This window comes from Haliotis rubra, unplaced genomic scaffold (genome assembly GCF_003918875.1).
Source record: "Haliotis rubra isolate DU_JTF1 unplaced genomic scaffold, ASM391887v1 Scf3, whole genome shotgun sequence".
Classification (NCBI taxonomy): domain Eukaryota; kingdom Metazoa; phylum Mollusca; class Gastropoda; order Lepetellida; family Haliotidae; genus Haliotis; species Haliotis rubra.
The window spans coordinates 6,917,861-7,062,039 of NW_025766968.1; the positions used below are offsets into that span (position 1 = coordinate 6,917,861).

General features: G+C 40.3%; 3 protein-coding genes and 4 long non-coding RNA genes across 7 annotated transcripts; all 7 read right to left on the bottom strand.

Annotated features, from left to right (window-relative positions):
• Nucleotides 1-2,710: 2,710 nt before the first annotated feature.
• Nucleotides 2,711-62,021, bottom strand: LOC124282526 (polycystic kidney disease protein 1-like 2). Its single transcript, XM_046718540.1, has 23 exons — nt 61,808-62,021; nt 58,591-58,638; nt 56,687-57,354; nt 42,773-42,915; nt 40,670-40,764; nt 39,134-39,281; nt 37,335-37,585; nt 34,411-34,611; nt 33,940-34,085; nt 33,318-33,417; nt 33,122-33,210; nt 32,167-32,292; nt 25,483-25,571; nt 24,857-24,965; nt 24,253-24,528; nt 23,608-23,767; nt 22,681-23,144; nt 21,848-22,078; nt 19,665-19,945; nt 11,130-11,942; nt 8,835-9,091; nt 7,557-7,883; nt 2,711-4,787 (listed from the first exon to the last, which is right to left on the bottom strand). The coding sequence occupies exons 1-23, from the start codon at nt 61,998-62,000 to the stop codon at nt 3,532-3,534; spliced, it is 6,471 nt and encodes a 2,156-aa protein (XP_046574496.1). The 5' UTR covers nt 62,001-62,021; the 3' UTR covers nt 2,711-3,531.
• An 11-nt stretch (nt 62,022-62,032) lies between these two features.
• Nucleotides 62,033-66,159, bottom strand: LOC124282527. The gene is made up of 7 exons (XM_046718541.1): nt 65,936-66,159; nt 65,361-65,414; nt 64,195-64,880; nt 63,967-64,109; nt 63,544-63,641; nt 63,075-63,222; nt 62,033-62,102 (listed from the first exon to the last, which is right to left on the bottom strand). Exons 3-7 carry the CDS (start codon nt 64,870-64,872, stop codon nt 62,033-62,035), a joined length of 1,137 nt encoding a protein of 378 aa, XP_046574497.1. The 5' UTR covers nt 64,873-64,880; nt 65,361-65,414; nt 65,936-66,159.
• A 208-nt stretch (nt 66,160-66,367) lies between these two features.
• Nucleotides 66,368-67,348, bottom strand: LOC124282557. Its single transcript, XR_006900189.1, has 3 exons — nt 67,263-67,348; nt 66,840-66,937; nt 66,368-66,509 (listed from the first exon to the last, which is right to left on the bottom strand). It is a non-coding gene; the product is annotated as an uncharacterized LOC124282557 (long non-coding RNA).
• Nucleotides 67,349-67,440: 92 nt separating this feature from the next.
• On the bottom strand, nt 67,441-72,824 carry LOC124282528. Its single transcript, XM_046718542.1, has 8 exons — nt 72,784-72,824; nt 70,786-71,471; nt 70,558-70,700; nt 70,136-70,233; nt 69,658-69,805; nt 69,232-69,461; nt 68,657-68,710; nt 67,441-68,177 (listed from the first exon to the last, which is right to left on the bottom strand). Exons 2-8 carry the CDS (start codon nt 71,461-71,463, stop codon nt 67,441-67,443), a joined length of 2,088 nt encoding a protein of 695 aa, XP_046574498.1. The 5' UTR covers nt 71,464-71,471; nt 72,784-72,824.
• A 6,043-nt stretch (nt 72,825-78,867) lies between these two features.
• Nucleotides 78,868-83,205, bottom strand: LOC124282386. The gene is made up of 3 exons (XR_006900142.1): nt 82,990-83,205; nt 81,429-81,479; nt 78,868-79,547 (listed from the first exon to the last, which is right to left on the bottom strand). It is a non-coding gene; the product is annotated as an uncharacterized LOC124282386 (long non-coding RNA).
• A 669-nt stretch (nt 83,206-83,874) lies between these two features.
• On the bottom strand, nt 83,875-86,609 carry LOC124282532. Its single transcript, XR_006900173.1, has 3 exons — nt 86,517-86,609; nt 85,576-85,681; nt 83,875-83,946 (listed from the first exon to the last, which is right to left on the bottom strand). It is a non-coding gene; the product is annotated as an uncharacterized LOC124282532 (long non-coding RNA).
• A 619-nt stretch (nt 86,610-87,228) lies between these two features.
• Nucleotides 87,229-89,557, bottom strand: LOC124282498. Its single transcript, XR_006900172.1, has 3 exons — nt 89,479-89,557; nt 87,927-87,990; nt 87,229-87,543 (listed from the first exon to the last, which is right to left on the bottom strand). It is a non-coding gene; the product is annotated as an uncharacterized LOC124282498 (long non-coding RNA).
• Nucleotides 89,558-144,179: the final 54,622 nt, after the last annotated feature.

The following is a 144,179-nucleotide window of genomic DNA, read 5'->3' on the forward strand; positions in this document are numbered from 1 at the left end:
GGAAGGTCGCGGGTTCGATCCCCGACCGCGTCATACCAAAAGACGTTAAAATATGGTACTTGTTGGTCCCTGCCTGGTGCTCAGCATTTATGGGTACAACAAGGACTGGTCGGCTCGGAGTCCGTATAATGTGTCTGAGTGGGGTATTCATGCTTCACTGCGGCATGGTATCTCAGTGGGCTAGCACTATAAAACCAGCTTAAGTCCGGTCTAGAACAAGCAGCCGCACATACACATACACACGCATGCACGTCGTCATATGAGCGAAATATTCTCAAGCACGACGTTAAAACCAATTTGACCTCACCGCACAAGTCTACTGATCATGCAGTGGTACTTCTTAAGTGAGTCTACTGATCATGTAATGGTACTGCTAAAGTGAGTCTACTGATCATGTAATGGTACTGCTAAAGTGAGTGTACTGATCATGTAATGGTACTGCTGAAGTGAGTCTACTGATCATGTTATGGTACTGCTTAAGTGAGTCTACTGATCATGTAATGGTACTGCTGAAGTGAGTGTACAGATCATGTAATGGTACTGCTTAAGTGAGTCTACTGATCATGTAATGGTACTGCTAAACGAGTCTACTGATCATGTAATGGTACTGCTTAAGTGAGTGTACTGATCATGTAATGGTACTGCTGAAGTGAGTGTACTGATCATGTAATGGTACTGCTGAAGTGAGTGTACTGATCATGTAATGGTACTGCTGAAGTGAGTGTACTGATCATGTTATGGTACTGCTGAAACGAGTGTACTGATAATGTAATGGTACTGCTGAAGGGAATGTACTGATCATGTAATGGTACTGCTAAAGTGAGTGTACTGATCATGTAATGGTACTGCTTAAGTGAGTCTACTGATCATGTAATGGTACTGCTAAAGTGAGTGTACTGATCATGTAATGGTACTGCTGAAGCGAGTGTACTGATCATGTAATGGTACTGCTGAAGTGAGTGTACTGATCATGTAATGGTACTGCTGAAGTGAGTCTACTGATCATGTAATGGTACTGCTAAAGTGAGTCTACTGATCATGTAATGGTCCTGCTGAAGTGAGTGTACTGATCATGTAATGGTACTGCTGAAGTGAGTGTACTGATCATGTAATGGTACTGCTGAAGTGAGTGTACTGATCATGTAATGGTACTGCTGAAGTGATTGTACAGATCATGTTATGGTACTGCTGAAACGAGTGTACTGATCATGTAATGGTACTGCTGAAGGGAATGTACTGATCATGTAATGGTACAGGTAAACGAGTCTACTGATAATGTAATGGTACTGCTTAAGTGAGTCTACTGATCATGTAATGGTACTGCTAAAGTGAGTGTACTGATCATGTTATGGTACTGCTGAAGCGAGTGTACTGATCATGTAATGGTACTGCTAAGGTGAGTGTACTGATCATGTAATGGTACTGCTAAAGTCAACTGGTCATGTAATGGTACTGCTAAAGCAAGTGTACTGATCATGTAATGGTACTGCTAAAGCGAGTGTACTGGTCATGTAATGGTACTGCTAAACGAGTCTACTGATCATGTAATGGTACTGCTAAACGAGTCTTCTGATCATGTAATGGTACTGCTAAAGCGAGTGTACTGGTCATGAAATGGTACTGCTAAACGAGTCTACTGATCATGTAATGCTACTGCTAAACGAGTCTTCTGATCATGTAATGGTACTGCTAAGGTGAGTGTACTGATCATGTAATGGTACTGCTGAAGCGAGTGTACTGATCATGTAATGGTACTGCTAACGTGAGTGTACTGATCATGTAATGAGTACTGCTAAATTCAACTGGTCATGTAATGGTACGGCTAAATTCAACTGGTCATGTAATGGTACGGCTAAATTCAACTGGTCATGTAATGGTACTGGCTAAATTCAACTGGTCATGTAATGGTACGGCTAAAGAATCTACTAATCATTTAGTGGTATCCCATGAGTATTGATCATGAAGTGGTACTGCTGAAGTAGTGCATTGATCACACTGAAAATATAAGCATCCAGTGTTGACATGGTTCACCAACTTGTTATACAACTCCTGTATAGGGAGGATATGTCTATCTGTCAGGAGGTATGGAGTGAGTGAGTGAGTGAGTTTCTTTGCTCCAATAGCAATATGCAGAAATATCATCGTGGGGAACATCAGAAACGACCTTGACACGTATGTTGGGAATTGAAGTCTATGTCCTTGTTATGACAAGGAGGTGCATTCTGGAAGAGAGTTATCATTATTTACAATTATAACAAATACATTTTAATATATCTATATACTACAGACATGAGTCTGCTGATCATGCAATGTTTGTTGTTTAACACCACACTCAGCAATATTCCAGCTATATGGCGGCGGTCTGTAAATAATCAAGTCTGGACCAGACAATCCAGAGATCAACAGCATGAGCATTGATCTGTGCAATTGGGAAATGATGATGTGTCAACCAAGTCATCGAGTCTCATTTGCCACCTCTTACATAGATCTTCATGGGTGGATCATGTAAAAGAATTGTAGGATAGTGTCAGGTATGGATTTTGTCAATGAATTTATGATGAAACACTGATTAGTCCAAATATAATGTTAATTTCAATTACATTTTCTCTATGAAGCACAGTTCCGTTTTGCCATTATCATACATCATCTTTTAAAGATCTGAGTTTTAACAAATGATTGTTTTGGGGAAACAAATCATGTCTCTGGCATAAAAATATAGATTTATTAACTAACAACATCTTTTATTCCAAATACATGATTCAGCAAAATCCAACATTTAAAACTATAACAATTTCAAACAAGCTCTCCTGTTTCATCTGAAAAACGTGATGATTAAGAAGTTTTCTCAAACTTGATTTGCACTGCACAACTAGTGTCAATAGTGATGTGACATGGTTTCATTCACCGACTGATTGCTTCATGGGACAACACCCACAAGTATACACAGCTTCACTGACTTATCTTAATGCTTAAAGACACAACTAACATGTGTCCATAGTTGCATTTGATGATTGCTTTGTAAGCGACAAATATCAATAATTTCATTCACTGATCTCATTGCTTCATGGGATAACAGAAGAGTATCAATAGTTTCCTTTGCTGATCTGACTGCTTCATGCCACAAGCAGCATGTATCAATATAGCTCCCTTTGCTAATGTGAGTGCTTCATACCACAAGCAACATGTATCAATAGTTTCCTTTGCTAATGTGACTGCTTCATGTCACAAGCAGCATGTATCAATAGTTTCCTTTGCTAATGTGACTGCTTCATGTCACAAGCAGCATGTATCAATAGTTTCCTTTGCTGATCTGACTGCTTCATGCCACAAGCAGCATGTATCAATATAGCTCCCTTTGCTAATGTGACTGCTTCATGCCACAAGAATCAATAGTTTCATTCACTGATCTGACTGCTTCATGTCACAAGCAGCATGTATCAATAGTTTCATTTGCTGATGTGACTGTTTCTTATCATAAGCAGCACGTATGCCGTGACTGTTTTATGCAACCACTGACAAGAACCAACAGTTTCACCTCCTGGTCTGGATCTTATAAAGGTTTTTCTGATAAGTATTTTTCCTCTTCTTGTCTGTCATGGTGCGGAGCTTGATCTTCCTCCAGATGAACTCCACCATGTGCACCTCTGTGTGCAGTGAGAGAACATGCTCTACCATAGCTGCATAGCCATCCATTACAATCGAGATGAAAATGCTGATCAGTAGGAACTGATACAGGAAGGAAAACATAAAGAAGAACAAAGGACCTAAGGTCTTACTTGCTGATTCAAGTCCAAAATAATCTGATGCTCCTAAAGCAAAATTGAACAATGTTATAACGCTTTCACCAAAGTTACTGTACTCCTGTAGTTCAGTGGCAAACACTAACAGGCTAAAACATGAAAAGGCCATTGTGTACAAGAAAACTTTGATAAAAAACTGAAATAAGATGCCTTTACAGCGTTTTAAAGCTCCAGCCAAGATGGACATTCTTAAGTTAAATCGAAGCAGTTTGAAGAATTTAAGAATGATGAACACTGACAATGCTGCCATGACATACTGCAGGATAATGTCAGATGAAGCAGCAGGGTAGAAGCTGACAAAGGACTGTCCCATGGACTCTTTATAGAGTTTGATGGAGTAGTCAACAGTGACGATCCTCTGTATGAACAGCCCGAACACAGTGTAGGACAGAGTAAGGATGATGACCTCAACGTAACTCCAGGTGTCCTTGAAGTAATCAGATGCAGACATCTGTCTGTACTTCTTGATTTCCAGGTATGTGAAAATAATGACATATATGAGAAACACAGCTTCACACACTGCCACAAACTGTTCAAACCCCCCAGTATAGTGATAGAGCTTTGATGTGAAGATCTGGTAGTATGGAAACACACCTCCAAAGTTGGAGAATTCGAACACTAGGATGACTACACTGATCAGGTTAGTATTTGGATTATAGAGACTGAATTCCACAAACACAGCCCGAGTGTATTGATCGATCCAGTCTGAACTTTGAATGTCGTCCATGGCACCTCTGGCACTGTCTGGTAATCTAGGCAGCTCTTGGACGTAGCCGCCACCGGAGTAGGTGGCAAGCTTGCCAACAAATGGTATAGTGACCAGCTGGAAAGAAGAGCGGTAGGTGTACATTGTGGATGTGTCAGTGGTGGACACAGGCTGGGACCAGGAGGTGTTGTAGTGACCAGTCTCTTCATCTGACATGGAATATGGGCCTGTACAGGAGACGGATGCAAACTTCTTCATAATGGCTGGATAGGAACATGTACCTGCAACAAACATAACATGGCTAAAAATATTTTATGTACCAATCTTTAAGTAATCTGTATGCCCCATACTGATATTTTATATTGTGTAAGAGATGTTACACAGAAAACAGATGTAATGATATAATTTATCAATAACTATTGTTTAAAAGAATTCCTAAGTTTGAACTAAGTCTGTTAACTAATCTTTGTAAATAACAATGTAATGAGGAAATATGTACTTAAAGAAACTACCTTGTACTACCTAAAATGTGTATGTGTGTAGACTTGGTCTGGTCACTATATGGATGAAACAATGCTGTTGTGACGTGAAACTTCAACTAAAACTAAACTTTAAGAAATAACTTTATTTTTATAATATTTAACAGGGGTTGAAAGATAATAGCCCAACACCCGGGTCGAGTGGAATTCTCTGGTCAGTCAAGTAAATATCCATATTAAACTTTACCGAGGCACAGTAGTGCCAAACTACTGAAATGTTTTGATATATGTATTTTGATGATGAAATATAAATGCAATTGCTACCAATGATAAAGATTATTTGCAAAAGAAACCAAATTGTTAATCGTGCTCAAGTGAAATTAATATTTGGTCAAGTTGATTTTGAAAGTTTACAGGACCTGTGTCCAGTGGAGTTTTGAAAAAAATGTCAATCCATGTTAAATACTAATGTATATCTTGTTTTAGTCACGGTATGACTGAAATATTGCCTATGTGACTCTAAATCTTAACGCACTCACTAACTACCATTCAGTCATTTAAAACAAATTTAATTTGTGTATGGCTATAATAGGCAACCCCAATTTGTCAAATATGTAAGTGCACAGGGCAAATACTGTTATCCTAGACAAAAGACTATATGGAATTCTAATTGGAATGGATGTCAGGAAATATATTGTGTTTGACTTCTGGATCACCACTCTACAATTTAATATTTTTTTTCACTTGAAATAAACCTTAGATCCTAAGGAACTACAAAGGCGATACTGACATTGACAAGTTTGAAACTAACCAATGAGTTTCCCAAGGTGTGTGGTCCATGGAGTCATTTTTTTTGCTATTTTCATAATACATATTTCTTTGGCTTTACTACAATGTGAAATCCACAGTGGTTAAGGTTGCATCCAACATCTGTTGCTGTCTCTAAACTCAGTGTGATGCATGTCAAGTGAACATCATGTACCAGGTTTCAGTCTAAGCTGCCTCAGTCGAGCTTTTCCGAGAAGGTAGGAAGCTTGGCAAGATGTTGGAGAGGCAGGATCAGTGCCTGACACAAGGTTGTCCAGAAAGTCCCCCCTGTAGGTACTCCCACATGGATTCTACTGTGGACACCTGGAACAACATCATCTACTACTGACATCTGGGGAAGCAAGGTTAAAATAGAGGTTCGCAACAACCTCGGCTTGTAAGAGGCCCCTGAAAGTGTTAGGAATCACTTGTCTGTACTGGAGGCACATCACCACAATGCATAAATATTCAAGTTTGGATTAGACAAATTAGATATTATTATAAGCAATCCCACACCAATCTGGTAAGATGACATAGAGTTCCTGAGCTGACCATCTGATGTATCAGTTCCACAAGCGTAGGGTCCACCTCCGGTCTAGTGGATGGAGTACGTGCCTTGAGGTTGGAAACTCTGGGGTTCAAAGTCTGGCCACCTCATACCAAAAGACACTAGAAGATGACACTAATTGGTAAAGGTTGGTTGGTTTGTTGTTTAACACCACACTCAGCAATATTCCAGCTATATGGCGGCGGTTTGTAAATAATCGAGTCTGGACCAGACAATCCAGTGATCAGTATCATGAGCATCGATCTACGCAATTAAGATTGTTAAAGGGATAAAACAAGAGCGGTCAGCTTGGAGTCAGTATACTGATAGTGGGCTGTTCCTGTTAAGACTGAAACATGCTGAATAAGTGGGCTGTTGCCATAAAAATCCTGACAAGTACAATGAGTTACACTCACATTTGCATGTTGCTATACATGTGCAAAACTCTTGAATGTTACATTAAATCTCATTTCACCTCACCTGCAAGCACAGGTTACTTGGGACATGTTTTAACCCACAATTCCCAAGGAATTATCACTCATTTTAAACCATATTGTATACAACCCATGTAAATGATAATCACAAAAGTCACTGTTTTGTAATCAGGTATTAGTACAAGTTGTACTTTGTTCTCTTGGTTATTCTCATAGGACTAAAAGAAAGTAAATGTAATGAATCCATGATATTCAGAATCAGTTGTGTAGGGGAGATTACTCACATCTTCACTTTCATGAGATGTTTGTTACAGAAGAGAAAGAGAAATGAAATGGAGTAAAAAGGTCTGGGCGCATCTAATAATGTATAACAGCTTTGTGGGGCATATTATCAATAAAATTGGATTGTTTTTCTTTTTAGATGAGATGAGTAAAGTCTGTTTCGTTCTACCATCATGTAGAAATACATGCATAGCAGTGTTCAAAACTATGGGGACTCTTGGGACCACTGAGTGTGGTATATCAACTTAAACGAAGGAGCGAGTGAGTGAGTGAGTGTGACTATGATTTTGTGCCAATTTTAGAATTATTCCTGCAAGATCACAATGGGGACACCATAATTTCAGACGTTGAGCCTTTGTTGGGAAATGAAACCAGGTCTTTGTAATGACAAACCACCCCTTTAAACACTGGCCTTCCCCACCACCTACTTTAATTCAGCACCTTAGTAATAGGTTTAAGAGAAGGCACCCTTGACATTCATGCTCAATTTTGAAAACTGACAAAACTGAAACATAAAAGAAATGTCTATGCAATCCACCTCACTAAATCCTGTGTCCTCTGTGAACATATTCTCTGTGGTGTGAGTGACCCTGTATGCCATGTTGATGTTCCTGTGGCCGTGGATCATCAGTAAGACTATTGCCACAAAGGTGAAGTACAGACAAATCTCATACAGTATCATCCTAGCACGGTTATCAAGCTGGATTCTTTTACGAATTTCCCGCAGTGCTCGTGTGGACAGAGGAGGTGTATAATATCGCTGATGATCAGACACTTCCGATGCAGTTTGTGCTGCCACCTTCTCTTTCAACTTCTCCACCTCCTCCTCTACAACATGAAAAGAATCAAAGTATCAGTCAGATTGGTGATAAATGCAGCTTTTGTGAACAAATGCAATATAGTGTACTTTCCTGGTTAAATTGTCTTTTGAGAAAGTGTGGTAGTAGTTAAAGTGTTTACATGTCATCAAGACTAGTGTTGGGAATCGGAAACCAAAATCCACTATCGATTATCGGGGACTTGTTGTGAACGATTATCGATCATAATCGAAATATATACATTTTTAATGTAATCACCAATTTTAAGGGATTTCCCCAGTTTTTTTCTAATTAATGCTAATATAACTATTCTGCTTATTATACAACAAATATTTATCAGTATATCTCATTACGTTCAAAATAGATGAAAAAAAATATTTCACAGACAGCGGTTACAGTAATATTTACTGTAGTGATGAATACAAAACTATGAATACAATGCACACAGCTTTATGCTGTTGAGCGCAAGTTTGTTCATGAATATTCATCAAATTTAATGTTTAGTTTACTTCCTTCAAGTGGGTTACACTAAAACAACAAAATTCTGATTACTTGAAAATATGTTTTTTACAATCAATAATTATTTTTAATCCTTCTTTCGATTGATTTTCGGTTATTTTCGATCATTGGAACACCACTATTCAAGACACTGTTTAGATTTCAACATTGCTAGATGAACTCTGATATTGTACTGCATAAAGTGGCATCAAATCTTACTCCCTTTAGAGAAGCAGTTTGCCACTTGAACAACGAGTAAATTTGTGCTTGGTTTAGTAAGCTCACCTAATAATGGTCCACATTGGAATAAAATCTTATGAATGATAAGAAACCTCAGATTTGAATTGTTTTTCTTGTAAGCAAACTTTAAAACAATCCTATATTGATCATAAACCCCACAACCATAATGATGAAACACTGTTGAGAAACACTCCATATTACAAAATGCATCCACTACACTTACCTGCATCTTCACTGGAAGTCCAGCTGTCATAATTCACTGGTCGCTTGAGTATTTGAGTGAGGAGCGCTGCCACGATGACCACCTTAATTGGTTGAGTGATCATGGCGCTCTGTGTGAAGGCAATGAAGAAAGACACCAGAAAGTCCACACTCTTCTGGTAGCCGTACTTGAGGCCGTACAGCATTATGAAGTATGAGCAGATGATGCAGGTAGCCAAGGCCAATGTCCAGGCAACGTACAGGAACCACAAGGGAAAACTGTAACACAAGGACCTTGGTAGGAAGTGACCATTGGATGTTCTCTGGGGGCAGGGACTGGGACTTGGTATGGAGACTGGACAACATAGCTGCACAACAACATTTTTATATTATAACTTAAATCCTGAATATTTGTTTTTGCAAAAATTCATTGTGCAACACTGAATCCTTGTATTGTTTCCTCACAATTTTGTGGCTGACTAAAATATGCTCTGTTATTTTTATATCAACTGATAGCTTTCACCTAGTAGGAACTAAAATAGCATTCTTTTTTAAATTTTGTTTCTTCTCAAAAATACAAATATAAACTATGCCTAGGAATTTTGGGTTTTCAAATGGCATGTCACAAAAATAACCCATTTCCCCCCATTATTAAAAACCATATTCACTTAGCACAGTCAGGTCCTTAGAGAGAAGTCTATATGGATGGGTCAAAATAAGCACCCAGTTTGCCTAGGCGTTTGTCAGAACCATGTTTAAACTTGTGAATTTCTCCCACATTATACAACAGCTGGAATCATGGTTACTCTGACTGAAATACTAATCTTGTGGGATACTGTTTTGATTTAGTATTGTTTTGCTCACAATAAATAATCATGTGTCTTTGCATTGTTTAGTACACTATCAGTTACATCATGTTCACATTTTACATATTTACACCATGCATGTATTGTTTAGTACACTATCAGTTACATCATGTTCACATTTTACATATTTACACCATGCATGTATTGTTTAGTACACTATCAGTTACATCATGTTCACATGTTTACTCATTTACACCATGCATGTATTGTTTAGTACACTATCAGTTACATCATGTTCACATATTTACACCATGCATGTAAGGTTTAGTACACTATCAGTTACATCATGTTCACATTTTACATATTTACACCATGCATGTATTGTTTAGTACACAATCAGTTACATCATGTTCACATGTTTACGTATTTACACCATGCATGTATTGTTTAGTACACTATCAGTTACATCATGTTCACATATTTACACCATGCATGTATGGTTTAGTACACTATCCGTAGTTACACCATTCATGTATTGTTTAGTACACTATCAGTTACATCATGTTCACATATTTACACCATGCATGTATTGTTTAGTACACTATCAGTTACATCATGTTCACATATTTACACCATGCATGTATTGTTTAGTACACTATCAGTTACATCATGTTCACATATTTACACCATGCATGTATGTATTGTTTTAGTACACTATCAGTTACACTACATCATGTTCACATATTTACACCATGCATGTATTGTTTAGTACACTATCAGTTACATCATGTTCACATGTTTACGTATTTACACCATGCATGTATTGTTTAGTACACTATCAGTTACATCATGTTCACATATTTACACCATGCATGTATTGTTTAGTACACTATCAGTTACATCATGTTCACATATTTACACCATGCATGTATTGTTTAGTACACTATCAGTTACATCATGTTCACATATTTACACCATGCATGTATTGTTTAGTACACTATCAGTTACATCATGTTCACATATTTATGTATTTACACCATACATGTATTGGATAGTACACTATCAATTACAATTGACATCATGTTCACATGTTTCTGTGTTTACAGCAAGAGGAAAACTGAAATACAACCATTTTGTCCGGAGTCATCCAGAGTATAAAAAGTTTGTAGTTTTTCACAGTGGCCATTATATTGTAAGCATGTTAGAGAAGAGGAAAAGAAGAAAAAGAAAAGAAATACTTTACACTTAAATTTTTAATTGTTGGTTTTCTTAATGACATTTCCTCAAATAATTATAGTCATTTGTGTTTTTCTATGTTTCTTATTCTTCAAAAAGATCATCGTGTACAGGGTTTATATCTACAAATGCTAAAGCGTATGTTTTGTCATTCGAGGCAGCAACAAAAACTGTCTAACTTCCAAGACCTCAATATATGTATTGTGTTTAAGTCAATGTTTACAGACACCATACACTAATAACATCAAGCATCCATCAGTTGACGAATGAAATACCTGAATGGCTTTTTCACTTTTTTCTTTGTTCCTACTGACTTTGCTGTACTGCCATTACTCCTTCCACGTGACATTGCTAGGTCCACTTCATCTGTGCCTGCTTTTACGGAATCCAACGTATCAGTCCTTTTTGCTTTAGATCCAGTTGACTCAGATTCAATCACCATTTCAGAAGACTGTCTTTGAAAACAGCACTTCAGATCTTTGCACTTAGATTCCTGTGACACTGGCTCTGTTTCTGTGTTACATATACCAAGCTCTATGTCTTCTTCATGAACCGCTTCCTTTCCAGTTTTATTTGTATCATCCCTATCATCTTCTTCCTTTGGGGGAGATTCAGAATTTGGCGCTACTTTAAGAGCTGTCCGAGTAAAGAACTGAAGGAGGATTGTATTGATGGGGAACATCAGCAAACCACTCTCGATTCCTATGACAATTCCACTGAGAGACAGAACTATCTGGCCACTCTGGATCTGGTCCTCCGGCTCGTCTGTAGGCACCCCGTGGAACATGATACTGGACAACATTGTGGTGATGAGGAGAGACAGACCGCATGTCAGCCTCTGGGCTCGCGTGAACTGGTTGTAGGCTGGCTTCGAAAAGATGCTGATCCACAGATGACTGTCCCGGAAGTCTTGACTGGACTTCAGCATGAATCGGTACAGTCGATGCTGATCCATGCTGCCCTGGTTGAGAGATGGGATTTCAACTTGGATGAAGCCTGGTCCTCTATCTACAGCCAGCCAGTCATTATACAGACAGTGCCATACTTCCTTAGTCTGGATGTCACGGACAACCACCTCCTTTAAATACCTGCAACACATGTACAGTCTACCTTTATATTATGGTCAGTAGTCAATACAACCCAGCGGGCACACAACGTTGAATCAACGTTGAATTTTGGTTGTTTGGTTGATCAACCGTTCATAAACGTTGATTCAACGTTTATCATGACCAAAGAAAGTTAGTCGAGATTTGTTTAGTTGTCAACGTTGTTTCAACGTAAGGAACCAACAAAATGTCAACTAATTGTTTCCTTGGCAAATTTGATACATAATTCATATTGGTAATAGGTATCCAACTTAGCAACTATCATTTCGGAACATTAATTGCATAAAAGATCAAGATCGAGCTAGTGACACATATAATCTTATATATTGTTTGATTGTGCATCGATCAACGGACGGAAATATTACGTAAATCGCAATTGAAAATGAAAACATCAATGATTTTAGGTATAAAGTCAACAGTTATCCAAATTTTATTACATTTGATATTTTCCCACAAAACTGTCAAAATTGTATAATTCCCGACAATTTGCTTTCAAACACATGCCAGATCGCCTCGTTTGGCCATATCCGGACATGCGCACAATTATCGCGAGCGCAAAGGCAGCTGATCATTGTCAGTTTACTTTGGCGAAGTTCAACGCAATATCGTTCTATTTTCAACATGTTCACGGCATGCTGGTGTTTATTTGGTAAGTATGTCCTTCATGTATAATGAAAACGTAGGAATGTTGTTTAAATCTAGCAGGTCAATGTAGCAAGAAACTCCGAATTAGGGCTCATGTTTTATCTCACAAGGGTACCGGTATGTCATGTACATGTTTCTCAAAATTTAGTGGAAGCCCGTGTTTTCCATGAACTTGTTTTGTTATTTTTCAATATATTTGCATGCATATATTTGGCATTTTATTATATAATCGAATAAGATTTCCTTTCGTACCAATCACCTGATTTGAATTTTGCAAATATACATTTTCAAATAATCAATGAAGTACATCAATATAAGGGACCATTCATAATTATATGGCTGCGGGTGGGGGTGATGATTGTAAGGGGTGGGGTGGGGGTTTGTCACCCATTTTGTTCAGGGGAGCTAAGGGGGTCAGCATTTTTGTACACACGCACTATGTTTAATATGATGCTTAGAAATTTGGGGAGAGGGCGTCATAGATATTGTACATGACATGCAGGGTGGGTCGTCACTTATTTCGTACATACACTTTACGGGGAGGGGGAGGGTAATTCACATTGTACATGCTTCTTCATAAAAATCATCATCACCCCCAAGCCATACATTATGAACGGTCCCTAAGGGCAGCTATACAAAATCGAATAGAATTTATCAACATTTTATATTGCATCACATTATTATGAACATTTGTTCGTTTGAATAAGTCGATCAGTAAATTATGCATTGAGCACGCTCTGAACCCTGTCAACATATGCATATTATTTGGGGAGGGGGGGGGGGTGGAGAATGGCGAAAGGAAAACTTTCTCAGATCATGCAACGAAAATTCACATCAAAATGTCTTGTGCAAGTCTTTGTTAAGGATGAAATTGCATATAATTTATTTGAACTTTTATTTATTTACAAAATGTGTAACTTCACTAATGATTCTTTGATGGGACAATTAACAAAACTGCACTCACAGACTTTCATTCTTACACTTGTTTGGAAGGGATGTGATGATTCATGTCTCTTAAAGGTTAAAATGTTACATACAAAAGAAGTAATTTAGTAAGGAACATTTAATTATGAAATAAGATATAATTTTAATGGAATTTGCAGAAATCTCATCTTCGAAGACTGGGTGGCATCAATTTTGTGGATCACATAAAAGGAGCAATGCTAAGGTAACAAGTTTTTAACATTTTACTTGTTTCCAGTATATCCACCACAAAGGTTGATCATGTAAGAGAATAATTTGACAATGATTTCTCGAGGAGATGTTTAGTTTAATGAGCACTCCCTTTCTTGGCCATATTGTTTTTCGCCAGAAAGAGCTGGATGCAAGAAAGCACGCTGAGAGGACAGAAGTCATAAATTTATAGAGATATATAGATGTTTATTGCTGGGAGACACACTCTTCAGGTATTTGGTCAGCTGTAGAATTTGAATATGATGTTTCTTTATTATTGTCAAAGTGTAGGTTTTTCATTATTTTGCATTTAAATGTGTGTGCAGTGAAACATACTGAGATTTGGAAGAATCCATTATTTAGAGTACAGGTATTGTTAGATATCAGCATTTTATGTACATGTTCCCTTGTCAAGATCATCTATCGAGTATATTAGAGAGAAGGTGTATATTTGTAGTGTTTTAAATCAGAGTTATTTTCAGTGTATGACCTACATTTCAATATGTTTTGGCCACCTGTCACCCCTTTGGTCAAAGAGAGTAGGACTTCCATTTCTTGGAATTGAGAGTCAGAGATACACTGTTTCCAAGAATTTGCGTGTGCCAGCGATGTTTGTTTACGAGTACATTTAAGTCTTTTTGAGTGTAGATTGGAGTTGTAAGAGATGTTATTCAGTGTCTTATTATTCAGGGTATGATAGATTATTTCTGGCAGTGTAGAGTTTAATCTCATTATTTTATTGTTCATGATTCAGAGAAGCATAGTTATGACGTCGCAGATATTACAGGCACACATAATTCATTATATAAGAGATTTTCTAAGCGTTCCTATAAGATATTAAGTGTAAACATTTCTGAATTATGAAGAAGTTATTTATCTGAGTTTTATGAGTGTACAAATGACAAAGAGAGACAGAGTAGATAATAGGGAATATATTGTATACTTATGAGAGCTCATTATTGTTTTCAGAACTCCATGATCCATACTTCCCTGTGTTTGGGAATAAATGGTGTTGGAAGACCTCCCACAATAGACTTGTTCTTTGACCTGTGAACCACCACCCATTTTGTTTTCTTATCATTTAATGTAAAATGGCTTTTGTTACAATTTATGACTCCTGTTAGCAAAATTGCTACATCAGTACAACTCCTATTTAATTTGAAATAATCGTTTCCGAGAATCTCTAAAGAAAACTAAATCTGACAGAATAACAACAATCTTCCATTGTTTTGCAAGACAATGTCAAACAATTTGATGTCAAGAATGAATGTTGATGGGCAAAACGGCAAGTTTTCTTTTAAGAATACAAGGTTGTATTCAATCATCTCTGGTAATTTAATTACCAAATGCAGCATTATCATCATGACCATAGCAAATAATATATGACAGTAAAGCATCGTCTAATTCATCCTAATTCATAGTCTAATTGAATAAGCAACTTGCAATTGAGGATTTTCTTTGAAAACGTTTAAGAAAACTTCCATTCCTTTAGTTGAAAATATAAATTGTTTACATTTTTCGTCACATTTTTATTGATGCTGTTCATATGTTCACATGGCAAGTTACAGCAGTGAAATGAACCTTTCAAGTGATTGATTATACAAATACTTGAATCATTTAAGACAATATATCTTCCATATAAAATTATTCATGTATTTAAATATAAAATTTCAGATTGTGTCCTATCTCATGGGAATGAGATGGGAATGCATCCGAAGCAAATTTCAAGAAAGAGTTAGGAACGTTTCTGAAGTATCCACCTGACCGCCAGGCAGGGAGTGGCAGAAAGAAGAGAAGCTGTATGTCAGTTTAATGCTATATGCAGATGATATTGTGTTATTATCACAACAGAGATCACCTACAGACTATGTCATGTGTGATGTTTTACATTATGCTTTAAACCACGTTTCTCTGTGTGCGTTTGTGTTCATAAAGATTTCATAAAAAAGTGACTGGTTTTATGTGCTGTCTTCAGGTATAGTTCCTGTTCATCTTGGATCCCTTTCATGGTGAAAGTAATTGCATTGTGTTTATTCAGGGGTCTGTCTAATAGCTGAAATTCAGACAAAATGTCTTCTCGGGACAATTTCCACCTTTTCAAGATAACAATACAACAGTAAATAGTTTTTCTTAATTTGGAATACTCTTTTCTTCTTACTGGAATTATACATCCAACTGATTATATTGAATGTGGAATTTTAACCAAGTATTTTATCAGGTAAATATTTTTACTGCAATTTTATGTTTGAACACTGTTTATTGCAGGTAGCTTTTTGGGTATTTTAGCTGGATGCATGAGTTTGGTGCTACTTTAGTGTAGTTTAAAGATGAAGTGCGAGTCTATTTACAGGAAAGCGTAATACCTCCCAGACACAACCACGGAACAACCCATTTTCAACGTTAATAATATGTCAAACTTCAACGTTGATTCCACGTCGGATATCTACGTCTAAAAAACTTTCATATACAACCACGGAACAACCCATTTTCAACGTTAATAATATGTCAAACTTCAACGTTGATTCCACGTCGGATATCTATGTCTAAAAAACTTTCATATACAACCTTTTTTCAACGTTGATAATAGGTCAAACTTCAACGTTGATTCCACGTCGGATATCTATGTCTAAAAAACTTTCATATACAACCTTTTTTCAACGTTGATAATAGGTCAAACTTCAACGTTGATTCCACGTCGGACATCTACGTCTAAAAAACTTTCATATACAACCTATTTTCAATCTAATTTCAACGTTGAGGACCAACCTATTCTCAACGTTGAAACAACGTTGATGTGCCTGCTGGGAACAATCCCATCTCATCAGGTAATGGGATATAGGAAGGAGACAATATACATCTATGATTTATCTTAACCTACAATATGCCTATGTTTACACTTTTTAACCATGAATTAAAGTTGTTTGTTTTCAATTGTAGGAAGGTTAAAAAAACATTCATATTCAAACACAAGTCCACATATGTCAATATGTATATAGTGGTGAAATATTGTATTTTTAAGAGAGTAACCATTCACTATGGTTTCAAAACATGATCCTGACGATCAGTAAGAAATACATTCAGAGCAGAACACATGTAGTGTTCCACTCATGAAAAAAGGTTATTTGACACGAAAAGTCCAATATCCCAAGTATGTCTATGCTTTCAAATACGAAGGCAGTATGGTTGATAAATCTTGTCTAGACATTCATGACCCACTGACTGATGATCTCAATACCAGATTTCTCCAATAACTATAGTCAGTATATCAACACCATACACATGTACCACTTCTGACTTATCTGCCACCAAAGGCTATACTGACTGACTGACTGACTGAGTTTGGTTTTACGCCGCTTTTAGCAATATCCCAGCAACATCACGGCGGGGGGACACCAGAAATGGGCTTCACACATTGTGCCCATGTGGGGATTCGAACCCGGGTCTTCGGTGTGACGTGCCAACACTTTAACCATTAGGCTACCCCACCGTCCCCCAAAGGCTATACAGTGGACTCTGTCAATACCGGCCTCTCTTAACACCGGCACTCTGTCTACATCGGCACAAAGTTTCAGTCCCGGCAGAAATGCACGTTATTATCATTTAGAAACCTCTGTAAACATCGGCATCTGTCTATTCAGGATATCGGCATTGTTTTTCAGTCCCAACGAACAAGTTGTTATGAAAACGAATCTGTAAAAACCGGCACATGAAAGACGGCGTAATCCTTTGATGCAATTAGGTCCAAATGATGTAACAACACAATTCGTTGTGACTCTCGAGATTATTCAGAAACGGGAAGTGTTAATCAGTATCTTGTTAATCAGTGAGTGGTACGTAACACTTACCTAGAGTAGTGGGCAGTTTGACTGTATAAACAAGCAAGTGTTTACATTTTGTTGATTCGCGGGTATTGACTCCCGTGATTATTCAGAAACGGGAAGTGTCAATCAGTTTCTTGTTAATTAGTGAGTGGCACGTGTCACTTACATAGAGGCGAATCGTTTGATGGCGTGTATCGTTCGAAAGCTCTGAACATCAACAATATCACTGTACTCTTGCCGAGAGTATTTTCACATTTGTAAGAAGTGATTTTATTGGAAAAAGATTGGTTTCTAACGACGCTTTTTCACTACACTCTGCTTATAAGGGTCGTGATTGGTCAAAATCAGACACGGACCTAAGCAGCCAATCATATTATGGAAATGGATACCGCCCTCGTGAAACGAAAAGTTTTAGATTAAGACGAAAAGTTTTGGGTAAAATAATGCTATTCTGAACATATTAAGAAAGACATCGCTACCTATACGTAAATCATGGAACGTATTGGACATATCGTGCTAGGTTATGGCCTATGACAAAAATGCTTCATGCATATATTTTCACATTAAGCATCGTGGTGAAAGCCGAGATGTAACTTGTCAGTGACTTGACTTACATTGCATGATCGCTCAAAAGAATGGAAATAGTAATTTTATATGTACGTTTGACAACTTTTATGAATGTTATTGTTGATTTCAATTTATTTAATGATTTCCTCGATGTTTGAAACATCGTTACTTTGCTCTTTGACAATGCTATTGTAGACCCGCTGCCGAAGCATAAACAAGAATCGTTGTTTGCAATAACATTGCTAAAAATAGTTTATAATTTTAATTCTGCCGATAATATATGATCAGTTGAAATTTAATAAGAGATTTCAGACATTTTTATTTGATTTAAACAACATGAATGTGCATTCAGACACTGCCTTGTTTCTTATTCAAACATCTTGTTAATGCTAAAGTGACAGTACGACAGCGAACTTCCGTGTGCGCAGGCGTCATAAGCGAACCTAGCTAAACCGGCACTCTGTCAAAACCGGCATTTTTACTTGGTCCCGACTGATGCCGGTATTGACAGAGTACACTGTACTAATAATGGCGGCATTCAACCTGATTTTACTCTCTCTCATTTGTCCACGCCTTTATAACAATGCTACTACCAGTGTAATATCTAATACGCAGCAGTTACAAAAGATGTCTATTCCAAGAATAACTTCATCTGTTTTAACCTGATCAAATATGATATTTGTTAACGTTACCTCATGTTCAGATGACAAAAATGTTTAAAAGTAAAAAATAGTCTTATCTATTCAAAATGATGCAATTGTGACCCATAAACTCGTCTTAGGTGCTGCAATGGTCCTTATTTCTCTCTGTGAGGTATATTATAACTGTTAGTAATCACATGGCATTGGACAATCTGTATTTACAAAACGGCCTCCAGTCTGCAGCAGATGCATGAAGATCTGATTAGAGACAGTGCAAACCATGAATTTGATTTTCTTTTAGCTGGTAATCAAGGGATTTAGGCTTTGTACATATATACCCACTGAGACGTCTTCATGACACACTTCATGATGAGCTCTTTTCACCTTCATTCAACAGACTGAAAAAGCCAGTATGTCTATCCTTTTGGCATGCCTGAAATCTATGATCATGTGCTTGAATCTTGATAAGCACTGATGTTTGTTGGCACCATGCCTGTGCTCACCAAAGAGGTAAACGTCTCTGATCTACATCACTTTAGAACTTCCTCCTATGCCAAGCTCACGTTACTTACTGAAACTGTGAGGTTAGTTAGACGAACAAATACAGAAGTGTCCATCTATACTTAAACCCTATAATGTTAAGGTCAGCAATTATTTTCCAAATAAGTTATAACTTCCATGTTTCAGCAGTTGCATGTGCAACTTCTCCTGTGATTCACAGATATGAACACCAGTCGTGAACAAACAAGCTTTCATGTAAAATGAGATATCACTGGAATACTGCTTAAAATGGTGCTAAACCAAAGTCTTTTACTGACCTATTTCAAAGATCTTGTACACTGCTCCAAGATACTTACCAAGATGGGTTCTTCCCCCTATTGTCATGCCACACCACAACAGATTTTATCTTGCCAAGTCTCCTGCTGGTGGTAAGGACAAACCAGTTCTCAGCCCCTGGGGTGAACAGCTTCCGATGTGGGTCTGCCAGGATGTGGCGAGCACTCTGCCTGTATCGAGCCCGAAGGTACAGGAAGATGTTGGCAGTGGTACCAGCCTTGGGCCACCAGCTGGTCACCACACAGATCAGGTACACGTACTTGTCCCTTGGATCATTGTCAGCCAGTATCGTGGTTCCTATCTGTAATGAATTCATATATTGAACAAGCTGGCTGATAGTGACATGGCTGATGTTCCCAAATGGCTAAATACTAGTATAGTGTCATAAGAACAGACCTGTATGTTTCCGATGACACACAGCACACCTTGCAATGAGAAGCACTAATGTATTTGTTTCACTGTGAGTTTCTTAACTGAACAAAGCTGAGGCACTTTGACGCCTAAGATACAAAAGGTGTCTTGACACACTTTTGTATGTGATAGGAAATGTGGACTTTTTGCAAGAATTTGTGGGCCCACAGCATGTGGTCTAGCACGGGGTGCCTACCTCTACGCAATTCCGAAGCAATCAGAGACATCATCGCATGAATTGAAGTTCATAACTATAACAAAACAACATGCCCATGGTAACAACTGACCATGCAGCCATCTTTGCGACTCCGATATTGTTATGAAATACACTATGATATTGTTGATGGAAGTGTAGGAATGTACATGCACATAATTGAGGTATGGTAACTGAGAATTCTACTTATCTTCACAGACTTGCATTTCAGAATTAAGGGAATATTTTGAAGGTGTTTGGCAAGTGTATACCATGTAAGACATGATAAAAATCTTTATTTGAAAACACAATATTGTGAAAGGAAGAACATGAATAAACTGATAATAACTCACGACCTTAGTTTTGGTAATACTGCAAAACATACAAATCATGAAATTGCTCTACTTGTCAAACAAGTACTGTTTTCCAAACTCAGCTTTCATTTTCATTCTCAATTAACTTCTCTTAAGTTCATCTACAGTAGATAGTTTCTATTAGTGACAAAGAAAAATTTGTCATTAGATTCTAAAATGTCTGAGGACTTTAGAAATACATATGTTGCAGTTATGTGTGAAGTGTATGTGATTTAATGGGCAACTGATAACTTGCATACATGAATGTGGTTCTGTCAACACAATCCTATGTGGTGTTAAAGCCTATTCATTGTTTAACATTCTACACAATTCTGGGGCTGTCAACAACACTACATAGTTATCAGTGGTCATTTGACAAAAACGATACCATGGACCATGACTTTGCTATTTTTGTCATTAAATTCTCTGAGAAAATATCTGATGCAGACAACCACGTTTCAATGAACACGGATATAACAAACTGGGTTTCCCCCAACTACCACCATTTGCCGAATATTTTAGCAAACATGTCTAAAATTAATGATGGTTTTAACTGTAGTTTTGATGTCTTGACATTTGACACTATGCACAAAATAATGCAATGAGTTGAGATTTAGTATTTTGCCAAAAATGGGGAGATTTATGATTTACCTTTTTCAGAGGTTGTTTTCAGTAATTATGCTTTGCCTGAAATGTCAGTGGATGATATCAGGGAACAGAGGATGCTCTGCAGAATTACAAATTGTGAAGATTATGTGGGGGTGTAAATGTATTTGGAATTTTATTCACCTTCAAAGTGTGTGAGCAGAGGAGGGACATTTATGTCCCTGTGGCATTGCATGGTTAGAAAAGACCAACTGTTTCAGCGTAACACCATTTTAAACTATCAGGGACATCCAAAACAGTCTAAAAAAAAAAAGTCACCTGAAAAAGGAACATCATTTTCAATTCAGATCCTGAGATGTCTTGAATAACATCCAAAAATTTAGCTTCAGGTACCAAAGTTGATTTTTGACTGGTTTGAGCTTTGGAAAAAGTGAACTCTATATCCATGCAAACTTTCAGTTATCTGGGCTTTGTGGATTCTTAACAGATCATTGAATATTTCTACATTTTGAGAAATATTCCATTTTGAAGCATAAACCTTGAACATTCCCTTTGGCCTTCATACTGATAATTTCAATTTGATCTGAACAACCAACATAATATAATCATAAAACACTCTGTAATGTTACAATAGGTTCACCTTTTTAGAATCGTCTTTATCCTTCTGTCTAGCCCAGTAGAGGAGAAGAAGGTAAACCCCCCACACTGCAATAACAGCTGACACAACAACTGGGTTGTCAAAGAATTGTAGGAAGAGAACAGCATCAGTGATGGGATTGACAGTGTTGGGAGCCACAAAGATACCTCCTGAGAATGCTGACAGATGGTTGCACAGACAATGCAGGCTTTCCAGTGTCGTAAATGGACTGACCTAACATGAAGAATATAAAATGAGAATTGAACAGTCAAATGAAGTTGGTATGTTTGGTTGTTTTACACAACACTCATAATATTTCATCTTAAAAGTGGCTCATAAATAATTAGTTCACGGTAGATTTTTCATTTAAGGCAGCAGTATGCATTAAACTATCATCCAACTTGAGCAAGAATCATCAATGTTTGGTTGGTTGGTTTGTTGTTTAACGCCTCACTCAGCAATAATCCAGTTATATGGCAGCGGTCTGTAAATAATCGAGTTTGGGCCAGACAATCCAGTGATCAACATGATGAGCATTGATCTATGCAATTGGGATACGATGACATGTGTCAACCAAACCACCCGATCCTGTTAGTCGCCTCTTGTGACAAACATCGGTTGCTGAAGAGCAATTCTAACCCGTATCTTCACGGGTTCATTGTTTGGTAGGACTATATGTATGGTACCTAGACATGGCAGCAAACATAGGGAGTAGCTTCAACTGAACATACATGGTGACAATAAAATGATACAAATGAGTGGGATGAAAATAGATAATAGAATAAGAATAAGAACTTTCAAAATAAGAGCTTTCAATGAGCATGATCATCCCTTACCAGACAGCCCCTGGTACTCCATATCTCCAGCCCTTCGTCCCAGTAGGAGCAGGTCAGACTGTAGGTCTCCACACTCACGTTCAGTGACGTCTCGTTCTGTAGCCCTTCTGTGGTCAGGTTCTGGCCAGGCTTGATGGTGAAGCCTACAGTATAGTAGGAGTCGCTGGCTTCCATCTTGGGCAGGAACACCAGGTCGGGGTCCTGGGTCAGGTTCCCAGACCTCAGTAACATCTCGGGAGGAAGTGGCATGTCAAATCCAGAGTCTAATATTTCATTAGAGGAAATGATATCGTTAATTTTTACAAATACCTGTAGTGTGAGAGAAGTGTTCACACTTGTAAGTCTGACCATCAGTGAACTATTACTGTAGATCTTTATAGCTTTACTGTCTGATGAAATGATGTTGTTGCTGTTGATAGTTACATTAAGCTCCTCGTTTGCCCAGGTATGCCCAGAGACTGTTGCTGAAAAAGTCAAAATTATCAATATGAATACATTTTATATTTAAATACTTAGGGACTGGTAATTTATTAAGGGGGTAGAGGGAATCATAGGGGTAGGTAATCCTGAAAAATAACACTCTCTAGGGAATTGCCATAAATTATTTTACACGTTTGAAAGGGTCATGAAAATACTGACATGGACACTTTTTGTATTTTCTCTTTTTGGGGAGGGTCATGAAAAACACGAAGGAGGACATGGGAAGGATCATCCAGTAATATGACTGACAGAAGGGGATGGTAATTATTTCCACTACAAATACCTCATACCCCTACAAATACCTCTGAAAATGGACGGATCATCCTAACTGATTTCATATTATGGTTAACGTGAACAATGTACTCGCACACATCGCAAATGTGGCACTGAAATACATGGAACAAGGAGCTACTGACTGTTATCAGTAATGAACAAGGAGCTACTGACTGTTATCAGTAATGATGATGTCAGCTGGCTTCATCAGGTCCTCCAGGAGTATCTTCCTTCCATCAATCCCTCGGCTTTTCATGATGATGTTGACAATCGGGAAGTTGATGCCCTCAGCTGAGTCATCCCAAACATAAGGATTACTTGACATCACCTGTACCTGTTTCATAGAGAGAAAAACATGTTTTCTAAACTCCTTGCTTACATCAAGACTAAATCAACATGAAAACACAATCTGACCGCCTTGCTGACATCAAGACTAAGTCGACATCAAAACACTATCTGAACTATTTTCTAAACTCCTTGCTGACGTCAAGATTAAATCAACAACGCTATGTGAACTCCTTGAAGACGTCAAGATTTGGTCAGTGTTAAAACTCTATCTGAACTCTCTGAAGACAAAGAAACTACGTTGAAATGAAAACTCTATCTGAAATAAAAAACTGAAAACTCTGTCACATCCAAAACACTATTTGAATTTCTTGCTGACGATAAAATTAAGTCAGCGTGAAATCACCATGCAACTACTGATCTTTAATGAGTTCTCAACGAAGCAAAATTACTCAAAAGGTTTGTAAGTTACATTCAAACATATGCTTTCAATCAAAATATACTGTCTTAAATCACATATATCAACATTTTCACCTGAACATTGACAGCTTCAACACTAGTGCTGTTCGCAGAGCTGTTCTGGAGGCTGGATTTGATTGGAATCGTAAACTGTCCCTCCTTGCCTTGGTCCTGTAGTTTGGCTGCCAGCTCCATGTCACTGTCATCATCTGCCTCACTCCAGGCCAGCGCCAGAGACATCTTCTTAGATTCTAAATGTAGTGGTTCCTCCTTAGCAAACTGTATCCCCCGCAACATGGCATCACCGATTTTCTCATACACATCAAGGATTGGCTTGGTCTTTTCTTCTATCTTCATGTCAATTGGAAAACCAACAGTTAGTAACAAGGCCATCAGTGATATAAGCTATTCTTACTGATATAAAAAAATCAAAATTATCAAAGACAACATGAAACTGAGGACTAATGCTTGTTATCTTTTTATCGTAACTTCTTTGAGAGGCGACACATATTGTAATCTTTCCTTATCTGTTTGTCATGCTGCATAATTTTATCTGGAAAAACTTACTGGTAACTAATGTTATCTGCAAACTGCTGCGTTAAAGTATTCTACCTTGGTAGTTCATTGCTCTCAGTAAACATTCTCAGCAACTAATTAAACGTCAAGGTGCACCACATACTGTATGAGATGTTGGTGGGCTGCTGGTTCCCGATCCTGGGGCTGGCATGGGCTCCGTCACAGAATGAACACTCAGCTCTATGAGGTTCTCCAGGATGAGGAGCTGCTTCCTGCAAGGAAGCACAACACATACAGAACCACTGTGTCAACTTCAAAACATCAAATACATGATAGATTCAGCGGGCATCGTATGGTTACAGGAGTTTGGAAACACTTTTTTTCAAGGCAATTTAGCTTTTGATTCTCAAGAAAATCCAGTTGTGTTCACATTGACCATGACCTGATCTCTTCATACCACCAATGGCGGTGGGGTAGCCGAGTGGTTAAGGCTTTCGCTCGTCACACTGAAGACCTGGGTTCGATTCCCCACATGGGCACTTCGTGTGAAGCCCATTTCTGGTGTCCCCTGTGATATTGCTGGAATATTGCTAAAAGCAGAGTAAAACTCATTCACTCTTCATACTTTGAGCCACAAGCAGTTTGTCCAGTACCAGCCATTGGCGAAACCCCTTGTGGCACCAACAAAATATTAAAACGAAAGTAAAATCCTCCATGCCCCGGCATTTGAAAGAACAAGACTATTTTCATAACTTGGTTAATGTATTAAAACAATTGGTCCCAACTAACTTAGCTATGACTTTGGCCGCTGTGGGTGCTGTTTCTGCTATATCTCCCAGGCTCTCTGTCAGACGAGCACTAACACTCACAGCTTGTTCCTACAACAATGAAACATCTTAATTTGGTTAAACTACAAGGTAGATACAGTTGTATAATTTCTTTAGGATTCTATCATAGTGGCATTTTGCTACAGGTCTTATATACTTGTCAGGCAAGACAACAACAGCATAATGTAATTTTCTGAATAAAATTGATATTTTATACTTATCCTGACTCATGCTCTTTTTGCTTGTCTTCTTCTTCTTGCGAACATAGTGGAACACTTGTATCTCCCTAATTGAAGCTCCCTTCAATTTAAAATCACTAATCAATTCTCACCAAGAGTTGTCTCTCTTGCCCCTTTTGGCGGGAAAGGTGGTGCCACCACATCCCACATGCTTCACTCTCTCCTGTTTAACGAGCCCGACACTTGAATTTTCAGGGAAATCCAAAAGTGTCATGTGGGGAGGATGGGAGGGCTTACCTCATGAGTCAGGATAAGTATAAAATATCAATTTTATTCAGAAAATTGCATATTTTTCCTTATCCTGACTCATGCTCTTTTTGCTTGTAGAATCCGACGGAATCGGAGGTGGGAACAGATACTTTGGATTTTAATTAGTGATTTAGATGTAATAACCCCCTACGGGAACTTCATAATGGCACTGTAATTAAATTAATTTCTGCTGCTATCATACATAAGTTCTACCAGCTGCCATAGATGGGGGTACTACAATATTAACATAATATAGCGACCCCAAAGTGGAGAAGCGACCCAAAAGTACATGTAACATAGGTACTGGGTTTTAAGACTAATGTAGGCTTATGATATACAACTAGCAAAAACTCCGTAGAGTTTGTAAAGTTGATAAATACTGATATAGTATATACAGATATAATCTCGTGAGACTATGTCTCATAGTCTACGAGGAACTGTCAACTGCTGTGCTAAAACCAATGGTCCGAAATGGTGAATACCTGAGACGTCCTCGGTGGCGATATCTCTCAGGTAGTGGTTAGCAAACACCATGTCGGATTTCCAAAAGCAGCCCTCCATAATGGTATTCAACGAGCAATTTCCATGTAGAGTGAGTGTTGAAGCCAGTGCTCTGATTTCGTGAGGATTAGATGCTCTTGGAGGGTCGAGTCCTGCAGCCTTGTAGGCTCGAAGTATGACAGTTCTGATCCATATCGATATCGTGGTACTAGAGACTTCTGTCTCAGTCGCTGTAGATAGAGGGATGAATAACCGCTTGAGTTTTCTTCGCCTCATTTTGGATTGTTGTAAATAAATTTTGAGTGCTCTCACTGAGCATAATGATAGATCAAGCGTATCATGAGGTCCGAGTAACGAGGAAAGTGCAGGGACGTGGAATAATCTGTCTGGTTGACTTGTCATTTGATTCTTGGCGATAAAGTCCCATCGCAGTCCCATATGCACTGTGTTTTGATTCTCATCGAAACGTGTTCTCTCGTAGTCTAGAGCGTGGATTTCTGATACTCTGGCTGCCATTGCTAGGGATAGCAGGAACAGTGTTTTCTGCGTCAGAAATTCGAACGATGTTGATTCCAGTGGTTCATAAGCCTCACTTGTGAGGTGTTGGAGCACTATATTTAGATCCCATGCTGGAGCGCCAAATCTCTGTTTCTGATCCTCCAATCGGAATGAACGTAGCAAGGCCAGTAACTCTGGCGTCTTTGTTAACTTGACACCTGTTCTCATAGTTATCACTGAACTTAATGCTGCGAGATACGTAGATAGTGTCGAGCCTTTTAGACGTTTGGTTTGTCGTAGGGGACAAAGGTAGTCTGCCACTTGAGGGTGTGTAGCATTTCTAGCTGTAAATCCCTTTTTAGCAGCGTATGTCTCAAAACTCAGTGCCACTTGTCATCATACAAGTTGCGCGTAGAGTTGCGCAAAGCAAGCGTGACTGCTTTTGCCGCCCTGGCTGAATAACCTCTCTTGTTTAAACACACTTTAATACAATCCATACGTGAAGTTGGAATGCTCCTGGGTTTTCGTGCGCTTGTTTTGTGTGAGGATGTACAAGTAGATTCGAGAGCTTTGGTAGTTGTAGTATTGGTTGTCCGATTTCTTGAATTCGAATGGGAAACCACGTTCTCGCTGGCCAGTAGGGCGCGACCAAAATCAGTTGGAGGCTCTGAGTTTGTCTGATTTTCTGTAACACCCTTGGTATTAGCGCTGGCGGCGGAAACGCATACGCGTTGAGGCCTTCCCAGGATATGCTTAGAGCGTCCGTTGCCCACGCTTGTGGATCCGGGACTGGTGAGACGAATGTTGTTAGCTGATTGTTGAAGCGAGTGGCGAATAGGTTTATTAATGGAGCTCCTATTTCCATGATAATCTGAGCGAAGATTTCTGGGTGGAGTTTCCATTCCGTCGGAGACGGTAGATATGGCCGAGAGAGTGCATCTGCTAGTACATTCTTGGCTCCGGGAATGTGGCATGCTCTGACATGTATGTTTAGATCGTCGATCAGATCGAACAGTTGGAAACATAGAGTCAATAGGTTCAATGATCTCGTTGAACCTTGTTTGTTTATATAAAACGCCACTGTTGAGTTGTCGGTGTGGATCATTAGGTGCGCATTCTGTAGAATGGTGCTCCAATGAAGTAGGGCGTTGATTACTGCTTTCATTTCGAGCATGTTTATGTGCAGTTTGCTCTCTTCTTGGTTCCATAACCCTGATGCCGTCCGGTTGGCGAGATGAGCTCCCCAACCTTGGAGCGACGCGTCTGCATAGAGATGGGTTTTGAACTCCAGCTCTGTTAAATAGATGCCTTTGCAAACATTCGACCTCCTGGTCCACCAAAGTAGATGAGGTCTGAGGTAATTCGGTAGACCGAATGGTTGAAGGTCGTCGAGATGAGCGTTGATGAGGACCTGTAACGGGCGTAACTGTAGTCTGCCTCTGGCTGTCATGTCTTGTGCTGACGTGAGGAGACCCAACAGACTGCCACTGTCGTAGTGGTAACGGAGAGAGTAAGGCTTGTGGAATGGTCTGTTGGATCTTGAGCCATCGGTCCTCTGGTACGACGATACGATTCTGTGTCGTGAGGAATCGAATGCCTAGAAATTGCAGGTCTTGCGTAGGTTCTAGGTCCGACTTGAGTAGATTCACTAACCATCCTAGCTGTGTTAGTAGCTTGATAGTGAAATTCAGTTGTAGTTTGAGATGCTCTGGATCTGGATCTACTTGAATCCCGTCGTCGAGGTAGAACGCACTGCGTAGCCCTTGACGACGTAGGTAAGTGACGATGGGTTTCGTTACTCTTGTGAACAACCAGGGGGCCGATGATATTCCAAAAGGTAGTACCCTCCATTGGTAATGTAGCCCATCTAGAGTAAACCGTAGGTACTTCCTCGAGTAGGGATGTATCGGGATATGCAGGTAGGCATCCTGTAGATCTATACTGGCCATGTAGTCCATTGGACGAACGAGGTGCCGTAGTTGAGGTAGATGTACCATGCGAAACGTTGGCGGTTTGCGTAGATAATCCCTGTTGAACGTGCTCATGTTGTAGATGAGTTGGAACTTTTCCTTGGAGTTTTTCTTGGGCACTAGGAAAACTGGGGAGTAGAAACCTGGCTCGATGTTTACTTGATCCACGATTTCTATGGCCTGCTTGGTTAGTAGAGATGAAACAGCTTCTCGTAACTTTAGTAGTTGTTGTGCCTGGAAGTCGAACTTGTGAGGGTTGACTGTAAGCGGAGGCGTGGCCTGTAGTTGGATTCGATATCCGTGTTGAAGGATGTTGGAGACATATGGATCTTGTAGTATTCCCCAGTTCTCCCAGTGTAGTTGAAGGCGTCCACCCACTTGTGAAGGTTGTACAGGAACGGCTGGGGGTGGAAGACTCCAGTCGTTCCGAACCCGTCTTTCAACGTCGATAGTTGCGGGAGCCTCTGGGTGCCCTGCCTCTTCCAGATCCTCCCCTGTAGTTGCCGAATGGGCGGCGAAAAGAGTCCTTTCCACCTCTGGATCCGGACATCTTCCTGTCCCGTGCTCTCTGTAAACCAGTGAACTTCGATCTTCCGGGAGTATCTCTGTGATGTCTGCTTGATGACGCTAGTCAGAGTGTCAATCGATTTAATCATGAGGACTTCTCTTGAATCCTTGATGACTTCTTTAGAGACTTTATCAATTCCTCCAGAGAAGATGGAAGGCGTTGACCATGGGGCTGTGAATAGAGGTGCTGTGAACTGTTCACCCCAACTACAGGAGGCGAGGAGACCTTGACGACGAGCCTGAGTAAGAGCTGCTGAGATGGATGAAAGGTGATCCGTCAAGAATTGCTGGTCCTTCTTCTGCATAAGGAGGGCCGAGTATATCATTCTGTCGTCTTCTGATGTAGAATCTCGGAATCTAGTGATGAGAGTTTCATTAATAGTTCTAGATCTGTTGAGGCCCGAAAAACATTCTTCTGGTCATAGTTTCGACTTGAGCCAGCTTGCGATCCTCGATCTTGTACGTCTTGGCCTTGGCATCGTTGATGACTTTAAAGTTATCGTCGATTTCTTGAGCTTTGTAGAATGGGTCCATGTTATGAGCATAGAACTTCTTGGCGTTGAACTGAGCTAAGTGCAGCGCCTGAGCTTTAGTGGCTGTTTGGAAAGCTGTATCCAAGTTCTGTGGAATCGTTGCTATAGGGTCAATCGGAGGTAGGGTGATCGTGTCTGCGTCGTCCTCCCTCATGAGATAGCTTTAGGGGAATCCCTTGATGACCTTCTAGACGAAGATGACTTGGAGTCTGTAACTGGAGTCCTTCGCGTAAGACCTTCGCAAAGCTTCATCTGAGTCCAGTCCTGGGGAGTGACGACTTGACCTTCGCGAAGGCTGGTGGTCCGAGGCAGAGTCCGGGGATGAGAGGATCCTTCTTCACGAATGTCTTCGCGAATGTTGATCATCAGAGTCCGAGGCTGGTGACGATCTAGGTGTCCTTCGCGAAGGCCTTCGCGAACGCTGATCGTCTAGGTCCTTCGCAGAAGTAGACTGTGACGTCCTTCGCGCAGGCTGGTCCCTCAGTGGTGACTTGGTAGCAGCCGCTACGTTGACAGGGGGTCCCTCAGGGGTGAAGTCTGCGGTGGAGTCTTCGCGAAGGCTCAGGTCCTGGGCTGGTTGTTTCTTTTTCTCCAGCCCGCAGCGGTCTTCCATCAACTTCATAATCTGACGAACCAGGTCGCCCGGGACGTCTGCGAAGTTGTAGTAGCTGCCCTATCTGCGTTGGTAGCGACGGGACCCATGGGAAGATCGTCAGTCCTCAGCGTTGATACATCGGGCTGATTGAGGATCTGCGCTGACGTCACTGTAGCTGACACCGGTCGTTTCTTGCGATGAACATCAGGTATGATGGGCGGCTGCTCATCATACAGGCCCTGTTCTGCGGCGGGAACAATCTCGGCTGAGAAAGTTCTTGCTGACTGCGTTGTTTTCTCCTTGGTAGTAGACGCTGCCCTGGGGGTGCGGAGTCTGCGTTGTGACGTAGATGCCCTCTTAGTCTTAGGCTGCGACGACGGAATGTCTGGTGATGCAGGACGCACCTTGGAGATGGCGGACTGCGGCCCACGCCTCTCCTCCGAGGGTAACTCCAGCGGAACACCAGACGGGAGGGGGTCTTCTGACAGCAGTTGACTTGCGAGGGGTTCCGTAGCATTAGCCATGCCTAGACTCTGTTTACGTGACCTAGCTGCTGCGCGTCTCAGGACGCAAAGTAAATATTTGTCAAAAGCAGAATGAGATAAATTAATACAGAAACTGCAACGTGAACTGAAAGCACATGGTACAGTACAGCTAGGGCATATTAAATGCGGATCAGCAGCAGAAAAACGTAACTTGCAAACAGTGAAGATTTTCATCAACGTAATCTACTGAACAATCATGGCGTCCCGTGAATAAACAGCAGTAATTACAAGTAAATACGAATAAATATTAAACCACATTGTTGAAGGATACTAGCTAAACCTCTATAAGAGTCTTGTAGAGGTAACTAAGTAAGAATAATCAAAGGATATAGTGCCGTAGGGAGACACAGGCGCTCTCACATCCTGCTCACTGGGCGAAGAAGGAGAGAGTGAAGCATGTGGGATGTGGTGGCGCCACCTTTCCCGCCAAAAGGGGCAAGAAAGACAACTCTTGGTGAGTATTGATTAGTGATTTTAAATTGAAGGGAGCTTCAATTAGGGAGATACAAGTGTTCCACTATGTTCGCAAGAAGAAGAAGACAAGCAAAAAGAGCATGAGTCAGGATAAGGAATTCATTGCTACAACAGTACTTCAACATGATAAAAGAATTTGCCTTCGCTATGTCATCTGTCAAATTCCATCAAATGCCTATTAATAAGTTAAACTCTACTTCATGTAAAACATTTCTCACTTAAGTACAGTATGAATTGTATGATGTCCATGCAATACATATTTCAGAGACATAGAAGATTCTAATCATTAAGTATAGAAATGTTTACGTCCAATCACCGTTACAAGAAACGACAAGTGGGATACAGTGGCTACAGCGTCAGCATATCCAGGTTGAAACCCACAAACACGTAAAGATCAAGATCAACATAACTGTTTGGTGTAATAGCATTAATTTTACAGGATGGACAAATAGGAGTAAGAGAATTCTTGTTTGACCTGCATAGTATCTGTAACTTCTTCAGTAGTTATTGTGAGTTCTCCGATAACATCGGTCATCTGTTCAATGGAGTCTTGACTTTGAACTTCCACATCGGACAGTTTTGTCAGAAGAATCTCTCGAGTCTAAAATTCAATTTTCTTTGAATATCTTGAGGGTTACAAGACATGTAAGTCACAGTGGTAACATAATCTTCAAAAATGATTTTGTCTTGAAATCTTTTTTAAATTTATATACTCCATGTTCTAAGAAAGAATGGGCATGGGGCCCCTGCAAAGTTAATGGCTCCAAGTTTGTGGATGTTCTGAACTCCTGAAGCAGTTTGGCTCCAAATTTCAGAGAATAATTGTATTTCTATGTTTCAGCTTTCAACAGTTTGAACATATCAATACACATATACAGGTACCATCAGATATCAGAGAACAGTTGTCATTGTGTATAATTCTAAGCATACAACCTGTTTTATACAAGAGCTAATATTACGGTAATTTGGTTTAGTTTACACTACAAATCTAAGATTTTTAACAGAAGTCCTCTTCACTCTTGACAAACGTGATAACTTTGTTTCAATCCTGCCTGGATGGGAGAAGGATCAAGGTGACCAAACATAAGAAACAAAAAACACTGAAAATTTAGTAGGGGGTCTTGGGGGGTCTTTTACTGCAGATTTATATCAATCCGAAAAACGTTCAAAATGAAACAAAAGGTCCCGGAAATACGCCGAACATTATCATGACTGGGTCACTCCTCAACCTTATTCCGAGGCATCAGCAAGGCCTTAGATGACTGCTTCTATGCCTTTGAACATGTCTATTTCAAACTTCTCTGCAACTTCATAATTTGACATTTTCAATAGCCCCCCAAAAAGGGTCCTAATGCTATCCCTAAATTGGTACACCGATTTAAAAAATGTCAACAAACTATTCTTTACGTACTGATGTGTACAGAGCTTACCTCCAATCTGTTAGCTATACTTTCTTCTGTTGTGTCACTAGCTTCATCATTGAGACTAGTAGCAATATTTTCAGCCAATCTTAGAATATCTGTATCACAGAATGAGATGTAGTTAATGGAACTGTAAGAGTCACACAATATTTATCATAACTATTTCAACAAAACTGTGAAACATTTCAATTCTAAACATGCTCACCTTGATTTCCCTCATGATCGCCTGTTGTTACAGTCAAGTTTTGGACCATGTCATGAAGTACCTCACTTACAGTGTCGTTCCCTGCTTCAAGGTGGAGCACCTGGATGGCACAACAGAAGACACTGCAGAGTTGTGTGAAGACAGATAATACAAATATAAACAGGTGTCTAGTTTCCTGACCAGTGATAATTCTGTGTCCTGACTACTGTTTATATATATGTTTTTCAGCTCCTTATGAGTTGTCCACAGCTTACATCATCATTCTGATACTCACTATAATTGACGTCAATAGCAAAATGTTCTTGTGCTTTACCATAGTATCAGTCAGTATCATATCTGCTAAAGTCAGGTAGTTAAGCTGTTGAACTGGAAATTACAGTTTTCCAAAGAGTATGAATAAAAGTTGCTAAAAATGCAAATAAACCAAAAAGAGAGATGCTACTCATGTAATCATAGCATCATCCACCACTGGGACACCTTTTGAATTCCTATCAATAATTGAAGATCACACATTGATTATTTTTCTGTTTTCATAATTTAATTTCTTCTCAGGAAATAATACATTACACAATAGCAGTGTACATTAAATGAGCACAAGAATCATAAATAGTTCAAAACTGACCTGTACGGAGACAGTGACAGACGTGCTTGTACTGTAAGAATCGAACACCAGAATGGATATGTTGTGTGTGTAGTTGCTACTCTCCGGCCCAGCGGAAAAGGTAATCTGGGAGGTTGATGATGCCTGGCCATAGTACAGCAGCTTGTCTGTAAACCAGAACATACGCTACTGGGAAAAGAGTTAAGGACCACCAAGCACAATCTTTTGTTATGATGCAGACAGAGATCAAACAACCAACCTTGCACTCACTACAAGACACTCCCATAAGATACTCTATCCACTCTACCATGTAGGCGAGGTGAGATGATATCATGAAAACCCCAGAAGGTTAGTATGTAGACCACAAACACTTAGTTACAATACGATAAAGACATGAATGTTATGATAAATAATAAAGAAGTTGGGATCCATGAGGTCTTCTTGACCCTAGAGTTATCGACAAAAGAGACAAGGAAATAGAGAATGCCGTACCATTTTCCCCAGCCTGATTCTGCAGGTACATCCTATACAGCAAAGGCGTGTCTTGGTCCAGAAAGTTGGAGCATGTTGCAGTGAAGTGGGTGACAAGGGCCTGGCCGGACTGGGGGGAGATGGTGCAGGATCCAGGGACAGGGGGACTGTTGGTGACGACAGTATAAACTGTGCTGCCTTCCTCAGAGTGGCTGTTTGTTACTGATACAGACATTACCATAAAGTATGACAGTAATATCATTAGTTCTTTGTACTGATATTGTTAATTTAGGCTAACACTAAATGCTCTTTGCCAGCATGTTGGATAACTGATGTACAAGTAGGGGCGGTGGGGTAGCCTAGTGGTTAAAGCTTTGGTTCGATTCCCCACAGGGGTGTGAAGCCCATTTCTGGTTTCCCCCACTGTGATATTGCTGGAATATTGCTAAAAGTGGCATAAAATCATATTCACCAACTCACTGATGTACAAGTTGTCTGTGTACTTTGTGATTTTCTTTCTGAAGATATAAATCATTTCACTGTAAATTCCTGGAATAGTCATTACAGTGATTTAAGGGAGGACATTTTTCAAAAATGAAAACCTTATTTATCCTTATGTTTTAACACACAAACATTTATTTTTGCTGGACAAGCTGTATTTTATAGTAAAAAACTGATTATTCGGTTCTACCCATTACAGCAAATTACTGTGGTTTAACCTGTGACCAAGAACAAACTCTAGGTCACTCCAAAATGTTATTAATGATGGGTCTACTTGAGCAAGTTTGGTTTTATGTCCATTTAACAATATTCCAATGCTATAACTGCTGGGACACCAAATAGTATGGGATTCATACAGACTATCGGGAATCAAACCCAGTGATTCAGAATTACAAGTGAATGCTTTAACCACTTAGCTACCATATTGCAGAGTAAACATCAATTAACAGTTTCAGGCAAACAATAATCATAATACATTATTGGATTGCAGATGGTAATGCAATGTGTCTTATACAGTCTATGACCTTAGTTACAAAGCTAAAGGTCCAGTTGAGTAAGATTATCAGTCACTTGAGAATTCTGTACTAATATCAAACCTTATTGCAACACTAACTTCAAGTGAAACTCATGCCAGGAGAAATGTGCGAGTTAAAGTAGTCAGAAATGCTAGAAAAAATGCTTTGTAGCCTTAATATCTTTAGAAAGGTGATAAATGTACTATGTTGTCAATATATCAACTCACCTATAGTGTATATAATTTTTATTTCAATTGATTTAACATTCCCATGAATTTAAAGGGCAGGTTACAGGAGAGAATTTGGTACCAAAACAACAACAACAGATTTTTTCAGAGTTCAACAACAGAAATCTGAAGGTCTTTACATTTATGCTAATAATACAGGTGGTGTAAAAATTAGGGCTGCAATGAATACACTATGTGGCGAATATGACATGTATCATGAATATTGGATAACGAGTATGAATACAATGTTGTAGTTAAGTGATTCATGTACTATATGGAACGCCCATGTTGACAGAGTTAATTTGTCACAGCAATAACCAGTGATATCATGACACTCAAATTTGGTATGTAATAGTTATACTCGACAGTACCATGTGCAGTCTTGGCGAACTAAATAACATGACTTGCACTACTGCAATGCTAGTACATGCATATCTCACTTTGGAAAGGACATAAGGGTTTAAGTAAAACATGCTCCCTTAAACAAATCATAAATATTCGGTTCTGGTGACCACGAATAACGAATTGAATTCATGAAGGGCTACGGATTGATTCAGCGAATATGCGAGTGAATCGTTACAGCCTTAGTAAAAATATGAATTAAACAAATTCTTAAACAAATAAATGTAGAATGTTTGTGTTACTTTACTTAATTATCGTTTCTTTATTGAAGAAATATGAATATACATGTTAAGTCTTGATAAATAAGTTTTCCTTCATGCATGCACATCTTTATCACAGTGTCCACTATGGCCAACTATTTGCAGTCAATTGTTGCAAAGGTTTATAAGTTTTTTTTGTGCTTGAAAGAGACAGAGGTAAACCTTTCATTAGTTTAGAAAGGGTTTATTACAGAACTTGTTGAGCTGTTGGTATGTCTTACCAACAAGTTTACAATATTGTAAACAAATCAGACAAGACAGGGACCATCTCAAAAGCAAAACCGGGACATAAAACCATTCTTGACAACTTTGACAAGGGAGTACTTAGACGGGCGGTCTACAAACTTTATGAAAAGAAGAATATATATATTCTAAAGAAGCTACACCAGTGACTTTGTTAAATCTTTGGCCAATGTTCACAACTAGATTAAACTGACCAAATTACATCCATATTTTTGCAATGAAATATACTGTTGACATGCTGACAATCAATCGATAAGATAACACAAGTGAAAGGATTCTTTCCAAAGTACAGTAATTCGTATGTTTATTTCAAAACAAACATACATACACAAATGATCCCTTACATAACCAATACGTATAGTATACTATACGTACACATATTCAACATGTTGAAGAAAACATCTATTGAGATGACCCTTCGCCCGAGCATGTGCTCAGGTGTCAATTTCACCTGTCGATACCGTGCATGCTGATGACGTAACACTGGCAGTTAATGTTTGTATCAAATAACGTCCCACTACCACTTATTTTTCTAAGTTTTTGGTATTTTCATCAGTAAAAACACATTTTAGGGCATGTCTCAAAATGTATTCCCTCGGTCTACATTAGGTAAAAGTTTCTTAAAGTGATATTTGTTACTTTAGTAACTGTAGTACCTCTGAATTTTAAATATAAGTCAAAAAGCATTTTTCTAGCATTTCCGACAGTACTTTAGTAGTACTTATTCACACTGCCATTAATCATGAAGACGTAATAGGCAAACAGATTCACTGGTTGTATGGATGATAGTTCGATACCTGTAACTGTGATGTCATAAACATCTGATGCACTCAGGAAGTATGCCGACAGTACGAACACTGACTGATGAATGCCGGTAGTTGTTGCAGCAGCAAGCTGGGCTGCATCTATAGGCATGTTTGTGGAAGTGCTGGTGACAGACCACTCATAGGTCTGTATGGGCAGTCCAATGTCATCACAGTTGAGACACACAACCTCCAGTGCCAGGTTCTCGGATGGGTTCAGCTTCATCCCACAGCCCAATTCACACCTGCAGTCAACAGCACATCAGATATATCCAACAGAGCTCACCTTAATATACTCTTAAAAAAGTTGGGGAAACTGAACCTTCAGTTTGGATAGGAAGTATAAGCATTAACAAACATTTCAAATACAGACATGTTATGAACAGACCACCATTTCTCTTTATCACCACCCCTAAACACAACGCATGGGATGCACGTGCACAACGTATTAGCCCCGTCCACGTGCATGGGGTGTCATTCTTGATTTTGATTGTTTTCAAGAAAGTCGATAATTCACTGTAGACCATTAATTTTGACAATCATCATGCATCACACAGTAATTAGTGATTGTTTCTAGCCGGGTTTTTTTTTGGTTTGAAAATGAAAATCATACACATGCAAATTTCACGTCATACACCAATCATCTTTCATGAGCAATTAATGTACAAACAACTATGGTCATAAGGAAGTGCAAGTGGTGATGCACTCTCAAAACATTCATTATTATCATATCGACATTGATTGACTCTGGCAACCTCCCAATTATGTCTTTTGTAAAATAAAAATGAAGGTCCCCTACCTTTTTAGAAGAGTATAGTAAGAGCTTAACTTTGCACATCAGAAAGACTAGTCTGTTTCAAAGCCCCTGAAGTGCAATTTTTTTCCTTTTGCCCAGACCTATTGGTAATACTAAAGTTCTCAATGAATCAACCTCAGGTTCAGGTTCTGAGCCTCCCTTCAATCTGGGGCTACTTTTCAATTGAAAAGGAATTGTTTGTTTCTATCAAAATTATATGTATTTAGAGACTAAACGTTAGCCTGCAGAAAGTGCTATCTGAGATCAAGTTGGTAGTAACTGTGTTACTTAGCACATTCATGAGATCCACAAGATGTCACCTCACTAGTACCTGTTGAACTAAGCAATATTTCTTTGGGTTTGCTCTAAGAATACAATGAAAATAAGCAAGTATTTTACAGGTGCTTTGCATAATAACATCAGTTGCACTCACAAGACATAGAAAAGAGTGAGTGAATGAATTTTATGCTGCTTTTAGCAATATTTCAACATTGCTGATGGGGAAATCCGGTTCACACATTGTACCCATGTGGGGAATTGAACCGGGTCTTCGTCATGACGAGCGAACGCTTAAACCAAGAGGCTACCCCACCGCCCTGAATTTTGGACAGAGCAGATTCATGAAGCATGAATGTATAACAGCATTACCTCCCTATACTGCGTATTAAATCAAGATCACTACCTACCTTTATGGAACATTCCATAATGAGCATTACCTAACTCTATGGTACAGGTTTCAAGAATCAAGTGCGGGACAGTAGAGTAGCCTTGTGGTTAAAGTGTTCACTCGTCACAACAAAGACCTGAGTTTGATTCCCCACACAAGTACAAAGTGTAAGGTGTACGTTGCTGTGATATCACTGGTATATTGCTCAAAGTGGAACCTTACTCACCCAAGGATCAAGTAAATACCTCAGCTTAACTATGAGGCTGATCTACGTTGCATGCATATTCATAACATAACAACTCCAATATAAGATATGTGATAAAGGATTACCTCACAAAGATGGATGGTGTTGTTGGGTTTGTGATGAGGACACTGATATTTGCTGCTGAGCCTTCAAATCCGGACTTGGACAGTTCCATAGTCAGTTTGTATGTCTGCCCAAGTGTGAGCAGATCAGGTGGTATTGTCAAACCAGCTTCTGCAATATCAGACAAATATGGATCATACAAAGAGTCACCAGCTCAATCACTGAATTATCATATTTATTTGAAGTCTATGAATGATTTCATCTTTAGATATTTGTAAAAAATCATTGTGTGATGTTGTATTGATACAGACTTCTTCAATAATCAATCCAAACAACTGGCTAAAGGGTACGATTTACCCAATAACTTATATCTACATTGAGACATTTCCCTACATCAGTTGTGGTTCATATGCACATATGGGTGGTGGTTTAACATAGTGGTTAAAGTGTTTGTTCGTCACGCTGAAGACCTGGGTTCGATTCCCCACATCAGTACATTGTGTGTAAAGTCTATTACTGGTGTCTCCCGCTGTGATATTGATGGAATATTGCTAAAAGACCAATGGGGTGAAATGAAACTAATTATTTTCAACTTCTTATGCTATTGAAGTCAAGCCACTTATCCTACCTCATGTAAGAATGTCCATATCTGATTGGTTCACATGACTTTGAACAAATTACCATGTATGCCCGGTGCATGGCCGTGCACCGCCCAAGCGGGGTATAAATCTTTGCAAGGGAGAATATCGACTGGTCAGTACGATGTTAGTAAAATATATGATTGAATTTCAGTTTGATTTAATGTTACATTTACATAATGAGAGATTTAAACTTTCGGTAAGATAAATTTGTTGTTGCATTATGATTTGGGTTATACGGGGTTCATGCTGTTGATCACTGGATTGTCTGGTCCAGACTTGATTATTTACAGACTGCCACCATATAGCTGGAATATTGCTGAGTGCGGCGTAAAACTTACTCACTCACTCACTCATAATAGCTAATCTATAGTCCGTTTGGCTCAAAAGCGGACCAATGAATTGCAATCTAACTCGAAAACTAATGAACATAAAATACTCAATGAAACACTGATCATAATCAAAACGTCAGACCAACTCTGTGAGTTTTTTGCAGAATTTATGTCCTAAAAATTAAAAAGCTGTTTAACAAACTATCATTAAAATATTGACACAGTTCACTATTTGTTACGAGGGAGGAGTGCAGAGAAAGGGGCAGCCAGGTGTGCGAGAAAGGCTGGAGACGGCACAGCACAGGTTAATGAATCCATAACTTTGTCGGCACTTGTGCACGTGCTTCTCTAACACCTGGCTGTCCTTTTCTCTGCACTCCTCCCTCGTAAGAAATAGTGAACTGTGTCAATATTTTAATGATTGTTTGTTAAACAACTTTTTTAATTTTAGGACATAAATTCTGCAAACAAATGACAGAGTTGGTCTGATGTTTGGATAAGGATCAGTGTTCACTGAGTATTATATGTTTATTAGTTTTCGAGTTAGATTGCAATTCATCGGTCCTCTTTTGAGCCAAACGCACTATACCTGAGACTGGCAATGTGTTAGATGCACTCTCTCCTGGCCAAACAGTGTCATAGAAGTCACATAATCCTCCGTTCTGTGTACAAGACCAGGAAAAACTGAAAAAGGGAAAACGAAAAGATTATTTGCAATGCAGCCTTTCTTATTCATCACTTGAAACTAATACAATCACTGATAAGGCAATACAATCCTATCCTGTGTTTTATAAAGTCACCACATCCTCAGGCGAACCCTGTAAAAAAGACCTCCAAGTGGGATAGTGTGACATCAAGAACAATCCCCTGTAATGTACAGACCATGTTGAGAACATGGCCAACTCATCTGCAGTTCCAACACTTTAATAATGCTTGTTGATTTACAAGCACTCTGCTAACACCAATGCGACATTCAGGCTCTATCCACAATTCCGTACATTCTCTAATGAGGCTGTTCTATTACTTTTCATTCAAGAATGCTGAATCCTTTTGTCCATTTTAATTATGACGCAGCAATTTTCAGTGAACTCAAGTAGTTGTGTTTCAGGTTTCCAATGCTAACTAATCTTATCTTGTATAAAATTAATACACTTACTACATATACACATGTAACTAACCGCCTCCGTGGTGTAGTGGTTATAGTGTCCGCCCGGAGAGCGGAAGGTCGCGGGTTCGATCCCCGACCACGTCATACCAAAAGACGTTAAAATATGGTACTTGTTGGTCCCTGCCTGGCGCTTGGCATTAATGGGTAAAACAAGGACTGGTCGGCTCGGAGTCAGTATAATGTGTGTGAGTGGGGTATTCATGTTTCACTGCGGCATGGTATCTCAGTGGGCTAGCACTATAAAACCAGCTTAAGTCTGGACCAGTACAAGCAGCCGCACATACACATACACATGCATGCACGTCGTCATATGAGCGAAATATTCTCAAGCACGACGGTAAACCCAATTTCACCTCACCTCACCTGACACATGTAACTGACCAACATACATAGTGGTATCCCACTGTGATGCATCTGTTCTAGCCCCTTTCTGTATACAGGGCCTAGATTTTTTAAGCTCTCTTAGAGCTAAGATAGTCGTAAGTGCCAGACATTAACATTAACTTACGACTATCTTAGCGGTAACAGAGCTTCGAAAATCTAGACCCAGGAGTCTTGGAGTAACTGTTGGTTACAAGAAAAATGTGATTTCTTTATCATGTTCGGTGTGTACTATTCTAGTTACTACACTTTCACTAACATGAATGAACCTTGTATTTGATGTTTGACTGTTCAGAGTCTGGGGTATAGCTTGTGTGTACCTCATGTTTAACTGGTTATCAGAATGTGGGCTTTAGCCTGTTCGTACCTCATGTTTGACTGTTCCTGAGAGTCTAGAATATACCTTGTTTGTAACTAATGTTTGACTGTTCAGAGTCTAGGATATAGCTTGTTTGAACCTGATGTTTGACTGTTCAGAGTCAAGGATTTACCTTGTTTGTACATGATGTTTGACTGTTCAGAGTCTAGGATATAGCTTGTTTGTACCTGATGTTTGACTGTTCAGAGTCTAGGATATAGCTTGTTTGTACCTGATGTTTGACTGTTCAGAGTCTAGGATATAGCTTGTTTGTACCTGATGTTTGACTGTTCAGAGTCTAGGATATAGCTTGTTAGTACCTGATGTTTGACTGTTCAGAGTCTAGGATATAGTTTGTTTGTACCTGATGTTTGACTGGTCCTGAGAGTCTAGGATATAGCTTGTTTGTACCTGATGTTTGACTGGTCCTGGGAGTCTAGGATAAAGCTTGTTTGTACCTGATGTTTGACTGGTCCTGGGAGTCTAGGATATAGCTTGTTTGTACCTGATGTTTGACTGGTCCTGGGAGATGGGGTTATAGCTTGTTTGTACCTGATGTTTGACTGGTCCTGAGAGTCTAGGATATAGCTTGTTTGTACCTGATGTTTGACTGGTCCTGGGAGTCTAGGATATAGCTTGTTTGTACCTGATCTTTGACTGTTCCTGAAGTCTAGGATATAGCTTGTTTGTACCTGATGTTTGACTGGTCCTGGGAGTCTAGGATATAGCTTGCTGGTACCTGATCTTTGACTGTTCCTGAAGTCTAGGATATAGCTTGTTTGTACCTGATGTTTGACTGGTCCTGGGAGTTGGGGTTATAGCTTGTGCTTGCATTCAGCACAAGGGGGTGATTTCTTGGCAGTGTCAGGAAAGATGCAGATGGAGACAGAGACGCCACTAACGGTTCTGCAAGCATTTTCAAATAACCCTGAAACAACAAGATGAAAACAGTGTAACAAAACCTTTGAATCTATTCATGAAGACTTCGTAACATCATCCCATCGCTAGATAACATTTATATACCACTACCATCGACAATCAGTGAGATGTAATCCACATAGAGTTCAACTTCAGGTCATGTTCATGTGTTCCATACCATTAGGGACCCTGTAAAATGGATTTGCTCTGTGGGTATCAATAGTTTCAGATGCATACCTTGGAATATTGAGTTTACAGTTTGTAGTTAGTCTAAAGTTGCGAATTATGATAGGTATAATCTAATTATTTTGAAAATTGACTTGCAAAGTATCTGTGTAAAAGAAAATGAGTACTGGTAGTTTATCCACATCATAAATGTTCTGTCACAAGAATGAGTGAGTGAGTGAGGGAATGAGTTTAGAATTACCCCGCTTTAAGCAATATGAATACACAATGCCAATTAGCACTTTTTCTCTTTTACACAGGTACTAAGGAATATTCCAGCAATACACCGGAAATGGCTTTCAGACATTGTTCCTATTTGGGGAATTGAACTCGGGTCTTCAGTGTGACGAGTGAATGCTTTAACCACTAGGCTAGCCACCGCCCCATGACAAGAATGAAGAGTGAGGAGAAACAACATCATTTTTATATCCTTATGAAGTTACTGGCTCAAATTCTCTATTGTGGAGCACAGGCAAATACTCCAGTTCCAAGCACATTGCACAATTTCATGTCAACTATACAGAACACCTGAGGCCTATCATGCTGATATGTACTAGTTACATGAATCAAGAGTTTTATGCCTCTAAAAACTACACTACATTTTACAGCATTTTATTAGTGTAGAAATGTACTCAACCTGACCAAAACAGTGATCACCTATGGGAAAGAAACATTTGCCTGTGAACTAAGACTTTGATCAAATTCAGAGGTTTAAGCTGTTTGAAAAACATTTGAATGACAGGTGGCAACATACAACACATATTATATTTGGGATTACACTTCCTCAGTAAACTACAGATTCTAGTACTTTTGTTGGGTTTAGTCACGAACCCACACCTTCACAGTCAGGCACCTAATGATAATCACCAGCACACAAAGTCAGCCATCAAACCCATTCAGCCACCGCAGCTTTGATATTAAATGGCATTATGTATTCATGAGTGGCAATAAATTCACTGTATCTGTTTCATTCGACAATAATAATGAGAATATATAGCGCGCCTTTTCCAGGCTAGAAATTCTGCTCAAAGTGCACAATCTGATCATTATTACCTCGGATAACCCAAGCTGCCTGTTGGGCGCTAGAAGTCTCATGACTTATTTCACTGGGTACCCATTTTCTACTTGGGTAACAGAGGCAATTTTGAACAAACTCACTTGCCTAAGGACAATGTAAGGTAGTAGTATACACAATGGGGCTACAGGAACAGGTCCCTCCCAAGAGCTCAATTTATTTAATTTTTTTTAAATTGAGCCCTTTGGGAAGTCCCTCATCCTGTAGCCCCATTGTGTATACTACTACTGAGGTGCATGCAAAATTTGATGAAAATCGGTCAAATAGTTTCTGAAATATTTGACTTTTAAGTGAGCATGGGGTTGGTAGGGTGAAATGTTTGTTTTTTAAAAAGAAGAAGTTTTCTATGACAACGGGAGGGTTTTGAACTCAGTATCCTCTACACGAGCAGACTGGCTCTGCTAGCGTCAGTGTATTAAAACTATAAATAGCTTATGCACCTTCTAAGCTGATGAATGTCGATTCTAAAATCATGGATTGTGAATTCTAAAAAAATTTCAGCGTCCATCAATACATTTATCGTGTTCAGCAGTGTTTAGACCACCAACCAGCATTGTTTTTGTATTTTATTAAACCTTTATTTGAGGTGAAAAGCCTTCTAACATATTCGAGGCGAGAAGGCGGAAGTGAACTGACTGATTTGTGTTATTATAGACGGAGCTCAACTTAGACATGCAATTCAAAAATAGATTGTGGTTTCTAAAACAAAATTCAGCGTCCATTGACCTGTTTGTCGTGTTCAGCGTATTAAAACTCCCTGGGAGTATCGTGTTTGTATTTTATTGGAGGTAAAAAGCCACCAAACTGTGAAGCGGAAGTAGAATTTCTGATAAACTGTTTCTAGAAGTCTGGTACGCTCAGCTTATAAAACGGGTTCAAGACATCCTTTGCGTTCCTATAGACGGAGCCCAGTTTAGGAGGATGATGAAATCTCAGGAAAGACCTGTTAAACCAAAATGTAACTATCAAGTCCCTGGTAGCGTAATCGGTTGAGGTGTGGACTTAGGATGTGTAGTTGCACAGCTATGCATTGTCTGTTAGTATCTTACCGTTGCCTTAGTGGGTTCCTTGCAACTTTCATGTGTTTCGTTGGTGGTAGCAAGGAATCAGGAGCACATCAGCTGCGCTCAGCTGAATTGGGGCACTCTCGTGGTGAGAGAAAGGTAGCCGACACATATGTCTCCTTGGGAGAAGTTGCGCAACCTTCATCTTTCTACTTCACCCTAGGGGAATTGTGGCTACCAGGGATGTTTTGCTACTTTTTTTTAAAACCTTTCTATGTTTCTATGCCTTTCTATCTTTACCTATTGTTACAACCACCACGACTGTTAGGTGAGTAAGTCGCTTTTAGCAAATATTCCAGCAATACCAGACATGGGATTCACACAATGCAAATGAAGCTGTTTGATACTTATGTACATGAAGCTGTTTGATAATTATGTACATCATCTCACTGATTACATTGTTAAAATTGAGTGAACTGTCTTTATTCATATATTCACACCGTTAACATCATCAAGGGTGCTCACTAAGCCTCGGCTGTCTACTCGGCTGTGATGTTGATGACCGCGAAGCAATTTATCATGAATCTTCTCCGATAATAATTTGTTTGGTTTTCGTAAGGAAGGCTTGTCAGGCCTGTTGCTTCCCTTGTTCTATGAATTTCTTTGTCTCGTCTTCGCTGATGAGGTCATTTTTACGAGACTTGGTCCGAATCTCTTGTTTCATTCTGTGATATTTTGCGATTTCTGATAGCATCAAACGAAACTCTTCCTCGGAGATTTTAGTGTTGGTGAGCGTGGTGGTTCGCTCCGGCTAGAATTCTAATTTCGTCGTGTTTCAATGCTTTACGTTGCAGTCTGCGAGATATGAACTTAAGGGTCAATCCCATCAACCCTACCACTCCAGCTGTTATTTCGATGCCTAGCACCATGGGTGCGTCAACGATGGTGGATAATAACCCGATACCTGCTACGCCTAACCCCATGCTGACTGAAACCAGAGCGCTGTCAACACCGTCCACGGAATTGACGGCCTTGTGATATTTTTTTCTGTAATGCCGACTGGGTATCGCGTTCACATTCTAGTTGTTGTTTGATCTCACATATCTGTCGCAAGGTTTACGGTTTCCAGTGTTTTTGTTACTTCATCCACGACTGGGTACATTCCCATCCTGTGTGTGTGTATATATATATTTTTATAAAATATTATTTCATTGGTTTTCCGTTAATATCCGATCGATGTATTTGAGGCTGATAATGTTTAGATTATCGTACACGTAAATATTCGAGACATGAATCACATTTTTTTCTATAACACGCACTCCATCGAGGCTTATAAAGGGTGTCGATCCCGGTCTTATGACGATACGACACCGTTGGTGATTGTGTCTGGTGAACCAATGTATTATCAACCCAGTCAAAAGTGTTCGTTATTACCTCCCACGAGCGTCAGCGAGATAGACATCTATTACGAGCATGGTGTGTGATTTGATAAGTCAAATTTAAATTTAAAAAATCCTGTTGGTAATCGGGTATGTCAAACCGTAAATATGAAGCCATGTCGTTTGAAGCTAACATGTTGCCCGTGTGACCTGGTATTCGTAAAACTTGTACATCAAACTCTGGATTGAAAGACGTGAGAAGGATCCCGTTGTTTGTAATTTTGGAGACGTAACCATTGTTTTTAAAAGATATGTGGGGTGAGGTGAGGGTCATGTCGATCAACCAGTCTGGCTGTTTGAAGTCTGCTAGTTACACCCGCTCCTTTAGGTTGTCTTTTAAGTGCAGGATGTACAAGGTGTTTTCCTCACCAGGCAGATCGAGATCAGCTAGTGTTACGTTGGGATGATGGTTGTTCATCGGTTGTTTTATACAAAATTATGAAATGGTTTTCAATTGGTTATCGGATAATTCCTCGGACATGCACTTTAAACCCATGAGATGTATGTTGTCGAGTAGGAAAATTTTGGTGAGCAATATCGTGTCTTCCACGGTCACGGTGACTCCCTGCAGACCGGTGTAGGCGTTAACATTCACCCGCACGTAAACGGAGCAAACTTGGTATTGTTGGTGTTTGGCCCAGCGGAGATTGATCCCTTTCACGATTTCGACGACGTTACGTGCCAACGGCGGTTCGCCGAGGTAGACTTGGATGTACAGCGTGGATTTTGCTGGCAGATTTTCCAGGACCTCTACCACCCTGTCAAATTCCAACACCATCTGCAACAGGTCAGGTAGTGATCTTTGTTGTCCATGAAAACGTGGGGAGAGTCAAGCGTGATGTTGAGATTCCAGTCGATTTGGGATGGCACTAACACCCATTTGTTGTCGTCGTTGAAGATGAGAGTGTACTGCGTGTTTCTGGAGACGGCCGTGGTTTCGACGTCGTCCAGGTGGAACAGCCTGCCACGAAAAGCTGGGGTTATCGCGTGCTGTTGACCGCTCTTTCGGTATCGATGAAATCACCTAGGTCGTTGCCACCACCACCACCAGTGGCAGTAGAGGGTGGCAGTTTGACGCGTTCGTAAATGCTGTTTTTCAGTTGCAAGGCGTACAGTTTGCCGTCGACTCCGGGTTCGTCGAATCCGTGCGTGTCCCCGAAGTCCGAGATCGCTATGTTGGCGCATTTTCTAATGCATGTTCCTGGACCATGAGACTCCGTCATTGCTGTATGTGCAGCGTCACGCTAAGATATCCTATTTTCAATTCTGTTGATGTTGCCTCGGATTAATTTCTTGTAATGCCGCAACAAAAACGATTTGGTTCTGCCGTCGTTGTACTTTTCCATTTTCACCGGCACGGCTCTTAGCAGTGTGGAAGGTCGTTTCCTTGAACGTTGTCGGTTGTGCTCAGCTGATCGAGATGAATGCACAGGTCGTGATACGGAACAAGATCGGGTAATTTCGTGCCTGTCATGGTGATTTCTGGTGGTATGTCGTTTCGATGTAAACCCGAGTGTTTTATCCAACGGCCGACAGAGTCTCAAGTCGCTTTTTCCGTTGCTGGCTAACATGACTGTGTCGTTCGAGTCGTTCATTTTGAGTTCGGCTCCCACGGGTTTGAAGATTTCTTCGTTGAGCGAGCACACGCTGTAGTAGCCGTCCCTTATTTGGTTGCGGGCGTTATTGACGAACAGCCTGTTGTTTTTGCCGTTGATGTTGGTCCATCGCGGGTAGTGGGTGATATCGAAGAGCGCGACTTCGAGCTGACCAGACGTGTTATCGATCACGTGCAGCAGTTGAACGGACTCACCACTTGTGATTCCCGGGAAGCATCACGTACATATTGAAAAGTAGATATGTATACTAAAATATATACAATTCAAATATGTACAAAGTGTTTTATTCTAAAAGTGCTACCTATCTCACGCCACCGAGTATTGTGGTAGATGCAAAGGATGGTTTACATTTCATAGTTCGGTTCATCGACGTGTATAAAAATTACGGGTTTTCGGTCACGAACAATACACGCTTGGTTCCACAACCCGATGCAGTTCTGGCAGAATCAATTCAATTTCGCCGTGTGGTGCGCGACCACCGGGTGCGGTGTGACGTTGAACGACACTTGTCGTGATGAGTTGAGTCGGTCTGTACTCTCATTTCACGTGTACTACCAGATCAGACGTATCCTGAAAGAAATCAGCGCCCTGATTCTGCAGGACAAGGCGTGGAATGCCGTAAACAATCCATACGATTGACGTGTGTACGAACGCGTTTGCAGTGGAATCGAACTATATCCGAAGACAGTCGATTGGCGTTTGCCCGGGTCTGAACCATGCTTTGGGCATTTCCCTTGTTCACAACATGTCTCTCGTGGAAGTTAGCAAACAGCTAGTGAAAGACTGGGGTTACAAGTCGTATCATTACGTCAAGACGAACGAGTGGAACAACGATTACATGGCTTTCAACGACAGCAAGGATTACCGCGTTTGGAGGTTTGAACACGGACCCGCAGACGATTGGAAAATGTTCAAGCTGGACACTTCGAAAGGGTTTACTCGTGCCGGTGACATCAGATTGAATGATTCGATTCGAACGTACGTGTGGGCCGTGCTGGGCTCTCAGACGCAAACGCGTTCTAGCATCGTGGGTCGTGAAAGGACGGCTTACGATGCGCAGAAACAGATCGTCGCTAACGTTGAGGATGCCATTGCTAGATCGGTCGATCTACCGAGTGCCATTGAACGCTATGAAAACGCACTGGAAAACCCCCGGTCGAAAGTCGACTACGTGTTCAGCGTGAGACTGTACATGGGTCCGAGCGACATGCGACTGAGGGTGAACAGAGTGGTGGGCTACAACAACGAAATCGTCATCGCAACCGATGATCAAAAGTTGGGCTTGAACCAGGATGTCAATAACGCGAGTCGTGCAGGCAAACAATCAGCGGCACGTCAATAGCAAAATGGCGATGGTGGTCGGCTGGATCGCGGTTGGACTGGGCCTCATTTGGTAAAAAATTCCTTAGCCGTAACATACACCAGACCCGCCACGGTGACGACTAAAGCCCACAGGTTTTGACCGAGCCACGTGACGGTTTTCGACAAGAAGCCTAACAACCAGGAAACGATGCTGTCCAAGATGCCAGGCAGCGCTTCTGCAGCTTTGCCGGCCAGTTTAGCCAGGTCTTCGCCGAGAGATTTCAATTGTTTTTTTATCCAGTCTCTGACGTCGTCGCCTGATTATGATGGGCTTGGTGGTGTTGCCCATCAACGACACAACCAGGGTCGAAATGATGGAGCCCAAAGCTGTGAGAAAGCTGGCGATGGTGATTCCTTGTTCCCGGAACAGGATTTGGATCCTGTTGGCCAACGTGGTGTCCTCGTTCAAGACTCGGTCGATGGTTTCGCGCATACGACTGATTTGTAATTGGAGGACTTCCCGGTTGGAGGAAGCAGCTTCCAATCTGGTCCGTCTCTTGTCTTCCAGGTCGTGCAATCTTTTCTCGATGATGTTTTTCATGGTTTCGTCGACGTCCACCATCCTGATTTTTCTTTACTCGCGAGCGATGTGCTTGTCGATTTCGTTCATTTTACCGATGTTGTTCACGTGTTCTACGCGCACGTTTTTTGAGGCCTTGTCTACACCCCGAAGTTCCCTAAGAGGAAATTCGAAACCGGGCAAGGGTTCGTTCAAGTACGTGACCAATATTTTTTCAATTATGTCCCACGCTTCTTTGGCGCGCTGGGGCATTTCTCTCGGATCGGCAGTGCTGGCACCACCTAGTTCGGTCCTTACGTTTTGCAGATCTCGGACGACCTTCGGCGGAAGGTGTTTTGGTTGTGCGCCGTCGTTATCTCGCAGGTTTAGTTTGTCGCAGATCAGTTGACTACCGCCACGGCGACTGGCTAGCGTTGACAGGGCGAGCGGTTTTCTCGTGTGTTTGTTCATGCGATCGACCTTCGGATAAGCTTTCAATCGCAGCGTCCCTTCGTTGTCGATTTTGAACTTCAGATAGTCGCAACCCAATAGTTCGACGTAATTTTTATCGCGCTTTAAAGCATCGTAATACTCGTCCAAAGCCTGCTTTAATAGCTCGTTGCCCATGGTGTCCCCAATGAACGAGGTGTCCATGGCTGCTGCTGCATCATCATCGTCGTTCACCTAGTGTACGTCGAATTCGTCCATTGGAATATCGTCTGCAATTTTTATATTAAACTTATAATATACTTAGTTTCAATATAAACAATGTCGCAATACGGATGAAAGCTAGATTCTTCCGAAGATTGAGAGATCCGCTCGATGTCAAAGCCGACCGTCAGATGTGACCATCACCAACAATCCGAGCACGATCGATCAAAACCAAACGCTGCTGGTTTGATTCCCCAACCTAGGCGCGACAACGTCATCGTCTCTGGCACGACTCGCCTGGCTTTTCACCTCACGTTGGAGTCCGCGAACGACAAACCAAGATCGTGAACAACCTGGGTCGTGCCATCGTCACGAAAACCACCATCAAAATCAGCGGGAACGAGGTACTGAGCATCGACAACAGCGACGTGTTTTACTGTTACATGGACCTCTGAAGAACTTTGGAAGAACACGTTGACATGGCGTATCAAAGAAATTAGTCGGAATAACGACGTAAGGAACGAAATCCGTGTGGGGTACAGTTTCACACAATACCAGCTCGGCAATGTAACGGCAGGAGAAAAAGCCGTCGCCGAGGCGTCTGGTATCCGTTTTTCATACCGCTCGACTTCTAGTTGCTCGAGGGGCACATGCCCTTGACCAGGCCGTGCTGGGCGACAGGCTGGAATACGAACATACATTCAATGACTACGGCAAAGTTATCTTCACGCCGGACAGCACCTAGGCCAGCTACATCGTCGACAACATCTCGCTGGAGTTTGACATGGTCACGAACACGAATCTGGCCCAGCAGATACCCAGTACTCGGGAAAAAAATCTGTCCATCCTGTATGACAGCGTGTTGCGGCACCGGACGATCGTCAAGGACAAGAGCGACACGTTCCGGAACATAAACCTGAACGTGCCAGCTAGATTGATGAAAGGCATCTTGATCATTCCCGTGGTGGAATACGAGCCGTTTCGAAGAGACAGCGAACTCACTTGGAATCCCGAGATCACGAAAGTGGAAGTGATCGTCGAGGGTGTGCCCAACCAACTGTTCAGCCAAGTCATGCGAGCTTACCAGCAGTGGGATGAAAAAGAAAACTACCGGCCATCAAGCGACACTCGCCTGAAGTCAACGACGTTGTCAAAGACCTGGGTTTCACCTACGTGACACTCAGTAGGTATCTGGATAAGTATTACACGCTGTGGCTGGTCATGCAATCCACGGACGACGACAGACTACACGGCAGCGGACGTGTTATCGACAACGGCAGCGAGGGGATCACCATCCAAATTACCCCAAAAAGCTCAAAATCCTACCGTCAAGTTGAATTTATATTTGTACGTGATTATGGACTCGCAACTCAATATAAAAAATGGAAGATTCGTGAAAGCCATTTATTGATTTACCTCTCGATCCTAACTGCGCCATCGTGTGCGGTCAGACGGGGTGCGGCAAGACGGCATTCGTGTTGAACATGCTGGAAGGTTACTATCGCGACGTGTTCGACCACATCGTCATTCTCTGCCCGACTTTATGGGTGACGACTTTACGGGTGAAGACGTAAATGGAGAGACCGTGGGTGATGACGGACCCGGACGTGCACAAAATCGATCCTGTAATTCGTCTGCAGGACTGGTTGCGCGCTTACCATGACAAACTGAAAGGAGAATCGACGCTGTTCATCCTGGATGACTGCAGCGCTAACAAGGAGATGGTTAAAAAACGAGATGCACTGTCTTACCTGGCCTTCTCGGGCCGACACACGAAGCACAGCGTTTGGGTTTTTGACGCAGAAATTCAACTGGGTGCTGAAAGATTTACGAGAACAGATGCGATGGGTCGCCCTGTTTCACTGCAAGGACAGGGATTCCTTCAAGGACTGCTTGCGAGGAAATGACGTGATCCCGACCAAACAAGAACGAGAATGAGTGAAGAAACAGCTCGCCGAAACGAAACACGCCAAGCTCTTGTTGAAAACCGACCAACCCGTGGTGCATAAAGTCTGCTAGCTTTTAAGCAAAATTCTAGCAAAATTCAAGCAAAATTCTAGCATAACTCAAGCAAAAACCGATGTTCGTAACTATCGTTGTGTGCAACTTGACTTTCATCTTGCTGTGTTTCGCGTCCATCACATTTTATTTTATTAGACTTAAAAACCGCTTGTTACATCAAAGATGGAGTGCGACGAACTGCTCAAACAAATGTTGGATGACAATGATAATAATAATAAAAACGACAAGCGAGAGAGACTGGTGGCGCTCGCGGTCAGCGGCAAAGCCAAAATAATACTTGGGTGGTTGGGGCGACCACACTCTCGATAAAATTCACAAAACGCCAGCTGAAGAAATCGACAAGCTGTATGCGAGATACGAAGCCAGACTCGGAGCCGAAATGATGAAAACCATAGGGTCTGTCATAACGAAAGTCTACGCCGGCGTAGCGTTGTACTTACTTCCCATTCTGCCGGAACGTCGACTTTACCTGTGGGAAGATCTCGAGAAAGATCCGTTCATCGACCACGCTTTGAGCGCCGTCAGCTGCGTGCTGTACCACAGATACGGCATGTTTTTAGCTCCGATCATCACGGCAAAGCATTGTCACTTTAAAGAAGAAAAAATAATAATGATAATAATATACAACATGGATGCGCACCAGGAGGAGAAAACGTCAACACCAACGGAGGAAGAAGCAACGACGACACTGATACAAGAAGTCACCACCACCAAAAATCCTAAAAAAGTCGCCGCCGGTATAAAAGGTGGTTTAGCCAAGCACCACAAAAATAATAAGACTTCGAAAAACACCTGTACAAGCTCATGAACAACTCGGTGTTGGGCAAGACGATGGAGAATTTGAGAAAACGCGTTAACGTGAAATTAGTCAGAGACAGTGAGGAAGAAAAACTCAGGAAACTCATAGCCAGCCCGGCGTTCAACCGAAGCAAGATATTCGACGACGACTTGGCAGCGCTGCACATGAACAAAAGCCACATCAAATTCAACCGGCCTGTTTATGTGGGGATGAGCATCCTCGACTTTTAAGCAAAATTCTAGCAAAATTCAAGCAAAATTCTAGCATAACTCAAGCAAAAACCAATGTTCGTAACTATCGTTGTGTGCAACTTGACTTTCATCTTGCTGTGTTTCGCGTCCATCACATTTTATTTTATTAGACTTAAAAACCGCTTGTTACATCAAAGATGGAGTGCGACGAACTGCTCAAACAAATGTTGGATGACAATGATAATAATAATAAAAACGACAAGCGAGAGAGACTGGTGGCGTTCGCGGTCAGCGGCAAAGCCAAAATAATACTTGGGTGGTTGGGGCGACCACACTCTCGATAAAATTCACAAAACGCCAGCTGAAGAAATCGACAAGCTGTATGCGAGATACGAAGCCAGACTCGGAGCCGAAATGATGAAAACCATAGGGTCTGTCATAACGAAAGTCTACGCCGGCGTAGCGTTGTACTTACTTCCCATTCTGCCGGAACGTCGACTTTACCTGTGGGAAGATCTCGAGAAAGATCCGTTCATCGACCACGCTTTGAGCGCCGTCAGCTGCGTGCTGTACCACAGATACGGCATGTTTTTAGCTCCGATCATCACGGCAAAGCATTGTCACTTTAAAGAAGAAAAATAATAATGATAATAATATACAACATGGATGCGCACCAGAGAGGAGAAAACGTCAACACCAACGGAGGAAGAAGCAACGACGACACTGATACAAGAAGTCACCACCACCAAAAATCCTAAAAAAGTCGCCGCCGGTATAAAAGGTGGTTTAGCCAAGCACCACAAAAATAATAAGACTTCGAAAAACACCTGTACAAGCTCATGAACAACTCGGTGTTGGGCAAGACGATGGAGAATTTGAGAAAACGCGTTAACGTGAAATTAGTCAGAGACAGTGAGGAAGAAAAACTCAGGAAACTCATAGCCAGCCCGGCGTTCAACCGAAGCAAGATATTCGACGACGACTTGGCAGCGCTGCACATGAACAAAAGCCACATCAAATTCAACCGGCCTGTTTATGTGGGGATGAGCATCCTCGACTTATCCAAACACTTGATGTACGATTTCTACTACAACGAGCTGAAATAGCAGTACGGCAAAAGGGGCGAAGTGCTGTACACGGACACAGATTCCCTGCTGATGGAAATTCACACCGAGGACGTGTACGAAGACATGAAGAAACACATGCACCTGTACAACACCAGCGACTACCCTAAAGATCACCCTATGCACAGCCAAGTCAACAAAAACGTGCTCGGCAATATGAAGGACGAATGCGCTGGCACGCCGATCGCCGCGTCTGCTTGAGACCCAAGATGTATTCAATCAAGAAAGCCGATGCCGATGAAATCCGAAAGGTGAAAGGCGTGAAAAAAAACGTGGTAAAAAAACACATCAAACACGCCAGATTCAAGGAAGCCCTGTTCAAGAATAAAACTATACACCAAATGAACATGCTGAGAAGCGACGGACACAGGATATGCGGACTGAGAATCAACAAGACCTCGCTGGACACGAAACGATGGATCGCCATTGACGGAGTCGCCACTTAAGCGTACGGGCACAAACGCGTATTGAATAATTCAACACTTACGCACACATGTGTACATACATCATGGAGAAAATTTATTACAGCCTACGCGGGTACTGGAAAGGCACGGACACCATCCCGAAACTCGCCAAAGCCGCTCGAGTCTCGGAAGACGGCGCCAAAGCTTGGCTTAAAAAACAAGCCATCTGGCAAGTCTACCTGCCGGCACCTCAATACATCCCGAGAAGAAAATTCGACATTTCAACGCCGAATCGCATCCACCCAGCCGACCACCTGTTTCTCCCTCACGACAAGGTAAGACATAAAACCTACAAGTACGCCCTGACAGTCGTCAACGTTGCCAGTCGCTACAAGGAAGCCGAACCGTTGATGACCAAAGATTCGAACGAAGTCGCCAAAGCCTTAGAACGCATAGACAAACGCAGTCGCTTGACATGGCCTGCCGTATTGCAAATCAATCCCGGACGCGAGTTCATGGGAGCCGTGTCACAGCTGCTGGCCAAGCACAAAGTCCAAGTGAGACGAGGTGTGGCAGGAGCTCACCGTAGCCAAGCCATAGTCGAGAAATTCAATCGCACCTTAGCCGAACGTCTGTTCTCACACCAATACTCGCAGGATTTAATGGATCCCGGAAACAGAAACACGGAATGGGTCGTACGCTTACCGCGAGTGGTGGATGTCATCATCGACGAAGTCACCAGACTCGTGGGCAAGAGACCCGTCGAAGCCATCAAAATGAAATCTGTCGAAAATGCACCACGATCCGATATGGTCCATGAAAACGTACAACATAGACCTTGTCGACATCAAAGACGGCGAACCGAACTTGTACTACTTGAAAGACGGACCACCGAGAGCATTCGTCAGAGAGGAGTTGATGATCGTACCTCACGACACAGTCTTGCATGCCTATTTTTCTGCTTAATGTAGCCAGCCAGCCAGCCATCCGTACACCGAGCCTTTTTCCAGACCGACCCAGTGCTCACTTAAAAGTCAAATATTTCAGAAACTATTCAACCGATTTTCATCACATTTTGCATGCACCTCAGTAGTAGTATATACAATGGGGCTACAGGATTAGGGACTTCCCAAGGGCTCAATTTGAAAAATAAAAATTTAAATTGAGCTCTTGGGAGGGACCTGGTCCCGTAAACAACATGCATAACAACATGCTATGTTGTTGGGCAGGACTGAAATCCTAGAAACTCTCAGGAGTCAAGCTGCCAAACATGGGTATCCATTCAACGACCCAACATTGCTTAACTTCAACTGATTTGTGACCTGAGCTCTACGCAGTTGATTTAAAAAACAAAACAGTTTTGTACTCACACATTGCCGACTCTGGGATTCATCAGATCCCATGCTAAAGACAATCACTACGCACAGCTGGTTGTAGCCCTGGGGCAGTATCTTGCTGGCGATATGAAGTGATACCCCAGAGGTCTCTGGCAGGGTCACCTTCTGAAAGTCATCTTCAAACCTGCATCTATGTGGATCACCTATCAAGTCTTGGGATACTGTCCAGTTGTAAGACAAAGCAGTTACATCCTCACACACAGATGAGTACGTCGATGTGAAATGCATTTCTTTACTCATAGTGTACTCTTTAGCAGTCAGCAAACTCTCCCCAGTACCAAGGATTTCGACACTCATTGAGCAACCTCCTGTATTTTGTACACCGACTGTTAATGTTGAAGAGAAAGTTTCATCACTGACGTTGGTGCTTGCCGTGATGTTGTACATGCCTGGTTTGTTAAACTGATGACTGATGACTTGGTAACCCATAGTGTCAGTTTCCTCTACCAGGCTGAAGAAGGAAAGAGGATAAGTGGCTCTTTTTGCTGCTGTTATTACTGACAAGTTTGACATACACATGTATCTGCCATCCAGTGTCAGCTGAATCGAATCTTCAGCGGAGGAGCTCCTCTGTACAAGGAACAGGAGAGGATTCTCTGCATTTATACTGATTTCTTGGGGCATGAGGAACACATGGATATCTGAAATAAAAGAACTTATGTGTGTACTCATCAGAGATCAGAGAATGCAGTTTAATTGAATAATGTCATCTGTTTTCAACTGGTTACCCTTTACACCACCACCAGCACCATAAATAACAATACTGACCTAAATAACAATACAGATTAAAATAGAATGCAGCAAAAAGAGGTTGAGCAGTCCTGAAAGGCTCATCATCAACTCAGGTACCGTTTCCCCTCTACGAATGGTGGGCACACCCCTGATCTGCTTCAAGACATCAGGAGGTAGCAAACCAAGGGCACCAAGAACAATTGGGCACCTGACAATGGGGTGCCAAGCGTACTTGGGATGCAAGCAAGGCCTGTATATTTATCATGCTATTCCTAAATCTGCCAATCACATTGCTGTCAAAAATGACAGAAAATTCAATCACACTAATACAATCATTTGCTTTAACAAAAAGGACAAGATCAGGTATATAGCTGGAATTTGTATTAGGCGGTATATGGGCCTATTCTAAAGAAGTTTAAAAGTATGATTTTCGATGAGGCTCTCTACATGTTCATTGTTGTACCATCAGTGGACCTCAGGGTCAAAGCCACAGGCATGGCGAGTATGGTAACAGAAGCAAAAAGCCATGCTATCGTATGGTTTAAGATATGCTGTTTGTGCCAAGGAAGGACATCCCCTGACAACCTGTTGAACAGTCTCAGCAAATTCATTCCATAAACGACACATTTGATTATATTCACATTCTCTCAAAGAATCACATGTGGGCAATTGATAGTGAGTATGTGACTTGTCCTTGGCAGCAAAAAGAAAGCCCTCTGTTTCACTTTTAAGACCAGCCAACTTCATCCAAGCGAAGCAGTCGGCTGGATTGCTATTCTGTTCAACTCACTGCGTGTACATACAGCGCAGTTGTTTCTCGGAAAGCGTCTATGACCTGATAAATGACTTCACCTGGTTTACTCCAATAGCTCCACCATCCAGCAGTACATGTCCATTAACAAAATCAACCTCAACTTTGATATTCTGTCCAACAACCTTCGCACTAAAATAGCTGTTGAATTCCTTGCTTTCATCATGAGTCATGACATGCATCACCAAAGGATCACCAGATAAATAAATGTGCAAACTACTGAAACATGTTATAGTTTATAGTCAAACAGATAGACATTTAACAGAGTCTGATTAACGATATCTGTAGGTGAGCAATGAAATCTATATCATCTGCTATAATAGTTCATACTCACCATCAAAGCCAACACTAAAGTTTGCTTCACCTGAAGGGTTGATTGTACCTTTCAAGAAAAAACAAAAAACGAATACAAGAAGCAGAACCATGATAACATGAACAAGATTTCTAAGAAGCATCACAATATTTACAATGATACCTAGTTAAATGTTTATGTGCCAACACAAACACAGGGCCAAGGTGGCAGATCCAGGGAAGCTGATGAGTAGGTCAGTAGGGTCATCTATTTACCATACTAGTCTTCACTTATAGACATAGCTTGGCTCTAGTAAAACAGGTCATATACTCAAATAAACATAATGATGAAAGTAGCTCAAATGACAAGTTAGGGCAATACTACACTCCAAAGGTTTTGGCAAAGACATATATTTAAAGACAGGAATTTGTGTTCCAGGTGTAAAGGCGTACCTAGTGGGATGATATTGCGATAAGAATTCAAATATTATAACGGCAAAGATTTATAAAAAACTAACCTTGGCATGCTACCTGGAAACACATAAAGTCTGCAAGGTGATGCCGGTAATAATTGTATCAGTATGCAGAGAGCTTAGTAAATATCCTAACTATTTTTAATGACCTTTAGTGCTAAATTCATTTTAAAGAAGAGCTTGACCGTAAATAAGAATATTAAGTTTTCAAGCACTTCAAATGTTTTCTGTTTTATCTTTAAGCCACAATAAATTTCTATAGTTTCTTTAAAGGTCACATGCAACGTAAAACACAACTTTGCAGATTCTGATACCTTTCAGTATTGACGTAGCGAAACAAATCATCAAAAATGCAAATTCAAGTTATAAAGTTGAAAAATAACCCGCGCGAAATCGGAGTTCAAACGATTCACTAACTTTCCCCAAAAAATTTCGGGGGAAAACGGGTTTCAACAGCTGGGGTGCGCTCATAGCATGTGCGCTGTGAAATAGGTTCGCGCAACTTGGAAGCGGGCTGTCTGGTGAATACTCGGTGAAGGCTTTGGTGTGAGCTATTTTCATAATGTTTTGTTGATGTCTCACAGGCGCGAGCTTTTTATATGTTATGACAGTAAATAAACTGTTTATATAATTTCATTTGTCTATTTCACCACACGTTCTTCTTACCGAGTCACTTTCTCAGTTCCATACTTAAAAGCAATGTCATTATTTAGCGTTGACACAATTTCTAACTGTGATATAGATATGTCGTTGTCACAGACAAAACTCAATGTCTAGTTTTATTGACACCTGTGTGTCTGCCTGCCTGTCTGCTAATGACAATATTCAATACACAACTGCGACCACTGACCACATGCAATTTGAACTTAACACCAATCAGGCTATACACCATAAACAAAACGCACTGATATATGGCTTGAGTTCGGTCTCTGTCACATTATGTAATTACACAGACAGGCAGGTGTGATGCTTGAACACATGACATGTTATGATGTCTGTTGATTGCAAAATGTTATACACAAAAAATGAGCATGTATTTACAAAACCCAACATCTCTATATATACACACACAATGAGCCGTGGAGGCGGCATCTGCAAATGAACCAGCCGTTACACTTGAGTGCACACCCACCCGCTCTGACTGGGTTCGGTATCCCGGCTGCTTCGTTTCGAGGGAGGTAAACCCAAGTACAAAATATTGCGATTATACGCTTATAATTTTGTTTATTTGTTTTTTCATAATCAGCAATGCATATTATATGTCATAAAGAAGTGATAATTGTGTTTTAATTATGTTTGATGTTTTGGTTGCATGTGACCTTTAAATGGAATAGTCTTAAATGAATAAATGTATGGAATTCAAGAGTAGTCATTTGCACTGGACTGCTTCACTAACATTTTCAAAAGTCAGAACCTTTATCACTCTTAAACAATTCCGGAATATGTCCGATTAAAATATTTTCCATGTTGATAGAAACCTCATGAGAGTTGTGAATACACAATGCCTTCCCGGATTCGAACCCACACCCTCAGAGTCAGGCACCTAGCTAATCACCAGCACACAGTCAACTGTCTAACCCACTCAGCCACCGAGGCTTCCACAAAGATGGAAGTCGGACAACTGGTAGTCTAGACTGCGGAATTTATGTACCCCTCTGATAATTGTAAATTGGCACAGATCCTGGATGGGACTCAACCCAACAAAATTACTAGAATCCGTACTTTACTAAGAAAGTGTAATCCCAAATATAACATATGTTACATCTGACCGCTTTCTAAATGGCATTGTGTATTCATAGCTTTCGGCCATCGGGAGCCATGCCAATTTACACTTATCAGAGGGGTACACAAAGTCCACGGTCTGGACTACCAGTTGTCCAACTTCCACTTTTGTGGAAGCCGTGGTGGCTGACTTTGTGTGCTGGCGATTAGGTGCCTGACTCTGAGGGTGTGGGTTCGAATCTAGGATGGGACTCAAACCCAACAAATGAACTAGAATTTGTACTTTACTAAGAAAGTGTAATTCCAAATATAACATATGTTACTCATGAGACTTGCATGCATTTAAGTGGTCTATTTTCTGTCAAACATCTGACCTGTACACATTGAATGTTGTAAATACAGAAGTTCGCCATGTGATTTTACCCAGGGACATCACTCACAGCAACATTAAAATTCTCTAGGTTGAAGCACATGGGCCTAAAACTCAGAACGGAACACCCACCAAACACTGTTTATCAAACTTGAGGAATATATCAGATTCTAATGAAGGGATCGACACTTAGGTCACAGGTACTAGAGATCAACCATTCCTTCAAGGCACATGGTGTGTCCTAGCCTGTGCGTTTCTGCCAGGCAGCAATATGTACCCTAAACAAAGTCAAAATACAGAAACATACCATCCGGTGCACCCTCAAAGGCGGACGAGTCCATATTCAGGTAATCCAAAACCGTTTCTGAAACTGCATGTAGTTGTTCCCGTTCAACTGATTCGAGTGGTATTCATCATCGCGAAATATCCGTTACTGTGTATTCTCATTACTTACATAACGCAATAAAATGTATCTAATACAACAGTATGACAGTTCCGATCAAGAATACGACACAATGGGAATAGAATCTTCCTAGGGTACGTTTCTGTATTCTCATTATGGCCAGGGTATGTTTCTGTATACAGAAACATACCTGGGGTACATATCTGTAGTACCCGTGCCGACAACGACCCCTTCAGCTTAAATCACACCATACACCATTGAAGGCCGACCAACTCACAGCATGATTTCTTACCTCGCACAATGAAGTTGTAGCTGTCCCATGGCAATAAGGTACGGGCAGGTACCGTGAGAGATCCGTCACTGCCAACCACAGCTTGTGGTGTCAATGAGGTCACTGGCAGGACCTCTCTCCCGTTACGTTCAACCCTCCATGAGTATTTCACTGTTCCATAACAATTTGAGCAGCTCACTTTGAAGGAAACCATTTCTGATGGTGCAAATGTCCTTCCACATCCACTTATGCATCTGAAACAGGTAAAATGGCTACTGACGGAGTAGAAACATATGTACAAAGGATGATGATGCATCTGAAAATAGAACATGAGGTTAGAACATAATTGGGGCAAACCAAGATTCGAATCCTTATATGTTTCTGAATAGAGAAAATGGTGCCATAGATGACTTGGCAGCCTCTGTGGCCCTTTCAACTTTTAACTGACACCACATCTAACTACAATTCAGAAAAACTGAGTAAATCTGGACCTTTTGACTGAAGAACCACTCTCTCAAGGTTATGACATTTTGCAATCGCAAAGAAAATTATTCCATGAAGCTACAATCATTACTTCAAATATATGACAAGTGTTTGCCACTAACATGGCAATGTCCCCCTGCCGCAAATAAGGTCAAGGTCACCCAAATAAACTGGTGTCTGTATAATATAAGTTGTGTACCCTCGATGTTTGTTTATGTTCCCTGAGCCCGAAGGGCGAGGGGAACATAGAGAAACATGGAGGGTACATCAACCAATGGGCCCCGAGGGACCAGTGAACAATGTATTTATCTTACTGAACACCTCAATGGTAATTTTGAACTGTTTGAAGCACAGGCATCAAATCATAGTATGGAGTACCAGACGACAAGAAAAACATTTAGCGTTATCTCCCTTACATCGATTTGCATTCACAAAACATTAGTAATTTCCGTACATCATACATGATTCAATGTTATTCGAGATAAAGAATTACTACTATGTAGTACCAAATGAGTTCGGCATTTTCAGCGGGGTACTCAGAAGGGCGCTCAGCCAATCAGAAAACGACATTTATGTGTGAGGCAAGATAATCACCAATGTAGGCTGTCACCAAATTTGAAGACATTGGGTACAATGCTGAATACATAAGACCCCATTCCGCGTTGCGGCAGGGGACAATCTTGGAAACATTCAAAAAGTCTTTATTATTATTTTTGGATAACTTTTATGCATCCTGTATACAAGATCAACTAAAAGAATCCTGAGGAATCCTCTAATGAGTGATAAGTTCCACTCAGACACAGACCTGATGTTAAAATGAAGACTGACATCACCAGTGGCCATCACCAAGACAGTGTGGTTGCTGCCAGTCACATTGTCTGAGTCTAGGGTCACAGTGAAGGAGTAGTTCTGACCTACAGTCAAATGTCGGCCTTCAATCCTCAGTACTGGGTCTGAACAGATAGCAAAGTTTACGTATTATAAATGTTCAAGTATCTCCTTTACTCCTCAAACCTTTGAGGGATAACTGCAAGTAAATCAGTTTTCTTTTTCAATTGAAATATTGTTACAGGTTCTCTACGTTATGGATTGATGTCTTGAACAAAAACTACACCTACAGACAATGCAGCTCATCAATCAATCTTATTTAATGATCTAAAGAGGAAAAGATTTAGAGTTTCAGTGGAATTATCAGTTATGTAACCTTGGAATTTCTCCTAAAAACCCAAATAAAGAGTTGTCACCACAGTATAAACAATGTTTGTCCATCTTACCAGTGTGAGGAATTATTTCAGTGTCATTTCCAACACCAGGCCACATCCCAGGCACACAGTCACAGGGCTGACCATCCATTTGGCAATGCCATGAAAACCTGAAGTTAAACACTCTCAGTTCAGGCTATAACTTAAATAGCTCTGGCATACACACTTAATATCACACAGCTTCAAGTTCAGACTAATATTTAAAAAAAATAGAAAAGGGTATTTAATGGAAATACTCCAAAGACAGAAGTGAAAAGAAGGACATGAAAAACTTCTTTCTCAAGCTGCTGTACACGCTGCAGCTTTAACTTATTTACCTCACCGGAACCTTCATGAATATATGATCTGTGTTTTCGCATCCATGTGAAATTATTAATCAAACAAAAGCAATGTGTATTCAAATACTGTATTGGCGTACTTGTGTACTAACAATACCTGATTGTAGTGTGAAGGCCAACATTGGGGTTGTAGCTGGCACTGGCATTGAGGACAAGAGGGAGATTTCTGTCATGGACCAGATGTGTGACGCTGGGGGACATCACCACAATCAGGGGCTCATTCACAACCTGGAGAAAACCCTGGAATGAATCAATGTAAAGATTTTAAAATTCCCTACACAAAACAGAAAGCAACATGCATGTAGTAATGAGAAAAATTACTCACATAAAGAGTTCTGGTGCCAACAGAAGAATGGGAGTCATGATTTTCAAAGGTCACACCTATTCTGTAGTAACCCTGAGGTAAAGACCCTGCAGAGATGTGAAGAACCTCACTGGTCAAACTGCCAACAACCAAGGTGACATCTTCAAAATCTTCCTCTCTATAACACATACTGGTATCTTCCTCTTTGTAAGACATCACTGTCCAGTTGTAGTTCTGGGAGGTTAACACACAGGAAACTGTACTGGTCAGACTCAAGTACAAATCACGGCTTCTAAAGTACACAGGAGCACCTTGAATACTCCTGGATGTTCCATTCACAATGGTGTCATTAGTACACTGGCCAACCTCCATCTTCTCATACACTACATCCAGTGATGTTAAAGACTGACTGGGTGTGGGGCTAGCTGTTGATGCATTGATGATCAAGTTGCCATGACTTCCCAAGTGCCTCCCAAACAAGGCATATTTCAGTCCCTCTGTGGATGGAGACAGTAGAAAGGTGGAGAGAGGGAAGCTACTTCTGGCTGATGGTGTGAGAGTCTGAAGGACGGGGATGCAGGAGTCTTGTCCACCGATGTCCACTGATGTGGAGGAGATGGAATCACTGACCAGCAGCAGGAATGTTATGTAGCTGTCTACAGGGACGGAGCTGCTGTTGCTGTTGGACGTTATGTACATCTTGTCCTCTGGAAAAAAAAATATCCTGCCATGATGGATTCTGTGAGATCATGCTCAACATGTAAAAAAACTATAGTTCCTTCAGTTTTGAGGCCTTCAGCCACACATGCCTTTAAAACTGCAAATACTTTCAAAAAGAGCACACAACTCATAGGGTCCAGGTACCTTTATAATAATGCCAACAAAGCATAGCACAGTGGATGGTGTAAAGCCAGACAAACAGACAATGCAATGACATGTTTTAACTTTCCTACTATTTAATCTAGTTTAACTGAGGACAATATCCTGTTCAAACATTGCAATAAGAGGTGTTTTTGTTTTTTATCAACAGGAACTTTAAATGACCTGAAAAGTTATTAGAAATAGCACCCCCAAACCATGCAGTCCTGTTAATCCCTCTCCAACTTTGATCATGCCAAGTCAGATTCAGGGGACATACTTAGGTCCCAACTGGGTGTATGTCAAGATGGCTGCTGACTGACACCTACCTCTGGCTGGTATCACGTGGAAAGCAGAACCCACAGCTGAAGCGTTGGTTATGGCTGAAATAAAACTTTCATCAACAATAATAAACAAAGATATTGCACAGTTTCTCTGCTGAATAGAATACATACACTCATAAAGTATAATTCAATTTAGTCAACATGAGTAAGCATCATGTGTTATATTTCAGTTATTTTGCAGCATTTCAGCTTCATGGGGTAGATCCAGATGATAGGTCTTTTTCCACTTTTGTAGACCCCAAGTGTTCTGGACCCTCTTCTACAATCACAGTGCTATACCAGTGACAAGTCTATGTTAAAGTATGGGAGCTATGATCACTTTTACTTAGTGCTATGTCAGCTTAGTAGACCGTGGTCCAGGATCAGGGTGGATCTAGGATGTCAACTCAATATCACAGGTTTCTGGTATCCCACAGCAATGTAGTGAGTTGCAGGAGCTTACACGAATAGGTCAACTTGTTCCCTGAACATGAACATGTTATGATGCTTTACACATCTCTAATGAGAGTACATTAAATAACATTGTTCCCTGTTCCAACCTCAGCAGATGCTGTGTTCACCTGTGACACTGATGTTGTAGACCTCAAATGGGTTGAAGAAGTATCCAGGTAAAGTCAGTGTTAACTTGTCACTGTTCAACACAGCATGACCCTCCCAAAGCTGAGGAGGCAGCGCCCCCACTTGATCTTTGTGTATGGCCCACGTGTAGCTGACACTGCCCAGTCCATCACAGTTAGAGCAGGTTACTGTCAGTGTCACAGACTCTGCAGAAACACCCACTGATGAACAGCTGAAGTGGAAATGAACATGTTCTAATCTGCAGACAACCCACCAGCACCCAAGGACATCTTGAAAACATTTACAGCACTCAGGTTTATTTGGTTTGTAGTTAGTCTCATCGGGACATAAAACATAACCTGCAGCTGTTGGTACGAGAGTGCATGTCATTATTTACTGACAAGGTCTTACCACCACATCTCACTTACTTGATTTCCAGTTGCAGGCTGACAACACCAGTGGCCGTCACCAAGACAGTGTGGTTGCTGCCAGTCACATTGTCTGAGTCTAGGGTCACAGTGAAGGAGTAATTCTGACCTACAGTCAAATGTCGGCCCTCAATCCTCAGTACAGGGTCTGAACAGATTGTAAACAATGTGTTTTACCCCATATTTCATGATTAAGTATCTCTGGACATAATTAAGAACAATCTTTGGGGAAATCAGTTTTATTGTTATCAGTGCTTTATACTCCATATTGATGTCTGGAACAAAATCTTCCTTCTGGTTTGGAACTCATACAAGCAATGCATCTGATCAATCAATCCCATTTTATGGTTCTGAAAGAGTGACAATTCAAAGTGTAATTCCATATGGTTTGACCTTGAAAGAAGGGGAATTCCTCATGAAAATAAAAAAACATATTTAGAAATATCACCACAGAATACACAATGTCTGCTCATCATACCAGTGTGAGGAATTATTTCAGTGTCATTTCCAACACCAGGCCACATCCTAGGCACACAGTCACAGGGCTGACCATCCATTTGGCAATGCCATGAAAACCTGAAGTAAAACACTCTCAGTTCAGACCATAACTGAAATAGCTCTGGCATACACACTTAATATCACACAGCTTCAAGTTCAGACTAATATTTAAAAAAATAGAAAAGGGTATTTAATGGAAATACTCCAAAGACAGAAGTGAAAAGAAGGACATGAAAAAACTTCTTTCTCAAGCTGCTGTACACGCTGCAGCTTTAACTTATTTACCTCACCGGAACCTTCATGAATATATGATCTGTGTTTTCGCATCCATGTGAAATTATTAATCAAACAAAAGCAATGTGTATTCAAATACTGTATTGGCGTACTTGTGTACTAACAATACCTGATTGTAGTGTGAAGGCCAACATTGGGGTTGTAGCTGGCACTGGCATTGAGGACAAGAGGGAGATTTCTGTCATGGACCAGATGTGTGACGCTGGGGGGACATCACCACAATCAGGGGCTCATTCACAACCTGGAGAAAACCCTGGAATGAATCAATGTAAAGATTTTAAAATTCCCTACACAAAACAGAAAGCAACATGCATGTAGTAATGAGAAAAATTACTCACATAAAGAGTTCTGGTGCCAACAGAAGAATGGGAGTCATGATTTTCAAAGGTCACACCTATTCTGTAGTAACCCTGAGGTAAAGACCCTGCAGAGATGTGAAGAACCTCACTGGTCAAACTGCCAACAACCAAGGTGACATCTTCAAAATCTTCCTCTCTATAACACATACTGGTATCTTCCTCTTTGTAAGACATCACTGTCCAGTTGTAGTTCTGGGAGGTTAACACACAGGAAACTGTACTGGTCAGACTCAAGTACAAATCACGGCTTCTAAAGTACACAGGAGCACCTTGAATACTCCTGGATGTTCCATTCACAATGGTGTCATTAGTACACTGGCCAACCTCCATCTTCTCATACACTACATCCAGTGATGTTAAAGACTGACTGGGTGTGGGGCTAGCTGTTGATGCATTGATGATCAAGTTGCCATGACTTCCCAAGTGCCTCCCAAACAAGGCATATTTCAGTCCCTCTGTGGATGGAGACAGTAGAAAGGTGGAGAGAGGGAAGCTACTTCTGGCTGATGGTGTGAGAGTCTGAAGGACGGGGATGCAGGAGTCTTGTCCACCGATGTCCACTGATGTGGAGGAGATGGAATCACTGACCAGCAGCAGGAATGTTATGTAGCTGTCTACAGGGACGGAGCTGCTGTTGCTGTTGGACGTTATGTACATCTTGTCCTCTGGAAAAAAAATATCCTGCCATGATGGATTCTGTGAGATCATGCTCAACATGTAAAAAAACTATAGTTCCTTCAGTTTTGAGGCCTTCAGCCACACATGCCTTTAAAACTGCAAATACTTTCAAAAAGAGCACACAACTCATAGGGTCCAGGTACCTTTATAATAATGCCAACAAAGCATAGCACAGTGGATGGTGTAAAGCCAGACAAACAGACAATGCAATGACATGTTTTAACTTTCCTACTATTTAATCTAGTTTAACTGAGGACAATATCCTGTTCAAACATTGCAATAAGAGGTGTTTTTGTTTTTTTATCAACAGGAACTTTAAATGACCTGAAAAGTTATTAGAAATAGCACCCCCAAACCATGCAGTCCTGTTAATCCCTCTCCAACTTTGATCATGCCAAGTCAGATTCAGGGGACATACTTAGGTCCCAACTGGGTGTATGTCAAGATGGCGCTGACTGACACCTACCTCTGGCTGGTATCACGTGGAAAGCAGAACCCACAGCTGAAGCGTTGGTTATGGCTGAAATAAAAACTTTCATCAACAATAATAAACAAAGATATTGCACAGTTTCTCTGCTGAATAGAATACATACACTCATAAAGTATAATTCAATTTAGTCAACATGAGTAAGCATCATGTGTTATATTTCAGTTATTTTGCAGCATTTCAGCTTCATGGGGTAGATCCAGATGATAGGTCTTTTCCACTTTTGTAGACCCCAAGTGTTCTGGACCCTCTTCTACAATCACAGTGCTATACCAGTGACAAGTCTATGTTAAAGTATGGGAGCTATGATCACTTTTACTTAGTGCTATGTCAGCTTAGTAGACCGTGGTCCAGGATCAGGGTGGATCTAGGATGTCAACTCAATATCACAGGTTTCTGGTATCCCACAGCAATGTAGTGAGTTGCAGGAGCTTACACGAATAGGTCAACTTGTTCCCTGAACATGAACATGTTATGATGCTTTACACATCTCTAATGAGAGTACATTAAATAACATTGTTCCCTGTTCCAACCTCAGCAGATGCTGTGTTCACCTGTGACACTGATGTTGTAGACCTCAAATGGGTTGAAGAAGTATCCAGGTAAAGTCAGTGTTAACTTGTCACTGTTCAACACAGCATGACCCTCCCAAAGCTGAGGAGGCAGCGCCCCCACTTGATCTTTGTGTATGGCCCACGTGTAGCTGACACTGCCCAGTCCATCACAGTTAGAGCAGGTTACTGTCAGTGTCACAGACTCTGCAGAAACACCCACTGATGAACAGCTGAAGTGGAAATGAACATGTTCTAATCTGCAGACAACCCACCAGCACCCAAGGACATCTTGAAAACATTTACAGCACTCAGCTTTATTTGGTTTGTAGTTAGTCTCATCGGGACATAAAACATAACCTGCAGCTGTTGGTACGAGAGTGCATGTCATTATTTACTGACAAGGTCTTACCACCACATCTCACTTACTTGATTTCCAGTTGCAGGCTGACAACACCAGTGGCCGTCACCAAGACAGTGTGGTTGCTGCCAGTCACATTGTCTGAGTCTAGGGTCACAGTGAAGGAGTAATTCTGACCTACAGTCAAATGTCGGCCCTCAATCCTCAGTACAGGGTCTGAACAGATTGTAAACAATGTGTTTTACCCCATATTTCATGATTAAGTATCTCTGGACATAATTAAGAACAATCTTTGGGGAAATCAGTTTTATTGTTATCAGTGCTTTATACTCCATATTGATGTCTGGAACAAAATCTTCCTTCTGGTTTGGAACTCATACAAGCAATGCATCTGATCAATCAATCCCATTTTATGGTTCTGAAAGAGTGACAATTCAAAGTGTAATTCCATATGGTTTGACCTTGAAAGAAGGGGAATTCCTCATGAAAATAAAAAAACATATTTAGAAATATCACCACAGAATACACAATGTCTGCTCATCATACCAGTGTGAGGAATTATTTCAGTGTCATTTCCAACACCAGGCCACATCCTAGGCACACAGTCACAGGGCTGACCATCCATTTGGCAATGCCATGAAAACCTGAAGTAAAACACTCTCAGTTCAGACCATAACTGAAATAGCTCTGGCATACACACTTAATATCACACAGCTTCAAGTTCAGACTAATATTTAAAAAAATAGAAAAGGGTATTTAATGGAAATACTCCAAAGACAGAAGTGAAAAGAAGGACATGAAAAACTTCTTTCTCAAGCTGCTGTACACGCTGCAGCTTTAACTTATTTACCTCACCGGAACCTTCATGAATATATGATCTGTGTTTTCGCATCCATGTGAAATTATTAATCAAACAAAAGCAATGTGTATTCAAATACTGTATTGGCGTACTTGTGTACTAACAATACCTGATTGTAGTGTGAAGGCCAACATTGGGGTTGTAGCTGGCACTGGCATTGAGGACAAGAGGGAGATTTCTGTCATGGACCAGATGTGTGACGCTGGGGGACATCACCACAATCAGGGGCTCATTCACAACCTGGAGAAAACCCTGGAATGAATCAATGTAAAGAATTTAAAATTCCCTACACAAAACAGAAAGCAACATGCATGTAGTAATGAGAAAAATTACTCACATAAAGAGTTCTGGTGCCAACAGAAGAATGGGAGTCATGATTTTCAAAGGTCACACCTATTCTGTAGTAACCCTTAGGTAAAGACCCTGCAGAGATGTGAAGAACTTCACTGGTCAAACTGCCAACATCCAAGGTGACATCTTCAAAATCTTCCTCTCTATAACACATACTGGTATCTTCCTCTTTGTAAGACATCACTGTCCAGTTGTAGTTCTGGGAGGTTAACACACAGGAAACTGTACTGGTCAGACTCAAGTACAAATCACGGCTTCTAAAGTACACAGGAGCACCTTGAATACTCCTGGATGTTCCATTCACAATGGTGTCATTAGTACACTGGCCAACCTCCATCTTCTCATACGCTACATCCAGTGATGTTAAAGACTGACTGGGTGTGGGGCTAGTTGTTGATGCATTGATGATCAAGTTGCCATGACTTCCCAAGTGCCTCCCAAACAAGGCATATTTCAGTCCCTCTGTGGATGGAGACAGTAGAAAGGTGGAGAGAGGGAAGCTACTTCTGGCTGATGGTGTGAGAGTCTGAAGGACGGGGATGCAGGAGTCTTGTCCACCGATGTCCACTGATGTGGAGGAGATGGAATCACTGACCAGCAGCAGGAATGTTATGTAGCTGTCTACAGGGACGGAGCTGCTGTTGCTGTTGGACGTTATGTACATCTTGTCCTCTGGAATGAATAAGAAGCCAAAAAATGTGGGAAAGGCTCAATAATACCTCTGACCATGACTCCCCAAATAATAATTATTATTGACAAAATTACAAGGTCTAAATTTTCTCAAGTTCAAGAGATGTAATTTGTGATAATTCTCAATAAATTATATACATTAAAATAATGTATCCTAAAATAACATTATGAACCATAAAGATTTGTGTGTGTGTGTGTGTGTGTGTGTGTGTGTGTGAGATATGATATGATATGATATGATGATTTTCATGGGCTAGCATGTACAATGTGAATGACCCTCCCTAAAATTTATGTACAAAGTAAGTGACCCCGCCCTGCATGTCATGTACAAAATCAATGCCCCCCCTCCCTTCCCATAACGTTAAAGCATAATTTTTTAAACATTTCTGTGTACATTTCTGTGTACAAACTGATGACCCCCTCTGCCTCCTCAGAACAAAATGGGTGATCCCCCTTAAAATCATCATCACCCCTCCCAGCCATAAATTATGAACGGTCCCTAACTTAGTCCTTTCTATTAGAACAGAACATGGTTAAACCAAACAGCTCTGTAATGAGGATATATCTAAAAATATACTAAAAATGAAAGGTATTAAATGGTTAACCAAAACATACATAAAACATATGCTCAATTCAGTGAGTGAGTGAGTTAAATTTCACGCCACACTCAGCAATATTCCAGCTATATGTAAATAATCGAGTCTTGACCAGATAATCCAGTGATCAACAGCATGAGCATCGTTCTACGCAAATGGGAACCGATGACATGTGTCAACCAAGTCAGCGAGCCTGACCACCCGATCCCGTTAGTCGCTTCTTACGACAAGCATGGGTTACTAAAGATCCATATTCTAACCTAAACCTTCACGGGTTGCTCAATTCAGTCAGCTTATAGATTGCCTTGAAGTTTGTGTTTTACTTAAATCTATACATTTTGCATGACATTGATACACATAGTTGAAATTTTGAATGTGCGTATACCAGTATTGGCATTGATATTTTATTTATTTATATTTTTTTAAATTCATATTTTATTGATAAAACCCTGTTACAAAGAATGGACCTTCACCTACGGTAGTTAAGAACCCAATATCACTTATGTTTAAATATGCATAAAGGTTTCAGTTTTTTGGTACATAACTAAACATACACACCCTCATTCCCACATAATCATACAACTGTACACATGAAAACAATAGTAAGTCAAGTAATTACTGGTCAATAGCATTGCGGAGGATAAGTAACTTCCAGCAGGAGAATGAAATGACTTCGCCTACCAAATGGTAATACATACCCTTTGATGAAATAAAGCACACTGCTTCCTCAGAAAGTGAACTTGCATCTATAATGATTCAAGGTACATTTCAAAGTGGTAAAATATATTGTCAACATCACAAAACAATCAGTCTCAATTATCTGCCCAAACTTATTCCATTGGGAATAAAATGTAAAATGGAGAAAATTTTATGAAGGAATCACCACACATATATGGTGACACCAAGAGTTTGAAAAAGACATAGTTTAAACATATGTTCTCCTGTTGTTGGCATCCACAGCTAACACAAACTGCACAAATATGTACATGTTTGTTGCTTGATGCTGCAGAAGTCCTGCCATGCAACTTTGGCGTGTAAGCTGTAATTATGTTGTAATTGCTGTCAATTGTTAGAATTACACGATGCAGCTTTACGTGTTTTGAAATAACTCCGGACATTTTATGTTAGATAGAAAGTGCCAATACTTTATCAGGATACAAACATATGGTTATGGGAACAAAGGACAAGGGGAAGCCAAGGCCTCTATTCTTGTGACAGTATGTTAGTATCCTGATAAAGTATTGGCACTCTCTAACATAAAATGTCATGACACAAGTTCCCTTTCTAAGAGCACAGGCAAATACTTAATGTCCACAAACTACACACAAATATCAATAAAGAATGAGCGAGCGAGCGAGCGAAGTTAGTTCAGTCTTATGCTGCACTCAGCAATTTTGATAAATAAATATGGGACCTCCTAAAATGATAATTTCTTAAAGATGACATGTTATTGGTTAGCAGAATGCTGGCATGCCAATGAGTGCAATTGCAAGAGATGTTTGCAGGCGTCCCTAAACTATCAGCTGTTATATAAGGACTGTCAGCATTCAGGTCAACCATGACAACCCCTAGGGAGGATACAGCCCTTCTTAGAGGACAATAGTACATCACTCATATCACAAACAGGGGGGTTGTACCACATTTTGATGACCATCTGAACACAAGGCCAGTCTTCATGGATGACAATGCTAGGCCACATCAAGCACATGCATTTGATACTTCATGAGGCATAGGAACTCGCCCTTGGCCCACCAGGAGTCTAGATCTCAACTCCATGGAGCAAGTTAGGACATTATGGGTTTCAGAAAGATCCTCCAGTCCCACATCTTGTATTGGACAAAAGCACCTATCAACAATGGAACGCAATACCTCTAGTCATCAACGCTGTTTAAACAGCTTCCATGCATGACTAGTTCCCCCCCCCATTTGCCATCCTATCGCATTCAGTTATTCCTTGACGGCCTATATATACAGACAGTAAGTTAAAGGCACTATATCACACCACACTTCTCTAGAAATAATAATGCATTTCTCTCAATAATACTATCTATCAGCCCTCAGGGAAGCTACCATATTGTTTATTCCAAATAAATTATGTATTTATATTAAAATATTAAATTAAAAAGTTCGAATGAATTAGTGCAATGTTGCATTAAAAGACTTATCATCCCTTACATTATTTCAAGCAAACCCCATAGAGGTATGTCCCTTGGAGCGCTCTTAATGAATATCCTACGCACAACTTGTGATTGAAACAAGTTCAGGAAACACCGACAACACTGCGAGCGACAGTTTTCGATGTACGGAGCAATTGTTTACATCCATATATGGCAAGTGTTCTGTTTGGAAGCTGTTTGCCTCGAGGTTTCAATTATCGATTTTAGGCAAGATTTAAGGGATGATAAGTCTTTCATTGCATCAATAGGAAGCTAAAGTAAACGCATATGCCTCAATATATATAATATAGGCCAAAATATTATCGAAAATGTGTTACATTGTGCCTTTAAGGTTTGTATAAGTTTCTTTGCTATGGGAAATGGTAACATACGCATACTATGAAAAAACATGTACAGCTGCAATACTTTTCTCCATGAGTTTATACTAAAGCTTACGTTTGACCTGGATGTTGTAGCTTTCAAAAGGGTTGAAGAAGTCAGCAGGAAGAAACAGTGTTGAGTTGTCGCTGTTGAACACAGCCCGATTCTCCCACATCTGCCGAGGGAGCAGCTCACCTCCTTGCTTGCTAATTTCCCATGTGTAGCCTGGGCATTCTGGGCATTCTGGGCAGTCTGGGCAGTGTGCTGTCAGAGTCACAGACTCCAGGCAGTCTTCGGGACATCCATGTGAACAACTGAAACAGGATGTTTTCAATACATAAAGCTCCAGATTAGCTTCAAATTTACACGAAATATATCACAATAACCAAATAAAATCTGAGTTGACGGGTACATATATGCATGGAAAGAATGAAAAAAATAAATGTAACAGTAGTCTGGGCATAATTACACAAAAGAGCATTTTTAGCTGCCGTACCCTCATCTTTATTTACTGATCATAGGCTGGCATTAGCTATACCTAAACTCTACTGCATTGTAAAATGAGTGAGTGAGTGAGTGAGTGAGTGTGTATGGTGTAATGCTGCTTTTAGCAATATTCCAGCACTATCACCATTAATGCCTTCCATTTTTGCAACTGACACACATTGTTGTGAGTAATGCTGGTTATTGCTCACAACATGCAGCTTGATCATCGGACCGTAGTAATCGATCAATTATCAGTTGTAATCGGAAACCAAACCAGAGAACGCTTGTGTGCAGTAACGATACACAATTATAACATTTTGCAAACACAAGAGGCGACGATTAATACTACGATAAAGACGAATGGGGATACTTCCTTTTGAGACAAGCATGCATACTGAAACCCTACACAGTAATCTTCTGGAAAAGTTGTAACTTTCTCCAATGCAATGTTTGTCCTGTTCAATTTCAGTATAAACACCAACTTACAAGGAAATCAAGATGAGCCATGAACTGAATCATGAATATTGTGTTCAAATTAAGTTGAATCTGATCATCTATTCTCCCTGAGCGTGGTATGAGGTATCTATACAAGCTTCATCTTGACCTTCAGTGGACGAACTAGAATTGATTGGTTGAGAACCTCAGATCCATGATTATCGGCATGTTTGTAGGATTTTTCTTCAGGACTAGGGAAGAATGGGGAACAGGAAGCCCTGCTGCCATCTGTAAGAATATATCAATTCTTGTCTTGTAACATAAAACCATCTCTGGATAAAGGCAAAGGAGGTGCTGCCAAATAGGTCCCCTCCAGAACGAACTGATGGATTCCCATTGGGATACCAAGTCAGGTCTTCTAGAATCCTTGGTTGGATGTGATATGCTTCTCATATTTGGCTGTGAAAAAAGACGTCCTCACCCTGGCACATGAGTCAGTGATAGGATGAAATCCTGTAGTCAAGAATAGAAATCCTTAGACCCAAACCAGGTCAGTATAACTTGTTTGCATAGCAGCTGCTGGTGGTCTGCTAAAGGCAGCGATCCCCTCTTCCACTGGGCATGCTATCTCTATGACCTCCTCCTTGATGCTTCTGGACTGTATGGATGATCAGATGATCTTTTAACTTGTAACACCAAGAAATTTAGGTGAACTACTAAATACATTGTAGATAGTTGACATTTCTCTCAGTGAACTTCTTCCATGCCTTGGTGAAGCTTGGCATTGAAGAAGGGTGGAACTGTGATAGGTTGAGACATAACCAAATTTCATGGACTGTTGTGATACTAACCTAGGTCATTTCTGGGAAAGAAGATAAAGTCATTAGGCCACAGCAACTTGCTGGACATCCATAATTACATAGAAAGAAACTCTGTAAAATTGTCGACTGTCCAGATTTGGTGAGAGAAACACCCTTATGAAAGGATTCTTGTATGTGAAGAATAACATGGCACACACCAACAACAAACCAATTAATATATATGCTTGTATCCATATTTTGTTGTTGTATGTGAAGAATAACATGGCACACACCAACAACTAACCAATCAATATATATGCTTGTATCCATATTTTGTTGTTGTATGTGAATCAATAATTTGTTGTTGTATGTGAAGAATAACATGGCACACACCAACAACAAACCAATCAATATATATGCTTGTATCCATATTTTGTTGTTGTATGTGAAGAATAACATGGCACACACCAACAACAAACCAATCAATATATATGCTTGTATCCATATTTTGTTGTTGTATGTGTCATGTTTTGATACAGATTCTTGTTCTGATGTTTCACGGATTGCCTTTCAGGGCACATGTCCATCTGTCCCCTTCATGTGCCAGAAAAACTGTCACAAAACATATTTTGAAGGTGTTGGTATCACTTTACTAAGGAGAGAAGAGACATGCCAAGCAAGATGCTAGTACTTGCACGAATAATTACAAATAGTTGACATTGCACAGGACCTCTGTTGAAAATCGGAAGAATATTGTGAAGGCAGCCAAAACACAGCACTTTAGTCAGTGATGTAATAGAGGTTATGTATTCACCCGAATGTAAAATCTGTAACTTAACTCCTGTTTCCAGATAGAAAAACCTGAGACTGTTTTTGCAAAAACAATATATTTGAATGAAGGGCTCCTTAAAACCTTAAATTCTAACAACAGGGTTTCACAAGGCTCACTTCCTTTAATACAAACTTTGAACTGGTTTACAGTTTTTGTTACAAGATAATTAGCTCACTACATCAATCATCTGAATTTGTCTGACCATATCCTCTGATGTAAACACTGACATATCTCTGACTTTTCACAATACTTTCAAACAGTATATAGGGAAAAGGGACTGCATTGATTCTAGTCCTACCTGATGGCATCTTGGTTATCCGCAGCAATTTCTGAGCTGATTACATCATCCTGTAACTGAATAAAGCCCTGAAATAAATAAATACAGACACATTCACCTGAATGTGTAATGTTAAAACTTCTCTGATTAAATACTGAGGGCGAAACTGATTTCTCAGCTATTTCAGAGAGTCAAAAAATAGCTCCACAGCAGACAGTGATCCATTAACAGTGTTCACGAATAGCGTCTGACCCTCTGACAAATACGGCATATTTGCCAACGGTCCGATAGAAGTCTACAACCCGCCGGCCCCAGTGTCTGACTGTATATTTCACAATGACTTTGACTGAAGTTGTTATATGGGACATGTGACACCTGTTTGCTGTTTATAAATCTTATGTTTGTGTATGATTTTGGTGCCAATTATAAGAAATGCTAAATCTGAAATGTGTGTTTAATTTTACTCTATGGGTCCTGTGAATTTTCAATGGGTCAGACAGACATCTGAAACTTACAGGACCCAATGTCCTGTTCCTTTCAAACATGATTCGTGAACACTGCATTAAACATAAATATGCTAAAATAAACCCACACATAGATGCCAAAAAATAAATATTGAAGATACAGTACTTTTGATATCTCATTCTACTGGGAACCAATTTACTGCCAGCTGACCAATGACATGTTTTGAACAGTCACTTGCCTAAGGACACATCGCATGAAATATTTGTTTCAGTGTGGGGATGAACCAAAGCACTAGAAACTCTCAGTAGACGAGCTTGTACCTATTCAAAGACCTTCCTCGACCAAAACTCAGTTCAAATTTGTACCATGCACCAATCGCTATTACATTTTAAACATGTTCAACTACTCGTGGGTGTTTTTCAATATGTCTGGTTCGGCCACTAGCAGTCATATTCGATTTCCAGTCCGTACGCTTTGACTTGCATGTTGTTTAACGCAGCAAGAATGACAACGTTCTTGACCAGACCACATGTTCCCAATTACTGGATTGTCTGGTCCAGACTTGATTATTTATAAACCGCCGCCATATAGCTAGAATATTGCTGAGTGCGGCATAAAACTAAACTAAACTCACTCACTCTGGACCAGACAACCCAATGATTGACATCTTGAGCAACGATCTATGCAACTGGGATACAATGACCAAGTTAGTGAGCCTGACTGCCCGATCCCGTTAATTGCATGTCTTGCTGAAGACCAGGTCCAGCCTGAATCTTCAAGGTCGTCTCAAGTTGCCTTGAAAACAATTGGTACTACTTGAGGAGACCATCTCACCAACAAGCCTTAAGTCACTGACCAGTTTTGAGAAAAATAAATATAACTCACTTATGCAAAAATAGAATGTCTAGAGAATGAAAACATGTCACAAACACATATGTACTTACACAAACAGTCCTTGTGCCAAGTGAGACCGAATTATTATGTATCTCTGAAGCCAGACACACCTTGTAATAACCTTCTAATAAATCTCCCGACGTAACAGAAAACACTTGATCATGTATATTGACATTATACAAATCTACCGCTTCGAAGTCTTCCTCTGTAGTGCACACACTTGTGTCGTAAGACTTGAAATGTTGAATGAACCATGAATAGTTTTCAGTAACTGATGGACATCCAGTGCGTCCATTGGTTTGGAAGTTAATATCCATGGAATAGCTCAATGTTTTAGCAGTCTGAAGTGTCCTCGAAGTCTCGTTTATAACAGTGTCATTAGTACATACACCAACTTGTTCGTTCTCATACACTACTGAAACAGAGACTTGAGAGGAACTGGATGGGGAATCTGTTGTTGATGCACTGACGATGAAGTTGCCATTTGTTTGAAACTGAGTGTCGAACACTGCATATTTGATCCCCTTTGTGCTCTTTGACAGTAAAAACATGGACAGTGGGTATGTCCTTCTTGTTGAGTTTGAGACGGTGTTGAACTGTGGTGTGCACTGGTCATATCCTCCAATGTCAATCAACACAGGTGAGTCGGAATCGTTCAGCAGCACTAAGAAGGCGACTCGGCTGTCAACCGTTGCAGAGGTTGCGTTAATGTTGGTTGTGATAAATAATGTCTGTTCTGAAATAGATACACATAACATTTATCATCTTATGTTTATAGTCCCTTACAGTTTTCGTTTTGTCAGCTGCATATTTCTGTTTTTAAATGAAATGTCAGTATCTAAGATTAATATGTAACCTTTTTCAAACCTTAGAAGGCAACAGGTTGATCATTGGGTTTCTATATGATCAAATCTTTACAAATATTGCATACATTTAGAGAACTAACAAGATAAACATTTCAACTGAGGCTTTTCAACTTTTATCAAGGGGTGCTGATCACAACTGATATCAAAAGATGAGGGTAAAATTCTACTTTATATTAAAAACCATGCCTCCTAGTTTTCCAGTTTGTAATTAGGAAATAAAGTTCGCTCTACCCCAATGTGTTTTGTAATAAAGTATAGTTCAGGGCAAAACTATACTTTATTACAAAACACATTGGGGTAGAGCGAACTTTACATCTTTTCTTAGATGCTAAATTTAATACTTTCTAAGGATAATTACGATTAATTTAAGGCAGAAAACAAACGATGGTGTCGGTGACCTAAATAAAGAATCCTCGCACAGGGCTAACTGGCGCGCTGTTCCATTGATGTGTCTGCCCCCCTACGTTAAGTCGAACGTTACCAGAAAAAAAGAATTGATGACAGTTTGATGACGGTTTACGTTCGGATTAAATATCTTCTCTGAATTATTTTAATTACATCTGTCATTAGCGTAAACCATATGGGGCAATATGAACGTCGCATTTCTACTACCAACGTAAGTTTAGATCAGTACATCCAGATGAAGCTGAGTAGTCAAGCGACATTCCACGATTGCATTGTGGGAATGTAAACATTGCGAACGTTACCGTGTCGCTGAAAACCTGTGAGTCGAATTGACACATTTTATCCGTCGTAAAACATAAATGTAATGCTTCCACCAGTGATGTTAGCTGAGTGAAGCAACTGCAAACCAAGAAACGGGATGCAACGGAGTAGTTTACTGTCGGAGGCCGTACGAGGCGATGACAACTGACATGCATCGTGACATCGCTTACATTGTGACGTAATGTAAAATAATTCGATTACGAGGGGGCACACTAGAATGGTGCAGTGACGGGAAAACGTCATTCAATTGTTACGTCATCAAAAAACTATACCTTTATTGTCTGATAATGTATTTTTTTTTCGATTGTTCTAAACGCTAGGCATCTTAGAAACAGGAATAACCAGTGTCTTGAGTGTAACAGATACAGTAAACATGCTTTCAGTGGTAGAAGGATTTGATTGTAATATTATGGTAATGAATGACATCATAATGTTCTGCAAAGCATTCTGATGCAATTTCATAGCAGCGACATCACCTGCGAGAAATCACTTATCTCACCAAAGTAATATCTCCTGTGGAAGCAAGTTTGATGTTTTTTTTTTATGAACATCTATTTCATACTTTACATATATTTTTATTAAATGATCTTGCTTGTTGTTAAAAGCAACATTCAGCAATATTCAGTATGACAGTGGTCTATACCATACAATTAAGTGATTCCTCGAAAGGTACAATAATTTTCCACAATCGATGAGCACAAATGTTTTAGTCTTTACAGGCCCAGTTCCAACTGCGTATATTTTTGCAAAATCTAAAAATAAGTGCTCATATTTTGTACCTTTGGTAAGTGTCTTAAGAAGTGAATCATGTCACAGTTTTCATATGCTCCTTAGTGAAGCATATCAAGTACAATGTGAGTTGGATTCAGGATCTATGAGGGAAAAACTATGTGACAGCCCTTAGCTCTTGACATATTAAAATCAAAATAGTCTATAATGAGCAACACTCATGTACCGGTAGGTTTACAGCGGCCATCTCCAGCTGAGTGTGTTCATTTAGAAAGATTCTCAGATGTAACACCCACCTCTTTCTGGGATAGTATAGCTGGCTGTCCCTTCTGTCCCTGAGACTGTACCTGCATATATATCAGTATCTTGTTAAGACCACAATAAATTCATAATCAGACTATCATCAATGAATATATATAATGTGAAAAGGCATGTCTGTTTTTATATTGTATACTTTTGAAACAAATTGTTCAAGGCATTTATGTATCGTTGGCTTATATACACACCACATTAATCTTGAAGCACCACCCACTATTTGTTTTAATCAGTATGAATACACTACATGTTGTATGATTGTATCTGCTTCGAAATCCAAATTCTGTGTATTGAATTAGTCACTGTAACATACTTTACTTTGATTGAAACAAAAACAAAACTGGAACTGGTATTTGTTTACAGTTTACTTGCAATATGAGAGGAATTCACAAAAAGTTGAACATCCAAAACGGCAGAGATTTTGATCACTATAACAATGCCATCAATCTGATTGTCACAGAGTTCTCAAATAATGATTGTTGTGATTGTATGAACCATCACTGGAGACCATATCAGTTCATACTGGGGATCCTAATGTGGACCATGGTAATGTTTCGATGGTGTTGTTCTGCTTGAAAATGGTAAGGTCTGGTGTAGTCATCCATGAATATTGGACAACTGACAAGGGGACGGGTATGAAAATATGGCACAGCAGTGTTGAGTACTTCCTGATAACATTGACAATTGAGTGTTGACAATTTTGAGACAATTTTGCAGTCATACAAAATGCAACCCCACACTATCACTGAGCCATGAGCACAGGGCCACTGTAGTGCACATACCATATATTACCGTAGATAAGCCGAATTTTGAAGACCAAAAAAGCAGCCTGTAGAAGGGGGTCGGCTTATCTACGGATAACACTTTCGTTAAACTTTTTTTCTGGTGACCGGCTTATCTACGGTAATATAAGGTTCATGAACTTAAATTTCTACACCACCACCACGTTTGTGATCTTAGCAGCACATGAATTGTGACCCATAGTTTTTGAGATATTGTGAGATGCACATGTTTTGCATGTACATTCCAGTATGCTTGGGCATGACTGCCTGTTGGGAACTAAATCTTAAAAGTTTCCCTTGGATTCAGATGGTGCTTTATTAGTGCATACATGTATATCATGATGTTTTTGGATGGCAGAGTTGATTCTTATAATAGTTGCATCACACAGACATTGTACATACTCATACGAGGCAAGAGTTGTGTTTTGTGAGTCACATACAACATGTTTTACAGTTCTTCATGTGACTGACGAGAAAACAAATATGTTCTAAAGTGTCCGATAACCCGTAATACACATGAAACATGAGTCTGTAGATCTGTCCACACAATCTATTTCATCAACTCTTACGAACCAGGCTGCTGGTAACCAAATCCATCTTTGCATCCCCATGAGTTGTCGATAACCAACTAGGCTGGTTCTGATTGAGGTCTTGGGTAAATGTTTTAATTTGCCATCATCCCTACAAAATATGTACATTTTGGAAGTTACCTTAAGTTATTTGACAGTAAAGTGTATAATTTGATAAAATATATGACTACCTGAAACGGTGAATACGTAGGACTGGAAAGGGTTGAAGAAGCTGCCAGGCAATGTGAGTGTTGTATCACTGCTGGCAAATGTAGCTCGATCCTCCCAGACCTCTCGGGGCAGGTTTTCCAACTGTACTATCTGTAAGTCCCATATGTAGCTGACACTGCCCAGTCCATCACAGTTAGAGCAGGTTACTGTCAGAGTCACAGACTCACCCAACTCTCCTCCACATCCTGCTGTACAACTGTGGAGCACAGACACTCAACTAGGGATTATAATGGTTATCTTGATGCTTCAGATGTTCATAGTAGGGCTGTTACAATTCACTCACATAGTGAGACTTAAATAAACATCATCACTCTCATATTCAGTGGTTTAAACCATGAACTTTCACGAATTTAATTTGTCATTTCAATCACAAGAATATTCGTGAAGTTTCTATAAAAAGTATTTTTATTTGAATATCGGTTTTATTTATAAAAGAGAGATATGCAAAATGGAATATATCTAACCCATGCAGGATAATAGTCAACAGTCTTATATGTTTAATTCGACAGTAATGTAGTCACTGGTCATTGTTGAGATAAATTAACACTCACAACATGGCCAAAGCATGTCAAAGAATGTTTTTTGTTATTGTTTCACTGAATATAATGAATAATGTTTCGACTGTTGACTTCACGCTGTATTTCATTACCCATTCATATTGTTACCCAAATCTGCTTGACTAACAGTAAACGGAATCAGGCACAGAAGGCATGCATTTTCCTCACCACTGTATATTACGCACAAATACTTATTATTACATTATTAAGAGGCAATAATGTTCATAATAATAATAAGCTTGGAAAGGTAGGTGGTTTAATATGATCAGACATTACAATGGTATAGCCCACCTTAAATCCAGGGATAGTTCTGAGACTTGTAGTATGTGCCGACCTGTTTTAAAGTGATGTGCTGATTCTCTGAAAGAAGGACATATCAACTTGAATGTCTATAAGACAGTAGTGAAATATCTGTGCATGGTGAGGTAACAATGTTTTGCATCCACAGTGTTTCCGTTCTCCGGTATATACTGGAATTTCGGTGAGGTGAGGTGAGGTGAGGTGAGGTGAAATTGGGTTTTACGTCGTGCTTGAGAATATTTCGCTCATATGACGATGTGCATGGGTGTGTATGTGTATGTGCGGCTGCTTGTACTAGCCCAGATTTGCTGGTTTTATAGTGCTAGCCCACTGAGATACCATGCCGCAGTGAAGCATGAATACCCCACTCAGACACATTATACTGACTCTGAGCCGACCAGTCCTTGTTGTACCCATTAGTGCCGAGCGCCAGGCAGGGACCAACAAGTACCACATTTTAACATCTTTTGGTATGACGTGGTCGGGGATCGAACCCGCGACCTTCTGCTCTCCGGCGGACGCTCTAACCGGATTTGCGGTAAAAATTGTCCAGGACCAATAAATTTGGAAGCTATTAGTCACCATGACAGGAAAAATACCCAAACCATTATTTTTTCTGCAATTTTTTTTACCAAAATTAACATAAAATCGCTAAAATAATTCTCTACTAATAGAATCGGCCACATACGATTTGAGAGTGAGATGAGGTTTCCCTCTAAATTGATTATGCTACGAGCAATGTAATTGGTCAGTTTGAAAGTCATTCGGAAATGATCGATGTGTTTTTTACCTGGAAACGTCACTCTAATTACTGTTGTCCAGGAAATCATGGAAAATAATGATGTTACCCGATTGTTTAAATACCATGTGTCTGTCGAAATGGAAAGCGGAAAGCAGACGATGCTCTCCATTTTTGGGGGAGGTAAATGTAAGGTTTTGGCTATCGAGGATGATGAAACAAACAACACTAAGGTGCAAAATAATGATTGAAGTTCAAGTTGCAATCAGTCTGCAAAATTATAACCTAGTAAATTAGGGAAATTTAATTCAGACTGTTATCATGTACTGTAAAATATGTGAGCTTGCTGGCAAATTAAATGGCTTTACCAAGAGTTGTTAAAAAAAATCAGCTCTGAAAGAACAGTGCAACGCATCATCTTTAATTTAATTTCATTGTCTTTTTCATGATATTTTGTGACTGGCAGATTTCGTGCAGGACCGGTGAATGAGGTCATCGGCTGTTGAAAAACCCCGCGGGAACACTGATCCAGTAAAACTCTGTATTATAAACGATGAAGTATGGGATCCAGTATATTGTTAGGAAATAAGGCGCTCCTGAGCCACCAGTGCCCCCTCATGATATTAAATGAGGGAAAGGGATAGATGAGTACCAGCTTGTATACAGATTCCTTGTGTTGTTCACATTGACAGGAGGAGTCTGATAAACTGAAGACTGGGCCACCAGTAGCCCCTTATACCATTAAGGGTACAGTGCATTAGTTTAGTGGTTAAAGTGTTCTCTCCTCAAGATGAAGGCCCGGATTTGATTCCCCACATGGGTACATTGTATGAAGCCCATTTCTGATGTCCCCGCTGTGATACTGCTGGAATATTGCTTAAAGCGGCGAGAATCTAAACTCACTCACTCATTATATCATTAAATGAGGGAATGGGATAAATGAGTCTCACCTTGTATACAGATTCCTTGCATTGTTGATGTTGACACGAGGGAGCTGATAAACGGCTGTGAAGAAGTATGTCTGTCCTACACTCTCAGGCAACACTGGTACAGCATCTGTGGGAGAGACTTGTTGTGTGTAACAAAACAATGTATATTAGCTAATATCTAAAACATTCAGACTCCACATTCCATTTCAATCAATGTGCTAAATGTCCCAGTACCTATTTCTAATCTCTGTCTACGTATGTAATCAGTGGCTAAATTGTGTCAAAATGAGCTCAGTTCTATCTGTGCTTCATGAAATTAGTAGATTGGGACATTATATTTCCTTTAAAAAATCAATGTGCTGGGCATTCCAATGTTTATTTCTAATCTTTGCCTACAGATGTTATTAGTTGCAAAATTGTGTCAAATTGACACCAATTCTTTCTGTGCAAGGTCAGATCAGTAGGTAGGTTACAAAATATATGACATTTTAGACTATACATACATCTTTAAGTTATCTGCATATGATACTATGACGAGATTATGTAATTTACATAGCCTTTGGTGGAAAACAAATAGTTCCTCTGAAGTCTTGGACCAAATGATTAATGGCTGTGTTTATGAATGTGTTTAATGGCATAAAAGAAGTACAATAGCAAGATGGTGATAAAACTATGGTGCAACTAAAGAAAAAAAGTCCAGGGTCAGGGACTCCCTATTAGGGTCTGCTGAAACCAATCATTGTTAACTTCCAAGCTAAATAATGGACAGTTAACCCAATCATTATATTACTACAAGCTGTGGTGGAGACATGTCATCCAATCCTTACCTTGTTCCAAGAGGCTGAAGTGGAGACATGTTACCCAATCCTTACCTTGTTCCAAGAGGCTGAAGTGGTAACATGTTACCCAGTCCTTACCTTGTTCCAAGAGGCTGAAGTGGTGACATGTTACCCAATTCTCACCTTGTTTCGAGAGGCCGAAGTGGAGACATGTTCTGTTCCTCTTCCCCTCTACCTGTAGATCAACTCGAAGGTGTTTGGCTGTAAAGTGGTAGGAGATGGTGTACACAGCAGCAGATTTACCTCTGTTACCCTGTACATAGGGAATAAATCAGTGTTTAATGTTTGATGCAACCTTGAACAGCATTTCAATTACCTTACTGTCAGCTTGATGTTGGGGGAAAGCCTGGAGTGTAACAGATCTCTGATGCTCAGTTTGGTATAATTGATGAGAACAATTATGCTGCTGATAAACCAAGGAACAATCATGGTGAACTGGGATTCAAACCAACAACCATAGGTTTCTGACTAGCTAAAGGGACACAACTCTGCACAGCAAATTGCAGCACTTAAGAAAACTAGGTCTACAAGTTTAAAAAGGTACTGTGAGTGCTGAGAAAACTCCTTTTCACTTTTGGACAATTATGCTGCTGGCAAAACAAGGAATAATCATGGTGAACTGGGATTCAAACACACACTCATAGCTTTCTGACTAGCTAAAGGTAGAAAACTGCACAGCAAATGGCATCACTTAAGAAAACTAGGCCTACAAGTACATGGTGTATATTCTCATTATTCAGTTAGTGCTGAGAAAACTCATTTTCACTTTGGGACAATGCTTTTGAATACAGGTTTGAATTCAGAACATGTATTCTACGATTAAATACCTTCTTAATCTTCTTTTTTAGTGTTTTTTCATTAAGATGTTTCCAGGTCAAAGCATCATGTGAATAACCTATTTTGAACGCTTGCAATGCATCTGAATCTGTGTTCAGTCCATCTGCTGCCAGTCGGACTCCTGTGAAGAGAACAGGTTCCATGACAGATACTTGTATCCATTGGTCACAGTTCCCAGTAGGTGTGATGCATTGGAGTGCAGTGGTGTTTGATATGCTGGTGGTGTGGATGCAAGAAGGGTCACGGGACATGGTGAAGGAAGCTGTCAAGGACATCTGGATGGTGCTGCCTCTTCCAAACAGGAACAAAAACACTGAAAAGATATATAAATACTTATTCCATTTCTTTGGGCTTAGCAAATATATTTACTAGAAATCTCATACCTTGTCTGCATCACTAAGAAATACCCTGCCAAACATTTATGCTGGTTGTGAAAGGAATCTGTACAGTTAATTTACAGAAATGCCTTGGAAACTTTAAAAAGAAAAGAAAATTCCATGATAATGTACAAAGCTTTATTACTTTAATTTCCTTGCAAGTCAAATTGTTCCATCCAAATTTTGAAATTCTTCTAAGCTTGAGAACACCTTTAACCATGAGTGAATGTTCTTTTATGCAGCCAGTAATATTCAAATACTGCTCATACAGAAAAACTTGAAGCAACATGTTATCTGCTGCTATAATACAGGACCTTACCTGAGAGAATAACCAGTGGAAATTGAACCCAAATCATAGTAGTGGATCATGCATTTATCATCATCTAAAAAGAAAGAAAATATTCTGGCTCTCTAAAAAAGATCAATAATTGGAAACATCATCAATTGGAATTATTAATAATGATTATCGATATGAAAAGTGTGTATTCGTTAATATCGTAAATGAACTATTGTGATGAAATAATTTATAATTTTCTCAGAATATACACAAAGTTAGGTCTTTATTCAAGGGCTGCTCCAAAAGTATGTTCGGGATGTGTTTTGTTGGTAATCCAAGCCTAACTATGTCACCACTCAACACTCATGTCAAAAGTGTTGATTTCCTATAGATTTTTTGGACATTTTTTGCATAAAGTTACTTCTCGATATTTATCGATCATCGATTAATATTCATTTAACGGTGATCGATCTGTTGGATCTATATCGATACCCTGCTCAAGAAAACATAACAGGTAACATCATCAATACAAAATATTACAAGCTGGCAATAGTATATGACAGTCATGAGTTTATACTACTCACTTTCATAAGTGCTCACAGTCCAAATTTTCACTGACCTTATTCCAGTTAGACATGTAAACTAACATACATTTTCATTTTCACATCATACATCTAATATTCATAATTGTTTTACATACTCTTTATAAGAAAGGTATTTTACCGAAATCAATATCAAGTATAAATATATTTCAAAGCTTGAGAAAATGGCAGACTGCACAGACCATTCACCCACACTGCCATGACTTGCTTTAATATCTTGTGCTATTGTACCTGGGGAACTTCATTACACAATCAGTTAGCAATGAAAGTCATTATCTTATTAAGGCACTACTGTATATTTTGTCTTAACTGGGTATTCTTTCAAAGAGAAATACCATAATATAAATATACAAGTAATTCCAGGAATTGTATTTATAGTTTTGACAATTGCTATTGAATGAAAACCCAGTAAATTTAATCCTTTGTTATTTCCCTAACACCAGAAATTAATTGTGTAAAGAAGCAGGTGTAGAATTAGCACCTTTCACGCCCTTTGAGACTTTCATGCAGTATCAGTGAAGGTTGAATTCAAGAAAAAAATCTTTTTGGGAGCCTGACATCATACTTTTTAGATGTATTTGTCTATGCCAGAAAATTGTTTGTAACACAGCTTTACATGTACACATCGACCTGTTTATTTTATTCATTCAAAACAATAATCTCGTCTGCTTTTCTCAATGACATATTCTCAGTTTTGAGCAGTGTCGAGTCTTTAAATCCTTCGAAAGTAAGAGTATATTTGGTTGCAATTTCCATATTACTGCACAAGTTAACCTTGGCAGAAAGCAGATCTATCAGAAGCTGATTTGTGCAGGTTGTATATAACGTATTAAAAAAACTATAATCTGGGCTCACAATATGCTTGTCTTTTATATAGAAGAAACGTCTGGGCTTTACAATAAGCATTGAAGTTTTAACCTTGTATGCTGACTGTTACTTTATAAATATTTTCTTAAAGACTTAACCTCGAAACTAACTAAAGTTTCATTTACCTTACTTAAGATAATTCATGTCCAGTGTTTCTGCAAGTAAATCTTTCCAAGTTACATTTACCGCCATATTTGACGCCATGTTAGACTTACGACGGACCAATAAGAATAGCTCGGCTATTTACGTGCATTTTTGACGTTGGCACTTCCGATTGTATATCAGAAGCGACTAAACATTTTCTACATCCATAAATCTCTGCTAAAAGCAGAGTCGATTGTACAGTTGTGACCATGTCTTGAGTATATATTTGTTTTAGCAGTATTACCGCTGTGCGATTTGTTTGTAAACAATCGAATCTCGACCAGACAATCCACTGATTGTCGCTATGCAGAATAGAAGACGTGCTGTAGATTATCCCTGTTATAACACACAGTGTCCTAAAGAGTTGTTTCTTACCTGTGATATTTCCCCACTACTTGCCAGGCAGTGGCGGATCCAGAGGGGGTGGGAGTGGTGGTGGTGGGGTGGGGTGGGATGGGATGGGATGGGATGGGATGGTGGTGGTGGTGGTGGTGGTTCAGGGTGTTCGGAGACACCACATTCCGTCGTGAAATAAAAAAATTAGATTTCCTCCCGCTGTTGAAATTTATGCCCTGGGTGATTAAAAGTACTGTTCTCTTGCACAAACCAGGTCAGATTGATCTTTTGCCACCTACATTTATTGAAAAAGTGTTGAAAATAACCATTCGGCTTACATCAAACATCTATTTAAAACTATTAGCAAGTGAACTAGATTTTAACATTTCATAAAATAACTTACACTGTTAGTGGGAAAATATTTTCTTAACTATTTTTTTTGCCCTTCCGCTCTTGGTGGTTGGAGATGCGAAAAACATAAGAAAGTTACCCGTGAAGATCCAGTTTAGAATTGATCTTCAGTACCCCATGCTTCTCATAAGAGGCAACTAACGGGGTCGGGTGGTCAGACTCACTGACTTGGCTGATACATGTCATTGTATCCCAGTTGTGTAGATCGATGCTGATGATGTTGATAGGTGGATTTGTCTGGTTTATACTCGATTATTTACAGACCGCCACCATACAGCTTTAATACAGCTGAGAGCGGCGAAAACCAACAAACAAATAAAACATGAAAAGTATGGATGGCCTTGCGAAGCTGCACTAATCGAAAGAAGCGTCTTGAAAATCGTTATTTTTGGCCTATCAACAACCATACATCACGTAAGGCATCGTGACGTGTAGTGAGGCGATATTTGCTTAAATGAGAAATGCCGGCACTCCAAATAGTTTGCCCAGTGTTGGGGAATAAAACCCGCACATCTTGCCATATACTGATCTACTCACTTAAAACAAAACTAGGCTAGTCGACAAAGCGTCTGCCAGGAGTACAAATTGTTGGCGGGTTGTTCCTAGACTGAGTCATACCATACAAATATGGTGTTTGTTGTTATCCTGCTTGGTGCTTGGCATAATGGGGATACAACAAGGACTGGTCAGCTCGGAGACCGTATTCAGTGTCTGAGAGAGTTAGCCATTTAATACTTCGGCCGGTGCCACCTTGCCATCGAGAACGAAGCGTCTGTATAATCCTATCTTCAACAGGACATAAGAACACGTCGGTATACAAATTTGGAGTTATCTCCCTTAGACTGGGCGCCGGTCCAAGCTTTTCCATCATCGTGGCTTCGACCATACAATGCAATACACAATGCTTAGGCAATAAAACAAACTGTAATGCAGAGCAGTTAAGTTTTAAATGCATCCCTCATTTATGTACAATAATAAACTACACTGAAATGTTCAGGACTTGCAGGTAAAATTAATATCTCTAATTTCAGCTGACAATTTGGTAAATGATAACTTCGCACGTTACAGAAGACGCGCTCTTTCCCTTTTAACCTGTTCCTATTTCCGATGTTAATTATTGTATGTTGAAAATGAAAATGACCTCTGTTATTTTGAACCACGAATTCTCATAAATCTCGGTCTATTTTGATAAACTGTCGGAGGATGTAGCGGAGATGGGGAGCATCCATTATCAGTCAAAGCGTGCGTGTGTCACTTTTTTCTCACAATAATAAACACGCGAGTCTGGATAATTAAAAGGTCAGGAGAAAAGGTCAGTCAACACATGTGTTCACAAATGGCTTGAGAGTGACGGTCGCACACATTCCACACTTATGACAAATACGGTATTAGTCATAGTCCCAGCCGTATGTACAGGTGGGTGGATGGGGGATGGTAGTCTGTACAGGGAGATAGAGAGAGGCTATTGAGATAAATATCCAATTCAATTCAAAGTTTATTCAGTATAAAGGCCACTGGCCCAAGTACAAAACTCAACAAAATAATAATGATAGTGACAGAATGGTTAGATACATATTTCAAACACTTAACCGTAAAGCTTCTTTTACAAATTTTGCTAAGTTAATTAGGATATTTACTTTATGAATAATACGTTAAATTTATAAATAGAGGGATGTTTCCATAAATATTCAGGAATATACTTATGTCTTAAAATGTAATAAACTTGACAAATTGATAGAAAATGGTATTCATCTTCTTTACATCCATTCATACATAAATTACAAAATCTTTCATTGCGAGCAACACCGCAACTTCTACCAACGTATATCATTGAGAGAACTACCGCATATATTAAACCTTTAAATCCACTTGTCCCCTTAATAATGTGCATCGTAAGAGGGGACTAACGGGATCGGGTGGTCAGGCTCGCTGACTTGGTTGACACATGTCATCGTATCCCAATTGCGTAGATCGATGTTCATGCTGTTGATCACTGGATTGTCTGGTCCAGACTTGATTATTTACAAACCGCCGCCATATAGCTGGAATATTGCTGAATGTGGCGTATAACTAAACTCGCCCACTCACTAATAATGTGCAACTGTATCACCTAAATATATCAGAAGTTATAGTATCAGTAGTTGCATTAAGACGACGTATAGCGGTCACAATTGGCATAATTATTTAGTGAGTGAATATGGTTTAACGCCACTTTGAAAAGGTTGAAGATTGATGCCTGTGGATGCATGTCTAAGATGCTGCTACTCTGGTGGAACGTAAGCACAAGCACACAAATGGGAGGGGTGTGTGTGTGTGTGTGTGTGTGTGTGTGTGTGTGTGTGTGTGTGTGCGTGCGTGCGTGCGTGCGTGCGTGCGAGTGCGTGCGCACACGCGTAGCCCCGCATCTGATTCAGGATCCTGATTCTCAGGATCTGTTACTCGAACACTCGATTGTAGTTTTCGCAGTCACTAATGACTTCCAAACTCCACCTGTCCCACTATGTCCTATAGTAGTGGCAGTCATAGTGATAACAGTAGCAGTAGAGCGGGAGCAGTTGTTGTACAAGGAGTAACAGCTTCAGCATTTGGTGTAGTAACAGCAGCAGAAGTAGTAGTAGTAGCAGTAGTAGGCGTAGGAGTAGCAGTAGTAGGCGTAGGAGTAGCAGTAGTAGGCGTAGGAGTAGCAGTAGTAGTGGTACCGACCGAGTATGGCTTTACGCCGCTTTTAGCAATATTCCAGCAATATCACGGCGGGGGACACCAGAAATTGGCATCACACATTGTACCCATGTGGGGAATCGAACCCAGGGCCTAGATTTTCGAAGCTCTCTTAGCGCTAAGATAGTCGTAAGTTCCATACCTTAACATTAACTTAAGACTAGCTTAGCACTAAGAGAGCTTCGAAAATCGAGGCCCTGGTCTATTAGTAGTAGTAACAGCAGCAGTAGTGGTAGTAGCATTGGTAGTAGTAACAGCAGCAGTAGTGGTAGTAGCATTGGTAGTAGTAACAGCAGCAGTAGTGGTAGTAGCATTAGTAGTAGTAACAGCAGCAGTAGTGGTAGTAGCATTAGTAGTAGTAACAGCAGCAGTAGTGGTAGTAGCATTGGTAGTAGTAACAGCAGCAGTAGTGGTAGTAGCATTGGTAGTAGTAACAGCAGCAGTAGTGGTAGTAGCATTGGTAGTAGTAACAGCAGCAGTAGTGGTAACAGCAGTAGTAGTAACAGCAGCAGTAGTGGTAGTAGCATTGGTAGTAGTAACAGCAACAGTAGTGGTAGTAGCATTGGCAGTAGTAACAGCAGCAGTAGTAGTAGTAGCAGTAACAGCAGCAGTAGTGGTAGTAGCATTGGTAGTAGTAACAGCAGCAGTAGTGGTAGTAGTAACAGCAGCAGTAGTGGTAGTAGCATTGGTAGTAGTAACGGTAGACTAACGCTTAGTCTCTGAATATATATAATTTTGATTGTAACAAATAAACCTATTTAAATTAAAAAGGAGCCCCAGGGAGACCAGAGATTCAGAATCTGGGGAAATATAGACTTGCTCTATTTAAGGTTGTAGCATTGCAGGGAGGGTTAGGCTGTATGGAAAATGATGTGGTTCATGGACTGTGAGACAGACTGTAGTAACAGCAGCAGTAGCTGTTGTTGTAGTAGGAGCATTAGTAGCAGTAACAGCAGCAGTAGCTGTTGTTGTAGTAGTACCAGCAGCAGTAGCAGTTGTGGTAGCATTAGTAGTGACAGCAAGCTGTTGTTGTAAGTAGTAGTAGTGGTAGACGTAGTAGCAGCAGCCTTTGTAGAAGTAGTAGTATTAGTATTAGCAGCAGCAATAGTAACAGTAGCAGCACTAGTAATAGCATAAATGGGAGCAGTACCAACAGCATCAGTAGTAGTAGTGGCAGCAGCCTTAGTAATGTTCAGCATCATTAGTGGTATATAGCAGAAACAGGAGTGGTTCCAACAGCCAGTAGCAGTAGCAGCAGCGGTAGCAGTGGTAGTAGTAGTAGTAGTAGTAGTAGTAGTAGTAGTAGTAGTAGTAGCAGCAGTAGTAGTAGTAGTAGTAGTAGTAGTAGTAGTAGTAGTAGTAGTAGTAGTAGTAGTAGTAGTAGTAGTAGTAGTAGCAACAGCAGCATAAGTAGTAGCAGCATCAGCACCAGATGCCATTACATATAGTTGCGAGCAGTGCTAGTGTAATTTGCTTGTTTTCTGTAGCAGAATGTGAATAATCTGTACTTGAATTCGTAAATTTTGGACTTGGATAAACATTTAATTGAATACGACAGCAGCTCTATAAACTAACCATGGGGTTCTGTTTGTCTTCACCCTCCTAGTCCAGCCATGGTTTGGACAGTGATTGTATTTCTATTGTTTCTGTGGCATGCAACCAGATATCAAGTCTTAAATACTACAACACTGTACTAACTGAGGTAAGGTAGAGTAAAGTGTCTTCAACCAAAGTGGAAGTATATCAGACATATCGCGCAGGGGGACGCAAAGGGTGAGCTATACCGACAGAACCCATGCAGTCAGTTAGGTTTCTGATGTGTGTGAGTGAGTGAATATGGTTTCACGCCGCTTTTAGCAATATTCCAGCAACATCACGACGGGGGACACCAGAAATGGGCTTCACATTGCACCCATGTCAGGAATTGAACCCGGGTCCTCGGCGTGACGAGCGACCGATTTAACCACTAGGTTACCCTACCGACCCTCATGTATGTAAATACCGTCCTGTACCGTTTATGGTTTTGAGGAGTGGGGGGCGGTGGGGTAGCCCAGTGGTTAAAGCGTTGGCTCGTCACGCCGAAGACCCGGGTTCGATTCCCCACATGGGTACAATGTGTGAAGCCCATTTCTGGTTCCCCCGCCGTGATTTTGCTGGAATATTGCTAAAAGCGGCGTAAAACTAAACTCAGTCAGTCAATTTGAGGAGTGGGGCTCGTCATGGCCCATGGAAGCCTGAACGTTGAATGGACATGTTATGACGGAGCTGTTCCTAGAGTTCCTTACCTTTGAATGACTGAGAGATATGGATATTTCATGATAGGGCTGTTCGTTGATTTCCAAAGTGAATATAAGTTAACTGAGGAATCTATACTTTGACGAATTCAACCAACAGGCAACCAATAAGTGTCATTCACTTAATGCTATTATTTACCAGGTTTACAATAAACACAAATTGCTGCCGAGGAAGCACAGTACGGTAGTATACAATAGAGCAGAATACAATTACTAGGGGTGGGTATTGCAGAGAATTTTCATATTGCGATGAAGTATTTTTAAACAAAATAACTACTTATAATCGAGTTAATTCTTAATTTATAGAGCAAAAAACACAAGATAATCACTAGGCTTGATTAAGCTTTAATAACAACTTTTAATAAAATAAAAAATGTGAATAATATTTGGCACAAATGAAACAAGGACATATCCGAAGATTTCCGAGTGTTACGAAGTTTTCCGAATGCAAGTCAAAATACCGGTTTTCGATCAGCGTATCGCAATACGTATCGTTTTCATGTCTGAACCGGTAAATACCGGTAAACCGGTTATATTGCGCAGCCCTAGTATACAATAGAGCAGAATACAATATCAATGGTATAAAATGATATAGCTGTTGAAATAACCTCAAATCAGTTGTGATAATATTCGACTAACAGTATATAGTGCTCAAACTTCTAAATCAGACCTCTTTTGGATATTTTGATTTTCACTCAACCGCTGGTCATGCAGTAATGCGAGATGAGAGAGAGAGTCTAAACACCTTCTGAGTGTTTCATGCTATGCCGGATTAGTCTGTTTTGCTCTGTTTTTCCAGATTGCTCTAAACTCCAGAAACATCTAAGGGACCGTTCATCATTTATGGCTGGTGTGTGTGTGTGTGTGTGTGTGTGTGTGTGTGTGTTGTGTTGTGTTGTGTGTGATAATGATTTTAAGTGGGGTCACCCATTTTGTTCTAGGGAGGCAGGGGTGGTCATCAACTATGTACACAGAAATATTTAAAAACTTATGCTTAAATATTATGGGAGGGGTGGGGGGTAATTGATTTTGTACATGACATGCAGGGCGGGGTCACTTACTTTGTTCATAAATTTTAGGGGGCGTCATTCACATTGTACATGCTTCTCCATGAAAATCATCATCACCCCCCTAGCCATAAATTATGAACGGTCCCTACGTGTAGTAACTTCCACACCGCTGCTTACTGTATATAGTAATACAACCCCGACAACTAATTATTGTTTAAACACAGAGTTAGGACCCTCTACTGAATCTTAACAGAAATAGTGTTGTGTAATTACAACTTGTTTAACAATTTACTATACTGCGTAGTGGCCTTACTGACCGAGACGTACGCGTATGAGAGAGGTCCATGTCTACAACGTCAGTGACGAGCATACAATGTACGTGCACTTGAAAGAGACATACCGAGAAGATTAATCGTCGTAACGCATTTCAAAGGACAAGTACTATACTTTCCCCTATCGTGTCTTCGATAATGATGACGATGAAGAAGGCTACGATTATGATAACGACGACGACAACAACCATAGGCGGATCCAGGAAACACCCCCCCCCACCACACACCCACTCCCCTGCAAAACATTAACTTCAATGTGGTCTGTAGTCATTTTCAAAAGGGAGGGAACAGCAACACCACCAACAACACATGAGCACAATTTTCGCCCGATCAGTATGCATCAATTTCATTCTCAACACCCTGGGGAGTATGCTACCCCAACTGATCCCTGTGAAGCGGCCACACACGCTGATGGAATCTTGTCCAGCGACTGTCTTATCTACTGTCATCATGTTGTAGTGCTTTACAGGAGACCGGCCTTGTCCTCTGCCTTTAATGGACGCCAGATAGAACTACAGATACAATAGTGCTGAATCCCGAACCCAAACACGCCACTAGGAAACCACTGTCCTCGTCACAAGGGGGTGTTAATCCTTTAATCTCTGCCAACGTGACTGTCAACATACAATTGCCAGCTGTTATCTGACTGAACTATCATTTAATCCCTAAAATTCTGTTCTGTTACATCTGCGAAGAGAACAGCCTTGGGGTTTGGGTTGTAACTGTGCTGTGATCTGACGAACGTTCAGCCTCAGGCATGTCGCCGTTCTTAACACCTGCATTGTTTGTACATCACGGGTACACTATAGTAGACATGGGGGGATATTAACTGAACATATTAACATATTAACTGAATTGGAGAACTCGCCAATTACACACATCTGGCGTCCATGTGTGGTGCTTTGATGTGTGAGTAGGTGAGTGGCCGATTGTGTGAGTGAGCTAGTGAGTGAGTGGGCGAGTTAGAGAGTGTTTGAGTGAGTGAGCGAGTGGGCGAGTGAGTGAGAGTGATTGTGTGAGTGAGTGGGCGAATTAGTGAGTGTTTGAGTGAGTGAGAGCGATTGTGTGAGTGGGCGAGTTAGTGAGTGTTTGAGTGAGTGTTTGAGTGAGTGAGTGAGTGGGCGAGTTAGTGAGTGTTTGAATGAGTGGGCGAGTAAGCGACTGAGTGAGTGAGTGAGCGAATGGAGATGTTGTATATCGAGGCAGTAGCAGTAGAAGAACATTTACCCCTTTTATCGTGTACAAAGAGAATCAGTCGGTGAGTTTGGTTTAGTGTCCCTCGTGTCAGTTTGGTGTGTGAGGGTACCGAGGAATAATAAACATGTTCAGCAAAGATATTTATTACCTACGAGGGCGAACATATCGGGGTTCATATTTTTCATACGATGCCCTAGGGCAAAATATCACTTTGTCATGGTGACGTGACGTCATGAACAAGGCTATGACGTCACGTTTCTTCTGTGACGTTCTAGATTCGGCGACGGCGGGTAGCCAGCCTCTTTTTGAAAGTAGATTTGGATAGACTTCGGTAATAAACAGAATATTATATTCGTGCCCATATCATACTATGTTTACGACACTCGTGCCTAAATATCGGTATATCCCTCGTTCTCGCTCGGCAAATTCAACATTTAGGCACTCGTGTCGTAAACATGGTATGACATGGGCACTCATATACTATCCTCTATATAATCCATTAATTATCCATGTAGTTTACCCATGTTTAACCTTTGTTAATGATATCAGTAGAATGTATATAGCTGAAATACTGTTCCTAGCGGCTTCAAACCCACTCACTCACTCACTCTCTCACACACACAGAAACATATTTACACGACACGGTTCTGATGTTCAACAAACACCAATCCATGATCAGAGTAAGCATGCCATATACTACCAATGTAAGTTAAGACTGTAGGGGGCACGTGAGTACTGAAGCTGGACCAAAACTGTCAACAATAAATTTCTTTATGAATGTCATGATGTCTCAAATTTCAATTTTGAAATTTATGGTCAATAAAGGTACATATTTGATTCACTGAATACGTAAAACGTATTCTTTGATTATATTTGACCAATTTAAACCATTGTTACTGGTATAAGAGAGAGTTGGTCATATTTCTGAAGTATTACAAGAGTTAACCAGCGCATCTTTTACAGACTCCAGACGTATTACAGAACGTTAGCCATTTCTAGTTCCTTTCTGTAAGTTTTCCATTCATTACAAATTTAAGACGTCTCAATAAGATACACGCCCGAAGCTTTTTGAGGTGGAGGGATAAACTTATTTTCACAATAAATCTTTCTGTTAAGCAAACAGACGAGTGGACGCCGCAAATATTATCAATAAAATGCATTTAAGAACTTCCGAAGTCGAGAAAATTAGCCGTTGATCTCAGTGTATTCTTTGGGCAACTGGACAAAAGACTCTCCCGGTGTTAAAACATCGCCACTGGATGAACGCGTGCAGACCATTTGCACTGACCGTTTTATCACGGATGAAAAATAAACAGTCCTAAATCATATTTGGATATGGTTTCGTTTGTGGAATGATTCTTTAATTAAGCAAATAGCTTACTAAATGCGTTGCTTTTCTCGCTCGGCCAAGATTCCACTATGTGGTTTTGGGGAAGAGGAGCGGGTCATGGTGTCAGACCTTGGAAGGCCCTTGCCGTGCTCTTCGCACCAATATCCAAGTTATGTTTTCCGCGGAGCGTTCTTTATCACAAATAAAAAAGATTAATATGGCCTTGTGGTTTGAGAGCGCAGCTGGTTCGAACTCTCCTCGACGCTGGCGCAAAATTAGCCGGCGCGATAAGATTTCCTCTGTCAACGTTGTAGGAGCGAGGCGATACCCCAATACGCGCCACTAACGCTTGGTTTATTCCGGAACGAGGTGATCAAATGATAGACAATGGGAAACAGCCATTTTTGTTTTGTTGGGTTTTACATTATCTCAGTAGCATGTGTATAGCCAGAGGGGGATATTGCGATCGGGCGATGGCGGAGAGTCAGGGCGATCGGACCTCTCTATCTGCACAGGAACATCGAGAGCAATTTGTCAAAAACGTTGTTGTCTCTTGATGAATCGGACCATTCCATCATCGCGCCAATCCTCGGAAGATGCGAACTAAGTTGTTGGGGGGAATTTTTACGATCAGAAGCTATAGTCCAGCTTTAGCAACAGCCAGAATCTGATCACTATCGGGGGATGGTTCCTGGTTTTCACGTCATAATGCTGACGTCCCAAATCCCCCATGTCAGAATCGTGATAAGCGTTGCTATCGCGCCCTACACCGAGCAACTTGGGTTTTAGACCCTGGCTTTTGTGGCAAACCAGTAGGAAAAAAGAGCCTTTGTGTGTTAGCAATCTGATCATCAGATCTCCCTCCTGTAATAAGTGCACACATTGGCGAGAGTGTGAAAGATGCAATTTTGCCATCTTTTGATATGACCGAAACTTCAAAGGGCGTGCAAGTCGCCAATTCTCAATGAATCGCGGGCCGCAATAGATAACGATGTAATTTTACTGCCTTTGGTTCAAATAAACTGAGTATTAAATTATGATAGCCCGGAAAAATTCCATTAGAAATGATATAGAAGTTATGGATCGTGACTTTTTAAAAGTCAGCAGATATTCTTGAAATCGACCCCATGTCATTTCATGGTGCTTAACATTGATCTATTTCACGTTCCTTTTCAAAGTTTGTTCTTCGGTTTCCGAATAAAAATCTATAGGCCCCTTCTCGTCCGGATTGCAAAGCATTACTGATAAAAGCGACAGATTAACAGCATTGGAAACAACAATGTTTACGCTCGCTCATAAATACTACATCGTTAACGCGATGCAGACACTTGTGCGAAAATCAGTACCGAGGTTCAAAGCCACAGAAGACAATATTAACAACTGGATCTAAAAAATCTTTATCGTTGATCTGAAGGAAGGGAGCATCGTTGGAAATCAGCCGTGGCTTAGGGCTGCTCGTGAACTTTATGGGGTGGTACAAATGCGTCCTTATTCAATGAGCATAATTACAGTCCGACTTTAGTTGTATAGATGTATGGCTGAATGCGTCTTGGTTAACCAGAGTAAGCGAGTATGGTTTTATGCCGTTTCTAGTAATAGCCTTGTTAAGTTGTTATATCCCTTTTGGCCCCAGAAATGGGCATTATGCATTGTCCCAGTGTGTGAAATTCATCCCGGATCTTTGGGTGACTAGCCACCAGGCTATATTTCACCTTTATACCGGCCAGTGTGTGAAGCTCACTTCCGGTATCCCCCGCCGTGATCTTGCTGGAATATTGCAAAAAGTGTTGTAAAACCATACTCACTCACTCAACTCAGGCCGTCGGTATGAGGGCCCGCCGATTTAATCACTAGCTTATATTCCACCAAAACTAACACTTAGTCCATCAAATAAAGTTATATTGTTTAAGGAAATGTACATCTTCCGATACAAATATAAATCCAAATGGGGCCAACAAAAATTTATGTCAGAGGTAAGACTAGTTAGACTTGACAAATATTCTTGAGTAGAATTAATGTCATATTGCTTCTCTAGGGTCTGAGGGAGAAAGCATACCCCATCCCCAACCTAGCACTTCCGGGTGTTGCGTTTCACTATAAGCAGGCGTCCGGATTACCAAATGTCAAGGGTATGGATCCCTGCCACTGGACCTAGTCTGTCTCACAGTTCCTGAACCACATTATTTTCCCTACAGCCTTGCCTTCCCTGCGATGCTAAAGCCTTAAATGAAGCAAGTCTAGATTTCTCCATGTTCGTCTGGTCTCCCTGGGACTCCTTTTCAATTTAAATGGGTTTATTTGTTACAATCAAAATTATATATACTCAGGGACTAAGCCACAGTCTAAACTGGACCCAGCGTTCCAAGTTGTAATAGTCCACAATGAGGGGGGTCTTGATTGACAGGGTTCTGGTTGACAAGGTTGTACTGTAGATACCTTTCTCTTTTACTGGCACGGGTAGCCCAGTGGTGTAAGGCCTCGCTATTTGCTGTGGACAGACCAGACACCTCGCTATGATCGTGCGTTCGAATCTAGTTTTCGGCGATTACCTCTCGGGTCCCCGTGCTCATGTGTATCTGTGATGAACGTCTGAAAAATGCATGACTTCGGGGTTCCCTCCCACATTCAGCAGAACACCCGTGATATAACTGGGATACTGTTCACAGAGGCGTCATAACCAACTCACTCAAAACCCCTGAAACGGGACGACTACGGAAACTGCGAAAAGGGATATAATTAAAATGTTTGGTCATAAGACGATAAAGAGACAATAACTTTCTGCTTACACTGACGCGCCAAAGAGCGGGTTCGATTCCTCACTTACTCCTTTATTGCTGAAATAGAGCTACCAGTTAAATACATCCACACGGACTGACTGACTCATGCTTTGATATTACGCATAAAGACTTTTGCGGTTATGACAGTGAATAGACCAGTTCTGATAAACAAACTCCACATTTGAGACCTTTGTAACAATGCAAGTCTAATATTTGATTTGGATCTGGGTTCCAATGCATGCGTGAACACATTACCTACATGCATGTATGATTTAACTGGTATCTGGCGATTGTATCTGGCATACAACTTTCATCAAATACCAATTGCGAGTCTGTGCTGGGGTCATGGCGTCACTCGCCTCCCAGCTGTGCTGGTAGCCGAAAGTAGCCATCGATCGTGTTTTCATAAAGGGAGGTAACTCCTACTAGCGTAATTTCTACAACGCCTCTGTCATAGCGATTCTCACAATGCGTTCTTCAGACAGTCTTGATTCGCGAAACGGTTTGCTATGTGAATATTTCACCGCAATCCATGTCAGTTTATCATATTAAAAAAAAATGAAATTACATACTGCAGACAGTATGTTTTAAACTTTCTGCACTGTTGACATCTTTATCTATTAAGCAGCATACCGTGATGTGGCGTGTTCATTTAGATGAACAAACAATAGTGATATAGTTTTTAATAAGTTTATCGAAGTTCGTAACTACTGGTTTTATGGGCATTTTGTTTACTCGCGTAAATAATATTTATAAAATTGATACTATACACGTCAGCCTTCACAACGAAGGGTTGTGAAATACTTCTCGAATGTCTTTAGAAAGTCTGGGAGAGGTCTGTTCTCAACAAGGAGAGGAACAGTCGGCATGGAAAATAACGGTAAAATAAACAACAAAAAACAAAACCATTCTACAGCCAGGGTTTCTTTCAGTGTGTATACAGTTTCGTTTTTTGTCATCATCATTAAATTGTTCATGGTTATCAAATTTTCATACAATATTCTTTGTGTTTTTTCCACAGACAGTTGCAGATCTACGAGGGCGTGAATTGAACATAGAAGAAGTTAATGCCTCTAACAGACAGTTTGATCGTTATAAGGCTGTGGAGTAAACTGATAGGAGAATGTATGATCATATACAGATTTACATCAAGAGAGTATCACTCAACGGTCTCTTTTACATCTTTTTCTCAAAAATATTTTGATTTGATTTAAACGTTTTGTTTCTTTAAGTAAAGTACACGGGGTACGTGTTATTTCAACTTCAGTGCTCAATACTTGCGCGTAGTCGTATAGGTTTGGGCGTCATTATAAAACCTTTAGATAAATACAATTTCCTTTGAAGCATTTTAAAACCGATTTTGAATTTTGTAATACTATACAAGCATAAAAGTTCTTTAAACTGATTCATTTTTCAGAATTGTTCGTCCTGGAACATTTTCAGACAGTTGTGTTCTCAGTAGATGTCTATATTTGTTATATGTTTATCCTTTCTAACCAAACTAACTTTCGAGATAACGAAAGTAATAAAAACATATAATTACAAACTTAATCAAGGCTGAAAACTGTAGCCAAGACACTGTGTACTTAAGGTCACAACTATGATATCTCTATTAAATACATCGCAACCAAATAGCCATTACCTGTTGAAGGAGTAAGAATATACTCTAAAACGTCGCGTCGATCAAAATAAAGAAGTTCACATCCATAAATTCATGCCTTTGTGTGTATCACTTCTAAATGCCGTTCAAAGACTCCATTTCTTGTTTATTTCATTCCAGTCAACTTCAAACAGAGGTGAATTCTTCATGTTAAAGGATTTATTCTTCCAGATATGTATGGGCTTCCTGCTATACAACTTAAAGACGTATTCACCCATCCCAAACTGTTCACCCTAATTATGATGTAGTTCATGATACGAGTTTATATCACCAAGATATATATCTCAAGACATCCGTTGTCTCACGGGTTTGTTTGTTTCATTTCAGTCACCTTCAAACAGGGGTGAATATTTTCTGTTCAGAGGATTTATTCTTCCAGATATGTATGGGCTTCCTGCTATACAATTTAAAGACGTATTCACCCATTCCAAACTGTTCACCCTAATTATGATCTAGTTCATGATACGATTTTTTATCGCCAAGATATATATCTCAACACATCCGTTGTCCGATGGGTGACTCAAAAGCTTAAAGACACGCGTCTCATTACGTAGAGACCAAAGTGTGTTTACTTTATGAAAATAATAGCTGTAGATATTATTTTGATAAATGACCATGGTCAGGGAAAAGGCGTTTACTGCGAATGGGAGCAATCATACTGGAATAATCGAATCTGCTTTTTGGTCGAAATGTTTCACTTGTCACCGCTACCAAGAAGTAATCTCACACTGGCCAAATTTGGGACTAACACATATTACTTTGATATACAACTATATGGAGGAACGAGGTTTTAAGCAAAATAGTTTCCTAGTTATGGCGACCTCATTTCTTAAGCAACAATCTGATCAGTCAGGCTTTGGAATAATCGATTCGTCAGTTTTTAATCCAGATGCTTCACAAGTCACTTTTATCAAGATGTAAGCTAACAATAAAAGTCAGAGTTGGAGAGAATTAATTTTCTCCCGACAGCGGGATTTGGACTATACAGAAGTCAGTCTATCATTGGGGTGTCACTGCACGATGGAGAACTCGAATTATTTGGTGGAAAATGGCAACCTCTGGTCAGTTTTTTGTCGTTTATCGGGTCGTGATGTGTGATGGATGTACCCTCATCAAAGAAAGTGATTATGATGTGAATTAAGATACGTTGAGGTCATGTGACCTCACACGATGCCAGTTGTAAAACACATGGCGACAAAATGTAAACTTAGAATATAGATTATGTCGGTGTAAAGATTATATTCTCCCAAGTAGTTGTACATAGAGAGTGAAAAACATTGGGTAGTGGATGGCAGAGAGGGGTTGTTTTCAGATTGATCCTTTTTTTGAACCAAGAATGAAATGGTCATAATCGATATACTGTAATGATACACCGGCTAAAGTAGTGATAACTGTAGCATCGAAAACTGCATGTTTTCAAACAAGAGTGTATAGTTCTTGAGTCTCACGTGCGAGGAACCTCTTTGATTGGAGACTGTTGTTTGTGTTAAAATGTTTGGATTATCAAATACAGTTTTGGGGTTGAAAGTGGTTTATCATTACGTTTCATGATTTCCAGATTTCAAGCGTTCCAGGTTTCAATACTATTTTAGATTCTTATTATTCAAGTGGACTGCATGCAGGTGTTTTCTACTCGGTCGGTATTACATAGCTGGTCGGTTTACCAATGTTCCTCAGATTTCTGTTCCACTATATACGGGTATACTGGATGTTTGAATATTTTTTAATTTTTAATCAAGTTTAAGTCATAACCCCATATTGCAGACATAAGATAAGATATTCTTCACTTTGATTTTTCGTTTTAACTTGGAATGATGTACAGTTAGAGTTGATGATCATGAGTATATGCATTCACTGGACTTTCAGGGGCTGGTACAATCTGCCTTTTATTTTATCATGGTGGATTAAACAGGCTCACTATATTGTAACGTAAGGCGCCTTTTACTGTATTGTGAGTTACAGTGTGATGTTTGTTCAGCACCTTTTTCAATATTTTTAGAGCGTGATCAATGGAATGAAAAGTGGCCACCAGTACGCAAACACCTGGTATAATCAATTTTGACAGTGATTGCTAAAAAACATTATTGACATTCGATTCGGCTTTTCGTAGGGTTTCTTATATTTCTGATAAAGTTAATTGAAACATTTCACAATAATTCCCTTTATTTTTGTTTAATGTTTCCTTACAGAACTAAATATGGCCATGCGGGATTTGAACACTGAAAAAATGCTTCCTTTCGCCATAATAAATTCACATATATTTGACTGAACCGTAGGCCTTTAACATTTCGTTGACATGTAATGTGCCTCAATGTGCGTTAACTTCTCTTCTTATCATTGGCACTGTCTCTCTATCTTACTGACACTTTTATACGTTCTCTCGCTCACACTGTGTGCATTCTCGCTGTTGATAACGAGTAGGTTATGAATGCCTAACGCTGTCAATCTGACTCGCATGCCGAACGACAGCTGACAGCTTTACTGTTACGTAGGAGATCAATAACATACAGTAATATTTCCACTCCGAATTCATTAAAGCTGTGACCATAGCACTTATTAAATGCCAAAGACGTCTGAAACATTTTTCAATTGAGAAATGCATATTTTTTCAAGACGCTTGCATTAAGCTGGTTTCGATTTACAAACTATCGTAGGGTGCTTGGAAGCCGAGGAAATCCGAGCGTTCGCTTCTTAGGTAATGTATGTCATCGACGTAACGATAGGTCAGGGGTTACTTCCGGGGTCAATGGTCATGACCCGGGACTACTTTTCCCTGCTGCAGGATATTACAAGTAGGGAGTGAGCCGGTTGGGGGCGTGGGGTGATTAACATGATGGCATTTAGCCCCACCCTCCCCCTGCGATCATGCCATCACGTGACCTAGAGCATGGAGTATGCTCCTGTGGCTCAGAGAAGACCACTGATAGAGCCTACGTAGGCCGGTTTGTGTGTAGGTCGCATGTTGTCTGTAGATATGTCAAGCCCTTGTTGCTCCGTGCACTACTCACTGCCGAACACATGCTAGCAGTAATCTACATTACATGCCAAAACAAGCCGTTTCACTTACATAGGGCAAACTCGTTCCTACAGAGCGAAAAGAAAATAAAAAATAAAAAAGTGACATTAAGCTTTTAACATTTGGAAAGTTTATCATAACAGGCCCACGTGTTGGCCAAACGCTGCTTCCAAATCATACTTCTATATTCCATGATCGTAACATAAAAACGAAATAAGAAAAAATGAATTTTATTCCAAATGCCAAAAGTGATAATTCTGAACACTTGTCCAGCAGTTGTTAAGATTTAGTTACGTGAAAAACTGAAATACATTTAATGGTATGGTTATCATCATAATCTTATAGTTTTTTATTTGTGACACGAGACAGACAATCTTGAAATTGGGATCTGAAAATGTGATCACGTAGATAAATAAATCCAAACATGCATGCAGTGTCAGGAGAAACACAGACTGTTGCTAACAGCTGGACTGATCTTCACCCAACATGGGACGCAAAAAACTCATTAATCTCGGCGCTGCAAAACAATGAAATGTTCTATTTCCCATAGTAGGTATGTCTATTGGGTAGTGTAACTCGTGGGAGGACGTGCATAGACGCTAGACCTATGCAGGGTTACGTGCTGATTACACAGATACCCACACCGATTGTCATGCGTTTGAGGAACCAGCCCCATCCCAGGGTAACGTTAAGGTAGCTTGACGATCATGTTCTGTCAGATAATGACAACCTGTCAAGATTTGTTCACGGTTTGTTAGAATTATCTGACATATTGTACATGTATATTAATGTCGCCATATCTTAGATCTTCTGTACTGAAGGGAGAGACTCGCTCAGACAACCACCTACTACTGTTGGTGCATGAGTGCATGAGTACTCTTGCTTAAGATTAGCCTGTAACCGGAGAGGCACAGCATAAAAATGTCATGAAAAGCGGTACTGTGTTTTTCATGTTTTAGGCTGAATAAAGTTGTTTATTTGGTAAATATTGGCTGTTGTTTACTTTGGTTTAATTAATTGTTGAATGGATGGTATTATTTGCAGTTATTTGTTTGTGATATTGTTTCACTTTTGTCGATTCTAATTTTGTTGGTGCATTTATACTTGACTTGAAGACACATATGGGCGTTTTGGGTTACATTGTTTTATTGCTATGAATTTGATAATCTAAATTCGACTCGGTATAATAAGAAGGCCAGGGTTCGCGATGAATGAAGTCTTGTCTGTGATTAAATCATAAAAATTCCTAGAAGGGTCTTGCAAGAAATGTTGTCACTAAGAGTTAAATGGAAAGGGTGCTGGGTGAGGTAATATGGTGATTGACTGATTGACTGATTGATTGATTGAATGATTGATTGAATGAATGAATGAATGAATGAATGAATGAATGAATGAATGAATGAATGAATTGATTGATTGATTGATTGATTGATTGACTGATTGATTGACTGATTGATTGATTGTAAACTTACTTCTTATACTTTTCCTTCTTTCACTTGAACTGATGGAAGAAGCTGTGCGCGAGTGAGTGAGTAAGTGGGTGGGCGGGTGGGTGGGTGTATGGGATTTTTGTACGCCGTTTGCGGGCAGGACACCAGACTCGAACCGGGTATCGAACCCGGGCCTTCGGGCTGACGCGCCAACGCTTTAAAGGGAGTAGGACTGTGTTACGACGGCGTTTCACCCATGAAGACCCCACACTCATACTTGTTTGTCCATTGTACACGTCACGTCACCACTCCCCATCTTCCCGTCACGCCAAAATACAGTCAAATACACGTGTGTCGAACTCTGATGTATCGAACGTACAGCTGTGTCGAGGTAAGAGCTGAGTCTTGTGTATTCCTTCTTGAGTCACCATTATGCGATAGCGTCGCATTGTCAGTGTCTAACATCAAAACCACCTTTAATGACAAAATAAATGAATATCTGAGGTTCATAAAGAAGTTAAACCTCAGGCAGGTCCTGAATTATATTTAAACCAATGTTAAGATACATTCTATCGGATAATCATATTTTCTACATCATAAATTGACAACTGTTTACAGTGGCAGCCATTTTGAAAATTTGAAGGAAAGATTCCTTACTGTGCTGCAATAGTAGGTAAACCATAATAATTTTGTGGTACGAAGTAGATTTTACTGTGACATAGTTTCTAGACTGCTCCAACCCTCAGCATTGAGACACGGTGTAGGTAGCCTAGTGGTTAAAGCGTTCGCTCTTCACGCCAAAGACATGGATTCGATTCCCCACATGGATAGCCCATTTTCGGTGTTCCCCGTCGTGATATTGCTGGAATATTACTAAAAGCGACGTAAAACCATACTCACTCACTCTGCATTGATATATGGCAGTGTAACAGATGCTACCCCAAGCAATATATGCACTGTAATCAGGAACTGTATTTTACTGTGCCAGAAAAGTGATATCGACCAAATGCAAACTCCCACTCATAAATACTCCCCACAGAATCTGGTAAATGTACTGTTAGTCTATCAGAATAATATATACCGAAATCTATCCCTTATTTAATAATCGAATCCCGACTTCATTCATTTGGTAGTTTAATTTGGTAAGTATTAAACATCCAAAGGAAACATGTAAGCTCAGCCCAGAATCAGGTTGTTTATTTCACATAAAGCCTTCAGTTGTATGGCTTACCTGGCCTCCTAACCGGTAGCTATTTCACGTGTTAACGACCAGCCACCGATGGGTAGACATTTCTTGACTGGGCCGAGCCGCTTTTTGATTTTGCCATAAAAACGTAATAACTTCCCATTAACTTGACGAAGTACTTTCACAAGACAAACTAATTAATTCAACAAGAAGCTTTATTCACTGTGAAACAAAGCAAAAATCAATTTACCCAGAAAGTGGCTTTTTAAAATCGCAGCAAGACGTTGAAAGGTATGAGCGCGGCGAGACCTATGTTAGTGGGTGGAGAGGGGTGGGTCTCCAAGCCGACATAAGCTCAGAAGGAGAATATGCATAACGTGTTCTTTCTTTGTACTTTGTATATGTGAATATTTTAAAGATAAAACTGTTTTCAAAGCGCGTATGTACTCAGATAGAATTAAAGGAAAACTTTTAAAATTTGAAACACTGACAGTTTCGACATATAGTCTCTCGGAAATGCTTTGATATATTACGAAAATGACAGAAGCCATATATTTTCTGAAGTACTTTTGAACAACATCCAAACTTCTGAAACTTAACTATGACCCTACAGCCAAGACAAAGGTATAAAACAGAACTGCCGGAAAAAAGAAAGTATACACACATATTTTATGGCGAAGATGACAAAAGAGATGTTTTTTTTCGATGGTTATGTATTTGATGGGATGGGGGCTGTGTTTTGGGTCGTAAGTGTGGGGTGTGTCGTTACTGATTTCAGTCTAGTAATGTCTTGATAATATCTGTAAACCAATAGTCAAATCCAGTTGAAACGTATACTGTTTTTAAAACAAATTTCTCATCCATAAATTACCAATATTGTTATTTTTTTCATAGTAAGGCATGCATCTCTATTGAAGTTCTTAAATAGTACACGTCTTCTTGAGATTACCAACAACGTTTGAAGAACAGAACTGGGAAAACAGGATAATTAGATTCAAAGAACAAAGAATTATATTGCTTCACAAACAGTTTTACTAACAAAACGGCATCTTTTAAACGGAAATCTAATGCACGCAGTTCGTCCCAGCAACAAACAAAATCATAAGTTTTCTCATAAAACCAAACATTTATTCTGAATTTCGTGATTAATCAAACACTATATTCAGAACAAAATTATATTCAGACCGAATCAAAGTCATTAAATTCCAAAGAGCGTGAACACAAAATTAATCTCCCAGGATTTTCAACCAAATACATCATTATAATCCCGACTGATTCATCTAAGGGTTTTCTGGTGCATTATTCATATAAGAATGAATTTGCCCGTCGGCGCCATCACTCGAGCCCCTCAACAGGACTTCATCTGGCATCGACAGTCCTTGTCCTGGGTTTCTTTGAGTTCCATGATATAGAGACATGATTGTTCCCAGTGGTCGGGTAACTAAACAGTTTTCTGCCAGTGCTTCGGTTGGTAAACAATAAGCATCGTTAAACTTTCACGCCTCCCTAGCTTCCGTGTTACCTTCGATCTCCCACTGATTCGTACCTGCGTGCAGTGGCGTTTCACCGTATTCCCGACTGCGAGTCTGGGGGAGTTAAAAAGAGCATGCCCCGTATTGTTTAACTAATCCCATGGCTAATATTTGCAGATTGGACACAAATAGGCTTGTATTGATAAAAGCTACATTGTAATAGATTCTTTTTACTGTGCACGACAGGTTCCAATTGCAGCGTCTCCGGTAGCTTTCCGAGCTGCGACTTAACGCCGGACTGAATTTCATTGATCCAAGCCTAATTGGATCATGTTCATGGGCTTTATCAGAGAGGATATTTTCTCCTGTATGCCACCTCCATTTCAAGATCTTTTCCGGAATTTAAACTGTTTTATTTTGTTTTAATAGCGTGATTAGTAGCATGTCATTGTGTATGAACGACATCGTCTGAAAACGAGATACCTGTACTAGCGAAGATGGCGTTTTGTTTTAATGCAAAGTTCTGTTCTTGATGTCCACACGCATTTATCGACGTTCGATATACAAGGGCTTTGTTGTCTTCAACATACAGTTCTTCATGCTGAGATGTTTCACTCACAACCTTTACCTTTCTCGGAATGGTTAAACACCAGGGGCTCCTTTCACGAAGCAACCTTCACTAAGTTTAACCTTAACTCCCATTCTTTAACATTGCACTAAGTTTACCTTAGTGACTTACGACCACCTTAGTGCTCAGTGAAAGCAAGCCCAGGTCCAGTTGACAGAGCGGAAAGTCGGTGGTTTCGGATCTTAAGACCCACCTAAAGACGTTACCCAGCCTGGCTGCCGGTATTATGGGGTGAAATGGGTGATGGGGTAGCCTAGTGGTTAAAGCGTTCCACGCCGAAGACCCGTACAAGAGTACAGTGTGTGAAGCACATTTCTGGTGTCCCCCGCCGTGACATTGCTGGAATATGGCTAAAAGCGGCGTAAAACTAAACTCATTCACTCACCATGGGATAACAAAAGACAGGTCTGCTCGGAGTCAGTTTACTGTATCTGAGTGAGATATACATATTACACAGCGATGAGTTATCTCGAGATACTGCTATGGAATCGGCACTAATTTTTACTTGAACAAGCAACAACGAGCACGCACATGCATGTTGCTGTGTTAGCAAAATAATGTTGAAGGTAACGTTAAACCCCATCTCACCCACCTCACCTAAAACCTGAAAATGAACTGAGGCATACTGGTTCCAGTCCGTCAGGAAACAGTCAAATACTGACACGCACACGTGAAAGCATCTTTTGTTGTGTGCAATGATACTGAACGCAACCGTAAACCTCTTTTCACCCCGCATTCACCATCCATACAGTGAATACACTGCACTGTATACCGAGATGTCTCACTCACTTTCACTCACCATTCATATGGGACATGCTACACACAGAGATATCTCACTCACTCACCATCCCTCCATATGGGACATACTGCATACAGAGATGTCTCACTCACTCACCATCCCTCCATATGGGACATAGGGCATACAGAGATGTCTCACTCACTCACCATCCCTCCATATGGGACATAGGGCATACAGAGATGTCCCTCCATATGGGACTCATGTCTCACTCACCATCCCTCCATATGGGACATAGGGCATACAGAGATGTGGGACATACTGCTCAGAGATGTCTCACTCACTCACCATCCCTTCATATGGGACATACTGCATACAGAGATGTCTCACTCACTCACTATCCCTCCATATGGGACATACTGCATACAGAGATGTCTCACTCACTCACCATTCCTCCATATGGGACATAGGGCATACAGAGATGTCTCACTCACTCACTATCCCTCCATATGGGACATAGGGCATACAGAGATGTCTCACTCACTCACCATCCCTCCATATGGGACATACTGCATACAGAGATGTCTCACTCACTCACCATCCCCCTCCATATGGGACATAGGGCATACAGAGATGTCTCACTCACTCACCATCCCTCCATATGGGACATACTGCATACAGAGATGTCTCACTCACTCTCACTCACCATCCCTCCATATGGGACATACTGCATACAGAGATGTCTCACTCACTCACCATCCCTCCATATGGGACATAGGGCATACAGAGATGTCTCACTCACTCTCCATCCCTCCATACAGAGATGGGATGGGATGTCTCACATACTGCATCACTCACCATCCCTCCATATGGGACATACTGCATACAGAGATGTCTCACTCACTCACCATCCCTCCATATGGGACATAGGGCATACAGAGATGTCTCACTCACTCACCATCCCTCCATATGGGACATACTGCATACAGAGATGTCTCACTCACTCACCATCCCTCCATATGGGACATACTGCATACAGAGATGTCTCACTCACTCACCATCCCTCCATATGGGACATAGGGCATACAGAGATGTCTCACTCACTCACCATCCCTCCATATGGGACATAGGGCATACAGAGATGTCTCACTCACTCACCATCCCTCCATATGGGACATACTGCATACAGAGATGTCTCACTCACTCACCATCCCTCCATATGGGACATACTGCATACAGAGATGTCTCACTCACTCACCATTCCTCCATATGGGACATAGGGCATACAGAGATGTCTCACTCACTCACCATCCCTCCATATGGGACATACTGCATACAGAGATGTCTCACTCACTTTCACTCACCATTCATATGGGACATAGGGCATACAGAGATGTCTCACTCACTTTCACTCAACATTCATGTGGGACATACTGCATACAGAGATGTCTCACTCACTCACTATCCCTCCATATGGGACATACTGCATACAGAGATGTCTCACTCACTCACCATCCCTCCATATGGGACATACTGCATACAGAGATGTCTCACTCACTTTCACTCACCATTCATATGGGACATAGGGCATACAGAGATGTCTCACTCACTTTCACTCAACATTCATGTGGGACATACTGCATACAGAGATGTCTCACTCACTCACTATCCCTCCACATGGGACATACTGCATACAGAGATGTCTCACTCACTCACCATTCCTCCATATGGGACATACTGCATACAGAGATGTCTCACTCACTCACTCACTCCATCCCTCCATATGGGACATAGGGCATACAGAGATGTCTCACTCACTCACCATCCCTCCATATGGGACATACTGCATACAGAGATGTCTCACTCACTCACCATCCCTCCATATGGGACATACTGCATACAGAGATGTCTCACTCACTCACCATCCCTCCATATGGGACATACTGCATACAGAGATGTCTCACTCACTCACCAGATATGGGACATACTGCATACTCACTCACTCACTCACCATCCCTCCATATGGGACATAGGGCATACAGAGATGTCTCACTCACCACTCCATATCATAGGGCATACAGAGACTCACTCACTCACCATCCCTCCATATGGGACATACTGCATACAGAGATGTCTCACTCACTCACCATCCCTCCATATGGGACATAGGGCATACAGAGATGTCTCACTCACTCACCATCCCTCCATATGGGACATACTGCATACAGAGATGTCTCACTCACTCACCATTCATCATAGGGCATACAGAGATGTCTCACTCACTCACTTACAGAGATGTCTCACTCACCATTCATATACATACTGCATACAGAGATGTCTCTCACTCACTCACCATTCATGGGATGGGACATAGGGCATACAGAGATGTCTCACTCACTCACCATCCCTCCATATGGGACATACTGCATACAGAGATGTCTCCCTCACTCACCATTCATATGGGACATACTGCATACAGAGATGTCTCACTCACTTTCACTCACCATTCATATGGGACATAGGGCATACAGAGATGTCTCACTCACTTTCACTCACCATTCATATGGGACATACACCATTCATATACATACAGAGATGTCTCACTCACTCACCATTCATATGGGACATACTGCATACATAGATGTCTCACTCACTTTCACTCACCATTCATATGGGACATGCTGTATACATAGATGTCTCACTCACTCGCCATTAATATGGGACATACTGCATACAGAGATGTCTCACTCACTTTCACTCACCATTCATATGGGACATGCTGTATACATAGATGTCTCACTCACTCGCCATTCATATGGGACATACTGCATACAGAGATGTCTCACTCACTTTCACTCACCATTCATATGGGACATGCTGTATACATAGAAGTCTCACTCACCATGACTACAACGCATGCCATATAGAGATGTCTCACTCACCACGACGACAACGCATACCATACAGAGATGTCTCACTCGCGATGACGACAACGCATGCCATATAGAGTTGTCTCACTCACCATGACGGTTGTGCATACCATACAGAGATGTATCTCACCAATACTGTTGTGCTTACCATATATAGGTGTCTCACTCACCATGACTACAACGCATACCATATAGAGATGTCTCACTCACCATGACTATAGCACATATCATACAGAGATGTCTCACTCATCATGGTCATCACATACCATACAGAGATGTCTCACTCATCATGATCATCACATACCATACAGAGATGTCTCACTCATCATGATCATCACATACCATACAGAGATGTCTCACTCATCATGGTCATCACATACCATACAGAGATGTCTAACTCATCATGATCATCACATACCATACAGAGATGTCTCACTCAACATGATCATCACATACCATACAGAGATGTCTCACTCACCATGGTCATCACATACCATACAGAGATGTCTCACTCACCATGATCATCAGATACCGCACAGAGATGTCTCACTCATCATGATCAGCACATACCGTACAGGGATGTCTCACTCATCACGATCATCACATACTGTACAGAGATGTCTCACTCATCATGATCAGCACATACCATACAGAGATGTCTCACTCATCATGATCAGCACATACCATACAGAGATGTCTCACTCACCATGATCATCACATACCATACAGAGATGTCTCACTCATCATGATCATCACATACCATACAGAGATGTCTCACTCACCATGATCAGCACATACCATACAGAGATGTCTCACTCACCATGATCATCACATACCATACAGAGATGTCTCACTCATCATGATCAGCACATACCATACAGAGATGTCTCACTCAACATGATCAGCACATACCATACAGAGATGTCTCACTCATCACGATCAGCACATACCATACAGAGATGTCTCACTCATCATGATCAGCACATACCATACAGAGATGTCTCACTCACCATGGTCATCACATACCATACAGAGATGTCTCACTCACAATGAACATCACATACCATACAGAGATGTCTCACTCATCATGATCATCACATACCATACAGAGATGTCTCACTCACCATGATCATCACATACCATAGAGAGATGTCTCACTCAACATGATCATCACATACCGTACAGAGATGTCTCACTCACCATGATCATCACATACCATACAGAGATGTCTCACTCACCACAGATGATCAGCACATACCATACAGAGATGTCTCACTCATACAGAGATGTCTCCATGATCATCACATACCATACAGAGATGTCTCACTCACCATGATCATCACATACCATACAGAGATGTCTCACTCACCATGATCAGCACATACCATACAGAGATGTCTCACTCACCATGGTCATCACATACCATACAGAGATGTCTCACTCAGCATGGTCGTGACATACCATACAGAGATGTCTCACTCACCATGGTCATCACATACCATACAGAGATGTCTCACTCACCATGGTCATCACATACTCCATCATCATTCATTCACTTCAAGCAGTATACACATGCTTCTCTGCACTTCGAATAAAGAGCCGGCCACACATTCAGTAATCAACTCTTTACAAAGCAGCTTCACTTGCTGGCCAGTACAGAAATCTTTGGGTATATGGAAGATTCTCAGCGAACAATTTACAATGCAAAAATGTTTGTTTCACTTACAATTTCTTATTCTTCAACAACCTATCAAATACCGACTACTCCACCCCTCTCCCTCCCTTTCTCTCCCATACACTTTCTGAATGTACTGTCTGGATTTGTTGCAAGTACCTGTTTATACCCTACATCGTGGCAAATTATCAAAATTACTTTAAAAATGTGGTCCCCTTTTGTAATTTATCCAATTCGCAGTACTAAACTGAAACGGCCTTCAATGACTTCAACTTTTATTTCTTAAAAGTGAATTACTGTGGAGCATATCTTTGATTCTTTGTTTCTCCTTCTTCTTCTTCCTCCTCTTCTTCTTCTTCTCTCTCAACTTCCTCCTTCAGTACAGGTGAAAATAGGAAAGGTATATAAAGGCAAGTTTACAATGACTTAACGTGCAAATGCGGCTTTCACTCGTAACATTTCACACCGAACCCTCGCGAGTCCAGAAACCCTGCCTTTCTTTAATCCGGACAGTTTAACTCTGTACGACGCTATCCGGATTTACGGGGTTTATTGTTACGTCAAACACATTACACGATGAAGGTAACGGGATTTCCCTATAGAAGTAGCCAGTGGATGCAAGAAATATTTTGAAGTGCTCAGTTGTTTTATTAGTAACTTTAAAATAATAATACCTCCGCCATAGTGGGAAGCATTGTCATCAAAATTAATAATACTCGATTGCGATAACAATAAAAAAAATGAAAAAAAATATGACAATAACAATGTTTTAAGGTTCCCTCTGACAATTTTATGATTTCCCTGAACTGTGTTTTTTCCTCAAGCTTTTGTTTGAAATTTGTCATCCAGAGACTCCGTCGTGCCTGCATGCATACACTAGCAGCTTCAATCATTTAGCTAAATATCATAATCAGGGCCGACTTTTCCATCCGTTTAGCCCTGAACATGAATTTTAATTTTAATTTTCTATACCGTCATGATTTGATACTGTATTCAACATAGTCCTGCCTCTGTTGATAGCAACTCATGCACGGAGGGCTATACATTATACTTCGTTGGAAAGGTACAACATATTAATTACCATTCTTCTATAAAATAATATTATCTCGATATCTCATATAAAATCATGATGATCTAAGCGACAGTTGTCAATGTGGTGAGACCAAACTTTTAGGGAATGAAACCGTAGAGTACATTTTGGAAACAATCCTCTGTGGTGGCCTCCTCCCATACCCAACGGAGCTGTTACATGCTTCTTTATTGAATTTCAAATTCGTTATTTCATTATGCCATCACTTTTCATGAACGTTTTGCCTTATGGCAACACAAACTCATTGGGTGTATCTTTACCATCTGTCAAACATCAACCAAAATATGCACGATTTCCAACTAGTTTCAAATGTAGTCCAGTCGATCGCTCCGGAACAATTATTCTTTTGTTCGATCTGTGAGTCATTCATTTGTACAATATGCCCAAAATCAAATGTCAGTGTTTTTAAAAATGAAACGAAAAAAATTTGACTCGGGAAAATAAGAAACGTAAAGTGTTCTATTGTATCATTAATGGGATTATTTTTGCGTGTTTTGTAAAGTGAACGGGTTTCTACCCAGAAACACATGCGATACTACTATAGCTAATTTTTCTTGGCTTGATCTTTAAACTTTTAATTAAGAAAAGTAATCAGTTCAGCATTATTCATTACTATGACGTGATATAAAACAAACCAATCTGCGGTCTCCAGATTAATCGATCGCCTACAAATGAGAGTCATTATTTTGGAAACTGTTCTGGATTTCCAACCTCTTCAGATTGTAAAACGCGGAAACATTTGGGATTAAAACGTCACGATAAAGCATTTTAAATTTTGTATTAACTGTTCCTGTAAAGATGTAGCACTTATTGTTTAAACCGGGGCTATTGTGTAACAGCGTGTTTAAATTTCATTTATTCAAATTTACCGCTATCTTGTTCAGGTGATAAAAACTGCGAGAAGATTTTATTCTCAGATTCATTTAATGAGCGGTCATGCACGCATGTGTCATTTTCACTCCATTTGGTTTTGATTAATATCTAAATTTTGAAGTAAAACCACTATCGGAAAGTGTTGACAGTCTCATAACTTAATTGATGTCGCAAAGCGTACTTACAATGGAGTTGATTGCCACATCTCCATAACTCGCGCAATAGCGAAAGATAATCTTCACAAATCATCCCAAGAGTGCATCTCAATAACAACTCTAATGATTGCATTTGACTGATTGCATCCACGTCAGGCCCTGATATCAAACCTTTGTTTACCTGCAATTGATAGAGGAAACCATCCATTAATGCATGTATACTTAACACACCTTTTTGCAATGTACATAACATTGTGTTGCAATTGACAACCTGAGCGATGAAATCTAAATTGATTCTAATATGTTTGGTTTGATGTTTATCTGTGCTGGCTACAGGGTTCAAAGGAAAACCGAACAGTTTCTAGATCACCATGCTAAGCTTCGTATCAATATACTGGATGGAGTTGATTTCACCGGTGTGTTATGTCAACTGTTTGTGTGTTGACACAATTGAATATATGACTTTTATGTCGATCTTTCAATATGCACGTCACCAAGCGTAGCGGCTAGGCATGACAAGCTACATAAGACAATGCATTTACCGCACTGAAGGTTGGGCGGAGCGGTTGGAACACTTAGTACCGTGTAATGTCTGCCGAGAGTTTTTTCTATAGTAATATGCGACGAGCTTGATAGCTAATGTGTTTGCATTTTTATGAAAATGGGAACATTATCCCAAATAAATAACAGCACGTGCTTGTGGCTGGACATGGAGGATGCTTCCTGATGCTGTAATTTATCCGATAAGATCAGGATGCGAAATTCTGTAAAAGATTCCTGAAAAATACTTTGAGTTTGGAGTCGTTCAACATATGTTGTCAATACGTCCTGTCCAATCCCTTGAGAACGGCCTCGATTGTTTGACAATCGCTTTTTAAAAGTTTCTAATTGAAGAGCGATTGGAATTATATTTAACGTAATTGCAACAGTTTAATAGCTGAGTGGAAGGAGTGTCCCGTCTCAGCATAATTCGATATCACACTGACGACAATTGCACAGCTTTTAAAACCACAATAGGCCCAAAGAGGAAAATTTAATCAACATAACACGTATTAAATATTAAAATAGTGACGTAAGAATATGGACGAATTGTTTTTTTTAGAAAATCGTTTTAAGTGTGCCTTAGAGACAACGCTGTTGAGAGTTAAACAATACATAGATGATTGGTAGGCGTTGCTGCCTTCCTTGATTAAAGTATTACTTGTGTCAGTTGTAATCCAAATGAACGATCCACACGTATGTAATGTGGTGAATATGCTACTGTGTTCCTGGTCAAATATTAGCAGATTTTATGGCAAATCCAATAACAGCAGTAATTATGCATTGATTCAAATAATAACGTCTTTGTGATTATCATAACAATTGCTATTAAAATATGGTGTAGCATTCATGTTCAAAGGTTGAATGGAAGCTCTCAAAAACATTTCGATGCAAGTGTTAACGTGTGCCAGAAACGTTTGAATATCCAAGTCAGGGAAGAGGGAGAATAGAGAGTGGTTTGTTCCAATGGCAAACAATGGTCAAACAGTAAAAACCCAACAAAACTGAGGACATATTTCTTATTAAATTAAGTGGTTGTATGAAAGACCTTTTAATTTGACTTCTCCGTTTAATGTCGTTCAGTGCATTGTATGTTAATACTTCCGGGTCGCTAGATTTAACGAAGGCACACTTGCTGGCTCCCATCAAATTGATGCTTGACCTTAATACCTTATCTATTTCCAGGGAAACCTAATTAATCCATAAGATACATTTCTCAATAACGGACTCTATTGAGAGACACCCAAAGGCTTGAAGTCCTAAAATAACATGTGACCAATAAACGTCACAGCGGAGTTTCCTTCTTGCACTTACTACCGCATAGGACTTGTGAGTAGAGCAAACAATTCACACATCAAATAGCACAATACTGGAAGCGGAATTCGTTTGGGGACTCATCCTCGATAATCTCTAGGTTATACGCTACGATCACTCAATATATATAGTGGAGAGTGATCGTAGCGTATACCCTGGAGATTATCGAGGATGTTGGAGACGAAGAAGCGCTTGAAATGAGCGCTTGATGTTTACCTTTAGCACATGTCAGTTTTGACTAATATGCACAAATCAGCAATATCACTTATTATTATAAACATGTTCTAAACACCAAGAATGGGGCGTCCGGATAAACAGTGTCTGTAAAATTGACGTTTCACTATTGCCGAGTCACCGATGCGAAGTAGTGATGTTTTAAGATCCAATATTAAATTTATTTCTGTTGATATAGTTTTCAAATGTGGCCTTTACTTGCAGAGTGCTACGTGTTAGTTTCTGTGTGCTTAGAATCTGTTTGTTCTGTTATCTGTTCGTGTATGTATTTCAGCGAGGTCTGTATTCCATTTTACCTGCAGGATGCATGATGTAAGTCAAATTTCCTTCGGGACAGTAAAACATAATCAATCAATATGGTTTGCTTGAGCTTTGGGGGTGGTAGGGAACCTGGCACATCAGTGGTAGAAAGGCTGCTCAGCAGGCCGTATGGGACTTGAAGTAGTCTCGTCGTGCAAGCATCTCCACGTCTTGGTTTTCTGAGACTCCAGTCTGTGAATCTTGTCTGTCAAGTGGATCTGTTATGATAAGGTTGGAAGTTCACTCAGGCAGCTTGTGGTTTGTCTGTACATAGTAATCAACAAGTTGATGTAGTCAACTCTAGCAGACTGCAGCGAAAACAGAATCACCCCTACATCTTCCTTCAGCAAAACCACCGCAAGATGAAACACATTTAAGCGTGTTTTGGCACCACGTGTACATGTTTTGAACTGTGAAATATATACGGTTTAAAAGATCAAAGGGCTAGCCCTCTCAGAAGCACCTGATTCACCAAAGACGTCTAAACTTAGGTTGGTCAAATGTAACCAATGTACCCATAATGTGCATTCAACATCAATGCATATAAGATGGTCTTCTATAACTGATTCTTGTTATATGGCACTGAATAGGTAATATGTTGTTCTATAACAAGGAATAAGGTTTTATGTTGTTCTATAACAAGGGATAAGGTTTTATGTTGTTCTGTAACAAGGAATAGGGTTTTGTGTTGTTCTGTAACAAGGAATAAGGTTTTATGTTGTTCAATAACTGATTCTTGTTCTATAACATTGAATAAGGTTTTATGTTGTTCAATAACTGATTCTTGTTCTATAACATTGAACATGGTTTTATGTTGTTCCATAACTGAATCTTGTTCTATAACATGTAATAAGGTTTTATGTTGTTCCATAACATATTCTTGTTCTATAACACTGAATAAGGTTTCATGTTGTTCAATAACTGATTCTTGTTCTATAACATTGAATAAGGTTTCGTGTTTTTCAATAACTGATTCTTGTTCTATAACAATTGAATAAGGTTTTATGTTGTTCAATAACTGATTCTTATTCTATAACATTGAATACGGTTTTATGTTGTTCAATAACTGATTCTTGTTCTTAACATTGAATAAGGTTTTATGTTGTTCAATCTATAACACTGAATAAGGTTTTATGTTGTTCAATAACTGTTGAATAAGATTATGTTGTTCTATAAACTATAACATTGAATAAGGTTTTATGTTGTTCAATAACTGATTCTTGTTCTATAACATTGAATAAGGGTTGTTCAATAACTGATTCTTGTTCTATAACATTGAATAACATGTTGATAACTGATTCTTGTTCTATAACACTGAATAAGGTTTTATGTTGAATAACTGATTCTTGGTACGGTTTTATGTTGTTCAATAACTGATTCTTGTTCTATAACATTGAATAAGGTTTTATGTTGTTTAACTGATGTTGTTCAATAACTGATTCTTGTTCTATAACACTGAATAAGGTTTTATGTTGTTCAATAACTTCTTGTTCTATAACATTGAATAAGGTTTTATGTTGTTCAATAACTGATCCTTGATTCTTGTTGTTCAATAACACTTGAATAAGGTTTTATGTTGTTCAATAACTGATTCTTGTTCTATAACATTGAATACGGTTTTATGTTGTTCAATAACATATTCTTGTTCTATAACACTGAATAAGGTTTTATGTTGTTCAATAACTGATTCTTGTTCTATAACATTGAATTGAATACGGTTTAACATGTTGTTCAATAACTGATTCTTGTTCTATAACACTGAACAAGGTTTTATGTTTTTTAATGAATCTTGTTCTATAACATAACGGTTTTAAGTTGTTCCATAACATATTCTTGTTCTATAACACTGAATGAGGTTTCATGTTGTTCCATTGAATACGGTTTTATGTTGTTCAATAACTGATTCTTGTTCTATAACAATTGAATAAGGTTTTATGTTGGTCAATAACTGATTCTTATTCTATGGCATTGAATACGGTTTTATGTTGTTCAATAACTGATTCTTGTTCTATAACATTGAATAAGGTTTCATGTTGTTCAATAACTGATTCTTGTTCTATAACATTGAATAAGGTTTTATGTTGTTCAATAACTGATTTTTGTTCTATAACACTGAATAAGGTTTTATGTTGTTCCATAACTGATTCTTGTTCTATAACATTGAATAAGGTTTCATGTTTTTCAATAACTGATTCTTGTTCTATAACAATTGAATAAGGTTTTATGTTGTTCAATAACTGAGGTTTTATGTTGTTCAATAACTGATTCTTATTCTATGGCATTGAATAAGGTTTTATGTTGTTCAATAACTGATTCTTGTTCTATAACATTGAATACGGTTTTATGTTGTTCAATAACTGATTCTTGTTCTATAACACTGAATAAGGTTTTATGTTGTTCAATAACTGATTCTTGTTCTATAACATTGAATACGGTTTTATGTTGTTCAATAACTGATTCTTGTTCTATAAAACTGAATAAGGTTTCATGTTGCTCAATAATTGATTCATGTTCTATAACATTGAAGGGGCGGCCGGGGTAGCCTAGTGGTTAAAGCATTCGCTCGTCACACCGTAAACCCCGGTTCGATTCCCCACATGGGTACAATGTGTGAAGCCCATTTCTGGTGTCCCCCGCCGTGATATTGCTGGAACATTGCTAAAAACGGCGTAAAACTGAACTCACTCACTCTATAACATTGAATAATGTTTTATGTTGTTCCATAACTGATTCTTGTTCTATAACATTGAATAAGGTTTAATATTGAATAAGTTTACTGTCAAGAAATATTAATTTGATTCAGCGCAACACAATAATATCGTTCCTCTACTTTCGACCATCAGTATGAACAAACAAGTCGAATCAGGCGTTTGTTTCAGTGACTGACATAGGCTTCTTTGATAAAAACAAAATCATGATAATATATCATTGTCGGGAACGTAAATTATGTTTTTTCAGTGTGTGCTCGTTGATTGTCCACGCGCCAGGTGTGGCCTTGACCACGCTGAGTAATAATAAACTGTCAGGTAAAAAAAGTATACATTTGAAAATTGGATTTTGAAATTACAAACTTCATGAAAACGTTACGAGACATTAAACAGCCCCCCAACAATGGCACCCATATCAAATACATCACTAAGTTCTTGTGTGTTTCTTGTTTAGACACCATCAAACATGGGTGACCTTGTATATTTTCTTTTCCCCGGCTGTTTAAATGCTGATTCAGATCTCGATACGAGAAAACAAGCGCAATCTGCGGAAAGCTGGTGATATGCTAGATGTAAGACTAAAAGACGCACCTATACACTTTACCTCTTTCCGGACTCTTTGTAGCAAATACAGATACATTTTTTATTAACATAACGAAAGGAATATTTTCTTAGCTATAGTTTCTCTTCAGGTCCTTGGTAATGACGTAAGGTGTGGTTGTAGTGGTGGTGGTGGTGGTGGTGTATGTGTGTAGGGTTGGGACTGTCTTGGGAACTGCTTGTTCTTCCAAACCAAAAATGCAGACCCGCACTGGGTCCTCCAAACCCCATGTCTCTGGTAAATTTAGAGTAAAAAGGGGATCGGGTGGTCACAATGTAACTTGACTACACATGATCGCACTTAACCAGTGAGTAAAGGTGCTTATACCATCAACCGTCTGTTCGCATTACAAAAATCGATGTTATAGCAATATATTTATTGCTGTTGTCGTACCGATCGCGGCACGAAACAACACTCACTCATTCGCTCGACCACAACGTTTATGATCAACTTATCTACTTCGTTACTATACATACTTCCCAAAAAGGCCCATAAATGTACCCTGTTAACCAACAGATCGACACTGAAAGGTTGACCATCTTATTCCAGGATTAGATACGCTACTCTGTTCATATTAAAGCCGAACACGTTCGAAAAATTACAGGATTTAACGAACTTTTCCGCAAGTACAATTAATTGGTGTGGTTTCAACAGGATATTATTCGTTTGCTGGGAGCTGAGTTTTTTCCTCGCTTAATGTTTATGAATCCACCAGGGAAGCCTCAAAATGGCAGACGATCGTGTCGTCTGCTTCCTTTTAACAAGAAGTTTGTGGTTTCTGTGTAATGGCGTCCATGACTGAACAAATACAATTACGGCGGGAAGGTTTTCACGCAGACGACATCAAAGTAAGTTAAGCTTGCACAAGATCTCTGAGATACTGCTTTTGTGGAAAGATCTGATTAAAAAGGACTACGCTTATTCTCACTTTCCCCGTAAATTACCAAACTAATTTTCGATGTAATTAAGAATGTTAATTAAGAAATTTCCTGTAGAGATTCTGTGTCATATCCAACAAAAACAGCCCTGATGCAAAATGACCAAATTTCGAATTTAAGATGCAAATGAGAAGTTGATGAAAGACGTGGTTGATGATAGCGACATGGCATCCCACTCGCTTTTATTAGCTTCTCTACCTACTAGCACCCAACATAAATCGAAATATGCGTCATAATTCGTTCAATTTCGCATCAAAAACGCCAATTTTGCAAATGATTATTCCCTGTTAAATTTTCAGGAGAAATCATCCGATCAAGTTTTTCAACCCCACTCAATGAAGGTGGCACCACTGTGCATTAATCTTCCTGTCCATATTAACAATTACACCACGGCCCTATTTGCCTGCATCAAATTCTTTTGTTGGGTTTCAAATTCCAAATTATTCTATGTCATTTTGCGGTTTGTTTAATTCCGTTTCTAACCCGCATGTCCCGTCCGGGGCACGATTACTAACCGCAAAATTGTGAAAAACCTCAATTTAAATCTTCAAGAGATTCATCATCGTCAGATGGTACAATACACACTATTTCGGAAATTTTTACACATCTGACAAATTGTATTTTGAGGTTTTATATGGTGTCACACTTAGCACAGCTAATGCGATGATTGTTGAGATGGCGAGGCTCAGGCACAGATGGCAGAGGAACTAACGTTACATAACTCGTCAGACAACCTCATTGTTTTGCGTGTTACAGTGTCTGTAGTGTCCATCTGCTGATATTTCAGATTAAGAATTGAAAAAAATTGAAACTTACGAGTTGAAACTAAATTGAATTATTGTTTCTAAATCCGAAATTTCAAAAGCGAATCGATATGTTATGTTTGCAACTCTAGGTCTGTAAAATGCAATGCATCTCATGAATGGAGAGACCCTATTAAAACAAAGTATTTGTCTTCACAGGATCTCAAGCATAACGTCATATACATTGGAATGGCACGGCAGTTTTCACAGAGCGTCGTACGGCTCTTGATGAAAAGATGTTTGATCAAACTTACAACATGACATGTTTTTATGGATAACAGCTTCTTTATATTCTTTACATGACGTCTCAGAGCTAATTCTTGCTGTTTTATCAGGTGAATTCACTTTTCACGTTTCAGAGCTAATTCTGGCTCAGAGCAAGAATTAGCTCTGAAACGTGAAAAGTGAATTCACCTGATAAAACAGCAAGAATTAGCTCTGAGACGTGAATTCACCTGATAAAACAGCAAGAATTAGCTCTGAAACGTGAATTCACCTGATAAAGCAGAGAGAATTAGCTCTGAGACGTGAATTCACCTGATAAAACAGCAAGAATTAGCTCTGAGACGTGAATTCACCTGATAAAGCAGCAAAAATTAGCCCCGAGACGTGAATTCACCTGATAAAACAGCAAGAATTAGCTCTGAAACGTGAATTCACCTGATAAAGCAGCAAGAATTAGCTCTGAGACGTGAATTCACCTGATAAAGCAGCAAGAATTAGCCCTGAGACGTGAATTCACCTGATAAAGCAGCAAGAATTAGCTCTGAAACGTGAATTCACCTGATAAAACAGCAAGAATTAGCTCTGAGACGTGAATTCACCTGATAAAGCAGCAAGAATTAGCTCTGAGACGTCATGTAAAGAATAAAAAGAAGCTGTTATCCATAACAAAGTGTCATGTATTCATGTTCGTCCAACTTCTAAATGCCTTTCAAGAACTCCGTAAAGCTTTCAGAAAGAACACGTGTATGATTATTATGTGGGCGAATGTTGTTTTGAGCCACAGTTAGCAATATCAGATCCATATCATATGAGGGTGTGAATAGACCAGCAAACCAGTGACCGATATCACGAGCACCGTTAATCTGCGCCACAAATACGATGCCACGTTACCACTCGGATGTTCAAATAAACCAAACACCTGATGTTATGGGATGACATTAATGGGTGAGAAATACCCATTTCGAAATAAAAAAAATAAATAGTAAAACGAAATTACAGTGAAGCTGATCAATATTAGGTATATCTCCTGATAATTTTAACCAATTTCATCACTCAAGTTTGGTCTGTGAATACAGTAACGGGTCATCGGTGCTGTTTGGTTACGTTCAGAACAAACCGGGGTCTCGTTTTGTAAAGACGTTTAGACTTGTCAATATGGTTTTACGTTTCAAAAATTTCAAAAATTTTAATCTGTTCGTTTTAGATTTACTACGGCATCCAAATAATAGCTTCACAAATAATGTCTATTTTCAAAGCCGCTTTTGTAGATTGGGCGTTGAGTGTATATCACATAGCATATCAATTTCCTGTTTAGATATGCTTGTTCATGGTCTCTGTCACTTGCTTATTTCTCACGTCTCACATGTACAAAAAGTGTTTGTTAAGAGTTTAAATCCATTGTTATGCTAAATGGATATTCGACCACCCGGTACTTGCTAATGCTCAAAAACGATTTTGCCTTTGTGATATGATATGCCTCTTTTTCGTTTTCGATACCAACGGGTAGATTTGAGAGACTTCGTTTCAGATAACTCTTTTCTTTAAAATTGGGGTCAAGGATGCATGGATGCATGATACGCATGGGACAAATCCCTCTTGGAGCGTTATGTATACTAATATATTTCATAAGCCTGTTTCCATCAACAGTCGGCGCTGACAGCCGTCAGGGTAGAGGTCAAGGAAATGTGGAAGGCAGCTTGAAGTGCTGTGGACAAAAACGTTTCATAAGGGTTAATGAAAAGTGTCACTCTGTGTCCTTAAGGGTTGTTGCATTAAAAAAACACTGTTTAAAGGTTTCCCTGGATATGTTCGGTGTTGTGTTGTTTATATATGTTTTGGTGATACGTTCTTAGGCTGGACATATGATACTGACTGACATAAGCGAGTGAATGCTGTTTTACGGCGCAGTCAGCAATATTGTACATATTTTACAGTGTAAGCTCGTTAAGCGGACTGATGAAATCTTACAGATAAGTGAATATCCGGTTTAACGAATCATGGATAATTGTGATACATATTTCAAAATGAATAACAGTCCGAAAGGCAGGATTTTTTATTATAGTGGTATGGATTCGCCAGGTTCGAAGGTGTATCACTAATATCTGTACAAGTGGTATAGTTTCCAGCAAATATCGCGGAGCATGATACCAAGAACGGGCTGTATGTATTGCATCCATAACTGATTCGAACAAAGATCTTCAGCGTCAGGAACAAACGCTTTACCCGCTAGGCTACTCCACCGCCCAAAAGGGTTGTATTTGGTAATCTGGTTGAACATGATGACTAATAGGTACAATTAAACAGAACAGAGTTGTGTGAAAGTCACGAATTACTGTTGGAAACCCATGTCATTAGCACTATAAACTGAATATATTACAAACATCAACCCCGGAGGGAATAGTTAGTCTCGATTATGTGTTCAAACAGATTCCCATGGCGTAAAAGTCAGACTAACGGTGAGTGAGTTTAATTTTACGCCGCTTGTAGCAATATTCCAGCTATATCACGGCAGGGGGCACCAAAAAATTAGCTTCACACGTTGTACCCATGTGGGGAATCGAACCCGGGTCTTCGGCGTGACGAGCGCACGCTTTAACCAATACCCCACTGCCCCAAACTAACGGTAACAATTATCTTAATCAGTGACATTACGAGGAAGGTCAACATGTCCGATGCTTTACCGGTAACACCCACCGATCATAGAGATTACCCCACCAATACCGCTGCCATACCACGACTGCGTAGTGAGTGAGTGAGTGCGTCGGGATTAAAGACATATGTTGCAGCATTCTTGCATCAGTGTTGAAAATTTTCATGGATAGGCCATTCAGTTTCATGAGAGTTATCAGGTTTGATTTTCAAATAATAAATAATAAATATATACAACTAATGGGTACCAAATCGTTGAAATGCTGGGCGTAATATTGGCAACCATAGTTATACATGGGACCCGCGAAGATCTGGAATTGGTGTAACCGATGCCTGTCGTAACGCCATCCGGTGGTCAGACTCGCTGACTAGGTAGACACATGTCATCGTATCCCAATTGCGTAGATCGGGGTTCATGCTGTTGATCACTGGATTGTCTGGTCCAAACTCGATTATTTACAGATCGCCCCAAATAGCTGGGATATTGTTGCGTGCGGCGTTAAACAAAAACAAAATCCCAACAACATACAAACAAACAAAACGCACGACACGGATCTGGAAAGATTGGACAAAGCTACCGCTTTTGTGAAGTATAGAAAATGCATTTGGATGTTTTAAAAGTAATCAGACACTCATATAGTGTAGAAACTACAACAACTCTCACTCACAGACTACGAGACGCAAACTCCTAGTGCTTGAATGTTACTTTGTGGTCAGAAATATACCACTCAAAAGAAGTGGAGGATCACCCGATTCTTTAATATTAGTGTAGTATCTGAACTATCAAAACTATAGTAGTGTGAGAGAATCGGGTGGCCGTTAGCTTATTTTGAAGTTGGTTGTTGTTTAACGCCGCAATATTCCAGCTATATGGCGATCAGCAACATGAGCAACGCATGTCAACCAAGTCCGCGAGCCTGACCACACAATCCCGTTTGTCGCCTCTTACGACAAACATGGGTTACTGAACGTCAATTCTAACCCGGATCTTCACGGGTACATTTTTGAAGTCTATAACACCTCTTGGAGTTGGACCTGCTGGTTATGTAAAACTGGTGACGTACACGAAAGATGCTTGCAATTTAGATATGTAAATTTATTAACAGGTATCGGATTAATCAAAGTCACAGTCATAAAGTTTGGGCAGATTCCTCCGTTCTTTGAATAGATGTAGATCTGCACTTGTGGTTACTGATACGTAAGGCCCGCACAGACATAAATATTGAACTGTTCATGATATGTCATAATACTATTGGCTTTAGGAAATGAGCTAGATCATAAAAAAACATAACAGTGTATATATCCGTTTAACTAAAGCCATTTCAGAGTCACGCTAGTTTTGCGTTTCGCTGAGATAATACCAGTCAAACCTATTGCCTGACGAAACCACTTCACACGTTTTGCAACCTTTACCCCATATTGACAGTACGCCTGTATAAAATAACTTGTAGCCATATTTATTGGCGAATGATAATTATTACTCAGCCAAACATGTTAGTCACGGTTTTTTCACGCGAAATAATTGTGGGGATAAATCATATACGCTTTACGCCGATTTTCATGTTCTATGATCAATGGTTAATATTCAACCTCCTTTGTGGTTTTCGGATCACAAACTGGGGCACCGGCATTACAAAAATCCATTTTGAGACCATTCTATCTAGATTCACAGTTTTTGATATCTTGAAAAATATTCCTGTCGCATCCGAAATCGATGTTGTATGCAAATGAATTGATGCTACCACGTGACTACAATCACTCATTCCAATCATCACGTTTGTCCCTATGGAGAAGCCTGCCAAATATCATTGTGTAATGCTAGGCAGTTAAGATGAATGATTAATCGCCACCGTTTGAGACAGTAACTCGTCATTTGGAAGATACTTTGATGTTTCACGTGAATAGCGTTAATCAAAAGTGTTCTTGAGCCATTAGTTCGACTCGTCATTTGGTTCCTGGACAAGAGGGACACTTGGGTTCGAATCCCAAATTTGAAACACGAGAAAGGTTCAAATGTCACCCGGCGTGACTGCTGTACTTGAGAGAAAAAAAATCTATGTGCAGCTCGCTTCAAGGAACAGGTCGTGGTATCAAACTAGCGATAAGTTTGTCTTTAATCAGTCGGTCGAACTAATAATGATTACAGAGATTAACCATTTTTACATCTCTGCACATAGCCGATCAAACAAGCGACACTTGACCTATCCGCTCGTCTATGGTGCGCCTGCGTCTGTCTGAAGAAACAAAGATATACTTCATACTAATTTCAGATATTTTTCAGCATTTCAGTTTAAAAAAATAAAAGTTGAAGTCATTGTCATTATAGGCAGTTTCAGTATAATATGTATATCAGCATTCGGCGATCATTCCGTTCGTGGCTATTAGGCGCTTGTTACCTATGGGTAGATTTAGAATGCATTTGGTGTATGGGTAGGATGATTTGTGATGAGATATTTTGCGTTTTGGACAAAGGAATTAATTTGAAAGAATTGAATTGGTTATTTTTCCATTTTTTAAAATTACATCTCCAGAAAATCTATAAAACTACAGTACCCTGTGAGATTTTCATGAAAGGAAAGATGTTTAGAATTATGTGTATGTACTGTGTATTTAAGGATATGATCGTCGTAACATTGACTTTGTCGGGACTTTTGTAGGTACATTTTGCAGTTGATAGGCAGTTTAGTTTATATGTATCAACATATTTTTGTCTTTCAAAATAAACAGTTTAGTTTATATAAAGTAACATGTTTATGTCTTTCAGTTAAGAACAATATAACGTTCTTGTCTCAAAAAAGACCGTTTAGTTTATATAAAGTAACATATTTATGTCTTTCAGTTAAGAACAAAATAACGTTCTTGCTTCAAAATAGACCGTTTAGTTTATATAAAGTAACATGTTTATGTCTTTCAGTTAAGAACAATATAACGTTCTTGTCTCAAAATAGACAGTTTAGTTTATATAAAGTAACATATTTATGTCTTTCATTTAAGAACAATATAACGTTCTTGCTTCAAAATAGACAGTTTAGTTTATATACAGTAACATGTTTATGTCTTTCAGTTAACAACAAAAATATAACGTTCTTGCCACCAAAACATAAATACTTTAAGCACACAATTGTTTCTCAGAGAATTAGATAATATTAAACATTAAACTTTCTATTGGTTAATAAAGTTAATCCTGGCATCTCGACTCACTCCGATCCTGGCGCCGAGAACCTGCTCCCTCCTCTAGTGTAGACGCAGAGCTGTTCTTCATACATATTCTAATCATTTAAGGAAATTATTAGTCACTGAGGACTCAGAAAACCAATCATTTTCGTAACCGGAATAGTTTGTTTTTTTTGCAAAGAAAACATGAATAATTTAGGCTGTGATGTTTGTTTCAGATAGGTTACTTCAGCCTCTGGATGAATTACATTGGCTACAATTGATGGCATGTGCCGAATAGAGCTCAGATATGGGTCTCAGGATCTCTATTATATATATGAAATTTTATATTTCATTTGTTGATTTAATTTTTCTTTAAAAAAGCTTCAAAATGTTTAATTTTAAAAAATACTCACTTTTGTAATTTCGTATTTTTTATACTACATATAATCCGTTTCCTCTTTTTTGACGAACCAGCTCCAAAAATATGCAGTGACATTGTAAGAGATTTGGATTTAACTCATTTTACTATGAAACGTAATGTTCATACCGCGGCACATAGTATTAAAATAACATGCAGCATGTGCCTCAACTCACCCTAATACAGCAGATTCACTGAGGAAAAAAACACCTAAATAACACAAGCGCTCAGAAAAAAAAAACGAAACGAAATAAATAACAGCGATCTTAGTAAAGCGTAATCGTCTTGAAAATCTGTTCTTTATTTTCACATACAACCCTCGGACAATTTGAACAATATTCTAACCTTTAAATTCGGGCTCAAAAACACTTCTTGGTAATTGTATATTTGTTTGCACTCTCCTGTGGGAGATTTGCGGTCGCTACAAACACCGCGCGTCATGCCTTGCCTTGAATGTGCATGCATATCCCGATCGCGACCCTCGACATTTTCACCACCCGAATCTTGATATATAATATTGCGTTCACGCCCAGCTGGGCCGACAAGTTAACACGATGCAGATGACGACGGTTGAGGTTGTAGATGGTTTGTTTGGCCTTCGTGGCTATGTCAGTATTCCTTTTGAGAATCAATAATGACTTAACTTTCTGCCCCGGTCCATGCGGAAGTGGCTTTTAGCTAAATGATCAGATGTGAGAGAGATATACGAGAGTATGTATATTAGAAGGAAAGGGAAATCGATTAATGTAAAATGTTAGTGATGCATTATGTAATGGAAGAGGGTATAATATGAGGTATCGAAAGATACGTGAGATGTGTGTCTACTGATGTTATGTTTGAGAAGATGGAGCACTGGATACGTTCATGCACGTCGGGTCAACTCAGGGTGGGGCGGTGGGGTAGCCTAGTGGTTAAAGCGTTCGCTCGTCACGCCGATGACCCGGGTTCGATTCCCCACATGGCTACAATGTGTAAAGCCCATTTCTGGTGTCCCTCGCCGTGATATTGCTGGAATATTGCTAAAAGCGGCGTAAAACCATACTCACTCACCCACTCAGTGGGTTGATGGTGGAGGTGTGGCCGATGCGTGCAGCAAATTTCATTTCAGTGATTACGCGTACATTTGTGTTTGCTCACTTCCGACACGAGAAGATCCAGGGTAGAATCTGTTTTCTGCAACCCGTGCTTATCGTCAGAGGCGACTAACGGGATCGTGTGGTCAGGCTTCTGATGCATGTCACCGTTTCAGAATGCGTAGATAGATGCTCATTATGTCCATCACTGGATTGTATGGTCCAGACTGGATATTTACAGACTGACACCATGTAGCTGGAACATTGTCGAGGGCGGCGTTAAGCAACAAACAAATATGAAGTCCCCTTCCCCTCTCTAAATGATCTTCGATCAATAATAATGAGGTATAAGGTTAATTTAAGTCATCGAATCTCAGTTACACTAATCGATGCTCATCATGTCAGTCACTGGATTGTCGGTCTCGATTATATCTATGCTGACAGCGGCGTCAAACAACAAGCAAACAACTTAACAATCAAACGTAAAAAATGATCCTCATTAGTTTTACAGTTATACGAAGTATCTGACATCTCGCATGACGTAAAGCCAGCTAACCACTATCTTAGCGCCGAAATGTCACCGGCTTTTAATTGCAGCGTAACCTTGCAGCATATTTGTACCTGTAGATTATGTAATTGACGATGTAGCTGCTCATTAATTAGGTTTGACGGCAAGAACAGCCTTAGATATCGCTGACGGAGTCCATCCCTCCGACATCAATCAACGTTGAGTTCATTTAAGGATGGTGGCATGAAGGGAAAAATGGCAGCAACTGATCCTGGCAGGAGGAGAAGGGTAACATGTCCAGCGTCTATTGCATTGCAGGAAACAGTCTTGACGTCTTCAGGTGGCCCAGGGCGGTGGGGTGGCTTTGTGGTCAAAGCGTTTGCTCGTCTCGCTGAAGACCCGGGTACAATGTGTGAAGCCCATTTCTGGTGTCCCCCGCCGTGATGTTGCTGGGACATTGCGTACAACTAAACTCAGTGAGCGACCTAAAATGCAATGTCACCGCTGTTTCATTTAGGGACAAACGCCATGGTTTAAGGGTGAGTGAGTGAGTTAGTTTAGTTTTACGCCGCACTCAGCAATATTCCAGCTATATGGCAGCGGTCTGTAAATAATCGAGCCTGGACCAGACAATCCAGTGAACAACAACATGAGCATCGATCTGCGCAATTGGGAAAATATGACATGTGTCAACCAAGTCAGCGAGCCTGACCACCCGATCCCGTTAGTCGCCTCTTACGACAAGCATGAGTTACTAAGATCAATATTCTAACCCGGACCTTCACGGGTATCAATGGTTTAAGGAGGAAGCCGTACCTGTTGGTGGAAATCCAAGAATGTCAAATTGAACCTAAATAAATTTCTTTTGATTAAAAATAAAAATGATTACACTTTATTTCATGTATAAAGCCTCTTGAGTCCATACAGTCATCACTGTTTGATAGTGACCCATACACATATGTTGAAGGAGAGTGGAAGGTCGCGGGTTCGATCCCCGACCGCGTCATACCAAATGACGTTAAACTATGGTACTTGTTGGTCTCTGCCTGGCGCTTGGCATTAATGGGTACAGCAAGGACTGGTCGGCTCGGAGTCAGTATATAATGTGTCTGAGTGTGGTACTCATGCTTCACTGCGGCATGGTATCTCAGTAGGCTAGCACTATAAAACCAGCTTCATTCTGGGCTAGTACAAGCAGCCACACATACACGTACACACGCATGCACGTCGTCATATGAGCGAAATATTCTCAAGCACGACGTTAAACCCAATTTAACCTCACCTCACATATGCTGGAACGGTGAGATGGACTCCGGTGCTTGTTTTATACCCCCTATGCTCACAAGTATTCTGTTCGTATAACTCTTCCTAGGGATCGAACCGCAGACCTTCCGCTCTCCGGGCTGACGCTCTATCCGCTGTACCACGAATGTCTCCATTAAAATAGGAAACAAGGTTATACTTAAGGAAATTTGGAATGTCATTATTCAGAACTAATTACTCCGAGTTTCGTTTAAGTTTCTTTAAGTATATTTTTTTATACAACAGGAATGCTTTTCTTGTGAAACAACAAGCAAAACCTCTTCCAAAAGACACGGAATCTGGGATAAACCCATGGTTACGTTTAAAGTATAATGTATCTGTTTTTTTCACCCACGTTGTCAACAAGGTAATAACACGGTCAATAAACAGTCTCAATTGGTTAATATGTATTAGACCAACGCTAACAGGCGCATCTACCGGCGCAGCCAGCAGCCCGGCACCTTTGACCCGGGAAACGGCATGTCTCAGACATGCATAACATCGTACTCTGCAAAAACGGCAACCCATCAGTGTCATAGAGACAGCACCCACATCTCAATACAGCTCATTAGCAGTAGGGCTTCTATCTTTCCCAGTCGGGTTTTGGTAAGAAAATGTTTCCACGTGCTAACACAATGGCAAATAAGTACATAACACAAGCAAAACACAACATCCGTGCCCCGAGGTCATTAGGTACGCCCTCGTGTGACCTTGCACGCGCTTGGAATTGGCAGACGACACCGAGGATGGAAGCCATATGTGTTTTGACTTGGTGTAGGTGCAAGAATGTTCCGATCCTGCATTATCTCTGTGGATAAACTCAGAAGATCATCGGCCCTTGGCAACAATTAGCGCCACCTGGAGGGGACAGATTTCGGGGAGGATGTTCTCAGTAGGAGGGGAAAGAAAGTGAGAAAGAAAGGAGAGAGACTGAGAATGATACAGAAAGTGACTTTCATGATTTGGCGCTATCACTACAGATGGTTCTGCATCTGTGACAGGCTGGGCTATATTTGTCGCAGGGAAGAAGGTCGCTTGGTTCAAAGGGATAAGTTATACTGCTCTTGGTTACATAATTGAAAACAAACACCCAAATAACACAGATCCGGTTGAAGAGCACAAGAATGTTGTTTCTTTCGTGTACATGGTAGCAGCAACACGACCCGTGTCGACATGTTTGTTTTAAAGAAGATGTTAAGTCAAATATATATTATCATCGATTAGTTGAAATCCCAATAAAACCCAATAATAATAAGAGTGGTCTTAGGACAGTGGTCACGGTAGGAGCATGTGCATGACGAGGTGGTATTGAAAGGCATTTTACATGGTTGAGAATAAGATATATGCGAGGTATAATCTAAATGGCGTTGTGTGTTACCAGCATGATGTAACATACGCCCCAAATAGTTTATTTACAAGTCACGATACATTCGCAGTAATGGCCCAACAGGCATCCTGGAAGGGTGATCAGTTTGACGTTAAACCAAACTGCAATACAAGAGGACATGTAATTTCTTTTCCATCCCTCCATAACTGCTCTAGCAACAAGGGCGTGTACGAATGTGCACATGCGGCCTGGTGCAGCTGCAGCATATAGCATGCATCTGTTGCGCTGTGCAACCGCGTCGTGCACAACAGCAGCTGGCGTGCATATTGATGCATTTTGCAGTCTAGTAAATACTTATCGAATTTTTCCCTCGGTGTTGACATGTCGAGGATACTCTGCCATATGCTTGGCCTGGCTAACGATCTTCGCTTCCTTTTAAGCCTTGTATACAGAATGTCGCCTGAGTTGCATCCGATTTGACGATCCGTCTTGTCAGGGTGTCACAGTGCACCATGGAGAGTTGCGTCCCTTAATCGTGAAATGATCCTTTTGTATAGTGATCAAGTTGCTAACTCGACCCATTACGACATTTTGTCTCTCATCAACACATGGTGAACACAATTTCTGAGTACAAACCCCGAAAATATTTTAATATACCAATATATTGTCTAATATGTAATATATATGACCGTAAAGAATCAATTCCGTATCAATCTAGACTTGCATGGGGTTATTGGAATATTTGTGTTAGTTGGTCTCCCTGCTACTACTGTCTGTATGAGAGACAATATAATTCTTTGGCCTTGAGTTTCTAAGATATAAAACCCTTGAGACAGGCATAATAATTAATTAGATTGCGTGATAAGTTGTGCTATGGCTTGACAATTGCTGCAGGCGGTTCAAAATCTCGCTTTCGTTTTGTAACTCAGAGAAATCCCAGTTTCCCAATTTCTCAACGAAGCGTGATGCAAGAAATAAATTTCTCTCAAGTTGACCCTGCCATTTAACACTGACGGCAATGTAACAAGCGATGTCCCTGTGTTAATATTCTCACCAGGTCTTCAGCAACCCATGTTTGTCGTAAGAGGCGACTAACAGGATCGGGTGATCAGGCTTGCTGACTTGTTTGACACATGTCAACGTATCCCATTTGCGTAGATTGATGCTCATGCTGTTGATCACTTGATTGTCTGGTCCAAATTCCATTATTTACAGACCGCCGCCATATAGCTGGAGTATTGTGAGTGAGGCGTTAAACCAACCAACCAACCAACTCACCAGTCATTATCACCAGGTCGTAAAACAGCATTAATTCATCAGTTATTGAAATACCTGTATACAGTGAACCAGTGACCTTCGTTAATCCCAACCCTTTTCTAGGCGCTCACTTTTGGAAGAAATATTGAAGGGTATCTTACACCATCGTTAAACACATTAAATGAACGATGGGAAACAGGGTAAACAGGGTCTCACAGCGAATTCGGACCTAAAAGTCAAATTTATCAATGAAGATTTCGGCTCTTCTTAGCTGAGTTGTCTTTAGACATCCTGGCCAATTTGGGGTAGCCTAGTGGTTAAGGCGTACGCTCGTCACGCTGAAGACGCGGGTTCGATTCCCCACATGTGATAGTGTGTGAAGCGAACTTCCGGTGTCCCCCGTCGTGATATTGCTGGAATATTGCTAAAGGCGGCGTAAAACCCAACTCACTCACTCACTCCTGGCCAATTTGCACCTTCAGACACAGCAGAGGTACGTCCAACTTCATTACGTTCTCGGGCCGTTGTACTCGGTCCTGCTACAATGCATATAGAAATAACGCATTGACTTTAAGCCACAGCTTGCGTCATTCAACAATATTATTTCAAACTGTGATCTGAATCTTAACGATCTGTCTACAGGAACGACAATGACCTGTATTCTTTACTGTCTGACTCTGTAAATTTGCTGCTCGTAATAGACGGAATAACTAATCGTTTGGTCAAAGGGCTGGTCTATATTATTGTCAGATCCATATCCCGTTCGATCTGTCGGGCCAATGTAGTCGGTCCTGTTTCCAAGTAGAGAAGCACGTGGAGGGGAAGCTAGTATTATGACCTAACAGCAATGCATGTTTTGAGGGCAGGGTCACATGGAAACCAACATGCGTTTGCGCGATACCTTTATGCAGGAAAAACAAATAGTAATAGCTTTGATGTCGACGGGTATCCTTCCAGAATCTTCTGGAGGCATCTACGTAAGACACAGATGTAGCTTAATATCGGTATGCTCTGAAATTGATGACATATTCATGCTTGTAATAGGACTCGGGAGGTATTCGATGTTAGGGCACATCGCAGGGTCACCTTGTGTGCTTGATATGGCATAACCTTCATGAGACAGGAACAGGAACGTCACAGGCTCCAGGAGCACACATCAGCATAGCATATCTCATGCATGGCAAGTAACGATCTCTTTATTGTGAAGCGTTTTATCATGTCGGACATCGGTTTTCACAAGAGAATAAACGATTATTCATACATCCGTGGAACTATGCGACATATTTCGTTTATCGAGTGGTGAGACATGGTTGACATTATGTGTCTGCAGCAGTTTAACAAGCTTTGCCAGGATATTATTTTGTCTAATAAAGATTGAAATGGTTTTGGAAGTATGTAGATAAAGACAACAATGCATGAACAAACAAACAGTACCTCGGTGGAGCAAAAACAGGAAGATGAATGAGCTTTTACCAAAAACAAAACAAAGAAAACCCCAACAAAATAAAAGGCACTTATGATTAGAAAGCAAAATAATCATTTGAAGGTAAAGACAAAATACGGTAATCCTGATAGGTGTTAAATGATATTATTATCAAAAGAAAGTTTTAATTACTTCCCGCTTGTAGTGATATCTGTTTCCACGTGTACACGTGTATCGTATTTGGCGGCGGGAGTTCCTAGCTGTAAGAAAGATGTTCTTTGCGTTGTATGGGAAGATGATAGTTGTCCTTTAACTTCTTCAGCTGTCAGTCTTCCACAAGACTTTTTTTATGAACTTGAAAACAGTCAATGCACTAAGGAGAAGTAACGGTGTCTGTTTTAAATTCCGGTCCCTCTTATTAGCGGCGTCTGGATTTCTCTGTTTCTTTGCCTATAAACAAACTAGCAAAACAGATAATAAAGAGATAACATTAACGGTACGAAATACATTTTCCATTCAACATGTTCCATTTTCTCTTTAACCCATGTGGGAAACATTTTCTAAAATTTACGTTTTCAATTTCAAATTGTCTACCCCTTTCCCAGATAACTGCAATTACATAAAAATCTTGCGAATTTCGATGGTTCCCATTGGTTTTCCACATGGCAAATGTGCACTGTGTTGCAAAGACATGAACCCAGGTCTAGGAACGCATGACTGGAAACTCGAAGTAGTTTCGTGAAATACGCAACTCTCAGCTCGGCTCTACTGAGCAGGCCTTATGGTAAAAAGATGTGATATACAAAACACATTAACCCTAAGAAATAGCTTGCGTCGCTAGGAAATTGTAGACATATAATTTCAATAACAGGTGGGGTAGATTTAAAGTACATGCGCAGATGTTGGATCCGGTGTAACTTCCGGTTGGGCTATTAAAGGGTTGTAACAGTTGTTTCCCTTTAACAGTGACGACTGGTGATGACTCTCTGTGTTTGGGCACATGGGATATGCTTTTAATGAGCATGGTGATTAGTAGTTAGGTCTCGCGTCAGTAATTATGTCTTATTAGGTTGTTAGAAAGTATTTACATCCGTTGATGCCATCGATAGGGATGAGTGTAGAGCATCCGTAAAATCTAAAATAGTTTGAGAACAGTTACAACGGGACTCTTCATATTGCTAGAACGCATAATGAATTGGCTGTCTAAAAAGCAACTTTAACGCTTAATCATGGCCGAAAAAGTAAGTGAAACTTTAAACTGGAGATTACATGCCAAAGTTGAAAGTAAAACAACTTCTTTCTCGACGACACCGTATAAAGTGCAGTTCTGGTTTGATGCAGTGGAGATGTTGAAATCGCCCACGATACAATAACAGACACAATGAGGATTACAAATATTTACTGAGGGCTGTCTTACCATACTGAGACACGCCCAGAATTCTTCTTTTCTGGTCATGCGCAAAGTAATAAATTTGCAAATTAAAAAAACGACGGTGTAAACAAAGTGTGGAAACACTACGTGACTCTAAGCACGACGGGAGATGTGCAATCGTAGTTTTCATCTAAAATATAGATTTTCGTAGACACCTCAAGAAATGAGATTCGTCCCTATATCAACGTTGTGTGTGCCCTGCGCCTGGGATGGTAATTAACGGGTTATGTATACATGCAAAAGGGCGACCCGTGATGCAGTGGAAGGATTTGTTTAACATCTTCTGTCAAAATCTTCCCTTCTCACCCCGATATCGCCTCTCGGCTGCTCGGCTATCTCGCACGAAGGTCAGGGGTGGCGTAATGGCGTCGGATTGTGTTACGTAATATAGCGCAGACCTCACGTGACCTTCACCCCTAAAACCTCAGTGCTGCCTACGATACCGAGTTTCTTGTGGTAATCCACCATTTGATAAGGTTAAACCTCGCATAAATGTATTGGGTTTTGCGACGTAATTAATCACACAATGCATGTTGCCTTGACCTTGGGCGATTCGTGACGTGAAGTGACGTTTTTAGCCCGGTGAATTACAGCGAACATGTCATTTATGTTTTAGCATCTGGACGGGTATTTTATTTCTCAAAATGTATCGCAAATGACATTTGAAGTATATTCGCATCTGTGTATAACAATGAACACCTATTAAGGTCAAGACATAGCAATCGGGATCTTGGTCCCAATCCACAAAGCGTTCGTAGCGCTACGACATACGTAAACTTATGATAAACTATAGAGTTACGACAGGTCGTAACGTTACGAACGCTTTGTGGATCGGGACCCAGAACACGCTTTGACATGATCCTGAAACCTTTAATTTGTCTTCATACAAGCTTGACAGCCACTGGAATGGCAACACAATAGTGGAAGGTCCGCCTTGTCATCTGACGACGCCTTTTGCACGTATTTACGACAAACGCAAGATGTTGAGATACGATACGTGACCGCGAAAGGCAGCGACGATGCATAGAACAATCACCACAATGACCTCGTGTTTTTTTTCATCACATTTTCTACTCGGATTGCGCAATAACATAATGCCCCAGCGCCAAGCTTGACAGGTCGAGCGTCTAGGAGTTGTCAACTGTATTGTTTGGACTAATTATTATACCCTTCCACTGTAGGTGATTCTTCTATTCACCAGTTATCAAATCGTCATCTATCGGCAACCTTATACGTGAGCGATGGTGGGTTTCAATGGGAGGGATTATTGGAACCAGGGGGCATGGAAGAATTGTTTCCTGCAGTACATGGTGCATGCCACTCGTGGTAACAGTGTGATATATGTTACCCCCCGTGGAGGGATCTACGTTACAGTGACGAGAAAGGGCGACTCCCATCGTCTGGTGTGTCGCCGAGGTGTATCAAATACCTTGTCTTCGATGGACGCAAAAAAACTGTCATGGAATTGTGCCACGAATCTGATAGTGGGCAGGCATCTATATGGCAACGGGATCTGAAATTTGCTTTGGGTGTTGTGCCAAGTGTGTGAACGTTAAGTTCGGGGATTTGCTGGTGTAAATAAACTATTTTAGGGGTGGTGTGTATGTGCGTGTGCGTGTCCGTGAGTATAAGGTGTCAGGAGTATGTGAACGTTACGTTCGGGGATTCCCTGTTTAAGTAAACTATGGTAGGGGCGGTGTGTACGTGCGTGTGCGGGTGCGTATGGGTGCCTGTGCGAGAGTGTAAGGTGTACGGAGTGTGTGAACGATAAGTTCGGGATTTGCTGGTTTAAATAAACTATTTTAGGGATGGTGTGTATGTGCGTTGGAGCGTACGTGTCTGCATGTGCGTCTGTATAAGGTGTCAGGAGTATGTGAACGTTACGTTCGGGGATTCCCTGTTTAAGTAAACTATGGTAGGGGCGGTGTGTACGTGCGTGTGCGGGTGCGGGTGCCTGTGCGAGAGTGTAAGGTGTACGGAGTGTGTGAACGATAAGTTCGGGATTTGCTGGTTTAAATAAACTATTTTAGGGGTGTGTGTGTATGTGCATGTGTGTGTCCGTGAGTATAAGGTGTCAGGAGTATGTGAACGTTACCTTCGGAGATTCCCTGTTTAAATAAACTATTTTAGGGGTGGTGTGTATGTGCGTGTGTGTGTCCGTGAGTATAAGGTGTCAGGAGTATGTGAATGCTACGTTCGGAGATTCCCTGTTTAAATAAACTATGGTAGGATCGGTGTGTAAGTGCGTGTGCGTGTGCTTGTGCGAGAGCGTAAGGTGTGCGGAGTGGGTGAACGTTAAGTTCGGGATTTGCTAGCATAAATAAACTTTTGTTGGGATGGTGTTTATGTGCGTTGGAGCGTATGTGTCTGCATGTGCGTCTGCGTGAGTGTAAGGTGCCTTGTGTGTGAGTTTGTGGATTTGCTGCTCTAAACTAATGCAGGGTGTTTGAGCGTTTGAGCGTATGTGCGTGAGTGTTTGGTGCCAGGTGTGTTTGAACGTTACGTTTGGGGATTTGGTGGTTTCAACTATTGTAGGGGTGGAGTGTATGTGCGTTTGTGCGTATGTGTGTGCGTGAGCGTACCATCCCAAAGTCATGAAGTGAATATAAACGCACGATAGGCTGAAGCTTATGATGTCTGAAAAGATGGGCAAAGGCCCTGCTCCCCATCTGGACATTTATATTGAGATATTGTTTTAGATATCCATGGGTCAGGTGAAGTATGTGATGGGCAACCATCCTGCCAAAAGAACTGCTCCTGGGAATATGCCCTACGTGCAACTGTACATTGGATTTCGTATTTCTAAGGAACGTCACCCCCTGTGTGACTCCCCCGACCTGCTTATCATCTCCCCTCCCCCGTCCACACACACAAACTCCACCACCACCCTCTTCTCGATAGCGTATCTCTGTTGCACCAGATCCACCGACACTCATGGAAGATGTTGCTAATAACCCTGATATCTCACGCTACACAAGCAGATATCTTCAAATGCGAATAAACAACAAATTAACGAGCAAAAACACATTACCCAGTTCCTCATACCTATGCATGCTTGTTTATATAAAGTTTTCTTATGGAACTTCAATCAGTGCATTTGTGTTATTCATTTTGGAAACATTATCAGAGTCGCATGAATTAGTTTTCGCTTCTTATTTTCACTTTTCATTTTCAAATTATACAAAAGTGAATCATGTATTTGTAACATTGAACCACCA

What these genes read in the sequence shown, in the direction of transcription:
- LOC124282526 (XM_046718540.1), bottom strand. Translation starts at nt 62,000, where the DNA reads ATGGTTTCCTTCAAAGTGAGCTGCTCAAATTGTTATGGAACAGTGAAA. An exon ending in GGAGTACCAGGGGCTGTCTG is followed by an intron (nt 22,079 to 22,680) that starts GTAAGGGATGAT and finishes TCTTCATGTTAG; the next exon opens with GTCAGTCCATTTACGACACT. An exon ending in AAAGTGAAAAAGCCATTCAG is followed by an intron (nt 9,092 to 11,129) that starts GTATTTCATTCG and finishes CTTGTGTTACAG; the next exon opens with TTTTCCCTTGTGGTTCCTGT.
- LOC124282527 (XM_046718541.1), bottom strand. Translation starts at nt 64,872, where the DNA reads ATGTACATAACGTCCAACAGCAACAGCAGCTCCGTCCCTGTAGACAGC. An exon ending in TTGGCACCAGAACTCTTTAT is followed by an intron (nt 64,110 to 64,194) that starts GTGAGTAATTTT and finishes GATTCATTCCAG; the next exon opens with GGTTTTCTCCAGGTTGTGAA. An exon ending in AGTCTTCATTTTAACATCAG is followed by an intron (nt 62,103 to 63,074) that starts GTCTGTGTCTGA and finishes TTCTATTTTCAG; the next exon opens with ATGCATCATCATCCTTTGTA.
- LOC124282528 (XM_046718542.1), bottom strand. Translation starts at nt 71,463, where the DNA reads ATGTACATAACGTCCAACAGCAACAGCAGCTCCGTCCCTGTAGACAGC. An exon ending in TGAAATAATTCCTCACACTG is followed by an intron (nt 69,806 to 70,135) that starts GTATGATGAGCA and finishes CAATCTGTTCAG; the next exon opens with ACCCTGTACTGAGGATTGAG. An exon ending in CTACAACATCAGTGTCACAG is followed by an intron (nt 68,711 to 69,231) that starts GTGAACACAGCA and finishes TTTTTATTTCAG; the next exon opens with CCATAACCAACGCTTCAGCT.